At 43.1% G+C, this 144,179-nt stretch overlaps 6 protein-coding genes across 14 annotated transcripts; 3 read left to right on the forward strand and 3 right to left on the reverse strand.

Annotated features, from left to right (window-relative positions):
* Positions 1 to 3,587: 3,587 nt before the first annotated feature.
* LOC110531072 (PH domain-containing protein DDB_G0274775) lies at positions 3,588 to 8,450 on the reverse strand. The gene is made up of 2 exons (XM_090242639.1): positions 8,267 to 8,450; positions 3,588 to 3,913 (listed from the first exon to the last, which is right to left on the reverse strand). Exons 1-2 carry the CDS (start codon positions 8,432 to 8,434, stop codon positions 3,698 to 3,700), a joined length of 384 nt encoding a protein of 127 aa, XP_090098765.1. The 5' UTR covers positions 8,435 to 8,450; the 3' UTR covers positions 3,588 to 3,697.
* A 245-nt stretch (positions 8,451 to 8,695) lies between these two features.
* On the forward strand, positions 8,696 to 71,928 carry LOC110529458 (serine/threonine-protein kinase D3). 2 transcript variants are annotated; one of them, XM_021611634.3, is made up of 19 exons: positions 8,696 to 9,031; positions 9,495 to 10,353; positions 45,015 to 45,153; positions 49,951 to 50,082; positions 50,372 to 50,529; positions 52,727 to 52,919; positions 54,879 to 54,956; positions 56,168 to 56,348; positions 57,050 to 57,173; positions 57,310 to 57,387; positions 58,464 to 58,740; positions 59,824 to 59,876; positions 61,473 to 61,545; positions 61,998 to 62,104; positions 66,095 to 66,256; positions 66,725 to 66,823; positions 67,097 to 67,364; positions 67,996 to 68,081; positions 68,273 to 71,928. In XM_021611634.3, the coding sequence occupies exons 2-19, from the start codon at positions 10,000 to 10,002 to the stop codon at positions 68,444 to 68,446; spliced, it is 2,736 nt and encodes a 911-aa protein (XP_021467309.1). In that variant the 5' UTR covers positions 8,696 to 9,031; positions 9,495 to 9,999; the 3' UTR covers positions 68,447 to 71,928. The 2 variants fall into 2 exon arrangements, with proteins under 2 accessions (XP_021467309.1, XP_021467310.1); XM_021611635.3 differs by having other exon boundaries at positions 8,756 to 9,031; positions 52,730 to 52,919.
* Positions 71,929 to 72,697: 769 nt separating this feature from the next.
* ndufaf7 (NADH:ubiquinone oxidoreductase complex assembly factor 7) lies at positions 72,698 to 83,773 on the reverse strand. The gene is made up of 10 exons (XM_090242638.1): positions 83,324 to 83,773; positions 83,063 to 83,226; positions 81,266 to 81,346; positions 80,983 to 81,093; positions 80,431 to 80,644; positions 77,095 to 77,153; positions 76,862 to 76,975; positions 75,731 to 75,874; positions 73,893 to 74,066; positions 72,698 to 73,637 (listed from the first exon to the last, which is right to left on the reverse strand). Exons 1-10 carry the CDS (start codon positions 83,391 to 83,393, stop codon positions 73,398 to 73,400), a joined length of 1,371 nt encoding a protein of 456 aa, XP_090098764.1. The 5' UTR covers positions 83,394 to 83,773; the 3' UTR covers positions 72,698 to 73,397.
* Positions 83,774 to 83,808: 35 nt separating this feature from the next.
* On the forward strand, positions 83,809 to 88,789 carry LOC110529460 (CCAAT/enhancer-binding protein zeta). Of its 6 annotated transcripts, XM_090242641.1 has the most exons (10): positions 83,840 to 83,883; positions 83,992 to 84,209; positions 84,614 to 84,672; positions 84,833 to 84,908; positions 85,734 to 85,858; positions 86,018 to 86,042; positions 86,156 to 86,242; positions 86,338 to 86,392; positions 86,506 to 86,587; positions 88,141 to 88,789. In XM_090242641.1, exons 3-9 carry the CDS (start codon positions 84,652 to 84,654, stop codon positions 86,558 to 86,560), a joined length of 444 nt encoding a protein of 147 aa, XP_090098767.1. In that variant the 5' UTR covers positions 83,840 to 83,883; positions 83,992 to 84,209; positions 84,614 to 84,651; the 3' UTR covers positions 86,561 to 86,587; positions 88,141 to 88,789. The 6 variants fall into 6 exon arrangements, 5 of the variants coding, with proteins under 5 accessions (XP_021467313.3, XP_090098767.1, XP_090098766.1 ...); XM_021611638.3 differs by lacking the exon at positions 84,614 to 84,672 and having other exon boundaries at positions 83,809 to 83,883; XM_090242643.1 differs by lacking the exon at positions 83,840 to 83,883 and having other exon boundaries at positions 84,002 to 84,209; positions 85,988 to 86,042.
* LOC110529461 (protein CEBPZOS) lies at positions 86,680 to 89,205 on the reverse strand. 3 transcript variants are annotated; one of them, XM_021611639.3, is made up of 5 exons: positions 89,115 to 89,205; positions 88,791 to 88,908; positions 88,660 to 88,704; positions 88,315 to 88,396; positions 86,680 to 88,205 (listed from the first exon to the last, which is right to left on the reverse strand). In XM_021611639.3, exons 2-4 carry the CDS (start codon positions 88,906 to 88,908, stop codon positions 88,317 to 88,319), a joined length of 243 nt encoding a protein of 80 aa, XP_021467314.1. In that variant the 5' UTR covers positions 89,115 to 89,205; the 3' UTR covers positions 86,680 to 88,205; positions 88,315 to 88,316. The 3 variants fall into 3 exon arrangements, with proteins under 3 accessions (XP_021467314.1, XP_090098770.1, XP_021467315.1); XM_090242644.1 differs by having other exon boundaries at positions 89,111 to 89,148; XM_021611640.3 differs by lacking the exon at positions 89,115 to 89,205 and having other exon boundaries at positions 88,791 to 88,931.
* A 9,437-nt stretch (positions 89,206 to 98,642) lies between these two features.
* Positions 98,643 to 101,296, forward strand: LOC110529462 (forkhead box protein A2). Its single transcript, XM_021611642.3, has 2 exons — positions 98,643 to 99,063; positions 99,796 to 101,296. The coding sequence occupies exons 1-2, from the start codon at positions 98,995 to 98,997 to the stop codon at positions 100,978 to 100,980; spliced, it is 1,254 nt and encodes a 417-aa protein (XP_021467317.2). The 5' UTR covers positions 98,643 to 98,994; the 3' UTR covers positions 100,981 to 101,296.
* The last annotated feature ends 42,883 nt before the right edge of the window (positions 101,297 to 144,179 follow it).

Genomic DNA, 144,179 nt, shown 5'->3' on the forward strand with positions numbered 1-144,179 from the left:
AAGTAGTGCACTATATAGGGAATATGGTGCCATTTGGTAAGCAGCCTCTCACACTGAGTCTGGAGCCGAAGTTTCAACATACTTTGTTGAACTGGATGTCTGATACAGAGCTCTGTGTTTTGCTTTAGAAATGTGTGAATGACTCATACTAGAAAACGTTGGCATATCAAGACTTGCTGTTAAACATAACATTAATTAGTCTTGACAGTCAACTTATTTTTCTGCTGACGATGGAACTTAGGTCTAAAACACTATTTCTCCCTCTCCCTCTTTGTCAGCATGTTTGGATGAGTGTGCATAACCTGGGTAATCAATGTTACATCCCAAATGGCACCCTATTCTCTATATAGTGCACTACTTTTGACCACTATACAGGAAATAGGGTTCCATTTGGGGATAAAAAAAATGCCTCTCAGAGGGTGGTCTGGGTCTGGCACCAAGGTGTAGGACAACTGGACTATAAGAGGAACATCCATGTAGATATGACCTTCCTTCATTTTCCAAGTGAACCTGAGGTTTGGCGCCAATCTGTATTTTTCTTTCTACATGCTGTCAGATCCAGTTTCATTATGTTGTACCACCTACTTGTCAGTCGTCTCTTTCCTTCATTTAATCTTTAACCTCTAACCACTGTGTTTCCTGTTAAAAGGTCTTTCCATTTCTACTCCATAAAACTCATGCACGCGAACACGCACACTCACACTCACCTATTAGGCCAATCTTTTAGGATCAGGATTACTGTAAAAGGGAATTATACCATGGCAACTAACTGCCAATATTTACAATACATTGTGGCCAGGTCCAGTGGCTCTGCTGTATGTAGATGAAGATAGAGGAGGTGGAGGTCAGAACAATGATGTATTATACACGTAGCACAGGAAACGGTTCTACTGGAGTCGAACCACAAATATTTACATAGGCCAATGTTTTTTTTCTTGTAGCATGAAAAGCATAGGTCCTGCAAAAGTCGATTTCCTACCAATGTCTAGTAGAAGAGTATGGCTCTCTAAAGAATAGCATTAAACTGAAAGAAAATACAAAAAGTGAAATAGTGAAATAGTGAGAAAAAAAATATTCAGGTTATTTTAGCAGCACTGATTATATGCAAGACTAAGGGCATGTAAAGTAAAACATTTAAAAATCACATTAATGCCATTCCTCCTATTGCCACATTAACACATAAAAATCCCACATTGCCACAGTCCAATAGGCCTACATGAGTATAAAAGTATAAAACAATCTATACTGAACAAAAATACACTATATATACAAAAGTATGTGGACAAATTAGTATTTGGATTCGGCTATTTCAGCCACACCCGTTACTGACCGGTGTATAAAATCGAGCACACAGCCATGCAATCTCCATAGACAAACATTGGCAGTAGACTGGCCTTACTGAAGAGCTCAGTTACTTTCAACGTGGCACCATCATAGGATGCCAACTTTCCAAAAGTTAGTTTGTCAAATTTCTGCCCTGCTAGAGCTGCCATCTAGGAGCAACAACGGCTCAGCTGCGAAGCGATAGGCCACACAAGCTCACAGAACGGGACTGGCAAGTGCTGAAGCGTGTAGCGCTTAAAAATCATCTGTCTTCGGTTACAGTGCTCACTACCGAGTTCCAAACTGCCTCTGGAAGCAACGTCAGCACAAAAACTGTTGGTCGGGAGCTTCATGAAATGGGTTTCCATGGCCGAGCAATCACACTTCACTTCATTCCAACGAAAGAATCAGGGTTTGGTGGATGCAAGGAGAACGCTACCTGCCCCAATGCATAGTGCCAACTGTAAAGTGTGGTGGAGGAGGAATAATGGTCTGAGGCTGTTTTTCATGGTTCGGGCTAGGCCCCTTAATTCCAGTGAAGGGAAATCTTAATGCTACAGCATACAGTTTGAGGAAGGCCCTTTCCTGTTTCAGCATGACAATGCCCTTGTGCACCAAGCGAGGTCCATAAAGAAACGGTTTGTCAAGATCGGTGTGGATGAACTTGACTGGCCTGCACAGAGCCCTGACCTTAACCCCATCGAACACCTTTGGGATGAATTGGAATGCCGACTGCGAGTCAGGCCTAATTTCCCAACATCAGTGCCGACCTCACTAATGCTCTTGTGGCTGAATGGAAGCAAGTCCCTGCAGCAATGTTCTAACATCTAGTGGAAAGCCTTCCTAGAACAGATGTTCGAGCAGGTATACACATGATTTTGGTAATGTAGTGTATAAACACAACATGCAACAATTTCAAAGATTTTACTGAGTCACAGTTCTTATAAGGAAATCAGTCAATTTAAATAACTGAATTAAGCCCTCTCTCTATGGATTTCACATGAGTGGGAATATAGATATGCATTTGTTGGTGACAGATAGTTTAAGAAAAGGTAGAGGAGTGGATCGGAAAAACACCATTTGCCTCATGCAGTGCGACACATCTCCGTCGCATTGAGTTGATCAGGCTGTGGCCTGTGGAATGTTGTCCCACTCCTCTTCAATGGCTTTGCAAAGTTTCTGGTTATTAGCGGCAACTGGAACACACTGTCAAACATGTCGATGCAGAGCATCCCAAACATGCTCAATGTGTGACATGTCTGGTGGATATGCAGGCCATGGAAGAAGTGGGACATTTTCAGCATTCGGGAACTGTGTACAGATCCTTGTGACATGGGGCCGTGCATTATCATGCTGAAACATGAGGTGATGGCGGTGGATGAATGGCACGACAATGGGCCTCAGGCTTTCGTCATAGTATCTCTGTGCATTGAAATCGGCATCGATAATATACAATTGTGTTCATTGTCAGCAGCTTATGTCTACCCATATCATAACCCCACCGCCACCATGGGGCACTCTGTTCACAACGCTGACCTCAGCAAACCTTTCGCCCACACAACGCCATACATGTTGTCTGACATCTGCCCGGTACAGTTGAAACCGGTATTCATCCGTTAAGAACACACTTCTCCAGCAGGCCAGTAGCCATTGAAGGTGAGCATTTGCACACTGAAGTCGGTTATGATGCCAAACTGCAGTCAGGTCGAGACCCTAGTGAGTACGATGACCATGCAGATGAGCTTCCCTGAGACGGTTTCTGGCAGTTTGTGCAGAAATTCTTTGGTTGTCCAAACCCACAGTTTCATCAGCTGTCCGGGTGGCTGGTCTCAGAAAATCCTGCAGGTGAAGAAGCCGGATGTGGAGGTCCTGGGCTGACATGGTTACACGTGATCTTCAGTTGTCAGGCCTGTTGGACGTACTGCCAAATACTCTAAAACTATGTTGGTGGCAGCTTACGGTTGAGAAATCAACATAAAATTCTCTGACAACAACTCTGGTGGACATTCCTGCAGTCAGCATGCCAATTGCACGCTCCCTCAATACTTGAAACATCTGTGGCATTGTGTTGTGTGACAAAACTGCACATTTTAGAGTGGCCTTTTATTCCCCCTGCACAAGGTGCACCTGTGCAATGATCATGCTGTTTAATCAGCTTCTTGATATGCCACACCTGTCAGGTGGATGGATTATCTTGGCAAAGGAGAAATGCTTATTAACAGGGATGTAAACAAATGTATGCACAACATTTTAGAGAAATAAGCTTTTTGTGCGTATGGAACATTTCTGGGATCTTTTATTTCAGCTCATGAAACACTTTACATGTTGCTTTTATATTCTTGTTCAGGGTATGTAAAATCCAATAAGTGATCATCTATTGCACCACACATGCATTAGTAGCATGGTCCCTGGAGCTCAGCTGTGCTTCACATATAGCCTCCATCCATCCCTGCTGTTCTGCTATGGTGCCAGCCTTTAGGAAGAAGGTCCGCTTCCTGTCCTTAGGAGTAATAGTCCATTCGAATGATCCATCGCCTCCTTCAACAACCTCTACCACTGCCCCAACCAGGTTGATGGGCTTCAGAAGCTTCTGGATGAAGGAGAAGTGATGTTGTTTTAGATGGCAGATATGCTGTGCTTCCCAATTGGCACCCTATTCCCTATATATTGTGCGTTCCTATCTGCACCCTGTTCCCTATATTGGCTGCAGAAAGCCTTTGTTGAACTGAAATTGGTACTTCATGGAAGTAAAACTAAGTGTATGTTATTTTCCAAATCACGTAAAAATGTATCTGAAGATTTATGCATGCATACTTTGGATGGTGCCCTCATTGACCGTGTCCCCGCTTATAAATATCTGGGCATCTGGATTGTCGAAAAGCTGTCTTTCCAAAAGCATGTTGATGAGTTAGGTAACAAATTAAGAATGAAAATAGTCTTCTTCTATGGGAACAGGTCCTGTCTTTAGTTAAATAGCAGAAAACAACTAATTCAGTCAACATTCATTCTGGTTATTGACGATGGCAATATTGTTTATATGAATGCAGCCGCCACTGTATTGAAGCCATTGGATGCAGTTTATCATAGCGCATTGCGCTTTATTACGGGGGATAAGTTCTGTACACATCCTTGCATTTTGTATCAGAAAGTAGACTGGCCCTCCTATGAAGTCTCATAGATCGATGCATTGTACTCTTTTTGTCTACAAAGCCCTCGTGCATAAACTTCTGCCATACCTTACCTCATTGTTAACCTTCAGACATATAAATGACCAGACCTGGACTCAGGGATGACTAACCCTGGAGATCCCTTCAATCACCACTGAGTAGGTACATCTGCTTTTAGTTTTTTTGGCCTCTCATGTTGAATGATCTCCAAAAGTTCTTAAAGTTGATGGAGTTGGTGCCTCTCGGGTAATTCAGGCGGATGTTAGAGGGCCTTTTTACTGAAGAATGTGTATGATTGTGTTTGGATTTTCATGTTTTGTTTGATTTTCATGTATTGTGTAATTGATGTGTATATAAATATGTATAATGTAATTGATGTGTACATAGATATGTATCGTGTAATTGATGTGTATTTAGATATGTATTGTGTAATTGATGTGTATATACATATGTAGTGTAATTGATGTGAATATACATATGTAGTGTAATTGATGTGAATATACATATGTATAGTGTAATTGATGTGTACATACATATGTATAGTGTAATTGATGTGTATATACATATGTAGTGTAATTGATGTGTATATACATATGTATAGTGTAATTGATGTGTATATACATATGTAGTGTAATTGATGTGAATATACATATGTATAGTGTAATTGATGTGTACATACATATGTATAGTGTAATTGATGTGTATATACATATGTAGTGTAATTGATGTGTATATACATATGTAGTGTAATTGATGTGTATATACATATGTAGTGTAATTGATGTGTATATACATATGTATAGTGTAATTGATGTGTATATACATATGTATAGTGTAATTGATGTGTATATACATATGTAGTGTAATTGATGTGTATATACATATGTCGTGTAATTGATGTGTATATACATATGTAGTGTAATTGATGTTAATATACACTACCAGTCAAAAGTTTTTTTTTTTTACTATTTTCTACTTTGTAGAATAATGAATGATGAAATAACATATATGGAATCATGTAGTAACCAAAAAAGTGTTTAACAAATCAAAATATATTTGCTTCTTATTTGCTTCTATATTTGATTCTTCAAGTAGCCATCCTTTGCCTTGATGACAGCTTTGCACTCTCTTGGCATTCTCTCAACCAGATTCACCTGAAATGCTTTTCCAGGTGTCTTGAAGGAGTTCCCACTCTGCAGTCCGACTCATCCCAAACGGTGGATTGTGGTCGGGGGATTGTGGAGGCCAGGTCATCTGTTGCAGCCCTCCATCACTATCCTTCTTTGTAAAATAGCCCTTACACAGTCTGGAGGTGTGTTGGGTCATTGTCCTGTTGAAAAACAAATGATAGTCCCACTAAACCCAAACCAGATGGGATGGCGTATCGTTGCAGAATGCTGTGGTAGCCATGCTGGTTAAGTGTGTCTTGAATTCTAAATAAATCTCAGTGTCATAAATACATCACAGCAAAGCACCCCCACCCCATAACACCTTCTCCTCCATGCTTTACAGTGGGAAATACACATGCAGAGATCATCCGTTCACCCACAACGCGTCTCACAACAACACAGCGATTGTAACCAAATTTGGACTCTAGACCAAAGGACAAATTTCCACAAGTCTAATGTCCATTGCTCGTATTTCTTCGCCGAAGCAAGTCTTTTCTTATTATTGGTGTCCTTTAGTAGTGGTTTCTTCTTTGCAGCAATTATTTGCAGCAATTTGACCGTGAAGGCCTGAGGTGATTGTGGACTAGAGGAAAAAGAGGGCCGAGCACGCCCCCATTCTCATCGACGGGGCTGCAGTGGAGCAGGTTGAGAGCTTAAAGTTCCTTGGTGTCCACATCACCAACAAACTAACATTGTCCAAGCACACCATGACAGCCGTGAAGAGGGCACAACAAAATATAATCCCCCTCAGGAGACTGAAAAGATTTGGCATGGATCCCCAGATCCTCAAAAGATTCTACAGCTGCACCATCAAGAGCATCCTGACTGGTTGCATCACTGCCTGGTAGCATCACTGCCTGGTATAACAACTGCTCGGCCTCCGACCGCAAGGCACTACAGAGGGTAGTGCGAACAGCCCAGTGCATCACTGGGGCCAAGCTTCCTGCCATTCAGGACCTCTATACCAGGCGGTGTCAGAGGAAGGCCCTAAAAATTGTCAAAGACTCCAGCCACCCTAGTCATAGACTGTTCTCTCTGCTACCACACGGCAAGCGGTACCGGGGCGCCAGGCTTCTAAACAGCTTCTACCCCCAAGCCATAAGACTCCTGAACATCTAGCCAAATGGCTACCCAGACTATTTGCATTGCCCCCCCCCCCTTCCCTCTCCACACCACTGCAACTCTGTTGTCATCTATGCATAGTCACTTTAATTATTTCTACCAAAAAGTACATACTACCTCAACTAACCGGTACCACCGCACATTGACTCTCTACCGGCACCCCCCTGTATATATTGTTATTTTTTACTGCTGCTCTTTAATTATTTGTTACTTTTATCTCTTATTATTATCCAGATTTTTTGAAACTGCACTGTTGGTTAGGGGCTCGTAAGTAAGCATTTCACTGTAAGGTCTACCCCTGTTGTATTCAGAGTTCAAAGTTCTTGAAATTTTCCGTATTGACTGGCTTTCATGTCTTAAAGTAATAATGGACTGCCATTTCTCTTTGCTTATTTGAGCTGTTCTTCGCATAATATGGACTTGGTCTTTTACCAAATAGGGCTATCTCCTGTATACCCCCCTACCTTGTCACAACACAACTGATTGGCTCAAACGCATTAAGAAGGAAAGAAAAGCACACCTGTTAATTTAAATGCGTTCCAGGAGAATGAAACTGGTTGAGGAACTGGCCAAGAGTGTGCAAAGCTGTCATCAAGGCAAGGTGGCTATTTGAAGAATCTCAAATAATAAATATATTTTGATTTATTTAACACTTTTTTGGTTACCACATGATTCCATGTGTGTTATTTCATAGTTTTGATGTCTTCACTATTATTGTGTAGAAAATGTAGAAAATAGTAAAAAAATTAAGAAAAACCCTTGAATGAGTAGGTGTTTTGAATGGTAGTGTAGATATGTATAGTGTAATTGATGTGTATATATATATGTATTGTATAATTGATGTGTATATACATATGTATTGTATAATTGATGTGTATATAGATATGTATTGTATAATTTATGTGTATATAGATATGTATTGTGTAATTGATGTGTTCAAGCAGGGCTCAACTGCAAAAAAGACCACGATCTCAGCATGATTCCCTGGCTAAATAAAGTGTACATCCTATGGATCCTGGTCAAAAGTAGTACACTACAAAGGGAATAGGGTGCAATTTGGAACATATCTATGACCTAGGCATAGTTTGCTGCCTTGTAATAAAATCCCAAAGTAAATGCAATATAGCCTACTGTCTCGACATTTCAAGCAAACATGTAAACTAAATAACAATAGCATACTTTTAATTGACTTTGTATTCCTTTAACAGTGTTCAAAACACCTAGCTATGTGAGACCTTGCCACCTTGCAGCTGTAGACGTCAGTAAACGGTCCGCTGCTATGGTAACAGGACAACACTGTAGGAAGTAAGGGAACATGTTGCAGTGACACCGCTGAAAGTTACAATGTATGTAACGCTTGGTCGCATAGCTACATTATTTGCTGCTTTGTCATAAACATAGGGGCGAAAATGCTGTCTCCTAAATAACAATTTAGTCCTAGCTTGCGTGACAAGTTCCCTAGAAAATTAACTGTTGTCTTCTTACCTCTTCATTTTCACCATAAAACAGTAGAGTTTCTTTCAACTGAAACCATGCGCGTTTCCACCGGTGCGTAAAATGAGTGCGCTTGGATAACCATCCTTTTTTGTCCTCTTTTATCTCAACGGGGTTTTCATCTGCGCCGTTAGAGGTCGCAGATACTACAGCCATCATAGAGTTTTGAGAATAACGGGATAAATAGCTGAGAAATTAGCCTGTAATTCAAGAGCGTCACACACCCAAAGCTTAGTGGGTAATGTCGTTATTTTTATCCAGCCGCACCATCAACTGATGGCGCGCGGAACGAAGACTAGAACTTCCAGTCCCAGAAAGCCCTGTGTTGTGTTGTTACCCAATGAGTGGGGACGGGAGGGTTAATGCCGCGTTTACACACAAGTCGGAAGTAGTAAACACGGACATTTACGACTTGTCGATAGACACGTTCGCGTTCAACCAGTTAGGAAGTCGGACATTTCCGAGTGTCCTAGTTCCGACTAGTACATGAACGCGGCATATTACAGTGCGATAATAGGATACTGACGAATTGGTTGCTATCTGGCTACATGAAGAAAGTTAGGAAAGGAAAGTAGTATAGTTGGCAAAATATTCAGGCTTTGCACTCATGCCAAAATAGGGAGTTTGGAGCCAAATCTAAACACTCACACCCGACCATCGTGATGTCACAGTTCAAGCGTTCGAACGTCTTGGAAGATAAGAATTAACACACACATTTTTCATCTCCAGAGAGTGAAAACCGTCCTTTTCGAAAAGGTAAATGTGTTTCAAAGATTTTATACCTTATCAAAAAAGCACGTCTACTGGCTTTGTGTGGGCATTTATAAGTGAAATAGATCAAGCATAGGCTATGTACAGTTAATCCTATTACAAGCAATTACATGAACATGTTTTACCTCTCCCAATCAAATGAGAGCACATATCCAGATGTGTCTTGATTTCAGATGTGTTAGGCAAGTTTAAATTCATTATGCAAAGGCACAACAAGTGATGATGATAATAATAATAATACTGTTGTTATATTGTTGTTATCATTGATACCCTTTAAATGGTTATATTAAATGATTGTTTACAGTACAAGCTGTTTTGCAGCCTATTCATTTACAGTAACTTTTGGCTAATCAATCAATAATCTGACTCATAGATCCGACAGGATAGTTTTCCCCCACATAAATGTTCTCCATTACCTACTCTCATCTATAGTTTTTTTTGTTACCAGATAATTTACGGGGAATTAGAAACGTTCTACTACATGGAGTTGCAACTGAGGAGAACTGCTCTGTGGCTGTTTCTTCTCCTCACCATAAGAACTGTTTTTTGTTGCGCTGAGGCTGAACATTCTCCAATGGTTGGGAGCTTTTTGCAGAAGCACTTTGTCCTCGGAGTGGTGTAGAGCTGAGAATGGAGGAAGAATCAACATGCTTTCATCGAACATTTATTGTTATGTGCCTCGTGTGAGCTGTCGAAGAGGAATGGGCACAATTTACACTTCAGAGTAATTGTTTATTTTTTATATAGTTGATGTTCAGTAATACATCAAATATGTCTTATTTGTAAAAGTAAGCTAAACAGTGCTGCTAGAATTCGTCCCCCCCCCCCCCCCCCCCGAATGATCTATCACTTATTCAACCGACTGGATATTCTAAACGAATTACCAAGATGCTTCAACAACGCCAATGTTGTTGAATATAACTTGAGAGCTGCTATTCGAAATAATACGTTCGATGTCGGTCAACTTTGACTCTTTACCTCGTCAAGAAGATATAAGACAGCCAATGTCTGCCTGCAGCAGTTCTTCCCCTCCACCCTTACCCAGACTGTGCCCCCTCTCTGTGGCTCCGAATCCAGTCGCCCCACCGACTCCTTCGCCGTCTCCAAGCCCACCGGCGACACTCTACAGTCGACTGTCAAATGGGAGTCTCAGCGCCCCGAGCCCCACCAACTCCGGGTGCTCTTTCCACGGGGTGTCTTTTCTTATCCAGATCGGACTCACCAGGGAAACGGTGAACCTGGATGCCAACGATCTGTCCGGGATATCTGCGGTGAAGGAGCTCGTATGTTCAATAGTGGACCAAAAGGTAAGGTAACAATTTACACCACAGTGCCGTTATTACTGTGTAACTAATTACAATGTAATTGCAGTGCAACAAATATTATAATGATTCATTATGACAATGTACTTACAGCAGTAACTCTAACCTTAGCTAACCTAACCCTAAAGACAAACCATTTCTTGGCCATATAGTCCTCATGATGGGCATGCATGGAGACAGATCAGATCACATCAAAACCTGAACAAAAACTATACACTCTAAATTATTTTACAGTTGTCTGTGACTTGCTATATTCATCATATTGTATTGGGATTGTAGTTTAGTTGATTAATTCGACCATAAAAAAATATATATATATATATATATAATTTAATATGACACACAATCTCCTTTAGTGGTCTGTATAGCAAATTGTAATACACTTAATTTATTTGTAGGCTACACTCTTTAGACTGTTACACATGACATCGATTTTTAAAGACCTTGTTGCTTTCTAAGAGTTAGAAAACTCATATTTGGACTGTTTTTTGTAGTCATTACTTTTTTTATAGAGCGTACACATGTGTAGTGTTGAACCATGAGGTGAGGCGCTACATTGTAAAGTAAGCATCAGTGTAAGAAAAAAAACAAGAGGTTGCATTTGAGAGAAATACAATTGAAACAGGGCAGATGTACTGTATAGTTGTGGTTTTCACAGGTGTAATATTCGGTTTTGCTTTCTGCTTATGAGTGTTACACCTGTTTTTGCACACAATAGATGCCCCAGGGGTTGTTTAGATGAGAGGTGACGGATTCTCCCTCCTACTTTGCAAAATATTGAAATACTGTGGTAGGCTGGAAAACACAGATAACATATGTTTCCCAGAGTAGACTACATTACTCAACAACATCTTCACTTGCTCCTCCTGTAAGGTATACGGCCTTATCACACATACCACTCCCAGTTTCTCATTGTGCAACAAATACACAGAGCAATGTATAACAGGTTTTTTCTTGTATGGTTCTTGAGTAAAAGTAGAAAAATGACATTTTGTTCTGATGATGGGGGATTGACACAACAGCGATGGCACAATACTATAGAGGCACGTTTTCACTGTCTGTGTTAGATTTCATCAAAGAAAAGGGTTGTAAAATGTTTCATTCTGTGTGAGCCATAGTGCAACATCAGCTCTTTTCTATTCCTCAATATAAACATATGGGGCCTATTGCAACGACCACTGGCCAGCGTACTAACTCAAGGTCATCTCTGGTTAAAAAACATTGCCCTAAAATCACTCGCACAGTTGATCTCAATTGCAACCATCACTTGCCACCGATTTATGTCGAGGTTATCTTTTATTCCTGATTGCTGCCAAAAAAGTTCAAGAACACTCCTCCCTCTGGTGGGTATTATCAATGGAACAAATTGATCCTGATTTTTTAGTAGACTTACGACGAATGATCTATTTTGACAATCAGTCCGTACAACTGAAATAAAGTATTTCCTCGTTTACCACGGCAAATCTAATGTGGCAATTTACCTGACACCTTGTATGAATGGAAAACTAATATGGTCTAACCTATTGTTACTATATATTTTTCTCTCCAATTTATGTAATCCATTAATTACAACTTGTCTTTAAAAATAAAATGCACCGCTTGAGGCGACACTACAGACCTGGGATTGATCCCAGGCTGTGTCAGAGCCAGCCATGACAGGGAGACCCATGAGGCAGCGCACAATCGGCCCAGTGTCGTCCGGGATAGGGGAGGGTTTGGCCGCCCGGGATATCCTTGTTTCATCGCTCTCTGGCAACTCCTTGTGGTGGGCCGGGCGCCTGCAAGCTGCCTTTGGTTGTCAGTTGTTTCCTCCGACACATTGGTGCGGCCGGCTTCCGGGTCAAGCGAGCAGTGTGTCAATAAGCAGTGTGGCTTGGAAGGGTAGTGTTTTGGAGGATGCATGGCTCTCGACCTTCACCTCTCCCAAGTCCATACGGGAGTTGCAGCGATGGGACAAGACTGTAACTACCAATTGGGGAGAAAAAAAAATATGTTGGCTTGAAAAAGTATGGTAATTTCTTATCAAGATCAGGGGAAATATCCCTGGACTGCAAGGAAAGAAGGAAAGAAATTCCACAAATAAACTTTTAAGAAGGCACACCTGTTAATAGAAATGCATTCCAGTTGACTACCTCATGAAGCTGGTTGAGAGAATGCCAAGAGTGTGCAAAGCTGTCATCAAGGCAAAGGGTGGCTATTTGAAGAATCTCAAATATTAAATATATTTTGATTTGTTTAACACTTTTTTGTTTACTACATGATTCCATTTGTGTTATTTCATAGTTTTGATGTCTTCACTATTATTCTACAATGTAGAAAATAGTCAAAATAAAGAAAAACTCTTGAATGAGTAGGTGTTCTAAAACTTTTGACTGGTAGTGTATGTAGACTATGAAGTGACAACGATGTAGGCTGTGTGTAGCGGTTAGAGGTCATGATATGAAGGGTTGGCTTGTAAGGTTTTTTTGTCTGGTCACAGAAAGTTGATGTGTTGTCCACAAGCAACGGGACAAGGTGAGAGGAGGAGATAGTTGTGAGAAGGAATAATATACACAATGATCAAAGTGCTAATGCTGTTTTTATGTGGCTGCTATGAAAGTGAACTGTGTGTGTGATCAGGGGTGTATTCATTCTGCCGATTCTGTATAAAAACGCTTCTTAAACGGAAGCAAACGGAACGTAACGGGGATAAAAATACCTGATTTTGTCTAATAGAAACTCACATTTGCAACTTTTGGACTAATTATTACACCTTAGATCAGCTAGATGCAGGCAAGAGTGTGCAAGGCAGTATCGCATGTGTCACTGTCTGTCACCTTGATTACAAAAAAAAATCTCGACCTGTGCACCTACGTTTTAAACTTTCATTCATAGGCTAGGTTGTAGCAACGTCATGATGGGTAAAGGGAAAATTTGAGGATCATGTAGTAGCCTAAATCTATTGATGTTACATTGAGCTGGATGTTTGGAATATGAATGACAGGTATCTAATAGATATGCTGTAATAGAAATAAGGCCACGCTCATAAAAAATAAAATCATCCTACCTCACTTAAATGACACCAACCGCCACTGCTGTACGGTCCAAACTAGAAATGTGTATTAAATCAATTCAATCGCAATGAGTTAGGCCTATGTCATATTTTTTATTTAAAATATATTAAAAAGGTTTAAATGAAATATATGTTTTAACACACAGGTGCATATCATCTCCCGTTTGTAGAATTTTAAGAAATCCAGCATTGACCTGCGTTCGTTGCAATCGACCCATCTCGTTTAACCACATGGTTATGAGGCTGCTTGCTCGGCCTTCAAACTTGCACTATGCATTATCCTTAGCCTTCTCTGGAAGCCATGAGTGTATCCAGTATCCACTATTCATACTATATAGGTCAACAACAAAACTACATGTACATCACATTACTGATGGTGGTTCATACCATAAAGAGATGTTGATTTGTCTTCCCACCACCTCACTTTAAAAAACTGTCCCAAATGGCTCCCTATTCCTTATGGGCCCTGGTCAAAAGTAGTGCACTATATAGGGAATAGGATGCCATTTGAGACATAATCCCCCCCCCCCCCCCCCCCCCCGCCCCACCCCTGGTGTGGGAGTATTGAAACTCGGAGCCCATATTTACGGTATGTTGGACCATGTAATATTTGTTCTCCTGTAGGAGGGGAACAGGAACAGTCCCCGGGGTGTCCAGGAAGACAGTGGGGAAGTTCCCCTCCCTTGCAGGCCGCCATACTGTCCCGGGCTGCACCAGTCTGCCCGGCTCAGCTCCGTAGTCAGCCCCACCCTCCCTGTCCTGTCACATACCACGGTTGCAGGCTGCTGTAGGCAGCAGACAAAGAGGTGCTAGTGTGTGTAAAAAAAAAAAACGGAGATTGGGGTTCCGATAAGTGATGTGTGTATATTCTAGCTGGAAGAAACAGAGTTGAGGCTAAAACTGTTAAGTTAATTGATGCAATATAAATTGCAAGGTAAAAGAGCATGAAATAGAGCAACCTATTCAGACAGAGGGAAAACAATCTGCTTACAGCGTTTACCACTGATTATGTTTTTCATTAATGTATTGCACATGTAGTCTTTGGGTCATTCTAGGGCATTTCTCACTTTTTACGAAGCTCATTAAAGCAAAGGAGCTGAATTGCAGATTGCTGACCTATTCCTTAATGTCCAAACAATTGCACTTTGCCCTAATAAACAAATCTGTCTGTATTGCAAACTCTTAACCCAGTGTTGGAACTACAGAATTAAAAGGTTTTATTCTATCACATCATTCTATTTTCTATGGTTGGAACACTCCAGCTGGTGAAGTTTCACAGAGATCATCATCATCATCATCAGTTCTGAAAATCACGAGGCGATGGGCTACTGAGATACAGTAGGGCTCCTTGCCATTGTAATAATATTAGTCACTACCCAGCTAGCAGATAACGTTCTGAGAATCACGTTTCTTAGAGCTTGGTCAGAGCGTTGTTATCTTATGGTCATTTTGCAAACAACCTTCCCACAACCTTCTGGGAATGGTGCAGGATAGTTGCTTGGCTTCAGAACATTCTCAGCACATTTAAGGAATTTGAGAAAAAAATCGTTATATTTCATTACTTTAAGAGAACGTTTCCTAAATGTTCAAACATGGTTAGATCTACATTTAAATTTTGATAATGTTCTATGAATGTTCTCCAACTGGTTTGGCATTGGGAATGTTCTCAAATAGTTCAAAGAAAGTTAAGAAACAATGTTCTTCTGTGGGAATTTCAGTATTTCAGCATAACGTTTCCTACAGGTTTCCTCATGGTTCAATTGAAAGTAATGTTCTCCAATTGATCCAACAAAATTGGGAGAAATAACGTTCTGCCATGAGAATTTCAGGTTTTCTGCAGGTTTCCTCACGGTTCATTTTAAAGTCATGTTCTCAGAACCTTAAGAAAACCACAAGAAAACATTAGTAACGCTCAAAGAATGTTCTAAGAATGTTATTTAAAACGTATACATTCCGTTCTCAGTGTCAACAAAACTCTCTCTATTCTCTATCTTGTTAATTGTGTTGGCCGCACCCACTAATTGGCCACACCTGATCTTACTGAGTGATTGTTTCCTTTGAAATGGGGTCTGTTTGAATGGACTAAAATGAACAGCTTTGTATGAGTTAAAAAAAGATAGCATGCTGTCTCCATCCTGGTGGCGCAGTGGACTAATTCAATGGGTAGACAACAGAAGATCATGGGTTTGAATCTCACTGATGCCATACTAACTAAAATAAATGTATGTGTTTCTGTGATTAATGCCTAAGTAAATTCCTTTCAATGCATCCTATCTGTGCTTGCAGCTAAAAACAGTTAACCTAAGCTAGCAGTCTTATTGAAATGTTTTAAAAGTTATTCAAAAACCTTCAAATAACCAATCATTTCCGTTCTCAGAACGTTAATAAAATCTCCCAAGAAAACGTCCAGGAAACCATAGTAAAACGTTCTCAGAACCTCCTTGCAAATTAACCTCCCTTCAAATTAACAGGCAACATTTTCACTTCCGTTCTCAGAACGTTTTAAAAAAAGTTATGTTTAAAAAATGTAATCTGTCACCTTTCACACAGATGAGGAAGTGCAACATCGGTTGATGGGGTGGATTGAGACGCATGCAATGAAAAAAAAGATCTCTAGCTTAAATGTACACATTTTATGGGGATTTTTATATTATGCTAATTTTATTTCCGTGGGGGCGTCAAGTCTAGGGAGTAGGTTAAGCAACTTCATTATTCCGCCATTGTTTTTATGGCCATTATTAGACAACACACATTGTGTGACATGAATGACATAGAACTGTGCTGATGGTGAGTGACTGACTGACCACCCACCCCTCCCACAGTACTGCATGTGGAGCTGTGCCATGTTGGTGGAGTGTATTTCCTGCTCTAAAGTGCCATAGGCTAACAATTAGTTTCAGCCAGTGCACAGGACAAGACTGGAACAGCAGAGAGAACAAAGGTTAACTATGTAGCCTAGAATCAGGTTTATACATTTTCTAATCCAATTTATCATTAGGAATCTGATGGTGTGGTGTTATAGTATGAAGATAACTGAGGTCCTCCTCTCCCACTACCACCCTTTAAAAAAGCCCTGGTAAAAAGTGCTGCATTATATATGGAATAGGGTGCAATTTGGGATGAACCCCTGGTTTATGGAAGAGTAGAGATGAGAGAAAGTGAGAGAGAGAGAGAGAGAGAGAGAGAGTGAGGAAGTGAGAGAGAGAGAGAGCTAGAGAGTGGGGGAAGAGAGAGAGAGAGAGAGAGAGAGAAAGAGTGGGAGAGAGAGAGAGAGAGAGAGAGAGGGGGAGGGAGAGAGAGAGAGACATTCTATCTTGCAAAACACACAATACATTGCCTTCATACCCCTTGACTTATTCCACATTTTCTTGTGTTACAGCCCAAATTCAAAATGGATTAAATATCGTTTTTCTCACCCAATACCCCATAATGACAAAGTGAAAACATGTTTGTAGAAAATGTTGCATATTTATTGAAAATGAAATAGAGAAATAATAATAATACTCATTTACATAAGTATTCACACCTCTGAGTCAATACATGTTAGAATCACCTTTGGAGTCTTTCTGGGTATGTCTCTAAGAGTTTTGCACACCTGGATTATTCTTTTAAAATTCTTCAAGCTCTGTCAAGTTGGTTGTTGATCATGCTAGACAGCCATTTTCAAGTATTGCCATAGATTTTCAAGCAGATTTAAGTAAAAACTGTAACTAGTCCACCCAAGAACATTCAATGTCATCTTGGTAAGTAAATCCAGTGTATATTTGGACTTGTGTTCAAGGTTATTGTCCTGCTGAAAAGTACATTTGTCTCCCAGTGTCTGTTGAAAAGCAGTATGAACCCAGTTTTCCTCTAGGATTTTGCCTGTGCTTAGCTCTATTCCGTTTCTTTATATCCTAAAAAACTCCCTAGTCCTTGTCGATGACAAACAAACCCATAACATGATGCAGCCACCACCATGCTTGAAAATATGAAGAGTGGTACTCAGTGATGTGTTGGATTTGCCCCAAACATAACACTTTGTATTCAGGATATAAAGTACATTTCTTTGCCTCTCCAGCAACTGAGTTAGGAAGGACGCCTGTAATCTTTGTAGTGACTTGGTGTACTGATACACCATCTAAAGTGTAATTATTAACTTCCCCATGCTCAAAGGGATATTCAATGTCTGCTTTTAAATTGTTTACACAACAACCAATAGGTACCATTCTTTGTGAGGCATTGGAAAACTTCCCTGGTCTTTGTGGTTTAATCTGTGTTTGAAATTCACTGCTTGACTTAGGGACTTTACAGATAATTGTTTGTGTGGGGTATGGAGATGAGGTAGTCATTCAAAAAGTATTGCACACAAAGTGATTCCATGTAACTGATGTTATTTAGGCTTGTAATAACAAAGAAGTTGAATATATTTTGACTCAAGACATTTCAGCATTACATTTTTTTAAATCAATTTATTAACATTTCAAAAACATAATTCCAGTTTAACATTATGGGGTATAGTGTGCAGGCTAGTGATACAAAATCTAAATTGAATCAATTTTAAATTTAGGCTGTCAAGGGGTGTGAATACCTTCTGAAGGCACTGTAATAAAGGTATTCAGGGATAGCTTATAGGGAATAACAAGTGTTTTATAGGGCATGTTATCAACATTTGGTAAATGTACATGGTGTCTGATTGTGATTTCTCTGGGTACAACTGAGTCTGTATTATTTGAGACAGTACACTGGGGAACCCCTTTAATGCATTGGTGATGCTGCTGCTGCTTGTGCGTTGGAGAATAATAATTAAGTTTCGCTGTGAGATACATACAATGGAATTGCCGTTCTTTCAGCATGTTGTCATCTGTGTACGCTACCAATAAACCTTGATTTGATTTGTTTAGTACCACGGCAGGGTTCCTAAGGATTTATATAAACTTTTATGATTGCTCTTTTTGATTGATAAACCAGGCCTATTACTAGAGTAGAGGAAGGCACACTCATTTCATAATCTCCACAAATCATCTTATATAAAGCCCTGGTGGATTTGGGGAAATCACTTGAGCAGGTTTCGTTCAGTCTTTCTTTGCCTTGTTCCTGTTTCTTAAAACTCAGGATCACCAGAATGGAGGACTGTGCTTGGTGGGACTCTATGTCTATTCTAGCTCTGGTTCAGGTCGTTAGTGCGGCTTGCTAATGTTTAGGAAGGCTCTGCATTAGTAAGCCACCCTAACGGCCTAGAACAGAGCTACATCCGACACTGTTGGCATGTTACCTCTTTATTGGACAGGCGAGGGTCATTATCACATTCCTGTAGAATGTGTTCAGCTTTAAGGGCTTCGATCTCTGTAGGAGCCTTAGGCCTTGTATAACATCCCTGGCCTGTTGGCATCCCAAATGACACCCTATTCCCTATATAGTGCACTGCTTTTGACCAGAGCTCTGGTCAAAATTAGCGTACTATGTAGTGAATAGAGAGCTATTTGGAACGCACCCTCTGTGAAATGTTTAATGTAGAAAAGATTGTGCTGCCGAGGGGCTTGAACTCATCTGAAATCCCATGGTTATTCAGACTATGTAATGTGAACCGTGTGTGATATGTTGGACCATGTAAGGGTGGCAGTGGGATCTCTGGTTTTGGAGTCTAAGGCGGCGTCCCAAATGACAACCAATTCCATTTATTCCCCTATGGGTCCTGGTCAAAAGTAGTGCACTACAGTGCCTTGCGAAAGTAGTCACCCTCTTGGCATTTTTCCTATTATGTTGCCTTACAACCTGGAATTAAAATGGATTTTGGGGGGGTTGTATCATTTGATTTACACAACATGCCTCTTTGAAGATGCAAAATATTTTTTATTGTGAAACAAACAAGAGATAAGACAAAAAAACAGAATACTTGAGCGTGCATAACTATTCACCCCAACAAAGTCAATACTTTGTAGAGCCACCTTTTGCAGCATTTTCAGCTGCAAGTCTCTTGGGGTATGTCTCTATAAGCTTGGCACATCTAGCCACTGGGATTTTTGCCCATTCTTCAAGGCAAAATTGCTCCAGCCCCTTCAAGTTGGATGGGTTCCGCTGGTGTACAGCAATCTTTAAGTCATACCGCAGATTCTCAATTGAATTGAGGTCTTGGCTTTGGCCATTCTAAGAAAATTAAATGTTTCCCCTTAAACCACTCAAGTGTTGCTTTAGCAGTATGCTTAGGGTCATTGTCCTGGTGGAAGGTGAACCTCCCTCCCAGTCTCAAATCTCTGGAAGACAAACAGGTTTCCCTCAAGAATTTCCCTGTATTTAGCGCCATCCATCATTCCTTAAATTCTGACCAGTTTCCCAGTCCCTGCCAATGGAAAACACACCCACAGCATGATGCTGCCACCACCATGCTTCAGTGTGGGATGGTGTTCTCGGGGTGATGAGAGGTGTTGCTTAGTGGTGCCCCTTGCTTAGTGGTGTTGCGGACTCTGGGGCCTTTCAGAACAGGTGCATATATACTGAGATCATGTGACAGATCATGTGACACTTAGATTGCACACAGGTGGACTTTATTTAATTAATTATGTGACTTCTGAAGGTAATTGGTTGCACCAGATCTTATTTAGGGGCTTCATAGCAAAGGGGGGAATACATGCACACACCACTTTTCCATTTACATTTTTTTAGAATTTTTTGAAACAAGTTATGTTTTTAATTTCACTTCTCCACAACCTTGCAATTTGGACTATTTTGTGTATGTCCATTACATGAAATCCCCCCCAAAATCCATTTAAATTACAGGTTGTAATCCAACAAAATAGGAAAAACGCAAAGGGGGATGAATACTTTTGCAGGGCACTGTAGCGTTGTTGAGGGAGTGTCACACTGTATAATGATAGGAGACAAGTGCAGGAATATAATAGGGGGATTTATTTTCTCCACCCAAACAAAAGAGCGAGGTGTAAACCTTTAAACAATACACAGGACAAGTCCCGTAAAACAAGTGCACAATAACACGCAGCATGGAAGCCAGTACAACAGCACAGGTGCTCACAAGACCAACGGACATGGTAACAATAACCGACAAGGACAATGGGGAACAGAAGGCACATATATAACATACTAATCAGGGGGAATGGGAACCAGGTGTGCGTAATGAGACAAGGGCCGTACCCCTCCCAGTCGATGAGGTACTGTAGACGCCTCGCCCGGCGTCACTGGGTCCAGTGGGGCGACCAGGCACCACTTGAATGAGGAGAAAGACATGAAAAGTTGGGTTAATGCTTTAATCAGTAGGGAATTGCAAGCGGTATGTTACCTTATTAACCCTCCTCTGGCGTTCCAGGTCTCCTCAGCGCGCAGAAACCCCACATCCCGTAGTGCCTGAAGACGTGCGTATAAAGAGCATTTTGAGCGGTTTGCATTGGAGCTTTGGAAAACCGGTCCACAACAATGAGAATGGTGGTGTTCCCCTGCGAGAGGGGAAGGTCAGTGACAAGTCCACCGAGAGGTGAGACCAGGGTCATTGTGGAACCGGCAGGGGAAGGAGCTTTCCATACGGGAGGTGTCTGGGTGTCTTTGGCTGGGCACAGATGGAGCAGTAAGAGACGTAAACCCGGGTCGTCCCTAGCCAAGGTGGGCCACCAGTACTTCTCAGTCAGGCAGGTGATGGTATGGCTTATCCCAGGATGACCCGACACAGGCGCCGGGTAGGAGGCGGTCCCGCACACCCGTGGGCACGTAGGCACGGTTGTCCGGGCACTGTGCAGGTGCGGGTTCCGTGTGCAGGGCCTGCCGTATGTATGCGTCCATGTCCCACACCACTGGCGCGATGATACGGGACAGAGGGATGATGGGGTCTCCTCTCCCTCTCTCTCCTCTGTGTCATAGATGCGGGACAAGGCGTCTGCCTTCACGTTCTTCGAGCCTGGAATTGGAACCTGGCGAAGAATAGAGCCCACCTGGCCTGTCTCGGGTTTTTACCTCTTCGCTGCTGTGATGTACTCCAGTTTGCGGTGGTCCGTCCACACCAGGAAAGGGTGTTTGGACCTCTCCAAGCAGTGCCTCCACGCCTTCAGAGTCTTCTTGACCACCAAGAGTTCCCGGTCACCGACGTCGTGATTCCTCTGGACGGGGCTCAGCTGCTTGGAGTAGAAGGCACAGCCCGCAGCTTTGGAGGGGTTCCAGTGCGCTGGGACAGCACTGCCCCGACTCCTACTTTGGAGGCATCCACCTCGACATTGAAGGGAAGTGAGGGGTCGGATGTGCCAGCACGGAAGCAGTGGTGAAGCGTGCCTTCAGCGTCTCGAATATCCCCTCCTCTCAGCAGGGAGGTAAGAGGCGCCACCACTGTGCTGAAGCCCCGGATGAACTTCCGTAAATAGTTGGCGAACCCCAGGAATCGCTGGACTGCTTTCACATAGTTGGGGATGGACCATGACCTGACTGCGCTGACGCGTTGCTCCTCCATCTCCACTCCTTCCATGGATATGAGGTAGCCCAAAAAGGACAGAGATCATGCTTATTATACACATCCAACCTTTATATTTCTGTTCCTTTCCACTTTCACATCCTTCGGTCACTTATCAGGGTATAAACTGAATCTAAATAAAAGCGAATTGATGCTGCTTAATATGGCCGCACAAAAATCGCCTTTACATAACTTGCCATTTAAAATTGCTCAGAGTAGTTTTATTTATCTCGGGGTACATGTCATAATCAGATTTGAAAACCTTTTTCAAGCCAACTTTGCTCCTCTTTTAACCTGTACTAAGGACGATTTGGAACGCAGGTCTTTCAGTACTGGTTGCAGAGCAGAGAGATATTCCCACCCCCAATTTGACTGGAGATGGAGGCCACCTCATCTATACCGGCATCATTGTCTTCCCTCGCTCCTCCGTTACAGGCCCTTACTCCTCCTTCACCAAAAATATATATGTCAAAACAACATTGAAGATGTGGAATCAATTTAGGCCCCACTTTGGGTTTCAGACAACCTCTTATTTTGCTCTGGTAGCCTCAAACCCAGCTTTCCCCCATCTATGGTTGATGGTGATTTCTAAACATGGTCTAGTCTCGGTATTCACAACAAAGCCTCCTTCACTCATGCTGCCAAACATACCCTCGTAAAACTTACCATCCTACTGATCCTCGACTTTGGCGATGTCATCTACAAAATAGCCTCCAACATTCTACTCAACAAATTGGATGCAGTCTATCACAGTGCCATCCGTTTTGTCACCAAAGCCCCATACTGTATACTACCCACCACTGCGACCGGTACGCTGGCCCTCGCTTCATACTTGTCGCCAAACCCACTGGCTCCAGGTCATCCACAAGTCTTTGCTAGGTAAAGGCCAGCCTTATCTCAGCTCACTGGTCACCATAGCAGCACCCACCCATAGCACGCGCTCCAGCAGGTATATCTCACTGGTCACCCCCAAAGCCAATTCCTAATTTGGCCGCCTTTCCTTCCAGTTCTCTGCTGCCAATGACTGGAACGAACTGCACTGAAACTGGAGGCTCTCCTCTCCCTCACTAGCTTTAAGCACAAGCTGTCAGAGCAGCTCACAGATCACTACACCTGTACATAGTCCATCTGTAAATATCCCATCCAACTACCTCATCCTCATACTGTATTTATTTATTTATCTTGCTCCTTTGCACCCTAGTATCTCTACTTGCACATTCATCTTCTGCACATCTATCACTCCAGGGTTTAATTGGTATATTGTAATTACTTCGCCACCATGGCCTATTTATTGCCTCATTTGCACACACTGTGTATAGAGTTTTTCTACTGTATTATTGACTGTATGTTTGTTTATTCCCTGTGTAACTCTGTGTTGTTGTATATGTCGAACTGCTTTGCTTTATCTTGGCCAGGTCACAGTTGTAAATGAGAACTTGTTCTCAACTAGCCTACTTGGTTAAATAAAGGTGAAATAAAAAAATAATTTAAAGATTCAGAGATCTCTATATTAACAATACATTTAGTATGTTTGAACAATTATCAGCTAAATTTGGTCTTCCCAGACATCATTTCTTTAGGTTCTTACAAGTCCAGAGTTACGTCCACAGCATAGATCCCCAATTCCCCACCCTTCCTGGTGAAACACAGTTTGACACATTTCTTATCCCACTTCCTACTCTGAAAGGCACCTTGTCAATCATCTATAGTCAAATTTGCTCACTACAAACCACCTCATTAAACTATGTTAAATCCACACGGGAGGAGGATCTGGGTGAGGAAATATCTGATGAACCATGGGAAGGGGCACTCAAAAAGGTATATACATACATATATACATACCTCTTCTATTTGTAATCGACACGGTCTCATTCAATGTATACTCATTCATAGGGCCCACTGGACCAAAGCAAGATAATCCATGTACACATGTTTTCTTGTTGGATTCTGTTGGATTCTGGAAAGACATCTTTAACACACTCTCAGAATTAAGCGGCACACAGATCGAGCCAGACCCTTTTACTGCATTATTTGGGGTTTCCTTACCCACAATACAACTGACCAAAATGAATAAGGATATAATTGCCTTTGTCACTTTGTTAGCGAGAAAATTCATTTTACTTAGATGGAAATCCTGCAGTTCCAGAGTGATGTATATTTATATATTGGTGATGTAAGAGGCCTGGTATGTGGATACACGACATCTCGGATGTTAAGGACTGTACTATCTGTGCTAGTTGACCTGTAACAACTGTATCAAAATATATTTTTGGTCTTTTTATTTTATTTGACATTTTTTATGTTTGTCCCTCTCTTTGTTTTGCTGTATTGTTGTCTTTGATGTGTTGTTTTGTATTACTACCAAATAACTTTATAGTGCAATTATTTTGTAAATGCAGGTGTTGAAAATTCAATAAACAAAGTAAAAAAAAATAAATAAAAAAAAAAATATATATATATATAGATCATGCTCCAACAGTTTTCCCAGCACAGACCTGACTAACGAGACATGCTGGGTGCGGTCAGCAGAATAGACCAAAATGTTGTCTATATAAACCACTGCGCTCCGTCCCAGCATGTCCTGAAACACTTTGTTAATAAATGCCTGGAAGACGGAGCGTTAGACAATCATTACGATAATGGCCCGTGGTCGTAGAAAAGGCTGTTTTCCATTCGTCGCCTGCACGAATGTGCACCAGATTGTAGGCGCTCCTCAAGTTCAGTTTCGTGAAGTACTGCGCCCTGTGCATTTGTTCGATGATGGTTGGGATGAGGGGTAAAGGATAGCTTAACTTAATGGTGGCTTTATTCAGAGTTCGATAATCAATGCAGGGGCGCAGTCCCCCATCTTTATTTTTAACAAAAAATAAGCTTGAGGAGGCTGGTGACATAGAGGGGCGGATAAAACCCTGCTAGAGGCTCTCCTGTACGTAGGTCTCCATTGTAACGGTCTCCGCATAGGAGAGAGGATAGACGTGTCCTATCGGGAGGGCTGTGTCAGACAGCAGGTCAATGGCACAGTCCCAGTGGCGATGAGGAGGCAGGCGTGTAGCCTGGAACTTAGATGCAGATCCTGGTATTCCTCCGGTAACTCCACTTGAGGGGCGTGGTCCGGACATTCCACCATAGTGGTGTTGACAGACACCGCGAGACAAGTCCCCTGACACTCCTTCAACCAACCCAGCTGTCTCCCCTCAGACCAGGAAATAACAGGGTTATGCCAACTCAACCAGGGGAGACCTAACACAACGTGGTGTGTGGGAGTGTCTATAATCAAAAAGGTGCCCTGTTCTAAATGAATGTCATGGGTCAGCAGAGAAACAGGAACAGGGATGCGATGTACGAGCCCTGTCTCAATTGGACGATTATCCAGGGCTTGAACCGAAATGGGTGACTGTAGGGGAACCAAAGGAATGTGTAATGCAGTAGCCAGTCTAAAAGATTCCTGGCAGCTCCGGAATTAATCAGAGCTAACGGGAGTGAGGGGCTAGGTTATTCAGGGAATTTATTGGGAAAACACACTGAGTTGTTGAGTTGAGTTGACAGAAAAGGAGGGGAGATCTTACATCCTACCTGGGTTGGAGCAGGAGAATTCCCTGGCTTGTCACCTCCTCGCCTATTAGTGGATAGAGGACAGGTTGGGGAGAAATGACCCCTTACTCCACAATAGGAGCAGAGGCCTAGATTCCTCCTTCTCCTATGCTTTGCCTTGGGCAAACGTGCAGAGCCCACCTCCATCGGCTCTGGCCACGGAGCAGGTGTAGCCATGGGCTCCGGATTCCGCTCAGGTCGCAGGAGGTTATCCAAACGAATCACCATGCTGATGAGCTGGTGGAGTCACAGGTTGTCATCACAGCAGGGTAACTCCATCTGTACCTCCTCCCGCAGTCCGCAGCGCAACACGGCGACCTGAGCCGACTCGTCCATCTGGTGGAGGCTGCGATGGTCCGGAACTCCAGAGCGAACACCGAGGTGATCCTAGATCCCTGGCATAGTTGGAGTAGGCGCTCACCCTCCTCTCGGCCCTCCACAGGATGATCAAACACCGAGCGGAAGATGAGGGTGAAGCGCTCGTAGGACTTGACCTCGGGTCCGCCCGTTTACCAGACCGCAGCACCCCAGTCCAGCGCCCGTCCGGTCAGTGCTGAGATGACGGTGGCAACTCTGTCTCTCCCGGAGACAGCCTCGGCATAGCGAGCGAGGTACAGGTCGCATTGCAGAAGGAATCTCATGCATTTCGCTGGTGCGCCGTCAAAGCGCTCCGGGAGGGACAGGGGTATTCCGTGAACCAGCTCAGATGGGACGGAGAAAGCGAGTGGTGTGGGGGCTGGCGCCGGAACCGGTGCTGGAGACTGGAGGGACTGCACATTCCCCTCCAAACGCAGGATGGTGCTGGACTGTCTCTACGATGGTCGACAGCTCGGTCTTTCCTGCTGTCTCCATTTAGTGGGTTGGTTATTCTGTCATGCTGTATATTGATAGGAGACAAGCGCAGGAATATGTAATAGGGGGTTAATTTTCTCCACCCAAACAAAAGAGCGAGGTATAAACCTCTAAATAATACACGGAACAAGACCCGCAAAACAAGTGCACAATAACACGCAGCATGGAAGCCAGTACAACAGCACAGGTGCGCTCACAAAAGCAACAGACATGGTAACAACAACCGACAAGGACAATGGGGAACAGAGGGCACATATATAACATACTAATCAGGGGGAATGGGAACCAGATGTGCGTAATGAGACAAGACAGTCCGGGGTTGGTGGTAATGAATCCAGTTCAGTGACGCCTAGAAGGCCGGTGACTTAGACCTCCGGAGCTGGTGAACGGAATGAGCAGCAGTACCAGGGGGGTCCGTGACAGGGACTATGGAGTATTGTTGATGGAGTTAGCACACAAGCATTTCTCTGCACCTTTTATACCTGCTGTAAACTGTGTATGTGATGAATAACATTTAATTTGATCTGAATTTCAGGCGGTCCCTGTCAGACAGTGCTATTTGTTTCTACATTGAAAGCCCTTTGTCCTTCACTGCGAAAAGGAACAGGAATAGACTCAGTACAATACAGAGTAAAAATAGCCAAGGATCTTTGGAGCTGTACAGAAGTGTGTTTATGAGTATTAGACTCAAACACTTGGAAATGGAATGACGTTATCTAAGTTGTCTCAATAGTCAATGCCATGTAGTCAGTCTGACGTTCCCTAAGGTATAGCTCGCTGTCAACATCATGTGCTCCTTATCGTTAATCATACTGATACAGTGGGGTTAGGAATGACACAGTGGGGTTAGGTTTAGGACTGATACAGTGGGGTTAGAACTGATACAGTGGGGTTAGAACTGATGCAGGGGGGTTAGGACTGATACAGTGGGGTTAGGGTTGGGACTGATACAGTGGGGATAGGACTGATACAGTGGGGTTAGGGTTGGGACTGATACAGTGGGGTTAGGGTTGGGACTGATACAGTGGGGTTAGGACTGATACAGTGGGGTTAACGTTAGTACTGATACAGGGGGGTTAGGACTGATACAGTGTGGTTATGGTTAGGAGTGATACAGTGGGGTTAGGACTGATACAGTGAGGTTAGGGTTAGGACTGATACAGTGGGGTTAGGGTTGGGACTGATACAGTGGGGTTAGGGTTGGGACTGATACAGTGAGGTTAGGGTTAGGACTGATACAGTGGGGTTAGAACTGATGCAGGGGGGTTAGGACTGATACAGTGGGGTTAGGATTAGGACTGATACAGTGGGGTTAGGACTGAAACAGTAGGGTTAGGGTTAGGACTGATTCAGGGGATTTATGACTGATACAGTGGGGTTAGGGTTAGGACTGATTCAGGGGATTTATGACTGATACAGTGGGGTTAGGACTGATACAGTGGGGGTTAGGACTGATACAGTGGGGTTGGGACTGTATCAGTACTAACACCAACCCTACTGTATCAGTCCTAACCCCACTGTATCAGTCCTAACCCCAATGTATAAGTCCTAACCCCCCTGTATCAGTACTAACGCTAACCCCACTGTATCAGTCCTAACCCCACTGTATCAGTCCTAACCCCACTGTATAAGTCCTAACCCTCCTGGGGGGTTAGCGTTAGGACTGATACAGTGGGATTAGGGTTAGGACTGATACAGGGGATTTATGACTGATACAGTGGGGTTAGTACTGATACGGTAAGATTAGGACTGATACAGTGAGGTTAGAGTTAGAACTGATACTGGAGGGTTAGGACTGATACAGTGGGGTTAGGAATTATACAGTGGGGTTAGGACTGATACAGTGGGGTTAGGACTGATACAGTGGGGTTAGGGTTAGTACTGATACAGGAGGGTTAAGACTTATACAGTGGGGTTAGGACTGATACAGTGGGGTTAGCGTTAGTACTGATACAGGGGGTTAGGACTGATACAGTGGGGTTATGGTTAGGACTGATACAGTGGGGTTGCGGTTAGGACTGATACAGGGGATTTATGACTGATATAGTGGGGTTAGGACTGATACAGTGGGGTTAGGACTGATACAGTGAAGTTAGGACTGATACAGTGGGGTTAGTACTGATACAGTGGGGTTAGTACTGATACAGGGGGGTTGGGACTTATACAATGGGGGTAGGACTTATACAGTGTGGTTAGTACTGATACAGCAGTGTTAGGACTTATACAGTGGGGTTAGGACTGATACAGTGGGGTTAGCGTTAGGACTGATACAGTGGGGTTAGCGTTAGGACTGATACAGTGGGGTTAGGGTTAAGGACTGATACAGTGGGGTTAGGACTGATACAGTGGGGTTAGGACTGATACAGTGGGGTTAGCGTTAGTACTGATACAGGGGGTTAGGACTGATACAGTGGGGTTATGGTTAGGACTGATACAGTGGGGTTAGAGTTGGGACTGATACAGTGGGGTTAGGGTTAAGGACTGATACAGTGGGGTTAGGACTGATACAGTGGGGTTAAAATTAGTACTGATACAGAGGGGTTAGGACTGATACATTGGGTTTCTGGTTAGGAGTGATACAGTGGGTTCGGAGTTAGTACTGATGCAGTGGGGTTAGGGTTAGGACTGATACAGTGGGGTTAGGGTTGGGACTGATACAGTGGGGTTAGGACTGATTCAGGGGATTTATGACTGATACAGTTGGGTTAGGACTGATACAGTGGGGTTAGGGTTAGGACTGATACAGTGGGGTTAGGACTGATACAGTAGGGTTAGGGTTAGGACTGATTCAGGGGATTTATGACTGATACAGTGGGGTTAGGACTGATACAGTGGGGTTAGGGTTGTGACTGATACAGTGGGGTTAGGACTGATACAGTGACGTTAGGGTTAGGACTCATACAGTGGGGTTAGGGTTAGGTCTGATACAGTTAGGTTAAGGTTAGGACTGATTCAGTGACGTTATGGTTAGGACTGATACAGTGGGGTTAGGGTTTGGTCTGATACAGTGAGATTATGGTTAGGACTGATACAGTGGTGTCAGGACTGATACAGTGGGGTTAGGACTGATACAGTGGTGTCAGGACTGATGCAGTGGTTTAGGACTGATACAGTGGGTTACGACTGATACAGTGGGGTTAGGACAGATACAGGGGGTTAGGACTGATACAGGGGGTTAGGACTGATACAGTGGGGTTCGGACTGATACAGTGGGGTTCGGACTGATACAGTGGGTTAGGACTGATACAGTGGGGTTAGGACTGATACAGATCTACATGAGAACACTCTCAGTAGATCAGCTGCTGATTGTCCTTGTCCACCAATGATTTGATGCAACACATAGAATCATTTGAACATTATCAGTAAATGACTGCCGATGTTCTGTGGTCAGATGCGATAGGACAGCCGGATGCGCTGCTTTTAACCGTTAGTCAGTGCAGTCTGTTTAGTCCTTTAGGTTTAAATGTAATGACCCTGCTGGTCTCACCATCTCATGAGGAAATATCAACCTGGCTTGCTGATAACTTCCCATATGAGGAAATATCAGCCTGACTTACTGATAACTTCCCACACAAGGAATGAGAACATAGGATTTGACTGGCATCAATGTCAAGCCCATTATCTTGTTGTGAGGGCTGGAGGACAAGCATTGACCCAGCTGATGAGGAACAGAAAAGTGATGTGGTATGTTTCTATCATGCAGATTCTGTTCATTGATAACAGTGCATCGCTTCTTATATGACCTGTTTTGGTTAAGTTTGCGTATTTAATTCCAATAGGCTACGGCATGCCTGAATGCTTGGCGTGATTTGACCTACACTTATTGGAGTGTCAGTACACCGTAGCAGAACTGAATCAGTACTGTATCAGTACTGTATCGTACTGTATCGTACTGTATCAGTACTGTATCAGAACTGTATCAGTACTATATCAGAACTGTATCAGTACTGTATCAGTACTAGAGGTCGACCGAATATGATTTTTCAACGCCGATACCGATTATTGGAGGACCAAAAAAAGCCGATACCGATTAATCTGACAATTTAAAAACAAATTGTAATAATGACAATTACAACAATACTGAATGAACACTTATTTTAACTTAATATAATACATCAATAAAATCAATTTAGCCTCAATGTAAACATGTTCAATTTGCTTTAAATAATGCAAAAACAAAGTGTTGGAGAAGAAAGTAAAAGTGCAATATATGCTATGCAAGAAAGCTAACGTTTCAGTTCCTTGCTCAGAAAATGAGAACATATGAAAACTGGTGGTTCCTTTTAACATGAGTCTTCAATATTCCCAGGAAAAAAGTTTTAGGTTGTAGTTATTATATGAATTATAGGACTATTTCCCTCTATACCATTTGAATTTCATTAACCTTTGACTATTGGATGTTCTTATAGGCACTTTAGTATTGCCAGTGTAACAGTATAGCTTCCTTCCCTCTAGTTAGCGCGCGCTAACTAGCTAGCCATTTCACTTCGGTTACACCAGCCTCATCTCGGGAGTTGATAGGCTTGAAGTCATAAACAGCGCAATGCCTGACGCACAACGAAGAGCTGCTGAGAAAACGCGCAAAAGTGCTGTTTGAATGAATGTTTCCACACCTGCTTCTGCCTACCACCACTCAGTCAGATACTTGTATGCTTGTATGCTCAGTCAGATTATATGCAACGCAGGACACGCTAGATAATATCTAGTAATATCATCAACCATGTGTAGTTAACTAGTGATTATGATTGATTGTTTTTTATAAGATAAGTTTAATGCTAGCTAGCAACTTACCTTGGCTTACTGCATTCGCGTAACAGTGTCGTTGTGGAGTGCAACGAGAGAGAGGCAGGTCATTATTGCGATGGACTAGTTAACTGGTTGCAAGATTGGATCCCCCGAGCTGACAAAGTGAAAATCTATCGTTCTGCCAATGAACAAGGCAGTTAACCCACCGTTCCTAGGCCGTCATTGAGAATAAGAATGTGTTCTTAACTGACTTGCCTCGTTAAATAAAGGTATAAAAATATATATATATATTTTTTTAAATACAGATTTCCCAAAAATACCGATTTCCGGCCATTCCGATTAATCGGTCGACTTCTAATCAGTACTGTATCAGAACTGTATCATACTGTATCAGTACTGTATCAGAACTGTATCAGTACTGTGTCAGTACTGTATCAGAACTGTATCAGTACTGTATCGTACTGTATCAGAACTGTATCAGGACTGTATCAGAACTGTATTAGTACTGGATCGTACTGTATCGTACTGTACCAGTACGGTATCAGAACTGTATCAGTACTGCATCAGAACTGAATCAGTACTGTATCAGAACTGTATCAGTACTGTATCGTACTTTATCAGTAAAGTATCAGAACTGTATCGGATTGTATCAGTACTGCATCATAACTGTATTAGAACTGTATCAGTACTGTATCAGAACTGTATCCGTACTGTATCAGAACTGTATCCGTACTGTATCAGAACTGTATCAGTACTGCATCAGAACTGTATTAGAACTGTATCAGAACTGTATTAGAACTGTATCAGTACTGTATTAGAACTGTATCAGTACTGTATTAGAACTGTATCTTCCAAAGTAGAATAGCCTCACTATTTCAGACCCATAGTAGGATGGGCCTATTGTGGCATCAACCCCTCCCGGTCTGAAATAATATTATTTTAAATCAATTACTTTACACAAGATGAGCCAGACCTTGTGCTGTCCTTATCTCTCCCAGAAAAGAGAGAGAGATACAGTGAGAGAGAGAGAGAGAGAGAGAGAGAGAGAGAGAGAGAGAGAGAGAAAGTAAGAGAGAGAGAGAGCAAGAGTGAGAGGGAGTGAGAGAGAGAGAGCGTGAGAGTCAACCAAATAAATAAAGAAGGAGTGAGGTAGAGAGAGAATGCGAGAGAGAGAGAAAGAGAAAGCGAGAGAGAGAGCAGAACAGAGGGAGTGAGAGAGAGAGCAAGCAAGATAAATAGAGGGAGCGAGTGAGAGAGAGAGAACACACGCACGAGAGAAAGAGAGAGCTCTCTTCATTGCTTATCTGAGTCTAATAGGGGTGTATATGGCTCCAGTTTACCACCCTCAGAGACCAGCACTCTTATCTGGTCAATAGAATAGTCAATGTGTGATCAGTCTCTCGTGTATGGTCAGCCTGTTAAGGGAGAGTAATCCCTGTGCATGTGATCATGCTTAAAATAAGCTTCTGTCAATGAGAATCTCCCCTAAATGTTTAATAGCACCCTATTCCCTACATAGCCCTGAATGAGATCGCTTGTCAAGGTCACCATGACAACTTCCATTTAGCAGAGAAAACTATGTGAAAAAACAAAAAGAGTCTGCATCCTAAATGGCACCCTATTCTCTACAGATCCTGGTCAAAAGTAGTCCACTATATAGGGAATAGGGTGCCATTTGGGAGGCACACATGTACTGGTATGACATACTTGTCTCCTAAACCTTAATACAAAATATCATATTTTCAGTGAGATTTGATTATACTGTACGTTGTTTATCCTGCCATTTACAAAGAGCTTCTAATTTGCACAGGGAGGGATATATGGGGTTTTTGGCTTACGAATTGGAAAAACTGTCCCAAATTGCCCCTAAAGGCAGTTTAATGAATAGCTTTACCTCGCTTCAACTCCCTGGGATGTACATGTGTTACCTCTGTGGTTGAAAGGCCAGTGTTTGTTGATGTCTTATATCAGGCAACAGTTTGAGTGTGTGGCTTCCTCTCCTCTCCTGGTTGGTGCACTGCATAGTGAGTGATGGTTACACAACTGTAGCCCTAATTCAATCAATTTACCCTTGTGACTTTTTTACATTCTGTTGTTCCAATTCCTCTCAGCTTTTATGTTTGACTCCCCGTAATGGCTTTTAAGCATATTGGGAGCAAACAGGTAATTCATTGTTTCCAATTCCATCAGTATGTGGTGTGTCATAAGGTGTCTATCCATTTTATATTATGCTGAATAGCTTGTTTACCTCTATCAAAAACTATAAAACATCACCAGAGAGAGAGAACCTCAACCACCCCACCCCATTCAGTTCTCGATCAGTCTCCCACTCTTTAACCAAAAGATCCTTGTCGGTCGGGTATCACTTTTAAGTGCCATGTGGACAGGGGTGTGTGTACCAAATGGCATCCTTTCCCTTATATAGAGCACTGATTTTTGACCAGAACCCTATGGGATTCCTTACGGGCCCTGGTCAGAAGCAGTGCACTACATAGTGAATATGGTGCCATTTGGGGCACAGACATGGACTGACCTCTCTTCATACCTACCAGGAAACATACCTCAAAACCTACCTCAAAACACCTACCTCAAAACACTTTCTTCACATAGTATGCATACCAAATGGAACCCTATTCCCTATATAGTGCACTACTTTTGACCAGGATCTGTAGAGAATAGGGTGCCATTTAGGATGCATACTCTTTTTGTTTTTTCACATAGTTTTCTCTGCTAAATGGAAGTTGTCATGGTGACCTTGACAAGCGATCTCATTCAGGGCTGCTTTTCGTACTGTAAACAAGTTCTTGGAAAACCAAGTTATTGGAAAACCAGAAAAAGTACATTTTCTCATAATGGATGTCATGAACTATACTTTGTAATTAAATTGTGTTAAAGGTTTTTATAGTGAATTGAATTGATACTGTAATCATACAACTATATATTTGGCTCCAGTCTTCCATGTAGATTCAATTGAGAGTCGAGGAGATTTGCTATTTACAAGTATCTCTCACAATCTAATCTAACACTGCATGAAATAACTAGTGTGTGTGGGGGTGTATATATGTGTGTGTGTGTATATATATATATATATATGTGTGTGTGTGTGTGTGTGTGTGTGTGTGTGTGTGTGTGTGTGTGTGTGTGTGTGTGTGTGTGTGTGTGTGTGTACAGTACCAGTCAAAAGTTTGGACATTCCTACTCATTCAAGGGTTTTTCTTTATTTTTACTGAATTAAAATATGTTTTGGTTACTACATGATTCCATATGAGTTATTTCATAGTTGTGATATCTTCACTATTATTCTACAATGTAGAACATTTTAAAAAATAAAGAAAAACCCTTGAATGAGTCGGTGTCCAAACCTTTGACCGGTACTATATGTGTGTGTGTAGGTGTATGTGCACCAATGTGGTTTTATGTACTGTATGTGTGTGTGTTTGTTTGTGTGTGTGTGTATGGCAGTGGGGCAGGTTTATTTACACACACACACACACACACACACACACACACACACACACACACACACACACACACACACACACACACACACACACACACACACACACAGGTGTCTTTATTCCCTGGAGGTCCAGGGATGAGTTCCAAGTGGGCCAGGCAAGGCCATGTGCCGTAACCCTGCAGCCCCACAGACCTGTTTCAAAGCTGGCTTTGTGCTACGGAAACATGGCCTGCGACTCAAATAACACCCTATTCCCTATATAGTGCAATACTACTTTAAACCAGAGCCCTGTGGGCCTTGATTAAAAGTAGTGCACTATATAAGGAATAGGGTTCCATTTGGGATGCTGCCATGGGCTTCTGCACTGAGATGGGATTATCCCTGTGGCCAGGCAAGGGCACGATTATACAATCCCCATTAAGAGTAGCCGAGTTTCATCCACTAGGCTTTAAGTGATTATTATATTAAAAGTGCCCTTCAGTCCATAGGCAGGCAGCCTGGTAATATTGGAGAGTGTAATTGTCATTTTGTAAATGGGGGGGTTGATGATCTCTAGTCACCTCACACATTGTTCCTCACCTGTGTGTATCTGCTGTGCTCTTAAAACACACCCTAATGAATGTTGGCCATGCGCAGTGGACGCCTGCTGTCTGTCGACAAACGGTAGCGGTTCAACATGTAGAATCATCTGGAAATGAATAGAAAATGACGGCCGATGTTCTGTGGTCGGAGGCAACCGGACAGCTACCTGCTGCGCTGCCACTGTTGGTCTGTCTTGTCCTCTAGGTGAAGATGAGGAAGTGGATAGAGCTCTGTCTCTCAGTATGTTATCCTATAACAGGACAAGCAGGAAATAAGTCACGACCATATACCTTATTTCATTGTTTATTCCATGCTGCTGAATGTGCTAAAACTGACAGGGAGATCTGAAGCTTTCAAGGCTAATTTGCATCTCTACCTATAGGTTTAACCTGCTTAACTCCTGATGACATACTCTTTGGTGTAGGACTGGATGCATAAAGAACCTCTCTGTCACTAGATGAGACATCGACAGCTCCTTGTACTACACTGGTATTTACGGTGTTGAGGCTGTCCTAATATGGGCACCGTAGATAGAGAGGTGTTTGTTTCCCTGGAACAGTGAGTGTGTCTATAAACTCATTGCCCCCTCATCTACTCAACAATGCAGTACATCCACAGCAACCGTTAGTGGCAGTGATGTCACTGATATCACAGAAACAACAGTATAGTCCTCCTCCTTCAGTTGCTGTGAAATGTAGCGTGATTTGCAGTGAATGTATTGCAATAAACTGGTGGTGTGTTGAAATCTGAGATGACTTTTCCTCACATACTGACCTGCTGGAGTCATTTCCTGGGACTGCTTGTCTTTGTGTGTGTGTGTGTGTGCCTGTGTGCGTGTGTTTTCTTGTGCGTGTGTTCACTAATCTATCCTTACCACCAGCTAGCAAGGAAGCATAAGAGATTGTGTACACTAAGCATCAAATGAAATCAAAGTGCGTTTTTCAGTTTGATGTTTTAATAACAGACTTTTAGGCCATTTTAAAGAAACTTGATCACTGGCTGTGACTCATACTAAACAAATCAAATCAACTAGCACGCCAGTGTGTTTTCTTCTTCTAAGCATTGACATGACACCATCACTCTCCTGGGCTACAGCCCAAATGGCACCCTATTCCCTACATAGTGCACTACTTTTGACTATTGTCCTATGGGTCCTACTCAAAAGTAGTACACTATGTAGGGAATAGGGTGCCATTTGGGAGGCAACCCTGTAGTTATGTTATATAAAAAAACACTCCCTGGTGATGTCATGAAGGACTTGTTTCTCTTCCTCCTCTGGTCTGTGGAAAAGGAGGGATGAGAACTAACATCCGTTGAAGGAGGGTGAAGGGTTTCTATGGATGTGACGAAGCTGTGTGTACCCCTTCTCCCCTGGTCTGATGTGACGAAGCTGTGTGTACCCCTTCTCCTCTGGTCTGATGTGACGAGGCTGTGTGTACCCCTTCTCCCCTGGTCTGATGTGACGAAGCTGTGTGTACCCCTTCTCCTCTGGTCTGATGTGACGAGGCTGTGTGTACCCCTTCTCCTCTGGTCTGATGTGACGAGGCTGTGTGTACCCCTTCTCCCCTGGTCTGATGTGACGAGGCTGTGTGTACGTACCCCTTCTCCTCTGGTCTGATGTGACGAAGCTGTGTGTACCCCTTCTCCTCTGGTCTGATGTGACGAAGCTGTGTGTACCCCTTCTCCTCTGGTCTGATGTGACGAGGCTGTGTGTACCCCTTCTCCTCTGGTCTGATGTGACGAGGCTGTGTGTACCCCTTCTCCTCTGGTCTGATGTGACGAGGCTGTGTGTACCCCTTCTCCTCTGGTCTGATGTGACGAGGCTGTGTGTACCCCTTCTCCTCTGGTCTGATGTGACGAAGCTGTGTGTACCCCTTCTCCTCTGGTCTGATGTGACGAGGCTGTGTGTACCCCTTCTCCTCTGGTCTGATGTGACGAGGCTGTGTGTACCCCTTCTCCTCTGGTCTGATGTGACGAGGCTGTGTGTACCCCTTCTCCTCTGGTCTGATGTGACGAGGCTGTGTGTACCCCTTCTCCTCTGGTCTGATGTGACGAGGCTGTGTGTACCCCTTCTCCTCTGGTCTGATGTGACGAGGCTGTGTGTACCCCTTCTCCCCTGGTCTGATGTGACGAGGCTGTGTGTACCCCTTCTCCTCTGGTCTGATGTGATGAGGCTGTGTGTACCCCTTCTCCTCTGGTCTGATGTGACGAGGCTGTGTGTACCCCTTCTCCTCTGGTCTGATGTGACGAGGCTGTGTGTACCCCTTCTCCTCTGGTCTGATGTGACGAGGCTGTGTGTACCCCTTCTCCTCTGGTCTGATGTGACGAGGCTGTGTGTACCCCTTCTCCTCTGGTCTGATGTGACGAGGCTGTGTGTACCCCTTCTCCCCTGGTCTGATGTGACGAGGCTGTGTGTACCCCTTCTCCTCTGGTCTGATGTGACGAGGCTGTGTGTACCCCTTCTCCCCTGGTCTGATGTGACGAAGCTGTGTGTACCCCTTCTCCTCTGGTCTGATGTGACGAGGCTGTGTGTACCCCTTCTCCTCTGGTCTGATGTGACGAGGCTGTGTGTACCCCTTCTCCCCTGGTCTGATGTGACGAGGCTGTGTGTACCCCTTCTCCCCTGGTCTGATGTGACGAGGCTGTGTGTACCCCTTCTCCTCTGGTTTGATGTGACGAGGCTGTGTGTACCCCTTTTCCTCTGGTCTGATGTGACGAGGCTGTGTGTACCCCTTTTCCTCTGGTCTGATGTGACGAGGCTGTGTGTACCCCTTCTCCCCTGGTCTGATGTGACGAGGCTGTGTGTACCCCTTCTCCTCTGGTCTGATGTGACGAGGCTGTGTGTACCCCTTTTCCTCTGGCCTGAAGTGATGAGGCTGTGTGTACTCCTTCCTCTCCCCTAGTCTGAAGTGTGTATGGCTTGGTGTATGATGGGTGTATTGCTTGGTGTATGGTGTGTGTATGGCTCGGTGTATGGTGTGTGTATGGCTCGGTTTATGGTGTGTGTATGGCTCGGTGTATGGTGTGTGTATGGCTTGGTTTATGGTGTGTGTATGGCTCGGTGTATGGTGATATGGCTCGGTGTATTATGTGTGTATTGCTTGGTGTATGGTGTGTGTATGGCTCGGTTTATGGTGTGTGTATGGCTCGTGTATGGTGATATGGTTCGGTGTATGGTGATATGGCTCGGTGTATGGTGATATGGCTCGGTGTATGGTGATAAGGCTTGGTGTAGTATGTGTGTATGGCTTGGTGTATGGTGTGTGTATAGCTTGGTTTATGGTGTGTGTATGGCTTGGTGTGGGTCAGCTGCCTGCCTTGCCTTGCTCTGACATAGCAGTGACTTCTTGAGTCACAAACAAACATGACGACTGATGGCTCAGAAGGAAGAGTGATAGAAGGGAACTGCTATTTGGAGTAGTTGCTAAGAACGGCATGTCTCAGAATCTGAGAAGAAGAAGAAGATGGAAGATGGCTGACTGTTGGTGTCTTTTGAGCCTCAAATCACTCTTTCCTCTTTTGAACATGAATTTATCCCAGTGTAAATAAATGACATAGGGATAGCAAAAGTTCTGCAGTCACACACATTAGAGCACACACTTACACACACACATACTCACACAAATGCGTGTGTAAACACACACACACACACACATACACACACACACACACACACACACACACACACACACACACACACACACACACACACACACACACACACACACACAAACACAATCCCATCCCTTAAGGGGGCAAGAGGGGCACAGGAAGAGCTCTGTAATTTGAAAAGAATGCCGGTGAGGGTCATAAACAGGTCATGGATTAGAACTAAAACACAAAGTCAAATCACTGGTCTCATAGGGACCCTCTTTATACACATTTAGTCCACCATGCAGTCTGAATTTATCAACAGCATGTTATTAAAACATGATATGTGTCTGGTATTTTTGTCAAGCACTGCATTTTCTCAATGCTACCTCTCAGACTCCTACATACACACAGGACGCATCCCAAATGACACATCCCAAATGACACCCTATTCCATACATAGTGCACTATATTTGACCTGAGCCTTATGGGCCCTGATCAAAAGTAGCGCACTAAACAGGGAATAGGATGCCATTTGGGACGGAGATACAGTCAGACTCTGCAGCAGTCAGAGTGTGTTTACATATTCTCCACATGTCAAACTCTGTCTGTCTGTCTGTCTGTCTGTCTGTCTGTCTGTCTGTCTGTCTGTCTGTCTGTCTGTCTGTCTGTCTGTCTGTCTGTCTGTCTGTCTGTCTGTCTGTCTGTCTGTCTGTCTGTCTGTCTGTCTGTCTGTCTGTCTGTCTGTCTGTCTGTAGAACAATGTGTCTTGAGGGCTGGGTGGTGGTGTTCTCAGATAGCTGTTCTTTGTATGATTGTGATGTTGTGTGTGTGTTGATTGTTTCAAACTTTTCACATCATCATTAGACTATTTTCTTCAATTTGTACCCTTAAATTAGCCTTGTTCATGGCCCCATTTCAGAGCAGAAGAATGGAATGCACAAACACTCAACCTCTGTTTCACAAAGAGCCACAAAATACAATTTTATCTCTCAGTTGTTGGGCTGTGAAGACTCAGAGCTATGTACCTTCTACAGACTACAGCACTTCCTCTAAACAGGAACAAGCGGTTTGTAACTTGGCACCCATATACTCAGGCTATGGTATGCATGGCAAAAACACAATTTTCTCTACCTAGACAATTGGGAGTTTTTTTAAATATATATATTATTAGCTTGTTCCTTCATATAGGGCTGAATCCATGAGATCTTGAGGTCTGCATGCGTGACTCGATTTCTCTCACAAATATACTATTGACATGATTTATGCTTAAGTCAGAGTTGCGTGATCGAGAGACACACCTGTCTATATAAGGTCCCACAGTTGACAGTGCATGTCAGAGAAAAAACCAAGCAATGAGTTTGAAGGAATTGTCTGTAGCGCGCCAAGACAGGATTTGCTATGAGACTTGAAATTGAGCCCAGGTGCATTCTGTTTCCATTATTCATCCTTGAGATGTTTCTACAACTTGATTGGCGTCCACCTGTGGTAAATTCAATTGATTGGATATGATTTGGAAAGGCACACACCTGTCTATATAAGGTCCTACAGCTGACAGTCCATGTCAGAGCAAAAACCAAGCCATGAGGTCGAAGTTATTTTTCGTAGAGCTCCGAGACAGGATTGTGTCGAGGCACAGATCTGGGGAAGGGCGCAAAAATGTCTGCAGCATTGAAGGTCCTCAAGAACACAGTGGCCTCCATCATTCTTAAATGGAAGATGTTTGGAAACACCAAGAGACTTCCTAGAGCTGGTCATGTGGCCAAACTGAGCAATTGGGAGAGAAGGGCCTTGGTCAGGGAGGTGACCAAGAATCTGATGGTCACTCTGACAGAGCTCTAGAGTTCCTCTGTGGAGATGGGAGAACCTTCCAGAAGGACAACCGTCTCTGCAGCACTCCACCAATCAGGCCTTTATGGTAGAGTGGACAGACGGAAGCCACTCCTCAGTAAAAGGCACATGACAGCCCGTTTGGAGTTTTCAAAAGGCACCTATAGACTCTCAGACCATGAGAAACAAGATTCTCTGGTCTGATGAAACCGAGATTGAACTTTTTGGCCTGAATGCCAAGTGTCACATCTGGAAGAAACCTGGCATCATTCCTAGGGTGAAGCATGGTGGTGGCAGCATCATGCTGTGGGGATGTTTTTCAGCAGCAGGGACTGGGAGACTAGTCAGGATCGAGGCAAAGATGAACAGAGCAAATTACAGAGATCGTTGATGAAAACCTGTTCCAGGCGCTCAGGACCTCAGACTGGGGCGAAGGTTCACCTTCAAACAGGACAATGACCCTAAGCACACAGCCAAGACAACACACTTAACCCTAATTGCTCATGTAAGCTGCTCTGAATAAGAGCATCTGCAAAATAACTAAATAGTAAATGTAATGTTCATTTTGCTGCCTCCAACTTTGTTTTGGAGAATTTGGCAGTAGGTCCAACCGGCCTCACAATCACAGACCATGTGTAACTACGCCAGCTCAGGACCTCCACATCCGTCATTTTAACCTGCGGGATCGTCTGGGGGGTGCTGAGGAGTATTTCTGTCTGTAATAAAGCCCTTTTGTGGGGAAAAACTCATTCTGATTGACTGGGCCTTTGTGGGTGAGCCTGGCTGCCAAGCGGGTGGCCCTATGCCATCCAAGGCCCACCCATGGATGCACCAATGCCCAGTCATGTGAAATCCATAGATTAGGGTATTCATTTCAATTTCAACTGTAACTCAGTAAAATCTTTGAAACTGTTGCATTTTGCGTTTATATTTTTGTTCAGTATACTTTGCTGTAATGGCAATTGAAGATGTTCAAAACAGTGGCCAGACAAAAACAATGGATTTTTCCCCCTTTAGAATAACAAAAAAAACTATTTCATAGTTGATACTAATTCAGAGGGGAATGCCTTTACCATCCAAATTAATGAGGCCCTCTGGTTGACGGGGCTGTGGACGTCATGGCAACCTTGTCCCACTTATCTTAACTTCCTGTAGTTCTATGGCATCTATGCTATGTGTTCTAGTGAGGTAACAGATCAGTGAGGTACAGGGAAAAAAGCAAATACCTGTTTACCTTTTGTTTCCTATTGGGCTGCCCTGTCCAGAGCCTCTCCTCTCATCCAACACACTGATAGATGTACCCTTAATGGCTTGTCAAGAGCTATATACGGGGGTAATCTTAGCAACCAGAACCAAATCAGCTATTTACATTTTAGACTAATACGGGAGTAAAATGGCTGTGTCTGATTCAGGGTTTTAGATGTCTCGTTGAGTGCAACCCCAATTTAACTCAAGGTCTTGTTGTGCGTCAGTTGACAGCTTGATTTCGTGTTGAGGCTCGGGTTTTGTTTAACGCCGTCAAATGTGTCCATACAGTGCAACAGCACACCTATTTCCTGGTCTGTTGCAACTTCAGCTGGTTCTGCATTTGCAGTATCTTCTGTGCGATATGCACACATAGCAGAAAATAGATCCCCCTGGCCCCTCACACACTCATCTTAAAGTTAAGACGCTACATGAGCCAGTGCCTGTGAGAGGAGGACTCTGCTCCGGATGAACTGATATGGCCTGATCTCATTGAAATCAAATTTGATTTGTCACAGGTGCCAAATACAACAAGTGTACAGTGAAATGCTTACTTACAAGCCTTCCCAATGATGCAGAGTTCAAATAAGGAAAGAAAAATGAAGCTACACGAATGAAGCTAGAGTATATACAGGGAGTAGCAGTACCAGGTCAAAGTGCAGGGTTACGAGGTAGTTGAGGTATTTTTTTTAACCTTTTTTTAACTAGGCAAGTCAGTTAAGAACAAATTCTTATTTTCGATGACGGCCTAGGAACAGTGGGTTAACTTGTCAGCTCAGGGATTCGATCTTGCAACCTTTCGGTTACTTGTCCAACGCTCTTACCACTAGGCTACCTTCCACCCCTAGAGGTATGTACATGTGGGCAGGCATCCATCCTAGTCTGACGTGAACCACACATCGGTGTGTGGTTCACGTCAGAGTCAGATTATTTACCCTCGGTAGAGACTTACTGAGTCAATGGTCTCAGATAATAGCATATGAGTACTGTAGAGATTAGAGGGTGTACGACAAGACGGGGAGGTGGGGCTCAGCTGTTTAGATGGACTTATGTACCAAAGGCATCCTGTAACGGAACCAGGCCACCGCTGATGCTCAGTCTGCTCTGCTGTGGTTCCTGGGTAGTGAGCCGAGCAGGGATGGGGTGGAGGAGGAGGGTTCAGACATGACCCAGACCTCTCTCTCTCCCAGTCTCCTCAGTGATCTGATCATGTTTAACGTCTTACTAGCGTGGCGGACTGAGTCGTCAGAATCAGAAAATCCTCTTTAGGGTCTGATGAGAGGGTGATGATAGAGTGGAGATTGTGCGTCTGCCAGTGTTAAGCTTGGTTAATAGTGGTTTAACACAGAGGGGATCAGCTCTTTTTACATGTATTCACATCGCTGCTTAGTTTTTCCCATTAAAGTCACACTCTGTAAGATGTGCTCACCCAATCAAAGACTAGGCCACTGGCAAAACTGTAAACGTTACGGAGTAGCAAAAGTATCCCATGGCATTTTCACATGCAAATAGCACTTGATTTGTATGATATATCTGTGGTGCTCATTCCTTATGTGAGTCGAAGAATCAAACAGTTGCTTGTCGTTGTGGCAAGTATGTGGATTACAGATAGTACTGCAGTACTAGGAAGTTGGCGTTTTTTATGCCTCTAACATAAAACAAGATAATGTCATGGTGCATCATGTGATCAGGCAGCCCACTGGGCACACACTAGTTGAATCAACATTGTTTCCACGTCATTTCAATGAAATGGAATAGACATTCAATTAAAATCAAATCAAAATCAAATCAAATTGTATTGGTCACATACACATGGTTAGCAGATGTTATTGCGAGTGTAGCGAAATGCTTGTGCTTCTAGTTCCGACAGCGCAGCAGTATCTAACAGGTAATCTAACAATTGACGTCTGTGCCCAGTGGGAGACCTCCACTCATGGGGCTGATAGATATATCCTGAGATTTCTATTTCCCTATCGCCCCAAGATCATAATCTTTCATTTTTATGATATTGAATCATGATGAGATTTATACTTTATCCTAAAGTATAACATGAGATGACCCTATGTCTGACATAAAATACATGGGGACATATCACGTTGAGGGATCAACCATAAACAGTCATCCACCCTGTGGCACATCACATTTACATTATTCCATGCAGGCTCCATCCAATAGGAGACCTAAATACTTAATTCTGATAGGATAGACAGAGGACATCTCACTTCCTTGTTTGCCTTGCTCAGTTCAGTCTGATTTGCATGTACATTATCTCTGTTACAGATTTCGGAGTCAGATTAACGTTCTGATTCTAACTCCTACAGATACTGTGTCCTGTCCCCTGGGTGGATGGCTGTCCGTTGCTGATGTGTCGATAAAGTTTGGACTGTAATATAAATGACACTGCCTTTTTACTATTAGCAGAGTTCAACAAGCAGTTGACCTCTATAGACACAAAGTATTGTCTCTTGACATACACAGGACTGTGTGGTTTTGTCTTCATGGGCTACTGCTTAACTGATGACTGCATCTGAATATTTTATGTGTTATTTGTGATCACCGTGCCTTTTAGTAGTTCAGTGTGTCAAGTGGTGGGTTATTGCTTCTGGGGGGCGTCTGTATGCTGTTGGGTTGAACTGGGCTGGTTGGCTTGTGGTGTGGTGTATTTTAGTATGTCAGTCAATCAGTCAATATGGCACATTGTTTGGGATGCCCTGTGTGTTATGGTCAGTTGGGTGTCATATTGTTTGGGTTGGGGATGTGTTATGGTCTTGTCAGTTGGGTGTCATATTGTTTGGGCTGTACTGTATCTGCAGCTGTAGGAGGACAGATGGCTAAAGGCAGCAAGGTGTCAATGACAGGACCTCATCATAATTCATGACTAGAGGAGATTCATCTCTGCAGCTCCTAATGAGAGCTGTGCAGCTACCAGTCCGGAGCCTGTGGGTTCAATTTCCTGCTGTCACTCGCTCTGTGCTGTGCTGGCTGCTGCACACACACTCCATGCAAACTGCAAACACACTCCATTAAAACTGCAAACACACTCCATGCAAACTGCGCTTCACTCGTTTCCTGCTAGTAGTGTAGGTCTACAAGGGCCCCATCCACAATCCCTTCTCAGAAAAAAAACGTTGCTCTATATGCCTTAACTAAAAATAACTTTTAATTGAGAATCCCAGGCCTGAGTTATACATACTATCAGTTATTGGAAGCACTGCACTGTGACATATTGTGTAAACCAAACATACCTGTAATACTTCTCCTCCTCCTCCCAGTTCCCAGAGTGTGGATTCTTTGGCATGTACGACAAGATCCTTCTGTTCCGCCATGATCTAACTTCAGAGAACATCCTGCAGCGACTGACGTCAGCGGAGGACATCCATGAGGGAGACCTGATCGAGGTGGTCCTCTCCGGTGAGACCTGGAAAAGGGTTGGAGATACTCCATGTCACAAGAAATGAGGTTGATATCGAGAGATGAGGTTGATATTGAGAGATGAGGTTGATATTGAGAGATGAGGTTGATATTGAGAGATGAGGTTGATATTGAGAGATGAGGTTGATATCGAGAGATGAAGCAGATTAATGCAGGGTAGTAACATTATGAGTTGCGATTATGGTTTGTTGTTTAGCTAGCTAGCTACACGTCTAAATAAAAGACTCCACTATGCAAGTAACCATTTCAATAGAATGTTCATGATGTCACTGAGACTACTGTCAATAGACGGAGATGGTCAATTATATCTACTCTTTCAGAGCACTCTCTTCTGATTGTGCCATAATAACAGAATCAATTTACGAACGCTCAACACCCGTTGAATATCAGAGTCAGTAAACGTTGGCAAAAAAAGCATAATTAAATTGTTGCCAGCAGCACAGTTACAGTCACCTACTTTCTGGATAACATGAAAACAGCCTAACCAGCTCTGCTACGGTGAGTAAAATGGTCAGAGTTCTCTCATTTGTGTCTGGAAGTAGCTAGCAAGCTAGCCAACGTTAGCCAGTTAGCTTGGGTGCTGTTGTTAGGTCAGAACGCTTGGATCAACCCTACTCCTCGGCCAGAGTGTCCAGTGTGCACTCTGAATGGTCCGAGAGCGAAACGCTCTGAATTTACGAACCGGTCGATATGACAACGCTCTGAGCACACTCTGGCACTCCAGATTTAATTTATGAACGCAAGCGTAGTATAAACCAGCCTTTAGTCTTGACATTTTTGGTTGGCCTCACATGTGAATCCTCAAAGAGATGGGTGGGGCTAAGGATAAAGAGGGTGTGAACGATGCTGTATGGGTTTAGACAAAGAAGTGCTCTCCCGTAGGTGTACCAAAACATTCAAGGGCCATTTTCTCAAAAGGGATGTTACAAGTCTTTTAACTTTCAAAGCAGATTTACTTTCCCATTGTTCCTCAACTGTAGTGTATTATATACAGTTTTATAGCTCTGAGTCTCTACTTAATTTTTTTTTAAACACTATTTAAAATGTTGCTACATAAGAGTGAATCGAGCCAGACCGTCACATTTAGGATGTGCCACATTATAGGTACAGGGATCTCTTTGTTTACCCTGTAACACCCCAGTGTTTCAGATCTCTCCAGATCTCTCCTGTGTAGCTACTATTTTGTCCATATGCCCACCCCCCCATGTCTCTCCTATGTATCCCCTTCAGTATTCATCCCCTATGTCAACCTATGATAACCCCACAACATTTTCGGTGGGCATATTCCCTTTCAATGCAGTGCCTTGTGGTCTGTTGTTGATCATCCTAGGTGTGAAACTCAACCAACACCTGAACAGCTACACACCCCAGAGTAGTATTCATTTAGAAATCCAACACACAAGATGAAATGTATGAACTCACAGCCCAACCACACAAGACTCAACCCCAGACCACTTCCTGATCCTCTCTGCTTGTTTTTGGTGCAGCACGGCCCCACAGTCAGTGCAGATGTAGTGTTGATTACGTTTTAGTCTGACTGTTCTATACGTTTCTCCATCACCTGCTACTGTGTGTGCTCGGGATAAAATACTAAAATGTCATGTTTTTCCCTCTCTGGTTTTGCCCAGACAGGGCTGCTGAGTTCAGCTCGGTTCAGATCCCTGTCACCTTCTTTGTTCTGCTCTATTCTGCTCTATTCTGCCCTGTTCTGTTTTGCCTTATTCTGCCCTGTTCTGCTCTGCTCTGTTCAGTTCTGATCTGTTCTGCCCTGTTCTGCTCTGTTCAGTTCTGCCCTGTTCTGTTTTGCCTTATTCTGCCCTGTTCTGCTCTGCTCTGTTCAGTTCTGATCTGTTCTGCCCTGTTCTGCTCTGTTCAGTTCTGATCTGTTCTGCCTTGTTCTGCTCTGTTCAGTTCTGACCTGTTCTGCGCTGTTCTGCTCTGTTCTACTCTGCTCTGCTCTGTTCTGCCCTGTTAGCCTCTGTTCTGGTCTGCCCTGTTCTACTCTATTCTGTTCTGTTGTAATGTGTTCTGTTCTACTCTGCTCTGCTCTGCTATGTTGTGTTCTGCTCTGTTCTGCCCTGTTCTGCTCTGTTCTACTCTGTTCTAATGTGTTCTACTCTATTTTTCCCTGTTCTACTCTGTTATGTTCTGCTCTGTTCTGCAAGGTCTAAGCTGGTGTCTCTCAGAGACCGTGGCAGATTACTCTTGACTCCCAATTTCAAAGCCATGCAATTTATATTTCTGTAGTTGCTGATTCTCCGTGATTGATGAGGACGTTGATCCTGACCTGATTAATGTTGCTCATGCACTTTCACATCTATCCCCACCTAGTAATTGTTAGATTAAGGATAGGATAAGACTATTATTATCATGTATAGTCTTATGAATACATTTTAGGTACCTAACCTGTGTGTCATTTAGAAAACCAATAGCAGAGCAGTGTGTTTTTTTTCTGAGTGCAGAATACTCTCATCTCTCCTCTAAAGTGAATAATTGCCCTTTCAGAACACTGTCTGGTTTGTTGTGTACTCACTGAGAATGCGGTTGCTATGGCGCTGTTTTTCATTTCAACCACTTGGCCTTCATGTTCGCCTATTGATAAAAAGACAGAGAGGGGTTTATGAACAGTAAATCTATTTTCTTTGAAAACCGACATGAAATTAAGGGTTGGACTGAGCAAAGAGCAAAGGTGGCTAGACTTCAGAGAGAAAGAAGCCAATTTGTGCCCTCAGAGAAATGTCCAACAGGGAGAGAACAGGCATGTCACTCAACAGTTCTCAATGTAACTACATTAAAGTGACTCATGAATACCCCAATTAACTATGTCTACGTCCCAAATGGCACCCTATTCTCTATATAGTGCACTACTTTTGATCAGGACCCATACTACAGTTAAAGTCGGAAGTTTACATTCACCTTAGCCAAATACGGGCAGTTTTTCACAATTCCTGGCATTTAATCCTAGTAAAATTCCCTGTCAGTTAGGATCACCACTTTATTTTAAGAATGTGAAATGTCAGAATAATAGTAGAGAGAATTATTTATTTCAGCTTTTATTTATTTCATCACATTCCCAGTGGGTCAGAAGTTTACATTCACTCAATTAGTATTTGGTAGCATTGCCTTTAAATTGTTTAACTTGGGTCAAACGTTTCGGATAGCCTTCCACAAGCTTCCCACAATAAGTTGGGTGAATTTTGGCCTATTCCTTCTGACAGACCTGGTGAAACTGAGTCAGGTTTGTAGGCCTCCTTTCTTGCACACGCCTTTTCAGTTCTGCCTATAACATTTCTATAGGATTGAGGTCAGGGCTTTGTGGTGGCCACTCCAATACCTTGGCTTTGTTGTCCTTAAGCCATTTTGCCACAACTTTGGAAGTATGCTTGGGGTCATTGTCCATTTGGAAGACCCATTTGCGACCAAGCTTTAACTTCCTGACTGATGTCTTGAGATGTTGCTTCAATATATCCACATAATTTTCCTCCTCATGATGCCATCTATTTTGTGAAGTGCACCAGTCCCTCCTGCAGCAAAGCACCCCCACAACATGATGCTGCCACCCCTGTGCTTCATGGTTGGGATGGTGTTCCCCCTTTTCCCTCCAAACATAACGATGGTCATTATGGCCAAACAGTTCTATTTTTTTTTCATCAGACCAGAGGACATTTCTCCACAAAGTACGATCTTTGTCGCCATGTGCAGTTGCAAACCGTAGTCTGGCTTTTCTATGGTGGATTTGGAGCCGTGCCTTCTTCCTTGCTGAGCGGTCTTTCAGGTTATGTCGATATAGGACTTGTTTTACTGTGGATCTAGATGATTTTGTACCTGTTTCCTCCAGCATCTTCACAAGGTCATTTGCTGTTGTTCTGGGATTGATTTGCACTTTTCGCACCAAAGTACGTTCATCTCTAGGAGACAGAACTCACCTCCTTCCTGAGCGGTATGACGGCTGTGTGGTCCCATGGTGTTCATACTTGCGTACTATTGTTTGTACAGATGAACGTGGTACCCTCAGGCGTTTGGAAATTGCTCCCAATGATGACCCAGACTTGTGGAGGTCTACAATTTTTCTTCTGAGGTCTTGGCTGATTTCTTTTGATTTTCCCATGATGTCAAGCAAAGAGGCACTGAGTTTGAAGGTAGGCCTTGAAATACACCCACAGGTACACCTCCAATTGACTCAAAGAATGTCAATTTGCCTATTTGAAGCTTCTAAAGCCGTGACATCATTTTCTGGAATTTTCCAAGCAGTTTAAAGGCACAGTCAACTTAGTGTAAGTAAACTTTTGACCCACTCATATGTCTGAATAGTAGCACAAGCACAAAGGCACAATGTTCAAGTCAACCATAACGACCGTCAGGCAGTAGGTTACATCCTGGATGTCGATAAATGGTGATTCAATACGTAGCTAGAGTCGTCAGAAAAGTAACAGAAAATGATGGGGGAGACGTTTTGTGGTCAGAGGCGATAGGACAGCCACCCATTCATCAGCTGGGTCTGTTTTGTACTTGACATGCATCTGAAAGGAATTAACAACACTCTGAATCAGAATGACAGTTGAAAAATAATAACATCATGACAGTCTTGTAGGATTGGGGCGATTTCTACTGGCTTTCTGCTAAAGGATTGGTCCACTTCATTTCAAACATTCTAATGGTTTGATCATGACTCATCACAATCCATTTCCTCTGGTATTCATGTCCATGCTTGTCTCGCCTCTTTGTTAATGTTGTTTTTCTTGCAGTACACTAACCCAGTGTGTGTTTGTGTCTCAGCTCTAGCCACTGTCGAGGACTTCCAGATCCGGCCCCATGCCTTGTATGTGCACTCCTACAAGGCCCCGGCCTTCTGTGATGACTGTGGGGAGATGCTGTGGGGCCTGGTCCGACAGGGCCTCAAATGTGAAGGTATGTCTGGACCCTGCCCCAGTGCCCCCTTAGCCCAGAGCTACTGATCCCAGTCACGTCACTCCTGACCTAGGTTTCACCTCAAATCAAACTCCTGTCTCACATAGGCCCGAATCAAAGCCTGTTGAAGTTTTCATCATATGTAACCTGATAGAAGAGTAAAACAGCACTGAACATTCACCTGGATACAGGTCATTCACATGACCTACACTATACACTATAAGTCTGAGAGAGAGAGAGAGAGAGAGAAGTGCATGTATGGTTTCTAAGTACTGTGCCTCCTCTATAGGATGTGGGCTGAACTACCACAAGCGCTGCGCCTTTAAGATCCCTAACAACTGCAGCGGGGTGAGAAAGAGACGGCTGTCCAACGTGTCCCTGCCTGGAGCCGTGCTGTCCGTCCCCCGCCCAGCCCCCATCGAACATGTCCCTGTTTCCCAGGAAGAGGTAAGGAGACACTCTCTGTCCTTGTCCCAAATAGGACTCTGTTCCCTATTTAGTGCCCATAGGCCTCTGGTCAAAAGCAGTGCACTATGTAGTGAGTACACACGTGGACGAACACACACATACAGACACGCAAACACACATTCCGTATGCAGGCAGGCACTCAGTCAGGCTGGCCAATTAGTGGTTGGGAGCCTAAAGAGAGTGTTTATGACAAAACGCGTGTATACATACCAAAACCCAGGGACCATTTTACTGAAGAAACAAGGCTCTTCATGTTAATCACTTTCATAAAGTAATTTCAGTCCCTCCTCATGCAGTATTGTACCGTCTAAACAAAGGATTATTTGTGATATTATTAACTTAATCCACTTCTCACTCATTCAATATATAACGTTATATATTGAATAACATGATGCTAAAAACAAATTCTCTTGATTATTTTCCTTCCCACGCAATTTGTGTCTCAAAATATTTATGTAGTGTGCAATTTTGTTCTGGTCAGTTAAATTGATGTTGTGATGTTTAAAATGACCACCAAGATGTGAAATAGCTTTTTAACAAATGTGCCTACAGTGTTGTGGAAGCTACTCTGAAAATATAGTTTACCAAGCTACCATTTACTGGAAGAAGTTAAGCTACACAAAGCTACCCTTAAGAAAAATATAGTTTACTTCACTAAAGTTACTATGAAAAAGTAGTTCATTACACCCCAAACCACTTTGTGAAAAATTATCATATCTAAATCTAAAATGTCATAGACTACAAATTGCAAGAACAGATCTCTCTGGAGTCAGGTGTTAACAGGATGTGTTCTTTAGCTTATTAACCATAGTGAGATTTAGGCAGGTCTGATGCTGAAAAAGAAAGGAAATTCTTGCCTACTTCACCCATATTTTATTTTAGCAAAAGAAAGTTGTGTGTAGTTCCAGTAGTTAGCTACACCACCACATGTCAAAAAGTAATGAAGTTCTGAAAACACTACCAAGATTTGAATTTAGTTCAACTACCACCAAACTACTGCACAATCTAATTAAGTTACTAGTCAAATTACATTTAGTTCACTACTCCAACACTGTGTACCTAGCTATGTATGAACTTGTGATTAGACAATTATTACAAATAAGATACAGCATGGTTGACTCTGCTCTGCTACCTCCCAGTCAAGACAGACTGGCAGCATGGTTGACTCTGCTCTGCTGCCTCCCAGTCAAGACAGACCGGCAGCATGGTTGACTCTGCTCTGCTGCCTCCCAGTCAAGACAGACCGGCTGCGTGGTTGACTCTGCTCTGCTGCCTCCCAGTCAAGACAGACCGGCAGCATGGTTGACTCTGCTCTGCTGCCTCCCAGTCAAGACAGACCGGCAGCAGGGTTGACTCTGCTCTGCTGCCTCCCAGTCAAGACAGACCGGCAGCATGGTTGACTCTGCTCTGCTACCTCCCAGTCAAGACAGACCGGCAGCGTGGTTGACTCTGCTCTGCTGCCTCCCAGTCAAGACAGACCGGCAGCGTGGTTGACTCTGCTCTGCGCCCACCCAGTCAAGGCAGACCAGCAGCATGGTTGACTCTGCTCGGCTGCCTCCCAGTCAAGACAGACCGACATCATGGTTGACTCTGCTGCCTCCCAGTCAAGGCAGACCGGCAGCATGGTTGACTCTGCTCTGCTGCCTCCCAGTCAAGACAGACCGGCAGCATGGTTGACTCTGCTCTGCTGCCTCCCAGTCAAGGCAGACCGGCAGCATGGTTGACTCTGCTCTGCTGCCTCCCAGTCAAGGCAGACCAGCAGCATGGTTGACTCTGCTCTGCTGCCTCCCAGTCAAGGCAGATGAAACAAAGCCTTTTCATAAGGTCTGTTCATCGTCACCCAATGAAATCTCTTCTTTTTTGTTTTACACCGGCTACTTCTCTCCTGCCTGTGTGTCCAGTACCTTTCTAAAGAAGTGGTGACTGAAAATACTGTACAATAAAATCTGTGTGAGATGTTATTCAGAACATTACAGTCTGTAGAGATGATACAACATAAAATACACAGTATGGTAATGTCTGGAATGTTTTTCCTATTTTTTTTACAAATTTACTCTTTCTTTCTCTTGTGCTATCTGTTATCTTTTCCTTCCCTTTCCCCATTGTGCTACCTTCCCCTATCCTCTCTTGGTCTGTCTCTTCTCTCTCTGTCTCTATCTGTCTCTCATCCCCTCAGCAGCGCCCTCTACAGGGGGCAGGGAAGGGTAACAGCCTGTTGAGCGGCAGGCCTATCTGGATGGAGAAGATGGTGCTGGGAAGGGTCAAGGTGCCTCACACCTTCTCAGTGCACACCTACACCAGACCAACCATCTGCCAGTTCTGTAAACGCCTGCTGAAAGGCCTGTTCCGCCAGGGCATGCAGTGCAAAGGTGAGGCACTCCAAACACTGGAATTATGTTGTGTAGATAGAGGGATCCTGAGTGGTACAGCGATCTAAGGTAATGCATTGCAGTGCTAGAGGTGTCACTACAGACCCGGGTTTGATTCCGGGCTGTATCACAACCGGCCGTGATTGGGAGTCCTATAGGGCGGCGCACAATTGGCCCAGCATCGTCTGGGTTACGGGAGGGTTTGGCCGGGGTAGGCCGTCATTTTAAATAAGAATTTGCTCTTAACTGCCCAGTTAAATAAAGGTTCAATAAAATATATAATCTAATTCAAATGATTAACAGTAGATGTAAGATCTTAATGTGACTATGATGTTCATAGATAGTGGGGCAAAAAAAGTATTTAGTCAGCCACCAATTGTGCAAGTTCTCCCACTTAAAAAGATGAGAGAGGCCTGTCATTTTCATCATAGGTACACTTCAACTATGACAGACAAAATGAGAAGAAAACAAATCCAGAAAATAACATTGTAGGATTTGTAATGAATTTATTTGCAAATTATGGTGGAAAATAAGTATTTGGTCACCTACAAACAAGCAAGATTTCTGGCTCTCACAGACCTGTAACTTCTTCTTTAAGAGGCTCCTCTGTCCTCCACTCGTTATCAGTATAAAATACACCTGTCCACAACCTCAAACAGTCACACTCCAAACTCCACTATGACCAAGACCAAAGAGCTGTCAAAGGACACCAGAAACAAAATTGTAGACCTGCACCAGGCTGGGAAGACTGAATCTGCAATAGGTAAGCAGCTTGGTTTGAAGAAATCAACTGTGGGCGCAATTATTAGGAAATGGAAGACATACAAGACCACTGATAATCTCCCTCGATCTGGGGCTCCACGCAATCTCTCACCCCGTGGCGTCAAAATGATCACAAGAACAGTGAGCAAAAATCCCAGAACCACACGGGGGGACCTAGTGAATGACCTGCAGAGAGCTGGGACCAAAGTTACAAAGCATACCATCAGTAACACACTACGCCGCCAGAGACTCAAATCCTGCAGTGCCAGACATGTCCCCCTGCTTAAGCCAGTACATGTCCAGGCCCGTCTGAAGTTTGCTAGAGAGCATTTGGATGATCCAGAAGAAGATTGGGAGAATGTCATATGGTCAAATGAAACCAAAATATAACTTTTTGGTAAAAACTCAACTCGTTGTGTTTGGAGGACAAAGAATGCTGAGTTGCATACAAAGAACACCATACCTACTGTGAAGCATGGGGGTGGAAACATCATGCTTTGGGGCTGTTTTTCTGCAAAGGGACCAGGACGACTGATCCGTGTAAAGGAAAGAATGAATGGGGCCATGTATCGTGAGATTTTGAGTAAAAACCTCCTTCCATCAGCAAGGGCATTGAAGATGAAACGTGGCTGGGTCTTTCAGCATGACAATGATCACAAACACACCGCCCGGGCAACAAAGGAGTGGCTTCATAAGAAGCATTTCAAGGTCCTGGCGTGGCCTCGCCAGTCTCCAGATCTCAACCCCATAGAAAATCTTTGGAGGGAGTTGAAAGTCCGTGTTGCCCAGCAACAGCCCCAAAACATCACTGCTCTAGAGGAGATCTGCATGGAGGAATGGGCCAAAATAGCTTGTGAAGACTTACAGAAAACGTTTGACCTCTGTCATTGCCAACAAAGGGTATATAACAAATTATTGAGAAACTTTTGTTATTGACCAAATACTTATTTTCCACCATAATTTGCAAATAAATTCATTCAAAATCCTACAATGTGATTTTCTGGATTTTTTTCTCATTTTGTCTGTCATAGTTGAAGTGTACCTATGATGAAAATTACAGGCCTCTCTCATCTTTTTAAGTGGGAGAACTTGCACAATTGGTGGCTGACTAAATACTTTTTTGCCCCACTGTATGTCCATATGGCATCTTCGTACAGTCGGTTGAGTGAACGTGATGTTGAATCTTCGTGTTTTCAGATTGTAAATTTAACTGCCATAAGAGATGTGCAGCCAAGATACCAAGAGACTGCCTTGGTGAGGTTTCCTTTAATGGAGGTAAGTTTGTCTCAAGTGTATAGCTACCTTAAATTGCCTCCATAACTTGTCCCCACTATTTAGTCAAAAGCATTTCTGCCCCCAGTGTACTGGATGTATTGATGGATATGTGGAAGAATGCCTCCCCCATGTAGTAAGTAGTTAGCCAGGTCCCATACGCTATGTACTGTAGCCAACTCTTCACATGTACTGTTCATACAGTAGGGACCCAGGCTAGTAAGCAGTACATACCTTTACCACATGTATAGTTCATACAGTAGGATACCAGGCTAGTAAGCAGTACATACCTTTACCACATGTATAGTTCATACAGTAGGGACCCAGGCTAGTAAGCAGTACATACCTTTACCACATGTACAGTTCATACAGTAGGATACCAGGCTAGTAAGCAGTACATACCTTTACCACATGTATAGTTCATACAGTAGGATACCAGGCTAGTAAGCAGTACATACCTTTACCACATGTATAGTTCATACAGTAGGGCCCCAGGCTAGTAAGCAGTACATACCTTTACCACATGTATAGTTCATACAGTAGGATACCAGGCTAGTAAGCAGTACATACCTTTACCACATGTATAGTTCATACAGTAGGATACCAGGCTAGTAAGCAGTACATACCTTTACCACATGTATAGTTCATACAGTAGGATACCAGGCTAGTAAGCAGTACATACCTTTACCACATGTATAGTTCATACAGTAGGATACCAGGCTAGTAAGCAGTACATACCTTTACCACATGTACAGTTCATACAGTAGGATACCAGGCTAGTAAGCAGTACATACCTTTACCACATGTACAGTTCATACAGTAGGATACCAGGCTAGTAAGCAGTACATACCTTTACCACATGTACAGTTCATACAGTAGGATACCAGGCTAGTAAGCAGTACATACCTTTACCACATGTATAGTTCATACAGTAGGATACCAGGCTAGTAAGCAGTACATACCTTTACCACATGTATAGTTCATACAGTAGGGACCCAGGCTAGTAAGCAGTACATACCTTTACCACATGTACAGTTCATACAGTAGGATACCAGGCTAGTAAGCAGTACATACCTTTACCACATGAGGACCACAGTGGAAATAAGTGTATTTAATGTGTCATCCTCTGGGATTTGTTGTACTTAATTGTTTCAAATCAATCAATCCATTCATGAATCAATATCACGCCCCTCCTACTGTGTCTCCTGCCCCAGAACCAGCCAGTCCTGGCCCCGACTCTGAGACTACCATGGAGGTGGACAACAGTGATGTGAACAGTGAGGGCAGCCAGAGCATGGAAGACCCAGAGGAGCCCTCCACCCCAGACGACAAGTTCTACATTGAAGGACCCTGTCTGGATGGGGACAAGGACGAGGACACAGTGAAGGCTATCAGGTACTTACTTAGGGCCATATTCAATCTGTATCACCGAAGTGTTACAGATTGGGCAATAGAAACTTAAAGGTAATTTCCGATTGAGCCGATATATGCAGCATTTACCATGAATGCATTCTGTGCTAACGCAGGAACATTGCCTTTAAATGAGCTGAACTTCTGCGATACAGATTGAATAGAGCCTTTAGTCCTCTTCTTTGGCTACATTTGTGTCATGTCCCGTGAGAGTCTCATCTCTCCCAACTCAGCCACCACAGGCTAGCACTGGACTGGAAGGAGTATGATGTTTCATGAAATGAATACGTATAATGTGTGCAGATGCGTTCAATTGTGGAGTTCCTTGTGTTCTGTTGCATTTCGTATATGAAAATAGTTGTGAGTTTGTTGTTACATCACATAAGCTTTATGAATGTATGTCAATGATTTGGCAATTGACATTACCCAAAAATGGGTTGAACCAACGTTGTTTCCACGTCATTTCAACCACCCTAAAAAAAGTGAATCTGTGGACAACTCATTGGAGCTGCAAAAAGTCATCAACTGAAGGGCATTTCCTATTTTTTTCACCCAACTTTTAACCTAAATCCAATGACATAGTGACATGTCTCAACCAAATGTAAATCAAAACTTGTCGTTAAACTGATGTCTGTGCCCAGTGGGTAGGCATACATTTGTTCATACGTGCTCGTCATTTTGTGTAGCCCCATGACAAGCAGTTTCATCCCCCTAATGCGGGTGGTTCAGTCCATAAAACAAACCAAGCGGAAGAGCTCAACCATGGTTCGGGAGGGATGGATGGTCCACTACACCAGCCGTGACAACCTGGTAAGAAACCTCTTGGATCATCTAAAAAAAAGAGAGAGAGAGAGAGAGAGAGAGATTGCAATTCAATAGTATTTTTCAGAGATGCTATTTGAGGTTTTGATGATAACTCACTGCTTTGATCGTTTTTTGTTTTCAGAGGAAGAGGCATTACTGGAGGCTGGACAGCAAGTGTCTGACCCTGCTGCAGAATGAAACGGGAACCAAGTATTACAAGGTACAAGACCGGTCATCACATCTCTTATTAAACGTCTCTGTCCAATTATAGAAGTTACACAGACAATAAAAAGACATTGACAGGTCAAAAGTGACAGGTCTAATGTGTAGTGTGAAGCTTGGAGACAAGCTAGAAAAGGTCCTGTCATTCCAGTTATTGCTTTCTATTTATGTAGTGAACATTTTAGTAAAGCTTGTGGTGTTATTTGAAGAAAGTAAGGTGTTGCCCTCATCCTCCCACAGACAGACAGGCAAGGCTGTCTTTTCCCTCTCTATTCTCTCCTCCTTTCATGTTCTTTTTGCATCAGAGAGAGAGAGAGAGAGAGAGAGGGAAAGAGACACAGATAGAGAGAGAGAGAGAGAGAAAGAAAGAGACAGAGAGAGAGAGAGCCCTGTGGCTGAATCTGTGGCTGAATCTCTGAGCGTGCTCCTCCTGTGGCAGACCGACCGTCAGGGCCAGGACTGGACTGGGGGGCTTCCCTGTGGTGTCTCTGGCCGTTCCTCCCTCCCTGCCTGCCTGGCAGGCTGCCAGCATGCCTCGTGCCCAGAACGGGGAGGCACGTCCTGCCTTTTAATCAGGGGAGCGCTTTGCTTCCCCCCTGACCCGGCGGAGCGCCCTGTCATGTGGCACTCTCGGCAAACCACAAGCAGTTAATCTTATACTGGCGACAGAGGCCCGGATGGGCGCAGCAGACTGGGCTGACTGAGAGACGATTGGCTGGCCAGCAATTCTCTCTCTCTCTCTCTCTCTTTCTCTCTTCTCCTTGTGGGTGTGTTGGTTCGCTCGGCTACAGCAGCGGAATGTTAAAATGGACTTGAAAAGCCCCACACTTCATTCCTCAAAGGCTGTCAGAGAGTGAGGAGAAGAGAGTAGAGACCATAGCTGAGAATAGGAGAGAGGGGACCTGGTAGAGCTGAGAGTGTAGTTATTCCTGGGACAGTTAGACGTTAGGATGCTATAGGTGTACTTTTTAGCAGCTGATTGGAGTACCTCAACCTCACGGATCGTTTGATTGGCTGACAATCCATTGTGACCTTTGGTGACCTTTGACCCTGCTCCTCTGACTCCATCCTCAGGAGATCCCCCTGTCAGAGATCCTGCAGGTGGAGCAGGCTCAGGACTTCCACAGCCTGGCCCAGGGCAGCAACCCCCACTGCTTCGAGATCATCACTGCCACTATGGTCTACTATGTGGGGGAGAATAACAGTGGTCACTTCCATAACCCTTCCCTGGCTGCCACGGGTGTGGGGCTGGAGGTGGCCCAGGGCTGGGAGAAGGCCATCCGGCAGGCCCTGATGCCCGTCACTCCGCAACCCAGTGTCGGTACTGGCCCCAGACAGGGCAAGGATCACAGTGAGTAGAATAGTACCCTGGCCTGCTGCTAATGTGATTGAGATCTGCTGAGGAGATCAGGCAAATGTAATGTCACGCAATTTGTATGTTTTTATGAGCGTGTGTGTGTGTGCGCGCAGCTGTGACCCCCTGCTGCCTGCTCAAAGTGTATTACTGGAAAATTAAATGGTGACATTTTAAGACGATTTAAGAGATTTTAGGGGATTTTCAAGCTCTTTTTGATTTCTCTCTGGCTGTGATTAGTGATAGGAAAATTCCTCCCATCATTTAATTAATGGAGAGTGATATAACATCATTCAACTCAAACAATCTGTAGTCACACAAAGGAGTATAAGCGATGTTTGGTCATTTGATGGTTAACTACTCTCACACAAAGAACGCGTCTCACATGCTCAAAGTAGTGGCCTATTTACTGCAAGACCAATTAAAAAGAAGGCCGTATTGGTCGAGGTCTTTGGGTTCAATTTTGCATCGAGATTGTCTGCATCCCAAATGGCACCTATTCCTTATGCAATGACTCTTGTCAAAAGTAGTGAACTACATAGGGCGCCATTTGGGATACAGCCTTTGTTCCACTGGCCTGTGCATACAATACAGACAGTATTATATATTTCTCTATGGATTGTGTTACATAAACCCAGCCTTTGGTTGACCCAGCTGATTGGTATTTGGTGGCCCACTACTGGGACAGAGTGCTGGTATAGAACACTGGATACGACCTTAACCACCATGGCTGGGCCTGGGTTCAGAATCAATGGAAACCCCAATGGAAACGTACTGAACACACAGGCTGTGCTTTCGCCTTGCGGGTTTCTACTACTGAATAGTGGCTCTAGCCTGGTCCCAGATCCGTGTTCTCTTGCCAACTCCATTGCTGTCAAGCCATAGCATGAAAACGAGTTGGCATTAAAGCACAAACAGACTGCCACTCAGGCCAATTAGGATTTAGTTGTTATTAAAATATATATCAAAATATACTTAACTAAGAAAATGACCATGTGTCCTTGGTGCGTCCTGCTTCAAATAATGCTTGATCATTTACTATTTTTGAAGCCCCACATAATCTGTTTCTTGTCTCTTCAGAGGACATTTCTATCAGCATATCAGTGTCTAACTCACAGATCACAGAGAATGTGGTAAGTGTCTATCCAATACAGCATATTAGCTGTGTAATGCTACAGCTCCACAAGCATTCCTGATAACTAAGGAATTTAGGAATATAAAAAATATATTTCCTCATCAATCTACATAATGACAAAGTGAAAACAGGTTTTTAGAAATGTTAGCAATTTTATAAAAACTTTAAAACAGAAATACCTTATTTACATAAGCATTCAGGCCCTTGAAATTGAGCCCAGGTGCATTCTGTTTCCATTATTCATCCTTGAGATGTTTCTACAACTTGATTGGCGTCCACCTGTGGTAAATTCAATTGATTGGATATGATTTGGAAAGGCACACACCTGTCTATATAAGGTCCTACAGCTGACAGTCCATGTCAGAGCAAAAACCAAGCCATGAGGTCGAAGTTATTTTTCGTAGAGCTCCGAGACAGGATTGTGTCGAGGCACAGATCTGGGGAAGGGTATCAAAAAATGTCTGCAGCATTGAAGGTCCTCAAGAACACAGTGGCCTCCATCATTCTTAAATGGAAGAAGTTTGGAACCACCAAGACTCTTCCTAGAGCTGGCCGCAAGGCCAAACTGAGCAATCGGGGGAGAAGGGCCTTGGTCAGGGAGGTGACGAAGGACACAATGGTCACTCTGACAGAGTTCCTCTGTGGAGATGGGAGAACCTTCCAGAAGGACAACCATCTCTGCATCACTCCACCAATCAGGCCTTTAAGGTAGAGTGGCCAGACGGAAGCCACTCCTCAGTAAAAGGCACATGACAGCCTGCTTGGAACTGGCACCTAAAGGATTCTCAGACCATGAGAAACTAGATTCTCTAGTCTGATGAAACCAAGATTGAACTCTTTGGCCTGAATGCCAAGTGTCACGTCAGGAGGAAACCTGGCATCATCCCTACGGTGAAGCATGGTGGTGGCAGCATCATGCTGTGGGGATGTTTTTCCACAGCAGGTACTGGGAGACTAGTCAGGATTGAGGGAAAGATGAACAGAGCAAAGTACAGAGAGATCTTTGATGAAAACCTGCTCCAGAGCGCTCAGGACCTCAGACTGGGGCGAAGGTTCACCTTCCAACAGGACAACGACCCTAAGCACATAGCCAGGACAACACAAGAGTGGCTTCGGGACAAGTCTCTAAATGTCCTTGAGTGGTCCAGCCAGAGCCCAGACTTGAACCTGATCGAACATCTCTGGAGAGACCTGAAAATAGCTATGCAGTGATGCTCCTCTTCCAACCTGACAGAGCTTGAGAGGATCTGCAGAGAAGAGAGGGAGAAACTCCCCAAATACATGTGTGCCAAGCTTGTAGCACCATACCGAAGAAGACTCGAGGCTCTAATCTCTGACAAAAGTGCTTCCGCAAAGTAACGAGTAAAGGGTCTGAATACTTATGTAAATGTGATTACATTTTTTTATTTTATAAATTGTCAAGCATTTCTAAAAACTTGTTTTTGCTTTGTCATTATGGGGTATTGTGTGCAGATTGATGAGGAGGGGGGACGGGACAATTGAATCCATTTTAGAATAAGACTAACTAAATGTGGAAAAAGTCAAGGGGTCTGAAAACTTTCAGAGGACACTGTATGTCTTTTCTCTTCTTCAGGATATCAGTTCAGTCTACCAGATCTTTGCTGATGAGGTCCTTGGATCGGGCCAGTTTGGGATTGTGTATGGAGGTAAGTCAGACTGACTCCACAGTATTTCTGTTGGCTTCATGTACATGGTGAAGTGGAGATGAAATTCAGTCCTGATGAAGGCTAAAGGGCCGAAATGGTTTGGTTATACTTTTACCAATACCAAAGCACTTTTATCAACTTCCACTGCCCTCCAAGAGTTCAGTTTGCTCCTCAATTCATGCACCTTAGTTGGAGAGCGAGGTAGAGGAAGTGTTCCCTTCCGTTTGGCTTCATGTACGTTTCCATCCACGTTTCCTCTCTTTAAAGTTTCAATCACTGGGAGGGGAAGACTACTTATTTTTCTTTCTATGTTATGCAAATCAACTTTCATTAGTAGAATTCCTTTCTCTGTCTGTTCTATAGTTCGAGACAGAGGAAGAAATACAGACAGTTAATTTGCTACAGTCTGCAGCGAGAAGTCTGTGATTTATCTGGTTCATTCTCATGTGTAGGTAAACACAGAAAGACTGGGAGAGACGTGGCCATCAAAATCATCGACAAGATGAGGTTCCCTACCAAGCAGGAGAGCCAGCTAAGGAACGAGGTGGCCATTCTCCAGGTAGATAAAAGACAGAGAAGCCTGGCTCTTTTACAGACAATCTAAACCCTGATAGCCTGGGAATCTAAAGTAGCTATGTTTCGCTATTGTTTCACTTCACACCAGTAGTGAAACATAAAGATTTGATTCATGCTAGATTTGTGAAAGACTGATGTGAAGAAATGTTAGACTTTTTTTTCAGATTTCAGAGTACGCCTGTGGACCCTGGTACATACACATCATATCCACTATGTGGAGTGGGGTGTTAGTTGATGAAAACAAACCCTGTAGTAAATCATGTTTTATATATATATATATATATATAGATAGATAGATAGATAGATAGATAGATAGATAGGACACTCATATATATATATATACACACACTACCGTTCAAAAGTTTGGGGTCACTTAGAAATGTCCTTGTTTTTGAAAGAAAAGCTATTTTTTTGTCAATTAAAATAACATCAAATTGGTCAGAAATACAGTGTAGACATTGTTAATGTTGTGAATGACTACTGTAGCTGGAAACAGATTCTTTATGGAATATCTACATAGGCATACAGAGGCCCATTATCAGCAACCATCACTCCTGTGTTCCAATGGCATGTTGTGCTAGCTAATCCAAGTTTATCATTTTAAAAGGCTAATTGATCATTAGAAAACCCTTTTGCAATTATGTTAGCACAGCTGAAAACTGCTGTTCTGATTGAAGAAGCAATAAAACTGTCCTTCTTTAGACTAGTTGAGTATCTGGAGCATCAGCATTTGTGGGTTCGATTACAGGCTCAAAATGTCCAGAAACAAAGACCTTTCTTCTGAAACTCGTTAGACTATTTTTGTTCTGAGAAATGAAGGCAATTCCAAGCAAGAAATTGCCAAGAAACTGAAGATCTCGTACAACACTGTGTACTACTCCCTTTACAGAACAGCTCAAACTGGCTCTAAAGAGAATAAAAAGAGTGTGAGGCCCCGGTGCACAACTGAGCAAGAGGACAAGTACATTAGAGTGTCTAGTTTGAGAAACAGACGCCTCACAAGTCCTCAACTGGAAGCTTCATTAAATAGTACCCGCAAAACACCAGTCTCAACTTCAACAGTGAAGAGGCAACTCCGGGATTCTGGCCTTCTAGGCAGAGTTCCTCTGTCCAGTGTCTGTGTTCCTTTGCCCGTCTTAATCTTGTATTTTTATTGGCCAGTCTGAGATATGGCTTTTTCTTTGCAACTCTGCCTAGAAGGCCAGCATCCCGTAGTTGCCTCTTCACTGTTGACGTTGAGACTGGTGTAACCCTAACCCTAGTCTCCCATCCCCACAGCATGATGCTGCCACCACCGTGCTTCACCGTAGGGATGGTGCCAGGTTTCCTCCAGACGTGACGCTTGGCATTCAGGCCAAAGAGTTCAATCTGGGTTTCATCAGACCAGAGAATCTTTTTTCTCATGGTCTGAGAGTCTATAGGTGCCTTTTGGCAAACTCCAAGCGGGCTGTCATGTGCCTTTTACTGAGGAGTGGTTTCCGTCTGGCCACTCTACCATAAAGGCCTGATTGGTGGAGTTCTGGAGAGATGGTTGTCCTTCTGGAAGCTTCTCTCATCTCCACAGAGGAACCCTAGAGCTCTATCAAAAATTAAGGACACCTTAATATTGAGTTGCACTCCCCTTTTTGCCCTCAGAACAGCCTCAATTTGTCGGGGATTAGATTGTACACAGTGTCGAAAGCGTTGCACAGGGATGCTGGTCCATGCTGACTCTAATACTTTCCACAGTTGTGTCAAGTTGGCTGGATGCCCTTTGGTTGGTGGACCATTCTTGATACACATGAAAAACCTAGAAGTGTTGCAGTTCTTGACACAAACCGGTGCTCCTTAACACCTACTACCATACCCCGTTCAAAGGCACTGAAATCTTTTGTCTTCCCCATTCACCCTCTGAATGACACACATACACAATCCATGTCTCAATTGTGTTAAGGCTTAAAGATCATTCTTTAACCTGTCTCCTCCCCTTCATCTACCTACACTGATTGAAGTGGTGACATCAATAAGGGATCATAGTTTTCACCTGGATTCACTTGGTCAGTCTATGTCATGGAAAGAGCAGGTGTTCCTAATGTTTTCTACACTCAGTATATATATATATATATATATATATATATATACAGTGCCTTGCGAAAGTATTCGGCCCCCTTGAACTTTGCAACCTTTTGCCACATTTCAGGCTTCAAACATAAAGATATAAAACTGTATTTTTTTGTGAAGAATCAACAACAAGTGGGACACAATCATGAAGTGGAACGACATTTATTGGATATTTCAAACTTTTTTAACAAATCAAAAACTGAAAAATTGGGCGTGCAAAATTATTCAGCCCCTTTACTTTCAGTGCAGCAAACTCTCTCCAGAAGTTCAGTGAGGATCTCTGAATGATCCAATGTTGACCTAAATGACTAATGATGATAAATACAATCCACCTGTGTGTAATCAAGTCTCCGTATAAATGCACCTGCACTGTGATAGTCTCAGAGGTCCGTTAAAAGCGCAGAGAGCATCATGAAGAACAAGGAACACACCAGGCAGGTCCGAGATACTGTTGTGAAGAAGTTTAAAGCCGGATTTGGATACAAAAAGATTTCCCAAGCTTTAAACATCCCAAGGAGCACTGTGCAAGCGATAATATTGAAATGGAAGGAGTATCAGACCACTGCAAATCTACCAAGACCTGGCCGTCCCTCTAAACTTTCAGCTCATACAAGGAGAAGACTGATCAGAGATGCAGCCAAGAGGCCCATGATCACTCTGGATGAACTGCAGAGATCTACAGCTGAGGTGGGAGACTCTGTCCATAGGACAACAATCAGTCGTATATTGCACAAATCTGGCCTTTATGGAAGAGTGGCAAGAAGAAAGCCATTTCTTAAAGATATCCATAAAAAGTGTTGTTTAAAGTTTGCCACAAGCCACCTGGGAGACACACCAAACATGTGGAAGAAGGTGCTCTGGTCAGATGAAACCAAAATTGAACTTTTTGGCAACAATGCAAAACGTTATGTTTGGCGTAAAAGCAACACAGCTCATCACCCTGAACACACCATACCCACTGTCAAACATGGTGGTGGCAGCATCATGGTTTGGGCCTGCTTTTCTTCAGCAGGGACAGGGAAGATGGTTCAAATTGATGGGAAGATGGATGGAGCCAAATACAGGACCATTCTGGAAGAAAACCTGATGGAGTCTGCAAAAGACCTGAGACTGGGACGGAGATTTGTCTTCCAACAAGACAATGATCCAAAACATAAAGCAAAATCTACAATGGAATGGTTCAAAAATAAACATATCCAGGTGTTAGAATGGCCAAGTCAAAGTCCAGACCTGAATCCAATCGAGAATCTGTGGAAAGAACTGAAAACTGCTGTTCACAAATGCTCTCCATCCAACCTCACTGAGCTCGAGCTGTTTTGCAAGGAGGAATGGGAAAAAATGTCAGTCTCTCGATGTGCAAAACTGATAGAGACATACCCCAAGCGACTTACAGCTGTAATCGCAGCAAAAGGTGGCGCTACAAAGTATTAACTTAAGGGGGCTGAATAATTTTGCACGCCAAATTTTTCAGTTTTTGATTTGTTAAAAAAGTTTGAAATATCCAATAAATGTCGTTCCACTTCATGATTGTGTCCCACTTGTTGTTGATTCTTCACAAAAAAATACAGTTTTATATCTTTATGTTTGAAGCCTGAAATGTGGCAAAAGGTCGCAAAGTTCAAGGGGGCCGAATACTTTCGCAAGGCACTGTATATATATATATATATATATATATATATATATATATATATATATATATATATATATATATACTGTGTGCGTGCATCACTTTGCTCATCATAGTTGAGGTGATCTGTCACCCAGCCCATAGTGTATTTGTCTCTAAGGTCTTCTCCCTCTAATTGCACATCAGGGATAAATGATCTTTTAAACTAATTGAATTGAATTGAATCCCTGTCTCCCTGCCTGTCAGAACCTTCACCATCCTGGCATCGTCAACCTGGAGTGCATGTTCGAGACCCCCGAGAGGGTCTTTGTTGTCATGGAGAAGCTCCATGGAGACATGCTGGAGATGATCCTATCCAGTGAGAAGAGCAAGCTCCCTGAGCGTCTCACCAAGTTCCTGGTCACACAGGTCACTACTCAGTACTCAGTAATATCTGTGATCTACCTCGTATTGACCAACACGGTAACACTTTGCATACAGTGTTTTTATTACTTTATAATTGTTCCTGTCAGTACAATGTAATAACTATTGTAATGAATCATTATTACACTGTACCTATAACAGTTACCCAAAACCTTACCTTAGGCCAGTGGTTCTCAACCAGGGGTACTAGGACGCCTGGTGGTACTTGGCCAATCAACAGGGGACACTTGAGAAGACTCATGAGACCATAGACCTACTGTTAAAATGTACATGAGGGGCTACTTCAGGGTTACTCTAGGCAGAGCAAAATTCAGTTGGTGGAACCACTGCCCTAGGCCTAGTGCCTTTTAGAGGTAATTACACAATACAGTCCAGCCAGTGGACAGCCACTGTAATGATACGTACTATAGCTCAGACAGAAGTAAGTCACCCCATGTGCTTCCTGACCCGCAGATCCTAGTGGCTCTGAGGCATCTCCATTTTAAGAACATTGTCCACTGTGACCTGAAGCCTGAGAATGTGCTGCTGGCCTCCGCGGAGCCCTTCCCTCAGGTGAGTGCATCAGCTGTCCACCATAACATGATGCAATGCAATACTGATTATGTTACTATGTTCTATTTACGTAAGTCTGTGGTCCACCACAACAAGCTAACTGAAGTACTGACTCATTATGCTATTGCTTTATTTAACCAGGTTGTTATTGTAAAAGATAATTTGTTATCAATCACTTAGAATTACTTTGCTAACTAAATAATAGAAAATTGAACTTACCCATAAGGAATGACAGCTCAGTGATGGCCTTGGTTCCAATGTGCGTTCCTATAGGTGAAGCTATGTGACTTTGGCTTCGCTCGCATCATTGGCGAGAAGTCGTTCAGGCGCTCTGTGGTCGGCACACCCGCCTACCTGGCACCCGAGGTCCTACGCAGTAAAGGTTACAACCGTTCCCTGGACATGTGGTCGGTAGGTGTGATCGTTTACGTCAGCCTCAGTGGGACCTTCCCCTTCAATGAGGACGAGGACATCAACGACCAGATCCAGAATGCTGCCTTCATGTACCCTTCCAACCCCTGGAAGGACATCTCTGGAGAGGGTAAGAGAAGTGTATGCACCCCAAATGGCACCCTATATTTTGATCAGGGCCCATATGTATAGTAGGGAATAGGGTGCCATTTGGGATGTAGCCTGTGTGGGTCGACCTGTAGACCACCTATCTACCTATCTCCCGAGTGGTGCAGCGGTCTAAGGCACCGCATCTCAGTGCAAGAGGTGTCACTACAGTCCCTGGTTTGATTCCAGGCTATATCACATCCGGCCGTGATTGGGAGTCCCATAGGGCGGCGCACAATTGGCCCAGCGTTGTCCAGGTTTGGCCGGGGTAGGCCGTCATTGTAAATAAGAATTTGTTCTTAACTGACTTGCTTAGTTAAATAAAGATAACATTTGCTGTGATTTTACCAGTGGTCTTCACCTCTCAGGGTGTGTTCTCTTTCAATCATCCACCTCAGAAAAAGGCCTACTGCTCATCTCTTTGAAATGTCTTTGGAACTTTGAGGCTGAGAACAGCAGAATAGTTTTGTAGTCCTAATTGACTCAACCTAGAGGTAGCCATGTATTTCATTCTAGTCTGGAGTGGCCAGAGTAAAGGGATGGATGGATGGAAATGTAGATATCACTTGTTTCTGATGTCAATGTTGTCCATGTTGGTCCATCCATACCCTCAGCCACAGACCTGATCAACAACCTCCTCCAGGTGAAGATGAGGAAGCGTTACAGTGTGGACAAGTCTCTCAGTCACCCCTGGCTCCAGGTAACACAGTGACTACTTTGTCACACTACATTCATCACATCATTAAATGCAACATGTCTATGATGTTCAGTTCACTCTGCTGTGGAAATAGAACTTACTCCATCTAAGGATCTATGAAAGTCCTCCTGTACTTCTCCTTGCAGTTTAGTAATGACAATACACTCCCCCTACACTTCCCTTCCGTCCTCCAGGACTATCAGACGTGGCTGGACCTGCGGGAGTTTGAGACACGCAGAGGGGAGCGCTACATCACCCACGAGAGCGACGACGCCCGCTGGGAGGAGCACGCCGACGAGCGGAACCTGCATTATCCCAAGCACTTCATCATGGCGCCCAACCTGGACGACATGGAAGAGGACCCCTAGTGGCTGGGAGGACTACCTGCAGGCTGCACGTTTCAGAAGGAGTTCACAGGGCATCCTGGGACTCGGAGACCCATAGCTGGTGCTTGGGTCCCTGGAACCTGCTACTGCTGGCTGAGACTGTAAGCTTAAACAGGGGGAGATGCATGTACCCTATATGTTTGTGCATACAGGTGTCATTGTGCATTACCACATGGAACAGACAGAAGGTGCTGCATTGGACAGGCAGCTGTATGGTGGTACAGTAGCATGGGAACACATTCGTGGTGTTGTGAGGAAAGGCGCGACGATCGAGATCGAGTATCTTCAGGTTGTTTGGTTTTCATCACATTCCAGAGACCTTACGTATGTGGATTCTCTCTCCACTGACTGTGTTCTCTACAAGCCATAATATACAGCCCTCATATTCAACTCTGGACCTAGATGCCATTTCCACTGCATTTTTTTCATTCTTCCCCTCTAATCAAGGACGGATTTAGACCTGGGACACCAGGTGGGTGCAATTAATTATCAGGTAGAACAGAAAACCATCAGGCTCCAGACCTCGTAGGGTTAGAGTTGAATACCTCTGATATACAGTCTGTCTCTTGAGCCTGAAAGACGAACCCTAAGTGGTTGATAAGTTGGGGAATCCCTCAGCAACAGTAATAAACATTTGCACTGCCATTCAACCCAGAAAAATGGCTACAGTAAAAGATGGTTTGGACCAAATCCAAGAGACATTTCAGCTTTTCAGCTTCTTTAGCATATTTTTCAAATGTTGTTAGTTTATCATGTCTATTTGAAATCTCACAACTACATTGATTTGTTAATTTACCATGAATGCTATTTTTTGAAAACATTTATTTCCAATGGTTTCATGTAAGGCTGTTGAACTCGAAAACATACAAAATAAGCTGATGTTTTGAATATATATTGAATATATTTTGCTTATTCGATGGGATGTTTTTGCACTATTTGTTAACACCTGTAATCTCTGGCTCCCTTATTGGATGCTTTGAATGAAGTTGTGAACCAATCAGCAGCTGCTACACACGGTCTTAACCCCCCCCCTTAGAAAAATGCCTGAGAAAAACCCCCAGCAAAAATGATACCGGTCTAACCAAAGCCTGAGAAACCTTCCCATAGAAATATTGACATTTTTTACGATTCTACCTTTATTTTTGTATCAAATTCTGGATGTCAATTGAATGGAGTAGAGTGTTAAGTGTCACAAAAACATTGATAGGACCAAGCCTAGGGAATTTTAGATGTTAATTCTCTGCTCTCAGCCATAGCTTACAAATGTTTTTTTTTTTCTCTCCAATGAAGTAAAGATAGTTGAGAAATGTTTTTTTATTCAAGAACTGATGTGACCTTCTCGGGGCTCTGCCTTATTTATTTTCCTTCTCATTTCATTACATGTGTTGTGTTTGTACGGAGGATTGAATGGATTCCCACTCAACGCCAGAACTGCTGCTGTACCCCAGTAAGGGAGCTGCAAGGCCAAGCAGTCCGGCAGATTCACAAAGGATTTATCCCAAATGGCACCCTATTCCCTATATAGAGCACTACTTCTGACCAAAGCTGTGGTCAAAACCCGTGCACTATATAGGGGATAGGGTGCCATTTGGGCTGCTGACAAAGTCTGATCAGTGACAAAGTGACAAAGCATGGTAGGATAAAAAGACCGCAGCAGATACATGGACTGAGTACTCTGTAATATGTCAAACAAGCCAACATGTAATATGTCAAACAAGCCAACAGCAGATAAATGGACTGAGTACTCTGTAATATGTCAAACAAGCCAACATGTAATATGTCAAACAAGCCAACATGTAATATGTCAAACAAGCCAACATGTAATATGTCAAACAAGCCAACATGTAATATGTCAAACAAGCCAACATGTAATATGTCAAACAAGCCAACATGTAATATGTCAAACTAGCCAACATGTAATATGTCAAACTAGCCAACATGTAATATGTCAAACAAGCCAACATGTAATATGTCAAACAAGCCAACATGTAATATGTCAAACTAGCCAACATGTAATATGTCAAACTAGCCAACATGTAATATGTCAAACAAGCCAACATGTAATATGTCAAACTAGCCAACATGTAATATGTCAAACTAGCCAACATGTAATATGTCAAACAAGCCAACATGTAATATGTCAAACAAGCCAACATGTAATATGTCAAACAAGCCAACATGTACTATGTCAAACAAGCCAACATGTAATATGTCAAACAAGCCAACATGTAATATGTCAAACAAGCCAACATGTACTATGTCAAACAAGCCAACATGTAATATGTCAAACAAGCCAACATGTAATATGTCAAACAAGCCAACATGTAATATGTCAAACAAGCCAACATGTAATATGTCAAACAAGCCAACATGTACTATGTCAAACAAGCCAACATGTAATATGTCAAACAAGCCAACATGTACTATGTCAAACAAGCCAACATGTAATATGTCAAACAAGCCAACATGTACTATGTCAAACAAGCCAACAGCAGATACATGGACTGAGTACTCTGTACTATGTCAAACAAGCCAACAGCAGATACATGGACTGAGTACTCTGTAATATGTCAAACAAGCCAACAGCAGATAAATGGACTGAGTACTCTGTAATATGTCAAACAAGCCAACATGTAATATGTCAAACAAGCCAACAGCAGATACATGGACTGAGTACTCTGTACTATGTCAAACAAGCCAACAGCAGATAAATGGACTGAGTACTCTGTAATATGTCAAACAAGCCAACATGTACTATGTCAAACAAGCCAACATGTAATATGTCAAACAAGCCAACATGTACTATGTCAAACAAGCCAACATGTACTATGTCAAACAAGCCAACATGTTGGTTGAAGACAGAAATCCATCATTTGTGTGTGTGCCACATTTTGGCTTTGTTTGGTGTTTCTCCCATCCCAAAACATGGGCACGTCCGTTTGAATGATGACCTCACAGCTTGTCCATGCTAATAGCGGTTGACATACAAACACATTTTAAATCAAATAGAACGTTTGACACCACTGGCTGACACCAATGGAACCAAGTGCAGTCATATGCAGGATACTAACCCAGTTACATATTAATGACAATACAGAATACAATGAATGCATTCATTTAATTTATAGTATCAAATGACTGAAATGTTGTGTGCAGGGACAGGGATGATGATTGTTGTTTTATGAAAACACCAAATGACTCAATTGAAATTCCAATATGTTGTCTTCACACTCCCTATTTTGGTATTAGTCTATTTTCAGTCTCAATCCACCCCTTTGGATTGTGAAACAATGTTGTGGTATGATGTTTTCCATACTGTATGTTCAGTACAAAGCACACATAGCAGGGTGATGACTTCAACCTGAGATTAATTTAGTCTGTGCTGCCACTGGATTGGCAGATGTCAATGTTTTCTATGTTTCAATATTCACATATCTAATAATAAATAAATGCCTCGGACAGTACCGTAGAGAATGTACTACTTATTTCATTTGCAGCTCGTGTCCCCTTGGTCTTGTTTATCAGATCATATTGCGGTGTTCCAGACAAAGGAAGATATTCTACCTTTATGTAAGATAACTCATGGAAACGACAGTGAACCATTATCTGCGTAAGATAGGCCATACAACATAACACACAAATGCATCCTATTTTAGTGACGTTTTTAAAACGAGCAAGTATTCTTGATCATTTAATTAGTTGAGGGACTAAGGGAACTATGGGACGCCTGCATCCCTAATGGGACCCTATTCCCTATGTAGTGCACGACTTTTAATCAGGGCCCTATATGGGGAATAGGGTACCATTTGGGAGACAACCAACAGAGTCAGAAGTACTGGGGTAAAGAGCTCTCTTTGTGTCTCTAATCTGTGTAGTTAAATCCAACTGTCACCGTGCCAGTGTAGCCTGCCACATTTCATTGTGCCATATGTTAGATGAACAGAGACGTTTGTGGCTGGGGAAGAAAATAAATGGCTAACTACTGCTGTGTAACGATAGCACCATATGTTGAGGCCTATAGATGGCCCCAGAAAATGCTTCCTATCGCTCTACAAGTTTGAGCAGGAAAACATTTCTGTTGCCTTTCTAAGAAATCTTCTAAGATTTCTTTCAAAATGTAAATATGCTCATACACTGGATTAATGCCAGAATATTTTCAGTCTTAATCGTATGAAAATACTTAGCACAGTATGTGGTTCCAAGACAAAGAGAACGATAATATACACCGGAAAATGTTTTGTAATGACTTTTAATCATTCAGTCTTATGATAGCTTTATGTTAGGATCGCTCAGTTTTTTGGGCTGGTTATTATGGCTACGGTAATCGGCCTGTGTAATAGTATCCTTTAATTGCTACTGGTGCAGTGAGGGAGAGCCTGTCAGAGCAAAACACAGCATGCTGTGAGTGGCTGACTGTGTCCCAAATGACACCCTATTGCCTATGTAGTGCACAACATTTGACCCGGGCCCATAAGGCTCTGTTCAAAAGTAGTGCACTATATAGGTAATAGGATGTCATCTGGGATGCATACGCTATCTACTAACTCCACGTTCACCAGATTGCTTCAAGATGTGGAGACAGCCAGGCACCACGTGGCCAAGGGCCATGAATGGTTTCCTACAGCTTCAGACACTGTGACCTTGAGTGACGTTCTTCTAACTGATCAAAGTTACATTGTCTACTACTTGGAATTATATGTTGGTCTAATGAACATGTAGATGATAGAGAAAGATGGCAACCACCATCTTCCCTCAGTGAGGCAAGGTACATCATTCTTAGGATTTTATCAGCACTTCAGTTCAACTTTTCAAACCAAACTCACACCACAGTCAGACCAAACCCTATTGCTTCCGCGGGTCTTGTGTATATAATCCTGTGTGGCTCAGATGGTAGAGCATGGCGCTTGCAATGCCAGGTTTGTGGGTCTGTTCTTTACGAAAGGCCAAGCTCACTGAAGCCAGCCACAGGCAGGGGCGCTGGGCCCTTCTTGGGCACTGGGGCCATCTTCTTCCCCCCCTTGGACTGCTCAGGCTCGGGCCTGGTGAGCCGACTGTGGTTGAGCATGGTGAAGAACTGGAACCTCTCGCCCATCTTCAGGGGGTTGGTCAGCATGTCATAGCCCTGGATCAACTGGGCCCTTGTGGATGGGTCTGCACAGTTCCTCAGCAGCACCTGAAGACACAACATTGCACAACATTGCAATTAGACAAAGATAATTGAGTGGAGGGCAAAGTAAAAGTAAAATACCAAGTTATCTTGAAAGCCCCGATTGGCAGTTGAAAACCATGAGCTTCCACTTAACTTAATGCTTTGACAGAAACTGATACAGATGCAAGCGGATTGTTATGATTGTTTATATAGTGGTCACCTTAGCCCCATGTATAAAGAAGTGGAACAGGGAAGTGTGCACACAGGGTTCCTACTCACCTGTAAGCGTGTATCGATTCCCATATTTTTCAGGAAGTCTTTCTGAGAGACAGGGCCCATGCAGGCCACCGTAGCTCCAGCCATCCTCCTCAGGTAACTGTAGTCCACATCAGCAGTCAGGTCAGCAGAGCCGGGAGAGGCTAGGACATCATGGAGCTTATGACCTTTAAAACCCTGGGGGTGGGGGACAGGTGGTGTTTTGATGTTATGACAGAAATGGTAGACATGACTACTACGAACTACTACAGTTCATTATTTGTGTATCGTTACATTTTCATTTGATTTAATTCATTAGTTGTTAAAAAATGACATTGATCTGAAATAATTTCATTTTTTATACCAAATCAGGTCTCTCCTCTCATGAGCAACGATTGATAACATTTTCATCTAGTTACATAAATGTGAGTCTGCCTGAAACATGGCTGCCTTGTTAATTTAACCTCTTGAAGCTAGGGGGCACTATTTTTATTTTTGGAAAAATAACGTTCCCAAAGTAAACGGCCTATTTCTCAGGACCAGATGCTAGAATATGCATATAATTGACAGATTAGGATAGAAAACACTCTAAAGTTTCAAAAACTCTAAAAATATTGTCTGTGAGTATAACAGAACTGATATTGCAGGCGAAAGCCTGAGAAAAATCCAATCAGGAAATGACTCTTATTTTGAAAGCTCTGTGTTCTTATGCATCCCTATTGACCATTGAAAGGGATATCAACCAGATTCATTTTTTTCTATGGCTTCCCTAAGGTGTCTACATTCTTTAGACATAGTTTCAGGCCTTTATTTTGAAGAATGAGCGTGAATGACCACATTACGTAAGTGGTCAGGTGGGGGCTCTCAGAGTGATTTTTGCGCAAAAGAGAGAGTCGGCCATTGTTCCCCCCCGGTCCTAGTGAAAAGCCAACTGTCCCGGTTGATATATTATCAAATAGATATTTGAAAAACACCTTGAGGATTGATTATAAAAAACGTTTGCCATGTTTCTGTCGACATTATGGATATAATTTGGAATTTTTGTCTGCGTTGTCGTGACCGCTATTTCCGGTGGATTCCTGGGCATAACGCACCAAACTAACGGAGGTATTTGGATATAAAAAATATCTTTATGGAACAAAAGGAACATTTGCTGTCTAACTGGGAGTCTCGTGAGTGAAAACATCCGAAGATCAAAGGTAAACGGTTAATTTGATTGCTTTTCTGATTTTCGTGACCAAGCTTCCTGATGCTAAGTGTACATAATGCTATGCTAGGCTATAGATAAACTTACACAAACGCTTGTATTGCTTTCGCTGTAATGCATAATTTCAAAATCTGAGACGACAGGGTGATTAACAAAAGGCTAAGCTGTGTTTCGCTATATTTCACTTGTGATTTCATGAATATGAATATTTTCTAGTAATATTTTTTGACTGTTGCGTAATGCTATTCAGCGTTGCTGATGACAAATATACCGGATCCGGGATGGGTAGTTCTTTAACAGATGGAATTCTGTGATTCCCTGTCTTTTGAAGGAGGGGGTCGCTTGCTTGACCCCCCCCTTTTCATCACACACATCAGTGAGTCCCAGAGCCTGGGAGCCAGGCAGGGAGAGCCAACCCCTCTTAATAGGGGCCAGATGGGGCTGGGTTAGGGTGTAGCCCCAGGAACAGAACTGGAGGGTAGTTGACCCTGATTTCCGTGTGCCACCAGCAAAGGGCAAGAGAGGCATGTCGACTTCCTGCATCTGTTTCCTTGTAGCTGAGGCTCACTCGGCTAATCACTTTACCACACACACACACAGACTGTATTAAAACCAGCTGATAAACGGGCCACGTTGGAGACATGATGACACTCACTCTGAACGTGTCCATCTTGGTCCCGTCGTGCCCGTAGTCAGCAATCAGTGCAGCACCCCCATCCTCGGTGATCCGATTGGCTAGGCGCTGGACGATGACCCCTCCCTCCGGGCAGACCTCCACGTGCCGTCTCTTTTCATCTGCCTAGGAGGTAAGGGGTTTCAGAACAAAAACAAGAGTGGCTCTGCTTACCTGTCTGGGTGAAGCAGGGGCCTGAGCACACACATCAGCAATCATACATGACTTTGCTTCCAATTCATCTCCACTTAGCAGCACTGGCTGTAAGCCCCAAGGCATCACAAAACCAGGAGGGGTTAGCTTTGGTGGGTTAGGATAGATCCCAAATGGCACCCTATTCCCTCTATAGTGCATTACTTTTGATCAGAACCCCATTGGGCCTGGTCAAAAGTAGTGCACTATAAAGGGAATGGGGTGCAATTTGGGAAATACCCTTAGACTATCAGGTAACACATGTTGGGACATCTATGGGGAAAAAATAGACTAAAGTGGAGTATTAAAACCTATAGGCCTGTCTACTTGTAATTGAAAACCCCATTAGACCACAGAGATGACAGAGCAACAGATAAGATTATGTAGGGCTTTTAACTGGCGAGCGCAGAGAGAACAAACTCTACTACAGTATGTGGAACCCGGGATACACAGACAGTCAGGCAGGGGCAGCAGCCATTAGCCAGGATTTAAAACCAGTAAGGGGGTTTCACCCAAGTTCACTCATGATGTAAGGCTTTGGCAGGCTGTTCAAAGCCCCTGCACTCTTCCAGTGAGGCCAGATCAAATAGGTTGGTACTGTATATACTGCAGAAACACTGGTAATAAAAACCAGATGCTGCACAGATGTTCAAACTTTTAAGGAAAAAGGAGTTTGTCGAGCAATTTGACTGTGTTTGTGTCAATGTAGGCTTCAGCAAAGATATAACTGTTTTCAATCTAGGAGACATCCATTCACATTGAACATCAGCGATAGATACATTTTGATGAGTCCGATAAAATGCTTACAATAATTTTTATTTGAATCTTTCAACTGATACATACATACAAACTAAACGTGATGAGATTTTTTTATTTGTTTTTAAAGATGGTCTGAGTTAAGCATCAACACGCAGCACTCACCTGTATGAGTTGAGTAGAGGCCAGAGTGGGAGCTGGCACTATGACAAGCCTCAGCTTACCTGGCTCATCTGGGTCAATATCCACCATCACCTCCCTCCAGCCCTTCTCTGTTCCCTGGGCCCACATCACAATCAATGGATCAAATGGTAATTACAATAACATTTTCTTAATTCTTTGTGATCTGCTATCAAGATCTATATGTATAATCAAAACAGCTGTTGAAGTAAATGTACCTGGAATTTATGGATGGGTAAGGCATCAAAGAACTCATGAGCGAGGTAGATGCTGAAGCCTGTTTGAAATAAAAAATGACAATAAATAGGACTAATAGTAGATAGAATAAAAACTGTACCAGAGGCACAGAACAAGTTAGAGGAAAGGCAAAAAGAAATGGAGAAACTTATTCAAGAAAGATCAAGTGTAATATATTATAAAAAATAAAGCAAACTGGATGGAACATGGGAAAAAATGCACCAAATATATTTTTTTTAATCTTCAACATAAAAATGCTACCAATTTTTTTTTACTAAAACTTCTGACAAATGATGGAGTCACCCATGATTCAAAAGATACACTGCTCAAAAAAATAAAGGGAACACTTAAACAACACAATGTAACTCCAAGTCAATCACACTTCTGTGAAATCAAACTGTCCACTTAGGAAGAAACACTGATTGACAATAAATTTCACCTGCTGTTGTGCAAATGGAATAGACAACAGGTGGAAATTATAGGCAATTAGCAAGACACCCCCAATAAAGGAGTGGTTCTGCAGGTGGTAACCACAGACCACTTCTCAGTTCCTATGCTTCCTGGCTGATGTTTTGGTCACTTTTGAATGCTGGCGGTGCTTTCACTCTAGTGAAAGCATGAGATAGAGTCTACAACCCACACAAGTGGCTCAGGTTGTGCAGCTCATCCAGGATGGCACATCAATGTGAGCTGTGGCAAGAAGGTTTGCTGTGTCTGTCAGCGTAGTGTCCAGACCATGGAGGCACTACCAGGAGACAGGCCAGTACATCAGGAGATGTGGAGGAGGCCGTAGGAGGGCAACAACCCAGCAGCAGGACCGCTACTTCCGCCTTTGTGCAAGGAGGAGCAGGAGGAGCACTGCCAGAGCCCTGCAAAATGACTTCCAGCAGGCCACAAATGTGCATGTGTCTGCTAAAACGGTCAGAAACAGACTCCATGAGGGTGGTATGAAGGCCCGACGTCCACAGGTGGGGGTTGTGCTTACAGCCCAACACTGTGCAGGACGTTTGGCATTTGCCAGAGAACACCAAGATTGGCAAATTCGCCACTGGAGCCCTGTGCTCTTCACAGTTGAAAGCAGGTTCACACTGAGCATGTGACAGACGTGACAGAGTCTGGAGACGCCGTGGAGAACGTTCTGCTGCCTTCAACATCCTTCAGCATGACCGGTTTGGCGTTGGGTCAGTCATGGTGTGGGGTGGCATTTCTTTGTGGGGCCGCACAGCCCTCCATGTGCTCGCCAGAGGTAGCCTGACTGCCATTGGGTACCGAGATGAGATCCTCAGACCCCTTGTGAGACCATATGCTGGTGCGGTTGGCCCTGGGTTCCTCCTAATGCAAGACAATGCTAGACCTCATGTGACTGGAGTGTGTCTGCAGTTCCTGTAAGAGGAAGGCATTGATGCTATGGACTGGCCCGCCCGTTCCCCAGACCTGAATCCAATTGAGCACATCTGGGACATCATGTCTCGCTCCATCCACCAACACCACGTTGCACCACAGACTGTCCAGGAGTTGGCGGATGCTTTAGTCCAGGTCTGGGAGGAGATCCCTCAGGAGACCATCCGCCACCTCATCAGGAGCATGCCCAGGCGTTGTAGGGAGGTCATACAGGCACGTGGAGGCCACACACACTACTGAGCCTCATTTTGACTTGTTTTAAGGACATTAACATCAAAGTTGGATCAGCCTGTAGTGTGGTTTTCCACATTAATTTTGACTCCAAATCCAGACCTCCATGGGTTGATACATTTTATTTCCATTGATAATTTGTGTGATTGTGTTGTCAGCACATTCAACTATGTAAAGAAAAAAGTATTTAATAAGAATATTTCATTCATTCAGATCTAGGATGTGTTATTTTAGTGTTCCCTTTATTTTTTTGAGCAGTGTATTTTGAAAGAGAAAGCAATTTTAAGCACGTTTTCACTTATCTTCACTAACCGATGTTAACTGTAAGGATTTTTTTCTATTAATTATGTCAAATTAACAGCTGTACAGAAAGACTCATGTGAAGGCCAAATCACAGAGGAGGGACTTCTTGACACAATTAAAGCCTTTAAGTCTGGGAAAACTCCAGGGTTGGATGGCATACGAGTGGAGGTATACCAAATCTTTTTTTGATATACTCAGAGGACAGTTATTAGCATGTTTTAACCACTCCTACAAAAATGGTAAATGATCAAATACTCAACAAGAAGGTGTGTTTTCATTATTTCTGAAACAGGATCCAAGTGGTAAATAAAAAGATCCAGTCCACTTAAATAATTGGAGGCCCCTTACACTTTAGTGTAAGAATTAGCGCATAGAATTAAAATGGTATTGTCGGATATAATTCCCCCTAATCAGACAGGTTTTTTACAGGGACGATACATTGGAGATAATATAAGACAAGTACTGGAAACAATAGAACACTATGAAAAATCTTGGAAACCAGGCCTGGTATTCATAGCTGACTTTGAAAAGGCTTTTGATAAAGTAGGACTGGAATTTATATATAAATGCCTGGAATATTTATCTTATAAAATAGGTTAAAGTTATGTATAGTAACCCTAGGGGTAAAATAGTAAATAATGGCTACTTCTCTGAAATTATTTAGACTGTCAAGACGAGTAAAACAAGGTTGTCCACTATCGGCATATCTATTTATTATTGCCATCGAAAGGTTACCTATTAAAATCAGATCCAACAATCTTAAGGGGTTAGAAATCAAGGGCTTAAAAACAAAGTTGTCATTGTACGCTGATTCATGTTTTCTTTTAAATCCACTATTTGGATCCCTCCACAGCCTCATAAAGGATCTAGATACTTTTTCAAATTATGGTAAGTGTATATTATGTATTGGATCACAAAAACATTGTACTTTAACATTGCCGTGTAGTTTACCAATAAAAAGGTCTGTAGGTGATGTGGACATACTCGGTATACATATCCCGAAAGAAAGAAATTATCTTACTACAATATATTTGAATAGAAAGTTAGCAAAAATATATAACACTTTGCTACCATGGAAAGTAAAATACCTGTCTATTTGTGGAAAAATCCCCCTGATTAACTCTTAAATCATATCCCAGTTTACTAATTTACTTATGGTTTTGCCTACACCTAGCGACCAGTTTTATAAATTATATGAGCAAAATTTATATTTTATTTGTAACAGCAAGCCAGACAAATATGGGTGATTGGAAATGATAGAGAATTACATTGATGGAATCTACAATCTATCTGCACTGTTAAAGCTGATCTACCCCCTTAAACATTTTTCAATAATAATAACCCCCCCCATCCAATTTGTATTTTATATTCTAGATTATTACCTCTGGGGACATCATCCAGGTTGCGGTACCAGGAGATGGGGAGGCCTGTGGTGGTGGTTCCCTGGCGGTACACAGGCTCATCCTCGCTGGCTGACACCTGGCTCTGGTCTCCTGTTAGACACTGGGCCTGGACCTGGCTCAGCTTAGGACTCACCTCCACCAGGTGCACTGAGACTGCAGCCCCACCCAGGGCCCCACGCAGCTGACTGAAAACCTGAACAACACAGACACAGGGAGACAGACAGACAAACAGAGAGAGACAAACAGACAGAGTGTAGTTTAGTTAATTTGATCCTGGATTATGACTCACTGGTCTGAGTTTAAATGTCCTGATAAAATCCATCCATGATGAGATTCAGGACAGGTTGTGACTGTCTAAAATCACGAGAAATATTTTGATGAAAAAAACAAGAACATTTCAATATATAACAGGCAAAATGGGGAAATGGCTCCCTCCACTGATCATAGATTGAACTGACATGTATACTGTGTACACATGCAACATTTTTGCCATTTAGTAAGATTTAGCAGCCCTGGACTGGACATACATACTCTGAGAATGTCATTGGCTAAGGAGCCTCTTCCGGGCCCAAACTCCACTAACTGGAAGCGACTGGGCTTCCCTGCTCCCATCCACTCACTCAAACACCAGATCCCCAGCAACTACAGGCAGAGAATGGAGGAGCTCAAACCATTATCATCACTCAGGGCATTGGGACTGGAACAACATCAAGAGACTAGAACATTAAGAGACCGTTGATTGTGTATATGCATACTTATCTACTACACAACAATACATACATGTAGTAAAATGTTGTTCTGGATAAATGCTTACCTCCCCAAATATCTGACTAATTTCTGGTGATGTGATGAAATCTCCATCTGGCCCAAGCATATCATTCTGCACATAATAGCCCTGGAACATGAAAAAGAGCACTTCATCTCTGAAGCAAACATTTCTATAGAGTAATAGCATAGTCTGACGGGTTTCTTTACTACAGTTGAAGTCGGAAGTTTACATACACCTCAGCCAAATATATTTAAACTCAGTTTTTCACAATTCCTGACATTTAATCAGAGTAAAAGTTCCCTGTCGTAGATCAGTTAGGATCACCACTATATTTTAAGAATGTGAAATGTCAGAGTAATAGTAGAGAGAATTATTTATTTCAGCTTTGATTTCTTTCATCACATTCCCAGTGGGTCAGAAGTCTGCACAGACTCAATTAGTATTTGGTAGCATTGCCTTTACATTGTTTAACTTGAGTCAAACTTTTCATTTAGCCTTCCACCAGGTTTCCACAATAAGCTGGGTGAATTTTGGCCCATTCCTCCTGACAGAGGTGGTGAAACTGAGTCAGGTTTGTAGGCCTCCTTGCTCGCACACACTTTTTCAATTCTCCCCACAAATGTTCTATAGGATTGAGGTCAGGGCCTTGTGATGGCCACACCAATACCTTGACTTTGTTGTCCTAAAGCCATTTTGCCACAACTTTGGAAGTATGCTTGGGGTAATTGTCCATTTGGAAGATCCATTTACGACCAAGCTTTAACTTCCCGACTGATGTCTTGAAATGTTGCTTCAATATATCCACATAATTTTTCTACCTCATGATGACATCTATTTTGTGAAGTGCATCACTCCCTCCTGCTGCAAAGCACCCCCACAACATGATGCTGCCACAAACGTGCTTCACGGTTGGGATGGTGTTCTTCAGCTTGCAAGCCTCCCCCTTTTTCCTCCAAACATAACAATGGTCTTTATGGCCAAACAGTTCTATTTTTGTTTCATCAGACTAGAGGATATTTCTCCAAAAAGTACGATCTTTGTCCCCATGTGCAGTTGCAAATCATAGTCTGGCTTATTATGGCGGTTTCGGAACAGTGGCTACTTCCTTGCTGAGCGGTCTTTCAGGTTATGTCGATTTTTGGACTTGTTTTACTGTGGATATAGATACTTTTGTACCTGTTTCCTCCAGCATCTTCACAAGGTCCTTTGCTGTTGTTCTGGGATTGATTAGCACTTTGTCACCAAAGTACATTCATCTCTAGGAGACAGAACGCATCTCCTTCCTGAGCGGTATGACGGCTGCATGGTCCCATGGTGTTTATACTTGTCTACTATTGTTTGTACAGATGAACGTGGTACCTTCAGGCATTTGGAAATTGCTCCCAAGGATGAACCAGACTTGTGGAGGTCTGCATTTCTTTCCCTGAGGTCTTGGCTGACTTCTTTTGATTTTCTCATGATGTCAAGCAAAGAGGCACTGAGTTTGAAGGTAGGCCTTGAAATACATTCACAGTTACACCTCCAATTGACTCAAATTATAAGCTTCTAAAGCCATGACATAATTTTCTGGAATTTTCCAAGCTGTTTAAAGGCACAGTCAACTTAGTGTATGTAATCTTCTGACTCCTTGGAATTGTGATAAGTTATTTCACTTATAATTCACTCTGTCTGTAAACAATTGTTGGAAAAATTACTTGTGCCATGCACCGACTTGCCAAAACTATAGTTTGTTAACAAGAAATGTGTGGAGTGGTTGACAAACGAGTTTTAATGACACCAACCTAAGTGTATGTAGACTTCCGACTTCAACTGTGTGTGTGTGTGTGTGTAACTAGTAGTTACCATGACTGGGTTGGTAAGAACCTCTCTCATGTACTCTGCCACTGAGATAGGACCTGTGGCTTTGATCTTGGAGGTTAGGTGTCTGAGCATCGAGTTTCCTGGCATTGGTTTCTCTGCTGAGCTGCTTGAGAAACTTTGGCTCTGTGCCACGCTCCATGATCTAACTATAGAGTAGAAGACGTAAACAATAGAGCATATTAAATATAATTCGCTTAACTATCTGACGACCAGACATAGACTAAATAAAGAAATCGCCCTTACCAAATAATGGTGGTGGACAAGGGCGGACAAGGACTCCTCTTAATCTCTGCAGTGCTCGAACAGTCCTCATTGAGACAGCAAGCTAGCTAGAACAGTCAATAGTAAAACAATTCCCTACTGTAACTGTACTTCCCAGAAATTGTCATCAAGTCTGAATTTCACAGCAGGTGCTCGTGTTATCAAGTTAGCTATCTATCTAACGAAGCTCGATAGCTGCACATGTAGCACAATCTCGAGGATCAGCTAAAGTTAACTCGTTTCATAAATACAATAACATGTCAAACTCTAGTTCATCTTTATACTGACTTTGGCAGATAATGTATTATTTACTCAAAGAACTCATTGGACATATTCAACAATCTAACTACCTATATTTGTGTGCAAGTACATCCGCCTTCTTACGGCAACAACAATTATGATTGGACAATTAACTAGTCGTGTAGTTGTAACAAAGCTTTTGATTGGATCATATTGACTTGTGAACTTTGAACTTCAGGTCAAACTGTCCTGTTCGATACATACAAATCCAAATAGAACCCGGACATTTCTTACAAATATAGGTATGCCGTTTTAGATTAAAATAGCTAATATTGTTCTGAAGTTTTACTGAGTATAGACATCACAAGGATTTTCTTTCAACAGGCAGTTACCGTACATTGTTCTTCCAGGTCCTGTCGTGTTTCTACATGCCGCTGTCAGCATGGCACCGAAAGCAGAAGAACTTAAGGCGGCAATAGCCAAAACAAATTATGTTCATGTGAAGAACGAGTTTCAAAATGACAACGATGAAGGAGAGGATGACGAAAAAGAAAACATGTATGGTGATAGTCCTCAACCGGACGACGAATTTAATTTGGACGAGGTTTTGCGTTTGGGTGGAACCCGAGTAAGTATCTGAGGCTAGCAAGCCAACTAACGTTACAAAATTAACCTCCTGCTAACCTTCGCAGTAAACCATAACTGCGACTTCTAAATCAAATCTAATTTGATTGGTCACATACACATGGTTAGCAGATGTTATTGCGAGTGTAGCGAAATGCTTATGCTTCTAAATCCGACAGTGCAGTAGTATCTAACAGGTCATATCTAACAATTCCACAACAAAACCTAATATCTAACAAATTCCACAACAAAACGTAATACACACAATCTAGTAAAGGTATGGGATGAGAATATATAAGTATAAGGGTTAAATTTGGTTTAAATAATGCAAAAACAAAGTTTTGGAGAACAAAGTAAAAGTGCAATATGTGCCATGTAAGAAAGCTAACGTTTAAGTTCCTTGCTCAGAACATGAGAACATATGAAAGCTGGTGGTTCCTTTTAACATGAGTCTTCAATATTCCCAGGTAAGAAGTTTGAGGTTGTAGTTATTATAGGACTATTTCTCTCTACCATTTATATTTCATATACCTTTGACTATTGGATGTTCTTATAGGCACTTTAGTGTTGCCAGTGTAACAGTATAGCTTCCGTCCCTCTCCTCGCCACTACCTGGGCTCGAACCAGGAACACATCGACAACAGCCACCCTCGAAGCAGCGTTACCATGCAGAGCAAGGGGACCAACTACTCCAAGTCTCAGAGTGAGTGACGTTTGAAACGCTATTAGCGCGCACCCCGCTAACTAGCTAGCCATTTCACATCACATCGTTACACCAGCCTAATCTTGGGAGTTGATGGGCTTGAAGTCATAAACAGCGCAATGCTTGAAGCACAGCAAAGAGCTGCTGGCAAAACACACGAAAGTGCTGTTTGAATGAATGCTTACGAGCCTGCTGGTGCCTACCATCGCTCAGTCAGACTGCTCTATCAAATCATAGACTTAATTATAACATAATAACACACACAAATACGAGCCTTAGGTCATTAATATGGTCGAATCCGGAAACTATCATCTCGAATACAAGACATTTATCCTTTCAGTGAAATACGGAACTGTTGCTTTTTTTATCTAACGGGTGGCATCCATAAGTCTAAATATTCGTGTTACATTGCACAACCTTCAATGTTATGTCATAATTACGTAAAATTCTGGCAAATTAGGCGGCCCAAACTGTTGCATATACCCTGACTCTGCGTGCAATGAACACAAGAGAAGTGACACAATTTCACCTGGTTAATATTGCTGCTAACCTGGATTTATTTTAGCTAAATATGCAGGTTTAAAAATATATACTTCTGTGTATTGATTTTAAGAAAGGCATTGATGTTTATGGTTAGGTACACATTGGAGCAAGGACAGTCCTTTTTCACGACTACGCACCGCATCGATTATATGCAACACAGGACACACTAGATAAAATAGTAATATCATCAACCATGTGTAGTTAACTAGTGATTATGATTGATTGTTTTTTATAAAATACGTTTAATGCTAGCTAGCAACTTACCTTGGCTTACTGATTCAGACCTGGATGACGACTTGGCTGGTGATCTGGATGAGGAGGTGTCCCTAGGCAGTTTGGATGAGGACTTTGGAGATGAACTTGGGGAGGAGCCTTCATGGACAGCATTGGAGAGGATGATGAGGAAGGTATTATGTCACAATTTCTCTCCTTCCTCCCAAAGTGTGCACTTGCTCACTTCCCTTCACTATTTTGAAATGAAATGACTGGTTTAACAATATGGTAGAAAATCCCACTAACCTATACCTCCACTACAGGTTCACACTTGACTCTAATTTGTCTTTCAGTTCCAGAACTTGATGATGATAACTGGTAAGCAGATTGAATTAACTTAAAAATCAATTTCAAAAGGGCATCCTTAATTGTGAATGTTATTAATGTATAAAAAGGTTGATTCTTATCAAATACATTGGCTTCCCTTCAAGATTCAGATGAGATGGAGGTTCCACACACAAGGCCAGGTTCTAAAAAGAGGAATGCATCAGAGGATCTTGACTTCAGTGATTCTTTAGGTTAGTAACTGGGCCTCTGTTTGTACTGTTCAACTGCTCCGAATCTCATTCAGGAGTGTAGAATCTTATCTGACATGTTCATTCTGTCATTGTAGGTTCCAAACCAGGGAAGGAAAGGAGGAAACAGCCATGTTGGCATCTGCTGAAGAGGTGAGATGATCACGCATGTCATATTTCTCACAATGTTAAGTTGGTGTGCTGATGTCTATCCGTTTGTTGACGAGTTAGTTTATTGTATGAAACTAAATGTTTTTCTTTTACAGTTTGTGTATATGTTGGATGAAAATGCTGGTTCTAAGTTTGACAACATTGGCATGAATGCTATGGCCAACAAAGACAAAGCAGGTAAACCTTGGCTTCAATACAGTCAGTCAACCTATTGAAAATATCCGTCCTATTGTGTGCCACCTAACAGAAAAAAAACAGACCCGGGCCAATTCATATAAATTACTTTAATTAGTTGGCTAGATACTAGCGGAAAACCACAGTATATCCCCCATGGAGAGAGTCAGTATCTTCACAGCAGTTTAGAGCATACTAGGGAAGCACATTTCGGGCAATTTTGATGCCGATTAACCAACCCTCATTAACTGGTCAACAAACTGTTACATTTTTTCTAGACAGTAAAATTACGTGACCAATAGAAAATACTATGCATGCATACAAGAAACGGACATGTTTCATTAAGTGCTTAATGAAAACATGCAACAATAGCAAGTCTGTCGTCTTACAGTCAAAAGGCTATAGCCTATTATTGACCATGCACCTGTTGTAATGAAACAGATAATTAAAATGAGATTTTCAGACATTTGTCAAAATGCAATTTGCCGGAAAATACCGCTCTAAACAGCACCCCTCTATTGCAAGGGGCTCCATATGAAACTCTCCTTTAAGAAACTTAAAGGGGGAATCTAATAGCAACAACTAGGATGGGCTGCTAATATGACTCGGATTGTGCCTTTGGCTTCTGGACAACGACAGAAAGTTGATATGAAACCAATAGAACAGAAATTCTGGGTAATTCTATAAAATAATTGCCTTCACATTTCTATGGTTAGAATTTGGCTAGGCTACTTTGAAGGTAAGACCTTCCTCATTATTTGAAGTAAAGGAAAAGTTGTGGGTTTCAAACAATTACTGCCTCAAGCTCACATGTAAAGTAATGCACTTTAATAAGAAATAAACCTGGCAGCTCTTTTTAATCGTGGCCATCAAAACCATTAACACACGATTGCATTTAGAATGATTTGCTGCACAATGGCTGGGCATACAAAAGCATGTTTCACTCCAGTACTAGCTTTTTGAGGACCTGCTCTTGCGCTGTCTGACAGGTGATGGGTCATTCTGATCCTCAAACTACGGTGTGTGTGATAAATAAGATGCATGACGACTAATAAAAATACACACGCGCCAATTTAATTCCACCAAATAATACAGGTTAACCTATAGATTGATGAGCATGACCGGTCAAATGTATTTTCAGTGGCTAACCGATTAACCGTCAACCCCCTATAGCACACCCTGTCATACTCTAGTAGTCCTTTTTAAAGTTGCACAGAATAGGCTATTCTCTCAAGCATGATGGCTCTAAAGCACTGGTTCTCCATCCTGGTCCTGGGGACCCAAAATGGGTGCACATTTTAGTTTTTGCCTTAGCGCTACACACCTGATTCAAATCATCAGGCTTTGATTCCGGTGTGTAGTGCTAGGGCAAAACCAAATGTTTTTGGGTCCCCAGGACCAGGATGGAGAACCACTGATCTAAAGGTAACCCTAAGACGATAACCACCGGGCACATTTCATATGGAGCATGTTGTTGAATACAGATGATGACCTAACTTTAGTAGAGGATGCAGTCTGGTTTTTGCTCATTGCTCTTCCGTCTTCTCTTCCTCCAGGTGTCAGGCAGCTCAAGTGGGAAGCCCAGAAAGACGACTGGGTCCGTGGCAGAGACATCAAGACCCTAATGAAGAAGAAGGCCATGTTTAACAAGAAGAAACAGTTTGGCAAAAAGACTTTCAAGAAGAAGTAATACTTTCTGGACCTAAGATTACTTATGTTTGTTCACACACCTCTATTCCTTCTTGGACCAATCTTCAAGGTCTTTCTCTCGAATCCCATAAACCCCAGCATATTCGTTGGACTTGTAATAAACTGGAAAGAGAGTGATAGTCTCTCAGCATTCAACACATTTAATCACATGATGGTTCAGTGGGCAGCATGTCCAATAACTCTGTATTGTATTTTGTATAGGTTTATACAAAATGAAAACAGTATACTAGGAGATGTCTGGTTTGCAGTGATTGTAACTGGGGGGAAAAGTGTAATAATATCGGCTGATTTCATTGCTGTGCAGCTTGGAATTGAGGACCAATTCCTCCAGTTTGTGTGTGTGTTGAACTGTCTACATCCCTTACCTTCCAGGACAGAGGGAAGCATGTTGTTCATTCTGTTCCTGAAATCTAAAAACAGAAAATGTTGTTACAAAGGTGTACATAGCCCAAGGTAGAGTCCATGACGTCCTTTCTATATAAAATGTAAATAATACCTTGACTTGTGTTCATCTTGTAAAAAAGACCATAAGCACCTAGCACACCTGCAACTTCAAGTAGTACTACTCCTTTGAACAGTCTCCTTGCTAACGGTGCTAATGGTTTGGGGGCCATCTAGGAAAGACGGAGGCTTGGGTAAGGTTCACTTTCAATGGAGTCCGCAATGCATTCCATCTAAATTCGCAGACAGCTATTCATTTCAGCAGAGAAGGCGAGTACGCACTGACAATTCAGACCTTTTAGTACAAATATCATAAAACATTAAATGCACGATGTATTACAAATGAACTATGTTATATTGGTATATGATACCAACCTACCTCACATGCCCTTGTATAATTTTACTTCCCGAGTGCAGTACGGAAACGCAGGTGAGACATTCAGGGCGGTATGAAAAGCATTTCTCCTAGCACTGCTCCCTGGTACTGCGAGAACTCACCACAAGGGGTCACTGTACTCAAGATAACAGGCAGGGATAATAGATCTGTTTAATTTGGTTCTTAAAATTAACATGAATGGTTGGGGGGGTTCAATTCCATATACACAGAAAATACTTGTGTAATATTTAGTCTATTCTTCTTTCACAAGAAAGGTGAGAGACGACCTACAGGCAGCTGCACTCACAGATAGATTAATCTATATGCTCCTAAATATGAATGCCATATGCTTTTATTATGTCTGTTTAGTATTATGCACTATTAAATTAAATGTTGATCCCACTTCAAACAAAGTACAACTTATAAAGAAAGGCTTTATATAGCATACATGAAGCCTTTATTAGCACTACATACATGCTTCACAAATCATCTGGAAGCTTATGTCAAACTCTATAAATGGTGTATAAAGAGTGACATTAAATCAAATTTATTTATATAGCCCTTCGTACATCAGCTGATATCTCAAAGTGCTGTACAGAAACCCAGCCTAAAACCCCAAACAGCAAGCAATGCAGGTGTAGAAGCACGGTGGCTAGGAAAAACTCCCTAGAAAGGCCAAAACATAGGAAGAAACCTAGAGAGGAACCAGGCTATGTGGGGTGGCCAGTCCTCTTCTGGCTGTGCCGGGTGGAGATTATAACAGAACATGGCCAAGATGTTGAAATGTTCATAAATGACCAGCATGGTCCAATAATAATAAGGCAGAACAGTTGAAACTGGAGCAGCAGCATGGCCAGGTGGACTGGGGACAGCAAGGAGTCATCATGTCAGGTAGTCCTGAGGCATGGGCAGAACAGCTTCATTACATTTCCACTGTAGGATGAATTGCCAAATGTGACATAATGCACTGTGTACATGTAACTGCCAAAATAAAGGGAACACTTCAGTAAATGTTGTACAAAGTGTATTGAAAGCAGGTACTTCCACACGGGTGTGGTTTCTAATTAAGCAATTAACATCCCATCATGCTTAGAGTCATGTATAAAAATGCCCAGTTACCCATTATTTTGGCTACCATGCATGGCTAGAAAAATAGATTTCAGTAAGTTATTGAAAGAGCGGTCTCATAGGAGCATATGGGGTTTAAAGGGTGTGTGTGTCTCAGTCACTAGATCTCAGACCAATTGAACACTTATTGGCGATTCTGAAGCGGCGTGTGAGACAGCGTTTTCCACCACCATCAACAAAACACCAAATTAAAGAATTTCTCATCGAAGAATGGTTTCACATCCCTCCGATAGAGTTCCAGACGCTTGTAGAATCTATGGCAAGGTGCATTGAAGCTGTTCTGTCCCGTGGTGGCCCAATGCCCAATTAAGACACTTTATGTTGGTGTTTCCTTTATTTTGGCAGTTATCTGTACATAGTGCATTATGTCACATTTGACAATGACATACGCTTATAGATTATTTGTGAAGCAGTTCTGTAGTGCTTATGAAGCCTTTATGTATGTTATATAAAGCCTTTATAATTGTACTTTGTTTAAAGTGGGACCAAAATGTTTAGAAGGCAATCTATAATCCTACGGTCAAAGAATGCTTTGGTCTTGCTCATGTAGACAATATCAACATATAGCAGTTGTTAGGTATCTTTGACTTGACTTTGTCTGCAGGTGAATCCTCCTCAGGACAAAATTGCAACCTGTTTTATAGACCAGTGGTCATGGGAATTGTATTTAAAATATACACCCAAAATGTGATTAAATAGTTTGCTAAATGCACGCTATTTAGTGTATTTTTGTGTTGCAGTGATCATGACTTTTTTTTTTACATAATGTTTCCGCCATTGTTTCCTATGACTGAAAAGAGCTTCTGGACATCAGAACAGCTGTCACTAACTTAAATTTGGACGAGGACTTCTACTTCAATGAGTCAGAGGAGAACAACATATTAATTACCGCGGACCAGTCCCAAATCCTGACAATCGAAGAAGGAGGAGACGGCGCTATAGAGGCCGAAGCACGGGATACCTGACAAAACTATGTCAGAGTGGATAAAATCCCCTCTACACTCTGTTCAATCACTGGAGAATAAACTGAATGAGCTCCGTTCGAGACTATCCTATCAAAGTGATCTGAATAACTGTAATGTCCTATGAGTCGTGGCTGAGCAACAACATACAGTAGTAAATATAAATCTAGATGTTTTTTCTATACATCGGCAGGACGGCTGTGTCCCGGGAAGCTCAGAGGAGGGGGTGTGTGTCTCTTTGTTAACAAAAACTGGTGAGTGATCTCTAATACAAAGGAAGTCTCAACGTTCTGCTCACCTGAGTTAGAATACAGTACCACACTATTTACCAAGCGTTTTCATCTATATTTTTAGTATCTGTCTATTTACCACCACAAATCGATGCTAGCAATAAGACCACACTCAACGAGCTGTATAGGGCCATAAACAAACAAGAAAATGCTCGCTGGTGATTTTAATGCAGCAAAACTTAAATCAGTTTTACTTATTAACTCCTACCAGCATGTCATCTGTGCAACTAGAGGCGCAAAAAATGTACCCTTTATTTAACTAGGCAAGTCAGTTATGAACAAATTGTTATTTACAATGACGGCCTAGGAACAGTGGGTTAACTGCCTTGTTCAGGAGCAGAACGACAGATTTTTTCCTTGTCAGCTCGGGGATTCAATCTAGCAACCTTTCAGTTACTGGCCCAACGCTCTAACCATCACCTGCCGCCCCAAGATCACCTTTACTCCACACAGAGACGCATACAAACGCTCCCTCGCCCTCCCTCACCCTCCCTCGCCTCCCTCACCCTCCATTTGGCAAATCTGAACATATCCTCCTGATTCCTGCTTAAAAGCAAAAACTCAAACAGAAAGTATCAATACGAAAGTGGTCCGATGAGGAGATGCTAAGCTACAGGACTGTTTCGCTAGCACAGACTGGAATATGTTCCAGGATTCATCTGATGGCATTGAGGAGTACCACATCAGTCACTGGCTTCATTATTAAGTGCATCAACGACGTCGTGCCCACAGTGACCGTACGTACGTACATATCTCAACCAGGAACCATGGATTACAGGCAACATCCACACTGAACTAAAGGCTAGAGCAGAGGCTTTCAAGGAGCGGGACACTAATCCAGACGCTTATATGAAATCACGCTACACCGAACCATCAAACAGGTGAAGCGTCAATACAGGACCAAGATCAAATCCTACTACACCGGCTCTGACGCTCATCCGATGTGGCAGGGCATGCAAACTATCACTGATTACAAAGGAAAACCCAGCCGTGAGCTGTCCAGTGACGTGAGCCTACCAGACGAGCTAAATACCTTCTAAGTGCTCTTCAAGGCTAGCAACACTGAACCTATGCATGAGAGTACCAGCTATTCCGGACGACTGTGTGATCACTTTCTTCGTAGCTGATGTGAGAACATTCACAAGGATTACCAGGGCGTGTACTCAGAGCATGTGCTGACCAGCTGGCAAGTGTCTTCACTGATATTTTCAACCTTTCCCTGACCCCATCTGTAATAGCTTCATCAGGGATCATCAACTAGAAACACCCGCAGGCCAAATGAATGCCCACGGACCACCAGTTTGGGGAACCCTGACCTACATGTTTCAAGCAGACCACCATAGTCCCTGTGCCCAAGAACACCAAGGTAACCTGTCAAAATGACTATCGCCCCGCAGCACTCACATCTCTAGCTTTGAAAGTTCATGATTTACATCAACATCCTCATCCCAGACACACTGGACCCACTCCAAGTCGCATACTGCCCCAACAGCTCCACAAATTATGCAATCTCTATTGCACTCCACGCTGCCCTTTCCCACCTGGACAAAAGGAACACCTATGTGAGAATGCTGTTTATTGACTACAGTTCAGCGTTCAACACCATTGTGCCAGCCAAGCTCATCACTAAGCTGAGGACCATGGGATTAAACACCTCCCTCTGCAATTGGATCCTGAACTTCCTTACAGGCCGCCCCCAGGTGGTGAGGGTAGGTAGCAACACATCTGTCACGTTGACCCTCAACACGGGGGCCCCTCAGGTGTGCTTAGTCCCCTCCTGTACTCCCTGTTCACCCACAACTGCGTGGCCATGCACTACTCCAACACCATCATTACGTTTGCAGACAGGATCTCTATACCAGGCGATGTCAGAGGAAGGCCCTAAAATGTGTCAAAGACTCCAGCCACCCAAGTCATAGACTGTTCTCTCTGCTACCACCGGCAAGAGGAACCGATGCACAAAGTCTGGAACCAAAAGGACCCTGAACAGCTTCTACCCCAAAGCTATAAAGTTACTGCAAAAAGGTTAGTTAAATAGTTAAGTGGTTAACCAATAGCTACCCAGAATATCTGCGTTGACCCTTTTTGCAGTAACTCTTGACTCATCACATACGCTGCTGTTGCTGTTTATTATCTATCCCGTTGCCTAGTCACTTTCTCCCTACATAGATGTACATATCTACTTAAATGACCTCGTAACCCTGCATATCGACTCAATACCGGTACCCTTTGTATATATTGTTACGCATTGTGTTTTTATTCCTTGTGTTATTATTTTTCTACTATTTAAAAAAAAAATGTCTCTCTGCATTGTTTGGAATGGCCGGTGAGCATTTCACTGTTAGTCTACACCTGTTGTTAACAAAGCATGTGACAAATCAAATTTGATTTGAGAATGATCCTGGCTGTGGTGATCGGGAATTGTGAGGATGAAGAATGAAATTAGCTTGGAAAGAGATTGTTGGTGCATCCGAAAAGAAATGATGTTCCATACAGTTAGTGCACTACTATTATTTAGAGCCCTATGGGTCTTAGTTAGTGCACTAACTAGTGCACTATTTAGAGAATAGGGTGCCATTTGGGACATATGCTGTCGTTAACTATCGCACCCAGTTAACTATCATACTCAGTTAACTATCGTACCCAGTTAACTATCGTACATGGTTAGTGATGGAGGATTGAGGTGGGCATCCCTTAGTTTAATTAGCAACCCCCCCCCCCTGCTGTGCATCTTATAAGTTCTCATTCCAGGGAACTTCACAGTGCTACTTGCACTTCCTGCAGCCCCTAGGAATACACAGCAGCCTCTGTAGGAGGGGAACACAGAAGTCTTAACTAAGTGACAATATTTGCTCACCTGAGATACACACATCTGGCTGGCTGTTAGGGTGGCCTGCCTAGCCAGGAAGGCAGCTGGCTGCTACTGCTAAGGGGAAGGTCCAGATGGGTCGGCCCAGGAAGTTCTGGGAAGGAGTGGTGGCTTCCCCACCGGGCGGCTGTTTCTCACCCTGCCTACCTCAATGTGCTTCGTATGTAGAAGGGCCATGTTTGTCCAGAACTGCAGGAGGTGCTAATCTGAGGGTGTGTCCCAAATGGCACCCTATTCCCTAGATTGTGCACTACTTTTGACCAGAATCGTATGGTGCCTAGTCCAAATTAGTGGACTATATAAGGAATAGGGAGCCATTTGGGATGCAGCCTGAGGAGTGGCCATGTCATTGGCCTCCACTGTGGTTAGCCTGTTTGCTGTCAGAGCCTGAAAAGGAGAAGGTTTATTAGGATGTGGAAGGGGCATTCTCTGGTTGACAAACACAGATTGGACACTTATGTTGTTTGCCGGCAGGGAGCTTTGTCATGGAGCTGAGAATGACATCAGTGAAGCTCTCGCTGGTTCTACTGAAGAAGGCCCCACACTGTTTCTCAGTTAACACCACCAATTGTATCATGAAAATCAGAGGACAATGGGAGGTAGCTTGATGTCGCTGCGATGGATGGAAGTGTCTATGTGCTGTCATGTTTTGTATTTCCCTTATTCACATGAGGGGATACAACAAATCGCTGTAATGTCCAAGCCAAGAGCCATCAGGCTGATGGGAAACTGGGCACAAAGCCGTCAGCTATAATAGGTTTCAGAAGAAAGATTTACAGTAATGAAAAATGATAAACTACCATCATAGTATACAGTAGAATACAGTACAATACACATACATGCATATCTCAATTGTTGAAATAAAACCGTGTTCAAAAAGTTATTTCTATAGGTTAATCATTTATTCCTTAAAGGAGGCTTGTTGCATGACAGGGACCTGGAATGCTGAATTACATGCTAATGGATCCTGTGAAATCTAAACTGTCTTCCATTTCAACCCACAATATGCTTTCAATATGAAAAGGAGTGTATTGGTTGAGATACTGCACTCTTCCGGGTCTCGGGCCCCTGTGTGTGTGTGCAGAGTGCATGATGGTCCAGCCAGCTTGTGCAAAACTGCTCTCCTCAGATCTGAAACAGCCGTCTCTTGTTCCCTTTCACCTTTGTTGTGTGTCCTCCCTGTCCCGCTGCCTTTCAGATTCATCTCCAGGTAAACACACTGTGGCAAGCCGCAAACCTGCAGCCAACAGCCGTTGTCACAGCTGCACAGGATAAAGGCCCCGACTCAAGACTCACTCACTCTGGTATATTTGCTGTCACTATAGGCAATTGGCAGCGAGCATTTTGTGGTTTCATCTCACACTGAATAGACTCTTTATGAATTTTGCTTTGATAAATCACAAGCTTAACCTCGTCTTTGTATTTCTTGAAAAGTTGTTTGGGCGGACGAGGGTAACTGGTAGAACAACTAATTAAGGGGATTTTAACTCCCTATGCCACAGTGGAAAACATAATGAAACTGGCACATTCCTCTCTGAATATGTAAATGCATGTTAGAGTTTTGTGTTGCTGTTTTTGCTTCTTCTTTCTGTCCTTTTCTTTGAGATCGCCACAGATCCACAGTCATGCCTGTCCTTTTCTTTGAGATCGCCACACATCCACAGTCATGCCTGTCCTTTACTTTGAGATCGCCACACATCCACAGTCATGCCTGTCCTTTACTTTGAGATCGCCACACATCCACAGTCATGCCTGTCCTTTACTTTGAGATCGCCACACATCCACAGTCATGCCTGTCCTTTACTTTGAGATCGCCACACATCCACAGTCATGCCTGTCCTTTACTTTGAGATCGCCACACATCCACAGTCATGCCTGTCCTTTACTTTGAGATCGCCACACATCCACAGTCATGCCTGTCCTTTACTTTGAGATCGCCACACATCCACAGTCATGCCTGTCCTTTACTTTGAGATCGCCACACATCCACATTCATGCCTGTCCTTTACTTTGAGATCGCCACACACCCACAGTCATGCCTGTCCTTTACTTTGAGATCGCCACACGTCCACAGTCATGCCTGTCCTTTACTTTGAGATCGCCACACACCCACAGTCATGCCTGTCCTTTACTTTGAGATCGCCACACATCCACAGTCATGCCTGTCCTTTACTTTGAGATCGCCACACATCCACAGTCATGCCTGTCCTTTACTTTGAGATCGCCACACATCCACAGTCATGCCTGTCCTTTACTTTGAGATCGCCACACATCCACAGTCATGCCTGTCCTTTACTTTGAGATCGCCACACATCCACAGTCATGCCTGTCCTTTACTTTGAGATCGCCACACATCCACAGTCATGCCTGTCCTTTACTTTGAGATCGCCACACATCCACAGTCATGCCTGTCCTTTACTTTGAGATCGCCACACATCCACAGTCATGCCTGTCCTTTACTTTGAGATCGCCACACATCCACAGTCATGCCTGTCTGTTCCCTATTCTACGAGTGCATTCTCTTCAAACACATCCTTCACAGAATCAAAGAGACGATAGGTAACTTGTTCTGAGGGTAATGCTATGTTCTACTCTACTTCTAATGTCATTCTTCATTTTAAGGCCATTGTGGTGCCTTTGTTGACACCCTTTGTGATTGATCAGCCTCAGCATATTTGGCAAGAGCAATAGGCCACTATAGTACTGTATTTCACTGCTTGTGAGAGGACCCTGATTGACCCAAAGGTGCAGCTATCAACAGTGGCCCATAAGAATGTGAGGCCACACAAGGTGATCTGACATGAACGTTCATCTGTAAACTATCCATGTGGCAGCAGCAACCCATTGTCACAAGTTGCCATTGATTATAGTCTACACAGTAGCCTTAATAAAATGGCACATAATTACTTCATGACATAACAAGCTATATATATTTATAACAGCATTAATAATTTGTTGACATAAGCGTTTCGTAAATGCGTGTATGGTTCTCGTGTTATGTATATAGCGTATGGCTTAAGTTTTCGTTGCATTATTCTCATAGTCATTAGGAATAGTTTGTTATGAAAGTTATCACAATTAAATATCAGACATTCTTCAAACACCATGATCTAAAGATTCCATCGTGATGTAGGCTGGCCTGTGCGCGTGCACTCGTGTGTATTCGGTAAATACAATACCAGTTAAACTGCTCCGTTAATATCCCCTCAATAGTATCCTTTTTTTCCGAAGCTGGTTTTATCAGCAATTGCTGTGGACATCCATTCCATCTCTAGTGATCAAACACTTTAGATAAACTTATCTTATAACCGTCATATCAAACAGTGCAGCAAGGCCCTCACAAAAGTCAATAGAATTATGGTCAAAGACAGAGAGTATAGACAGTGCTATGCTATGTTTGAATAATCTCTATTCTCCAAACAGCCACTAAAGAAATCAGGGGAAATTAAAATAGGCCTAGGAAAAACAGTTTTTCCATTTTGCCTCTAATGTAATATAGTTTAGAGCTCAATCATTTGTAACCGACTAATGTATTTTCTATTACACAATGGACATATAATAAAATAAATACAATACAATTATATTAGTTGCAGTAACAATTATAATTCAAGAGACAACTATGCACAATATTCGGCAAGTAAATGAATGACGACTATCCAAAATGTAATAAAGTCCCTCGAGTTGACCCCAAAATGTTTGCAATGTTTCGAAATTCAAATAGGTGGAACACAGCGTTCTAAGAATTTCTGCTTGGATGTCAACACCACTGTGTACCTTATTCCTCCCTCACAGCAGAATTGAATCGATGCATGGACCCCTGTACTTACCATGTTGTAGTTCAAATCGGTATTCAATGTGGCCTAAATAAGTATTTCAAGTGGTGGTTTATACCCATAATGTCCCATTATCAATTGACCTATTTCTTACATCGGTATATTATTGTGGTTTTGTGAAAATAACTGTTTAGGAAATGCCTTGTTCATTTTGACATTTTTTTTTAATTACATGTTTGATTAAAACTGTAAAATGTGAAACGCATATAAATTAAGTGAGTTGAAGTCCACACTCCTTGATAGAAACAATAATACTCGGTTGGTCAGAAGATGCTAAATCACATTAATAAGGCTAACACAGAGAAAGGGAATAACATTATAATGAAGCCCTTAATATAAAGCCCTCTTATAATTCTAAATTCCTTGTCGTTTTTTTCTGGAGGGAAAACAATCACATTTGATGTATTGGATCCTTTTAAATGGGTCTGGCCTTTTCAGCCAGCGCAGGTGTAAACTACAATATACGGTCAACGGAGGAGTCTCGTGTCTAGGTGTGAGCAGATTATTCAAATAGGGCACTGAAGGAGTGAGGATTGGAGGGTTGAGCGCTCAGCGAAACACCGTGCTGCTATACCACAGCAAGGCGAGGAGCCAACGTCATTAACTCCTGTCATCGTCAGTCGCTTTACAGTGTCTGAAGGCACTCAGGGTAGAAAGATACCCATGAACCAGTCACGAGGCAGCAAGCAGACTAAACGACCTGGGTAGCCTGTGGTCCCAAATCGGTTTTAGAGACGTTTTTCACTTCATTTTCTGCGGAGACTGAGGCTTTTGAGGGAAATTTGTTTTGGACTGTCCACAATGCTAAGCGCTGTTAAAATGGAAGGACACGAGCATTCAGACTGGAGTGCTTACTACGGAGAGCCCGAGGTGGGTAGAGTTTATATATGTATTTTGCTGAATATACAACTCAATACTAGCCTTGAGATAATATTAACTTTGTGATCAAATATTGACTTGAGGCACCTACAAATCCTCCCAGATCTCACCCCCATTGGCCACAGACGTCAATTCAACGTGTATTCCAAGTTGATTCAACGTAGGCTAATATCATTTAAATGTAAAAAAAAAAAAAAAAAAACGTTGATTCAACCAGTGTGTGCCCAGTGGGTCTTTTTCGATATCCTGACGAATTTCTAGGGAGAATGGAAATGACATTTACGAAATATATGACCTGAATAGGCTATTTCATATTTTGAAAATCTAATTGAATCTGAAATGTATTTCTAATTATTCAAGCCTATAGGCACATTTCTATTTTGACTATCGAATTATTACGGAGAACACAGTGATCAGTTCGCCTCATTGGGCTATTCGTTGATCCATTCGTTCCCTTTTCAATCGTTTTCGTTTTGCTGTGTAATTAGTCCTGGAATAAAATATATTTACAATATTCCTTATGATGTATATGCACTTCACTGTTTGAACGTAATTGTGACGTTACAATTTATAGCCTAAAATTGGATATTTAACCGACTGAAAAATACATGTTTATCTAAGTGACAATTAATTTATGTAGGCCTAATTATTTCGTTGTCATTTTACTAGAAGTCTTTATTTCACATTGTTAAAGCTATTATTGACGTCGTGCCCTCTTTTCAGTGCTACACCTCAGTTGGAAACATGACACAACACACCGGTCTGGGAATTAACTCGATGAACACCTATATGAGCATGCCTGGAATGACTTCAACCAGCAACATGACAGGCAACCCCATGAACATGTCATACGTCAACACGGGTGTGAACCACTCCATGGCCGGGATGTCACCGGGCTCCGGGGCCATGCACGGTATGGGAGCAGGGATGGCGGGCATGAGCGCGACGCTGAATCCGAATATGAGCCCCATAAGCACCCAGTCTCCATCAATGAATGCCCTGACCTCCTATAGCAATATGAGCGTTATGAGCCCCATGTATGGACAGTCCAACATAAGGTCAAGGGACCCCAAAACATACAGGAGAAGCTATACGCACGCCAAGCCCCCCTATTCCTACATTTCTCTCATCACCATGGCCTTACAGCAGTCTACCACAAAGATGCTGACATTGAATGAGCTGTACCAGTGGATCCAGGACCTCTTCCCCTTCTACAGACAGAACCAGCAGCGCTGGCAAAACTCTATCCGCCACTCTCTGTCCTTCAACGACTGCTTCCTCAAAGTGCCCAGGTCCCCGGATAAACCAGGCAAAGGATCTTTCTGGACTCTTCACCCGGACTCAGGGAATATGTTTGAGAACGGCTGCTATCTCCGAAGGCAAAAGCGGTTCAGATGCGAGAAAGACCTCGGCAGGGAAACCGGGAGGAAAAATTCAGAGGGAGGCCCTAACAGCAGCCCAGAGAGCTGTAACGGTAACGAATCACCCCACCATACCCTGTCCGTTAAAGACGTCAAACGGCCCGTATCTGACTCAAAACCTCGGCAGCAGGTAATGAGCCCCACCGAGCACGCGCCCACTCCTGTCCCACAGACACACCATCTTCCGTCTCAACATCACTCGGTGCTCGTGTACGAAGCGCACCTGAAACCCGAGCACCACTATTCATTCAACCACCCTTTCTCCATCAACAATCTAATGTCGTCGGAGCAGCAGCAGCATCACCACAAAATGGACCTAAAATCGTATGAACAGATGATGCAGTATCACGGTTATGGTTCACCGATGAACGGGGCACTGTCCATGGGCCCAATGTCAACTAAAACCGGCTTAGATGTTGCTTCGACACCCACAGACACTTCTTACTACCAAGGTGTGTATTCGAGGCCAATCATGAACTCTTCTTGATTTTTATCTGCATTCAATTAACTTTTTCTAGCAATTACAATTTGTACATTTGTAAATTGGTAGTTTTTTGTTTTTATGCGTCACATTTTATGGACATTGGACATGGAAGGGACTGTCTCAGTGTCAAATTCGTTCAAATTAAGTTGATATGGGAAGAAATGATTTCATACAGACATTTTTACATGAATTTGAAGGCGTAACTGTGCTACAAATTGTGAGACATTTTTTTGTGTATCCCTTATAACTTATACGTTGTTCATGTGTATTCATGTAGCTGCTTTAAATCTATATTAAAGTATTATTTGATGTTTTTTTATATGACCTTTATGTGTGCATTACTATAAGGAAACATAAGAATACAGGCTAATTATTCAATAGGCTAACTGCATGATTCAAAATGTTAAAAACATCGAGCATTTTTATTTAAGAAAGGCTAGCAATTATGGCAAATATAAAACAGTGAAAGATAAGCACCATCAATGATTAAAGTAAGGGTTCTGTATTTATAGGCCTACGTACACACACACACACACACACACACACACACACACACACACACACACACACACACACACACACACACACACACACACACACACACACACACACACACACACACACACACACACACACACACACACAACACTACATATAACCCTATATATACCGGGGATGGGAAACTCCAGTCCTCGGGGGTCTGATTGGTGTCACAGTTTTCTCCCAGCACCAGCTAACCCACCTGACTCCAACAATCAACGTATCTTCACTTTAGAAGGCAATTAGTTTGATCAGCCGTGTTTGCTATGGTTGGGGCAAAGGTGTGACACCATTCCGGCCCCCGAGGACTGGAATTGCCCATCCCTGATATATAGTATTAAATACTATTCAATAAGACAATATAGCCTATCCAATTGCCCACGTTTAGGAAAAAGGTTTCAATTTTCGCCAAGAAACGAAACGAAAAGCACCACACAAAAAATAATGTATAATACAGCATTATTCATATTATTAAACGTAAGTTAACCACATGATTTATTATTTATCAAGTAGGTTGAGCCTATTATTAACATGACATGTTATACAATGGACGGACAACCATGACGATTCCCGAATGATTTCCTGTTATATGTCCCACACCAGTCCTTCCCTGAACCCCACCGAGCACCAACATCATTTGCATATGATGCATGACATTTGTGTCGATTTTAACACAATAGCTCCTGTAAAATAGACAAGTGCACGGGAGGGAGAAAGAACAGTACACAGTGAAAGTGCTGGTGATGTTAGTCCCACATGGAGCCCCTGACACTGTGTTGCTACCAATTAACGTGTGACTCACCACTGATCCTAACTGATAAACTGAACCCATGTCAGAGCCACTTCTGATTACATCAACAACTCCGGGGTGGAATGGCAGCCCGTGTTGCTTTCACCGAGAAAACGTGAACATGTTCACAAAGAACGAACTAACGAACTAACGCGTATTAACCTTATTTAAAAACATTTACTCCCCCCCCCCCCCCCCAATATAAAGTGAAGCCCTACGTGTGAAAAGGACTACAATCTCATCCACATTTTGCCACACTTTGGGCCAACAGTATCCCCTAATGCAGGGCTGCCCAATTTCCGCCCATGTCGGGCCGAAAAACTTAAGGTATTCATCCTCTTCTTCTAATAAGGGACTGATTCCGACCTGGGACACCAGTTGAGTGCAATTCACTACCAAGGTAGAAACAAAAAAGAGAAGTATTTCGAGTTTAGGCCGTCTAGAACCGGAATTGGGTCGCCCTGCCCTAATGTGACCGACTCATGATAATCATTTATCGGTGCAAAATGCGTCGGATAATAACCTGCAAACAACATACACTTACAGTAAACGCCTCAAAGTCACATTTGCAATTTTTACATTAGGCCATATGCCTATTAGTCTCGATAGCTACATGTACACAAACATTTCAAATGTCTCTCTTATACAAAGTTTATTTTAAAAAATCGATATCATCAGTTTAAAACAATATTGTTTTATTCTTAACCGACAAGGCAGTGACATATTTTCGTTGTGGGTAAATAAACGGACAGAGATAGCTTCCAAATAAATGCTGCGATGACTTCAGTCCAAGATCTCATCGCTTTCAATGTCCAACGGCAACAAACCTATCCAGAAGTAGGCATTCAAAAATGCCAATGGACAATTTCTCTTGAGCCTTGTTCATGCCTGTGGTCTTTCTGTGGATAGATGTTTATGTTTTTATTTTCATTAAATGTTGATTCGTTCGGGGGATAGTTTTGCATGGAGAAGAAAATGTATCTCTTGAAAAGGAATGGAGAGCATCTCTGATTGATGCATTTTGGCAAGAGAGTGCATTGTGCTTTATCGGCAATTACTTGCCAGATTGACATTTCTTTCTAGTATTGAATTAATATTCGTTTTTCTTCGAATATAAATTTATACCGTGAATGAAATATGAACATTATGTGTAGGTCTGTCTATAAGCAATATTTATATAGACACAATATTGATAATGATATAAAATATATACAATAATAATATGAATAATGATAATATTATTAATAATATTAATACTTCATTATTATTACTTTGTGTTATAAATTGCATTATCGTTATAGGCAAATGTTTGTTTAAAGCAGTCTAGAAATAACCAATGCAGGGACACGTTTTAGGTGTATTGATGGAGGTGACCCCTCTGCTATCCGGCATGGTTTCATCTGGTAGAGTTCATCTTCAGCATGAGATGTGATCAGTACCTGACACGGGCAGACAGCTTCTGTCTTTAAATAATTCATTCACTCCAATTCCACTGGTAATGCAGATCCTGGATTTGTCAATTAGCCTACTAAACATTAAATTAGTGTATGCTCACAAACCTAATCTCAGAGCCTCGGTTCAAATAACGGACCAGCTGCAATATAGCCCTTCGACGGTTTGAAAAGGGTCAGAACAAGACACAACTGGTCTTCGAGATGAAATAAACTAAGTCCATAAAGTTCACAATAGCCTGCCTATTTTGCATCTTGCTCAACGAATAAAAATCATGATTTTAGTATCTTATTTTTTATTAAGGATAATACTTTTATTTTGAATTTAATCTAATCCCATTTAGATGCTCGAAAATGTTAGCTTCACATTGTACCCATTAGCACAGTATAGTGCCCATTGATTCCATGGAAGGCACTAGTACCCAACTATGATGCCCTCATGAGCCATTTTGGCTGGACCTAGTCCTGGAACACCCAAGTAGAGTGGTCTCCAAGGTGATTTGTGATACCAGTTTTACAAGCTGTAGCCTAATACTGCTTTAAGCTATTGGAGGGTGTGGCTGTTAACTCCACTCTGGTTTTAGGCCTAAATCTAATTTTTGTTATTGGCCCAACGCTCTAACCACTATAGGCTACCTGCCGCCAAAACCTGCCCCCATTACCCGGGGAGAAATAGGCAAATTGGAAACAAGTAGTTGTATTTTTGTGTGTACTGTATAAGCAAGAGGAGTTTTAGATGGAGGGCTCAGGTTTGGGACATCCTCTCTCCATTAGGTGTGTGATACCTAACCTGATTCCTATCAGACTGCAAGGGGTGAACCGTGTTCCATCCACAATGACAACAATCTCAGGAGCAACTGTGCCTTTTATCACATAGCATATCCCCCTTTTGGACATCACTGAAAAGTGGCAAACCATGACAGGAGAAGCTGGATAAGGGAAGGCACTTGGTCCATAGGGTGAGAATGTGTGTGACAGAGGAGGACTCTGCTTGCCAGAGTTGATTGCTTGATCTTTTATGGCAGCCTGGTGCGAAATTCCTGCCGTGGGGGAGCCTTTCATAGGCGGTCGGCACAGTGGCGTTGATGCTCGGGGATGGAGGGACGGAGCCCTCTCTCACACACAGCTCTGTGTCAACACTGTCCCATTGACTGGGCTGAGAGTCCTGCCAGCAGTCTGAACCGGCCCTGACCTCCTCACTGGCTCCCCTTTACGTCCTCCTCAAGGCTCTCACACTGAGGAAAAAGTCAATCCATCAATAAATCCATCCATCTATCCATCATGGGAGGAGGGGGATCTCTAGTCTGCATGGTCTGCACTGCAAGCTGATGACAGAGTGCTCCTGTCAACTCAAGAGGCCTGTGTGCAATAACAACCTGGGAACCTTATGGTTTAGCAAAGGAGTGTGGGAAAACAAATGTCAGCTGGTGGTGTTACACTTTGGTTATAAATGAAGCCGCAGGTCATTCAGGTATATTGAGATGGCAATGTAATAAAAAATACATTTCTGATATTGAAAGTGTTATAATTAACTGTAAGGTTGTGAAAAAAAATCTAACCTTTCAAAAAACTACAAGAAAACTAGCAATTTCCCTGCATTTCATGGCCTTCTCATTTCACACATTATCATGTATCATTATCGCACATACCCCTGACTACAGGAAAGTATAGTATAGGTTGGTGCTTTAAGAAAGACATAATTTTCAAAGCCGTGGGTTGTGTATTGAGCTCTATAACAGAAAGAAAGGCCACAGGCTCTCTGCAGACAACTCCCCTGTTGCCCACACAGTGTTCCAGAGGTTGACAATTAAAGGGATCCATTTTAATTATCTGCCAGATTAAATGAATTGTCCATTGTAATGCCAATGCCCCCATAGCACCCAAAACCTGATTTATCTAATGTGATTGGAGCTTGTTTTACCATTAGCAACAGAAAGACCTGTCATCAGTGGGAGATTTAACATGGAGATTTTGCTATAGTGTTCCCCACTGCAGACAGGCTCAGTTCCCCACTGTATGGAGGTTCCCACTGGGAAGCCTGCTGAGTGGCGTGAAAGAAACCGTGCCAATACACAAAATAATGACCTTGGCTGGATCTACACTGTAGACAGAGATGCTGAGGACAACAGAGAGGAGATGTTATGTTGGGGCCTGCTAAATCTAACCCTTCAGAGGTAGTGCTATGTAACAAAAAATAAATGAGCGATTTGAGTAGTGAGACTCTAGCCACAGCAAGAATGTAAACGCAGTGTGTCTAAAATGTGAATGTATCACCGCTGGAACGCTTATGAAAAAAGGAAGTTAGGCATAGGCTACATTCTCACACATATCTGGATCGACGAGTATCTGTCTATCGGAGAGCCCCATGGGCCCTGGTCAAAAGTAGTGCACTATATAGGGAATAGGGTGCCATTTGGGACGTAGTCATTGTAGATGCAGTTAGAAGACTGCAGAGAGAGCAGAGGACAGGTTTGGACCTGCCTGGCTGGGAGAATGGTCAGTTAAGGGTGGGTCGTGGTACAGACACGGTGAGTTACTCAATAACCCACGGTCTTCTGTGGACCTCAGACAGGATCGATGGGTTTTCCCATGCATGTACGCAGGCCATGGTTGCGTCCTAAATGCTCTTTCCTAATTAGTGCACTACTTTTGACCAGGGCCCATATGGCAATATAGGAAATAGGGCACCATTTGGGATGCTACCCTACGAGGCAAGGCAAGGTTATTAGATGCCTGATGCTTTAGTAATTACTCTGTCTTCAGACTCAAGAAATACCATATTCAGCACAGGACAGAATTCCAAACACTTTGAGATCTATCAAAATTAAATCAATGTGCTAGTTTAGAGTTCCATGAAGATCACAAAAAAATCTCACACCACAAAATAAGAAAAACAACGAAGGATCAAATAAATGATTTGCCATTGAAACCCATGACAACCAGCCACACTGAAATTACTGTTCTCGCAATGGAGGCAACTGTGAAATGAACCTATATGGGGCAATGGAGGCAACTGTGAAATTAACCTATATGGGGCAATGGAGGCAACTGTGAAATTAACCTATATGGGGCAATGGAGGCAACTGTGAAATGAACCTATATGGGGCAATGGAGGCAACTGTGAAATGAACCTATATGGGGCAATGGAGGCAACTGTGAAATTAACCTATATGCGGCAATGGTGGCAACTGTGAAATTAATGCATCATTTTTTTATCCAAACATTTGTAAATGTTTCAATATTCCGTGCAGCGGTTAGACGATAGAGTGGAGGAGCGGAGGCATATAATAATCTGTAGGAAACATTTAACGGAGCGTTTGCTGATAAAAGTGGCGGTGGCCAGCCCCCCCGGCTTAAAGCAATTCATTCAGAATCCTGACATAAACTCTTGGCTCCTTTGACAGCTTGGAGCTGAAATAAAAATGCTAGTTCTCCAGGGAACAGAGGAAGATGGCAGGCTCCTTTCTCCACTGTTTGCTCAGTGGCTCTGAGAGCAATCTTCCCCAGTCAAAATGAAATGCAAGGACACAAACAATGTGCCGGGAGAGAGAATGGGAGACGGCCAATGAACAGTTTGGACTATTTGCACAGCAGAAGGGCAGCCACAAAGGCAGGCCGATGGCTTTCCCATGAATCAAGCGTGGTGTCCTAGGCTCCTTTTGTTGGGGCCGGTTTGCATCCCCATCGGTTAGATAAGACTATAGATGTCTTATACTTTTAAAAGCCTTTTCTCTGCAAAACTCTAGCGTCATGTGACCACATCTGTCCTATCTGCCCTGATTATGCTCCATTTGACTCCATGACAAACTGTGCTCATTGTTTTATTGGCTTAGATCAGCCTTGCACGTGCCATGGTTTAGCATGGGCTATAGTATGCTTCGGCGGTGCCAAGTGTGGTGAATGATATTGGATTCCCTATGATCCAGCCCCTTCATGTAGCAGACACGTTACAAGCCTACATGGGTGCATCAATGGAATTCTCATAATAGTAGCTGCGTCATCAGTTACAGGGGTAGGTTACTATAATTGTGGACCTAAACTGACTTTTATACAGTGGGTTTAGTACCCCTCTAACCACCCTGTCATCCCCACCAAAGCCCCCCGGCCCAGATCACTCTGGGTGGCCAGACCTGTGGTCTGAAAGGCAAACAGATAGGCGCTTAAGCTCTTTTTGCCTTAAAAAAGTGACATTGTACGTCCCAATGAATGGCAAACAGCTGTTTATCTAGAGTGAACTAGATAGGTTTAGAATAGTTTTGGGATATGTCTGGCACAAAAATGTTTTGGTGTCACCATTAATGTTTCTGCATCTTTTCTGTCCAAAACACCTTTGCCCTTTACAAGACACTCCATAGTTTCTGCCTACACATAGGTTTCTGGACAGTAGCCAATGGTTTCTGGACAGTAGCCTATACAAAGGTTGATGTGCGATGTCTTCAAGGTCCGAGCAATATTTAAGTGGGAAACCAGCTAAATGCTTTCCTGATGTCTGTGTAGCTGATTCCGCATCTTCTGTGATGTTGTAACATTGAATGTTATACAGCACTGTTTACGTTCCAAATGGCACCCTTTTTCCTATATACAGTAGTGTGCTACTTTTGTCCTGAGCCCATAGGGCAAAAGTAGCACACTATATAGGGAATAGGGTGCCATTTAGGATGCACTCTTTGGTTAGTCCCATTGCATTTTTGGAGCACAATGTCTTGGGCGTGATGAGCAGATGACATTCCTCTCCGGGTTATTCTCTGGATGTTTTCACCTTAGGACTGACTAACGAATGACCATCGAAGGTTATCTGCAAGGACCATAATACGCGTCACGTTTAGGACAAAATAACAAGTGCATTGTTACAATGTCACAATTATTGTAATAAAAATGAAGTCAGGGAGGCAAGAATTCTGGTGGTCTGTATATTTTATTACATGTTAACAAAGGTGGATATAGCACATTTTGGCCAAGAGGCCTTTCTTCACAATTAATGTGATCCCAGGAAGAAATGGTCTCACAGCTTGGTATTTAATGCAGATACTGAGGAAATCTACTCTAGAGACGCATGTCAAACAATAGGACACAATGCTTTTAAACAGACCAAACACCACGTCTCTGTTTACACTTATCTGTGCCTCAAGTCTGTGTGAATGTTATTGCGACGTGTACTCTCTGAGGATAGTGAGAGACAGGACGGGTTTATGAAAGATTTAACACCAGCCCTTAAGAAGCTCAAGCTCTCTCTTTCTCCCCAAAGCAGGTTTCATCTCAGAACACCCAGGAGGGGTGGTGCAGTCTGACAGAATGCCGGAGGAAGATAAGATGGGGAGAAAAATAGAGAATGATAAAAAGAGAGAGAGAGAGAGAGAGAGAGAGAGAGAGAGAGAGAGAGAGTATAAAAGAAGCCTATTGTATCGACCAGTGGTTCTCCATCCTGGTCCTGGGGACCCAAAGTGTTTGCACGTTTTAGTTTTTGCCTTAGCACTACACACCGGATTCAAATTAAGGGGACTGCTAATCTGTAATATTGTACACTACATCTCATATTTATTTTATTTACTTACGTAGGCCTATGTATGTATTCACCATTTAGCTGCAAATCTGTACAACTTGAAATAAACCTTAAATATATACTGAACAAAAATCTAAACGCAACATGTAAAGTGTTGGTCCCATGTTTCATGAGCTGAAATAAAAGATCCCAGAAATTTTCCATACGCACAAAAAGCTTATTTCGCTCCAATTTTGTGCATTTCTCCTTTACCAAGATAATCCATCCACCTGACAGGTGTGGCATATCAATAAACGGATTAAACAGCATGATCATTACACAGGTATACCTTGTGCTGGGGACAATAAAAGGCCACTAAAATGTGCCGTTTTGTCACACAACACAATGCCACAGATGTGCATCAAAGCTGGGACTGAGACTGAAAAATAGCTTCTATCTCAAGGCCATCAGACTGTTAAACAGCCATCACCAAAACAGAGAGGCTGCTGCCTACATACAGACTTTAAATCATTGGCCACTTTAATAAATGGAACACTAGTCACTTTAATAACGCCACTTTAATAATGTTTACATATCTTGCATTTCTCATCCCATATGTATATACTGTATTTTATACCATTCATTGCATCTTGCCTATGCCACTCGGTCACTGCTCATCCATATATTTATATGTATATATTCTTATTCCATCCCTTCACGTATACTTGTGTGTATTAGGTAGAATTGTTAGATTACTTGCTAGATATTTCTGCACTGTCAGAACTAGAAGCACAAGCATTTCGCTACACTCACAATAACATCTGCTAACTATGTGTATGTGATCAATCACTGTGCTAACTAACCTCCAGACGAGCTTCAATGCCATACAACTCTCCTTCCGTGGCCTCCAACTGCTCTTAAATGCAAGTTAAACTAAATGCATGCTCTTCAACCGATGGCTGCTCGCACCTGCTCGCCCGTCCGTCCAGCATCACTACTCTGGACAGTTCTGACTTAGAATATGTGGACAGCTACAAATACTTAGGTGTCTGGTTAGACTGTAAACTCTCCTTCCAGACTCACATTAAACATCTCCAATCCAAAATCAAATCTAGAATCGGCTTCCTATTTTGCAACAAAGCATCCTTCACTCATGCTGCCAAACATACCCTCGTAAAACTGACCATCCTACCGATCCTCGACTTTGGCGATGTAATTTACAAAATAGCCTCCAACACTCTACTCAACAAATTGGATGCAGTCTATCACAGTGCCATCCGTTTTGTCACCAAAGCCCCATATACTACCCACCACTGCGACCTGTACGCTCTCGTTGGCTGGCCCTCGCTTTATACTCGTCGCCAAACCCACTGGCTCCAGGTCATCTACAAGTCTCTGCTAGATAAAGCCCCGCCTTATCTCAGCTTACTGGTCACCATAGCAGCACCCACACGTAGCACGCACTCCAGCAGGTATACCTCACTGGTCACCCCGAAAGCCAATTATTTTTTTGGCCGCCTTTCCTTCCAGTTCTCTGCTACCAATGACTGGAACGAACTGCAAAAATCACTAAAGCTGGAGACTCTTACCTCCCTCTCTAGCTTTAAGCACCAGCTGTCAGAGCAGCTCACAGATCACTGCACCTGTACATAGCCCCCCTGTAAATAGCCCATCCAATCTACCTCATCCCCATACTGTATTTATTTATTTATTTATCTTGCTCCTTTGCACCCCAGTATCTCTTTTTGCACATTCATCTTCTGCCCATTTCAGTGTTTAATTGCTATATTGTAATTACTTCGCCACCATGGCCTATTTAAATAAAGGTGAAATCTTTTTTACATAAAAAAAAAAGACTATTTGATTTGACGTCTCAGGTTTTGCGGGAGCATGCAGTTCGCATGTTGATTGCAGGAATGTCCACCAGAGCTCTAGCCAGATGATTTAATGTTCATTTCTCTACCATAAGCCGTCTCCAACGTTGTTTTAGAGTATTTGGCAGTACGTCCAACCGGCCTCACAACCGCAGACCACTTGTAACCACGCCAGCCAAGGACCTCCACATCTGGCTTCTTCACATGCGGGATCATCTGAGACAGGCCAGCCGGACAGCTGATGAAACTGAGGAGTAATTCTGTCTGTAATAAAGCCCTTTTGTGGGGAAAACCTCATTCTGATTGGCTGGGCCTGGCTCCCTAATGGGTGGGCATGGCTCCCAAGTGGGTGGGCCTATGCCCACCCATGGCTGTGCCCCTGTCAATCGTGTGAAATTCATAGATTAGGGTCGAAGGAGTTGATTTAAATTGACTGATTTCCTGATATGAACTGTAACTCAGTAAACTCGTTGAAATTGTTGCATTTATATTTTTCTAGTATATACACAACCGTTCAAAAGTTTGGGGTCACTTAGAAATGTCCTTGTTTTTGAAACAAAAGCAATGTTTTTTGTCCATTAAAATAACATCAAATTGATCAGAAATACAGTGTGGACATTGTTAATGTTGTAAATGACTATTGGAGCTGGAAACGGCTGATTCTTTATGGAATATCTACATAGGTGTACAGAGGCCCATTATCAGCAACCATCACTCCTGTGTTCCAATGGCACATTGTGTTAGCTAATCCAAGTTTATAATTTAAAAGGCTAATTGATCATTAGAAAACCCTCTTGCAATTATGTTAGCACAGCTGAAAACTGTTGTGCTGATTAAGGAAGCAATAAAACTGGCCTTCTTTAGACTATTTGAGTATCTGGAGCATCAGCATTTGTGGGTTCGATTACAGGCTCAAAATGGCTAGAAACAAAGACCTTTCTTCTGAAACTCATCAGTCTATTCTTGTTCTGAGAAATGAAGGCTATTCCATGAGAGAAATTGCCAAGAGACTGAAGATCTCGTACAACGCTGTGTACTACTCCCTTTACAGAACAGCACAAACTGGCTCCAGAATAGAAAGAGGAGTGGGAGGCCCCGGTGCATAACTGAGCAAGAGGACAAGTACATTAGAGTGTCTAGTTTGAGAAACAGACACTTCACAAGTCTCTACATCAACAGTGAAGAGGCGACTCTGGGATGCTGACCTTCTAGGCAGAGTTGCAAAGAAAAAGCCATATCTCAGACTGGCCAATAAAAATAAAATATTAAGATGGGCAAAAGAACACAGACACTGGACAGAGGAACTCTGCCTAGAAGGCCAGCATCCCGGAGTTGCCTCTTCACTGTTTGCTGAAGCTCCTTTGGCAACAATTACAGCTTTGAGTCTTCTTGGGTATGATGCTACAAGCTTGGCACACCTGTATTTGGGGAGTTTCTCCCTTCTTCTCTGTAGATCCTCTCAAGCTCTGCCAGGTTGGATGGGGAGCTGCACAGCTATTTTCAGGTCTCTCCAGAGATGTTCGATCAGGTTCAAGTGTGGGCTCTGGCTGGGCCACTCAAGGAAATTCACAGACTCTGTCCCGAAGCCACTCCTGCATTGTCTTGGCTGTCTGCTTAGGGTCGTTCTCCTGTTGGAAGATGAACCTTCGCCCCAGTCTGAGGTCCTGAGCGCTCTGGAGCAGGTTTTCATCAAGGATCTCACTGTACTTTGCTATGTTCATCTTTCCCTCAAGCCTCACTAGTCACCCAGTCCCTGCTGCTGAAAAACATCCCCATAGTTTGATGCTGCCACCCCCATGCTTTACCATGGGGATGGTGCCAGGTTTCCTCCAGGCCAAAGAGTTCAATCTTCATTTCATCAGACCAGAGAATGTTGTTTCTCATGATCTGACAGTCCTTTAGATGCCTTTTGGCAAACTCCAAGCAGGCTGTCATGTGCCTTTTACTGAGGAGTGGCTTCCGTCTGGCCTTATATAGACAGGTGTGTGCCTTTCCAAATCATGTCCAATCAATTGAATTTACCACAGGTGGACTTCAATCAAGCTGTAGAAACATCTCAAGGATGATCAATGGAAACAGGAGCTCAATCTCCAGTCTGATAGCAAAGGGGCTGAATACTTATGTAAATAAGGTATTTACATTTAAAAAAAAATGTTTAATACATGTGCGAAAATGTTTAAAAAAACTTTTTCGCTTTGTCGTTATGGGGTATTGTGTGTAGACTGAAGAGGACAATAGTTATTTAATCCATTTTAGAATAAGGCTGTAATGTAACAAAATGTGAAAAAAGTCAAGGGGTCTGAATACTTTCAGTAGTTGCGGTTACATTTCCATATTAAGTAGTTGTATAGTTCACCCCAGAGGAAAACAGGAGAGGCTTGCTTCCCATAAAGAGATTCAACTTGACTAAACACCAATGACTTCTCAGTTCCATCATTCATTTCTCCAGCCGCTCCATACTCCTCAGTATTAACCTACTGTGCTCATGCTGCCATGGTACTCTGTCCTAAACCCCTTGAGAGCAGGCCACTCAGATCACTGTGGTAAATGATTGACCTGACACTCCCACACACTAGAGTCATCCAGTGTTTGGCCCTCTCTATTGACTCAGTGGAGTTTCACCATGTTTTTAACTTCTCCCTCTCATCTCTTCCAGTTCAACAACATACCACTAAAACAGTCTATGCTAGGAAAACATAAATAAACAAACGTTACAATCGAGCCGGGACAATCGAGATGCACAGAAACTGAGAATGAGGGTCTTGGTGTGGACTCTCGTCTGAAGATTAATGTGGTCTTTTTCTGAGAGCTTAATTTCCTCCATCCAATAAAAGCACTTGACAACGAGGAAATGAGCATCAGAGTTCTCACTCACAGCATGAATTCAGACAGAAACACAAGGGCCCCATTTAATTAACACACACCGTAGAATGAATGAACTATCACTCATTTCAATCATGGCACACATGAAGTGAGGGGCTGGACCAACTATGACTATGTCTCAAATAGCACCCTTTCCCCAATATAATGCACTAATTTTGACCAGGGCCCATGGTAAAAAAAACACTATATAGGGAATAGGGTACAACTTGGGATGCTGGCTAAGATTGTCATTGTAAATTGCCTGAATTTTATGAAACTAGTAAATGTTGATGTGGTTTAATATTTGTATTCAAGTGTATTCCTCCTTACACCTTGCGGCCAAGGTGTTTTGATAGGTGGGCCGGCAGAACCACCTCTACCTGTCTATTGTCTCACAGGTTTGTGTGCTGACCTGGCTGCACAGTGGAGAAGGTTGTAAGTGGACGACTGTTCACACTAGCAGAAAGTCAACGCCAGCCCTGGATTCACCCTGCATCACTGATACATTTGAACAGTGTTATCAACCCCAACACTGAAACAGACATTTCTATTGTACCATGAATGTTCTTGCCTATATGTGGAACATGTAAGGGAAACCATGTGAAGGCTGCAATATTAACTGTGCTGCTTGGATATGACGACATCTTAGTCCTAAAGCTAATATGAAATATCAGCCCTCTCGTCAGAGAGGCTGAATGGGACAAAGCAAAAGGAAAGGTGTCCATTAATCATTAACTGTACTAAAAGCCTGGCTCTTTGTATTCCCTTGGTGCCTGGGTTATCTGGCTACCATGTGACATGCCGGGGCTTTTTCCTAGTAGATTGGGGAAAGCCAGTGAGCAAACACAGGTGTTTTGGAGTCAGTGGCGCTTGCTGTCAGGGACAACCGCAAACACAAGCAGTAATGCCTGATCCAATGAGACACAGTGTTTGCCTGCAGCTTCCTGGTGATCCAACATTTCAAGTCCAACTGCTTCTGCCGACTGCCCCCCCCCCCCCCCCCCCCCCCCCCCCCCATTCGTAACTATTCAAACACTGCACATTGGAAAGTGTGATGGAGAAAAAAGAGAAAATTGGGAAAGACCAGGGGAGCAGGCACAGGCATGCTAAGTGTTTTGAAACGTGAGCGCTGGATGGCTAAATGATGGGGTTGAGCAAACAAATGTATTGTGCAAAATCCCTCACTTTGGAAAACAAAACACATTTATTCTTCTCAAGTGGTCTATATCCGTGACCCCTTGTGGTAAATGAATGAAGCAGTCCAGCATTCCAGTCACCAGAGCCACCCACATGGTTTGGAAGGCTGGATAGGGAAACACAAACATTGTTCACTGGTCAAAACACATACATAAACACTATTCAATACACATCATGCAATACATTTAGCATGCCACACATTCACATCAAATTTGTATTATTAGATTTATTGACACTTCAAAGTGTAACTATATGCAGTACCAGTCAAACGTTTGGACATACCTACTCAGGGTTTTTTCTTTATTTTGACTATTTTCTACATTGTAGAATAATAGTGAAGACATCAAAACTATGAAATAACACATATGGAATCATGTAGTCGCCAAAAAAATGCTAAATCTAAATATACTTTATATTTGAGATTCCTCAAATAGCCACTCCTTTGCCTTGATGACAGCTTTGCACACTCTTGGCATTCTCTCAACCAGCTTCACCTGGAATGCTTTTCCAAAAGTCTTAAAGTAGTTCTCACATATGCTGAGCAATTGTTGGCTGCTTTTCCTTCATTCTGCGCTCCAACTCATCCCAAACCATCTCAATTGGGTTGAGGGTAGGTGATTGTGGAGGCCAGGTCATCTGATGCAACACTCCATCACTCTCTCTCCGTGGTCAAATATTCCTTACACAGCCTGGAGGTGTGTTGGGTCATTGTCCTGTTGAAAAACAAATGATAGTCCCAATAAGTGCAAACCAGAGATGGGATGGCGTATCGCTGCAGAATGCTGTGGTAGCCATGCTGGTTAAGTGTGCCTTGAGTTCTAAATAAATCACTGACAGTGTCATCAGCAAAGCACCCCCACACCATCACACCTCCTCTTCCATGCTTCACTGTGGGAAACACACACGCAGAGCTCATCCGTTAACCTGTCACAAAGACATGGCGTTTGGAACCAAAAAATCTCAAATTTGGACTCATCAGACCAAAGGACAGATTTCCACCGGTCTAATGTCCATTGCTTGTGTTTCTTGGCCCAAGCAAGTCTCTTCTTCTTATTGGTGTCCTTTAGCAGTGGTTTCTTTGCAGCAATTCGACCATGAAGGCCTGATTCACGCAGTCTACTCTGAACAGTTGATGTTGAGATGTGTCTGTTACTCTGTGAAGCATTTATTTGGGCTGCAATTTCTGAGGCTGGTAACTAATGAACCCTTGCCGCAGAGTTAACTCTGGGTCTTCCTTCCTGTGGCGCTCCTCATTAGAGTGAGCTTCATCATAGCGCTTGATGGTTTTTGCGACTGCACTTGAAGAAACTTTCAAAGTTCTTGAAATTTTACGTATTGACTGACCTTCATGTCTTCAAGTAATGATGGACTGTTGTTTCTTTTTTTTAAACTTATTTGAGCTGTTCTTGTCATAATATGGACTTGGTATTTTACCAAATAGGGCTATCTTCTGTTTACCAACCCTACCTTGTCACAACACAACTGATTGGCAACAAACGCATTAAGAAGGAAAGAAATTCCACAAATTAACTTTTAACAAGGCACACCTGTTAATTGAAATGCATTCCAGGTGACTACCTCACGAAGCTGGTTGAGAGAATGCCAAGAGTGTGCAAAGCTGTCATCAAGGCAAAGGGTGGCTACTTTGAAGAATCTAAAATCTAAAATATATTTAGATTTCTTTAACACTTTTTTGGTTACTACATGATTCCATATGTGTTATTTCATAATTCTGCCTTTTTTTCTTATTGGTCACAATTGCTGTTTGATTTATCTTCTTTAAAAATGACAGTTGTCATGAATGCACACGTTTCTAACATTTGTACAAATACTATACAATATGTGATATCATTTTTGCCTCCTAGGAGTTGGATGATATACGTGTAATAGTGAATGTGTCCTCATTCTAGCCGAGCCGTGAGATTCCCTGTAGCCATGCTCATTTCCTCTCATCCCTTACTTTACAACTTTACACCTTCTCTTCTGTTGGTTTTATCTGTTTGCTTCAAACACCTTTATCTTTTGACTGATAATTCACAGATTTACAGCAACTGGGATCGCGGTGAATTTGAAATTGGATGGATGAAGCACAAACATATAAATATTTGAACAAAAACAGATAGCTGACGTGTGTCGGGCGGCTAAAGTTTTGAAGTGATTTGAAGTGTGAAACACCAGTGATGGAGCCACTCTGTAAATACATACACTACCAGTCAAACCTTTTGACACACCTACTCATTCAAGGGGTTTTCATTGTCTTTAGTCATTTCTTCATTGTAGAATAATAGTGAAGACATCTGTAATTATATATTTTTTTGGAAAGCATGAGTCGTTTTCACATTTGAAAAAAATAAACTCTAATTACTTATTTTAGGTAAGGTGAGGACTCTGCCATGAACTGACCTAAAAGCCAGTTTTTGAGACTTTTTTGCTTCACTGTGATGAGAGCTTGGAGTGACCAGTGGATTGACAGCCATTTGCAGGGTGGGGACCGACCGAGGCGTATAGATAACAGGTTTCCTATTAACTCATTGCGTCACCAGCAAAAATAGAACTGACTTTAAGAGGGAGGGAGTGACTCGAGAGAGCAATCAAAATGGGCTTCCGGTAAGGATAAGAGTTAACAGCAGTTGATTGAAAAATGTATTTTTGATGTATTAAAAGTATTAAAAATGCAGGTTGATACAGGTTGTATAAAGCTTATAAATAATTATATAGTATACTGTATAATTGAAATAAATAAATACATATTTATGTTAAAAAATAAGTTAACTTACAAATGGATAATTCTTTTTTGTGGGCAATTTTCTTGTACTTTATCATTATTATCCTAATCAAAGACTTCCAAGACTCCAAGACTTACAACTAGTAATTAAAGATTTCCAAGACTTCAAGACTTCCAACGAGTTCACTACTTTAACTCCTCACAAAAATAGAAGCAAGGTGTCTTGATTTGAAACATTGAATATGGACAGATAAGATGGATACTTTGCCATTGCATTGGTGAGCCTCTTCACATTCCTCTCACCTGTGTGGTCTTCCCCTCTTAGTCTGCATTAACCTCTAACAAGACCTCTCCATGTTCTCTGTGCATTAGTGCAGGGTCAGCCAGTGTGTCTGTCCCCAAGGGTCACTGCAACCAGGACACAGGGATAAAGTGTTCCCCACTAGAGGGATTACCACTGTGTCTGCCTCCCAAATGATACCCTATTCCCTATATAGGGCACTACTTTTCCCTATATAGTGCATTACTCAAAAGCAGTGCACAATATAGGAAATAGGGGGCCATTTGGGACACATGCTGTATCTTAGCAGTCCACTGCCAGCCACAGAGTTGGTTTGTAATGCATTTGCACAGAAACAAAGAGAGAACGTTAGGAGCCTGGGCTTCGGTCGACGTGACAGATGTGACGGTCATGCTCGAAATCTAAACAACAACCGACTGGTGCTCAGCGCAGAGATGCCCCCCAGGCAGAACATAACAGGGACTTTAGAGGGACTTAGAGCTCAACTTATCAGCAATAAGAATACATGGAGGCAGCATAAAGTATGTGCTCTCCTATTATACAGATGCACAGTGCTATATAGGTTAATACCATTTAAACACATAGCTGGAGCAGAGCTGTGAAGCGACAGGGAAACAGCTGGTCCAGGGATGGAAGGGGTGTGCTGTGTGTAGGCAGACTGCGTCTGCATTCCAAATGGCACCCTATTCCCTACATAGTGCTCTATGGGCCCTGGTTAAAAGCAATGGACCTTATAGAGAATAGGGTGCAATTTTGGAGGCACACTGAAGCAGCTGCTGAGGATCACCTGTCTGCCAGGTAAACATGGCCTGTCCTTCCCCTTCTTCTCCAGGGGCAGCTGCAGTACTGGGGAGCTCTGGGATGCATCCCAAATAGCACCCCATTGCCTTAATAGTGCACTACTTTTGATCAGAGCCCTATGGGACCTGATCAAAAGTAGAGCGCTATATAGGTAATAGGGTGTCATTTGGGACGCTGTCCTTGGCCTGGAGCGGAGCGAAACAGGAACAAAGGGGGAAACACTAATTCCCAGGTGACCTGTCTGGGATCCAGCCGTCTGTGTGTGTGACACAATAGGGCCTGATGATGTAAGACAAACACACCAGCCATCGCGTGTCGTGTCCTCAGGAATCAGAAAACGTGCAGTATCACAGCGGCCAGGTGACAGTCAACTCCAGACGATTTATTGGGTTTAAAAATTATACGGTGAGATGAAAGCAAAATACATAGATTTAGCAGGGAAGGATTGAACCAAAGTGTGCTTCAGTGTGGGGTTAAGGAGACATATTAGATGTATCTGGTTCCCTCTAGGGAGAGGGGAGAGAAACCCAACATCACTGATTAACCAGGAGGAGCATGGGGTCAGGACCCAGACTGTGAGATAACGATGGAGATAAGATAAGACTGGCCTGTGACATATGCAAACAGCATGGCTACTGGGTCCAAACTGGCCCAGATAATATGTCTCTATGAAAGGCCCCAATAGTAAAAAAATAAGTAATGGGTTAACAGTTTTTCCGGGGTCATTGTGAAGGTGATTGACTGCCACCGGAGCAACAACATGGACAACATGAGTGGCTGTAAAAATAACTGATAAGACAGCAGTGAGAGATGAGAGAATTGACTCATGAGTGAGAAGAAGTTGCGCCTTGCTGGTCCATTCACAACAGGAGGGCTATTTGGAAGGGCTTGTAATCAGCCATTAACTAGCACAACAGTGGCTCTATCAGACAGTGTGATGATGATCAAGCATGTCCCAGATTCACCACAGTCGAATTTACAGTTCCTTAAACACTTTTGGTCATAGTATTTGTTTTATGCAAATGTTATGGGTCCATTGACTGTCAGTGAGATACATTGACAAATACAAACCACTGCAACAATGTATATTACACAATGCCCCTTACATTTGAAATACAAACAATCTTCAAAGGTGAAAGAGAAACTCTGATCTTATCTGGCAGTAATGAGTCGATCAAGACGGTCATTGGATTCATCTTAACCTCTATGGGGGCACGGATTAATTCATTCCTCTCACTTTAAAGAGAGGCCTTAGTAAAACAGTCCATGTAAATACCTCGTACTGGTGACAAGCTGTGTCTGTTGGCTTACACCCTGTCCGCAATGTTGTCATTTCCTAAAGTTTGTCCTGGAAACCAATCAGCGCTTGATAAAAGCCCACTGCAAATATGAGCAAGATTGCCATCCACATGTCAAGGTTTACTCAGTGTGAGTGAGTGTATATGCTCTGAAGGCAGAAGAGGTGGGGGATGAGCTTGGCGAGAGATCTAGAGATGGAGTGATAATCAAAACAAAAACAATCACAGAGACTCTTAGGTATAAAACTATGTTCATTGATGATATGGACACAGTGATGGAGCGTAAGTCTTTTGGCCACTGGCCAGCCGGGCTAGTTGACTGCAATTTCCAAAATCTCAAATCAAACTTTATTTGCCACATGCGCCGAATTCAACAAGTGTAGACTTTACAGTCAAATGCTTACTTATACAAGCCCTTAACCAACAGTATAGTTCAAGAAGAAAATATTTACCAAGTAGGCTAAAGTAAAAAGTAACACAATAAAAATAACGAGGCTATATACAGGGGGCACCGGTACCGAGTCAGTGTGCAGGGGTACAGGCTAGTTGAGGTAATCTGTACATGTAGGTGGGGGCGAAGTGACTATGCATAGGTAACAAACAAACAGCGAGTAGCAGCAGTGTACAAGGGGGGGGGGGGGGGGGGGGGGGGGTCAATGTCAATTGTCCGGTGGCGATTTTTATGAATTGTTCAGCAGTCTAATGGCTTGGGGGTAGAAGTTGTTGAGGAGCCTTTTAGTCCTAGACTTGGCACTCCGGTACCGTTTGCTGTGCGGTAGCAGAGAAAACAGTCTATGACTTGGGTGACTGGAGTCTTTGACAATTTTATGGGCTTTCCTCTGACACTGCCTAGTATATAGGTCCTGGGTGGCAGGAAGCTTGGCCCCAGTGATGTACTGAGCCGTTCGCATTACCATCTGTAGCGCCTTACGGTTTGATGCCGAGCAGTTGCCATACCAGGCGGTGATGCAACCGATCAGGATGCTCTCGGTAGTGCAGCTGTGGAACCTTTTGAGGATCTGGGGGCCCATGCCACATTTTTTCAGTCTCCTGAGGAGGAAAAGGTGTTGTCGTTCCCTCTTCACAACTGTCTTGGTATGTTTGGACCATGATAGTTCGTTGGTGATGTGGACACCAAGGAAGTTGAAACTCTCGACCCGCTCCACTACAGCCCCGTCTATGAGAATGGGGGCCTGTTCGGCCCTTCTTTTCCTGTAGTCCACAATCAGCTCCTTTGTCTTGCTCACATTGAGGGAGAGGCTGTTGTCCTGGCACCACATTGACAGTTCTCTGACCTCCTCCCTATAGGCTGTCTCATTGTTGTCGGTGATCAGGCCTACCACTGTTGTGTTGTCAGCAAACTTAATGATGGTGTTGGAGTCGTGTTTGGCCACGCAGTCGTGGGTGAACAAGGAATACAGGAGGGGACTAAGTACACACCCCTGAGGGGCCCCAGTGTTAAGGATAATGCGTGGCAGACGTGTTGATGCCTACTCTTACCACCTGGAGGTGGCCCATCAGGAAGTCCAGGATCCAGTTACAGAGGGAGGTGTTTAGTCCCAGGATCCTTAGCTTAGTGATGAGCTTTGTGGGCACTATGGTGTTGAACGCTGAGCTGTAGTCGGTGACCATCTCGGGCTAGTTTGACACATTTTCTCCTAACCCGGTCTTAAAAGTACCTCTGGATAGCGGACTAGCTTAATTTACATCCCTGTATGGCACAGGAGGTTGGTGGCACCTTAATTGGGAAGAACGGGCTCGTGGTAATGACTGGAGTGGCATTCGTGGAATGGTATCAAATACATCAAACAGTTGGTTTCCATGTGTTTGATGCCATTCCATTCACTCTGTTCCAGGGATTATTATGAGCCATCCTCCCCTCAGCAGCCTTCACTGCTGTATGGGACACCCCCTGATTAGAAGGGCTGACTGTATGTGTACCTGAATGTAGGATTACACAGTGGGGTCAATACATGTAAAAGACAGCCCAAACGACCTCTTACTGTTGTTTCTAAACTAAATAAGAAACAATATTACTCAGCATGCAATGACCCAGCGTCTTTACGTGTAGCGCCCAGCCAGACTGAGATGACTGTTAGCATAACCAGGCATACATCCAGATGATAATTCCCCATTCCCCCCTGCACACAGATATCTGCAGTGTGTGTTTGTGAGTGCATGTGTGTGTGTGTGAGAGTGCATGTGTGCAGCCCTTGATCAATGAAGGTAAACACTGTTTAAGAAGCATGCAGCAGTTCCATTAGTCTTGGTCAGAGAGGACCATTATTATTCATAAATAAGTGATTGTTCCTTAAACCAACTGTGTCTTCCAACACACACAGACGCACACACACACACACACAATTTCTCTCCCTCACAGGAGGGGCCGGGTGAGGGGCGGTGGGGGGACTTCAGGTCCAGGGCTAAGTAGAATCCTTGGAGATAAAGCCCCTCTCTGCATATAAAGAGCCCCTGACCGGAGAACACACAGCCCCCCAAAAGACACACCATCACAACTCTGCCAAGCTGCACTAAACTAGCCAGCACCAGATAACACACCATTCTATGTCAAATTCAGATGAAGGAGTGATGTATCTCATCGATACCTTATCATCTGATGAATGGCACAATTGTAATGGATGGAGGACACAATGATGGGTACTTCAGCTGTCATGAGAAAAACAATGCATGGGATATAAATAGATGTCCTGCATCCTTTTCATGGCTAATGGGAGATATACAGTTTTACGTTGAGATTTGAGTCATTTAGAGGAAGCTCTTAGCCAGAGTGGCTTACAGTTAGGGCATTTATCTTAACCTATCATGTGTTGCCCTGCAGGGGAGGCAAAGACATGTGTGTGTGTGCGTGTCTGTGTGTGTGTGCATGGGTGTGTGTGCGTGTCTGTGTGCGTGTGCATGTGTGTGTGTGCGTGTCTGTGTGTGTGTTCATGTGTGTGTGTGCGTGTCTGTGTCTGTGTGTGTGTGCATGGGTGTGTGTGCATGGGTTTAGAGCAGGGGTATCCAACCCTGGTCCTGGAGGGCCGTAGGCACTTCCTGTTTTGGATTTAATCGACCTGGAAGACCAGGTGTGTTGGCCAAATCCTGAACTGATCAATAAGCTCAGGTGGTCAGGTTGGTGCCCAACTTCAAAGACTGCTTTGAACCGTTCTGAAAAAATCTGAGGCAGAATCAAATGTAAAAGAGTCTGTGCTAACGCAAAAAACAAAGCGTAATTACAGTCCTACGGAGTGATAGGAAACTCCATAGACAGCTGTTTGGCAAACGCTAAGACTTCACGAATCCATTGACCAAATATGACCAAGTTATGTCAGTGTCTGTTGTCTCCAGTGTTGCCATGTGGCTGCCATGCAAGCCATTCATTTAAATATGCCTGTTAATTTAGCCATTTGGCATGAATGGTTATCATTCTATCCAGGTAGCTTCAAAAAGCCACATCTCTAGCAGACCATGAGGTCTCATTTGCAGCCTCGCGCATGTGGCAGACAGTCACCACAATCCAAAGGAGCCTGGGTGGCCGCCGCTATCTAAGCCCCCTCCTACTAACACTATAAAGCCTTCATTTAGTGAGCTAAGTCTACTATGACAGGGATCCTAGCTACAGTTAATCCCATGGAAATGGACCATCTTACACACAGGACACAATGAAAGCAGTGGGAGTACAATGACAGTGATTTATTGTAAGCAGAACTCGGGTGGCAGGGTTCTACAACGTGATGACACAATGCCTACTACCGTGGAGTCAGAAAGCCTCCCCACCTGTGTCTAAAAATAACAAGTACATCTTTGCATTCATCAATGATTTAGTTGCCTCCTAGATACCAACATATGGGCAAACCAAAATGCTGCACTCGATCAGCATGTAGCAGCCTGCTATTCCTTTTGCAGTGACTGTTTCACTGTAAACAGCAACTACATAGACAACTATTTGTGTTATTTGGCATACAATCGCTCTTCAATCCCTTCCTTTATCCCGTCTATGCACAATTAACAGTCGAGGAAGACCTATAGTTAAATATGGTGTAATAAAGTAGTAAGAAAATAAACACAATTGTTCTTCAAACATGACATGTTGAGTACACATTTTGAATATGGAGGAAATTGATTCAAGTTATCAGTGTCTCGGGAGTCAGTGAAAGAAGACACAAGGAGACTGCCTGGACACTTCAGGACCAGTAGGAGTGTGTGGGTAAAATTAATGTGGAAGCCAAGCCAAGCCAGAAAAAAAGACATATTACAACCTATGTTGTGATAATTGCGTTGTTTGCTCTATGACCCATTTGTTCATAACATACAATAAAGCAGAGACAACAAAAAGACAACAGTCACACAGTGGTGGAAGAAATTCAACTACACATACGTTTGTTTCATCACACACCTGGAGAGCCACATCTGTCCAGTGAAGTCCACAAAGCAAATATTGTATGTAGCAAACAGTTAGGCCTAGATGACCTACAGCATGGTCTCAACTGTTTACTAAACAACTACTGATTTACAACCAGAGTTACTGCAAGTCAGCACAGAGACAACAGGAGCACTGCCTCCACTATTCCAGCACCATTTAAACTTAAACATTTAAACATCATCAAATCAACAAGGCTATATATGCTTAGTTTAATACAGTGAAAACAAGCTTAAAGATACCAAAAACAATTTAGTCCAATGTTGCTAAATACAACGTGTCTGTCCATAGTAGTGCTTTCTGTCTGTCTGTCTGTCTGTCTGTCTGTCTGTCTGTCTGTCTGTCTGTCTGTCTGTCTGTCTGTCTGTCTGTCTGTCTGTCTGTCCATAGTAGTGCTTTCTGTCTGTCTGTCTGTCTGTCTGTCTGTCTGTCTGTCTGTCTGTCTGTCTGTCTGTCTATAGTAGTGCTTTCTGTCTGTCTGTCTGTCTGTCTGTCTGTCTGTCTGTCTGTCTGTGCGTGTGTGTGTGTGTGCGCATAAGTCAAAAGTTGAATCAAAACGGTCTATGGTTCTGTCAAAAAGTATGCTTTCAGTTTTTGTTCTCATAGGCTACCTAGCTAAATCACTTACTAGCCTAAGTTCCTCACATGGGAGACAATGAACCAGCTAAGTTAGCTAGCTAGTTAACGTAAGTCTACTAGACTACATACTGAACTTCAATCGTCTCAGGCCACTGGCACAACATATTAATTTATGGTAAGATCAGCATCGCCGTCATAATCTTGTACTGTACAGAGAATTAAGTCAAAACCACAAGTCCAAATCCCCATCTCTATCTATGGCTTAAGAAAGGGCTGACTTAACAAGCTAGCTACTGCAGGACATCAACACAGACAGACCAGAAACAGACACCTTTTTCTGACAATGACGTTTTGCTTTGGATGTGATTTGATTGGTGTGAAGCCAAATCCAAACTGGCATCCATTCGGGGGCGTTTTGCTGCACTAGGACAACCCACAGTTGTGCTCAGCTCAACGTTGATTGGATAATTGATTTAGATTTTTTTTGTAATCAAGGGAGGCCAAGCGATTGCTGGCATCAATCAAATGCTACGGCTGCAACATGTTCAGGTCTTCCAAGCTGTCCTTAGTACCTGCCTGAAGTCCACGCCAATACGTTTTAGTTTCCATGGCAACAGCAAAGCAGTCAGTCCACCAAGTGATTGCCTCCAATGAGTTTGAGATAAGGCCAGGAATGGAAGTGGGCCTGATGTGATTTTAATTCAGAGGAAGGTCCACTCTCTCTCATATTTGAATAAAGCAAACAGGGCCAGACGAGAAGGGCTGACAGCTGTAAATGACAATGTCAGTGCAAAAATGATCAGCCAGTTTACAATCTGTTTGCTCATGGAGAACAAACATTATATGCGGCATGGCGCAGGGAGACAGCTCTCTGAATGGCAGGAGGAACCTTTGCCGGGAAGACGGAAAAAAGAAAGAAAGAAAGAAAGGGAGAAAGAAAGGGAGAAAGAAAGGGAGAAAGAAAGGGAGAAAGAAAAGTGGATTCCCTCTCCCTCCATGCATCCCTGCAACCATTCAATTCAGGAGCCACTTCGCAGAAAATACAGAAATATTTGAAAACAAAAAATATATATAACATGAGCTTTGGCATTAAAAACCAAGGCCTGTGAATTAGAGAGAGAGACCAAGGAGAGGATGGAGAGGTGAGAAACATTGCATTCCAGTAACCATCGGTCACCCTCTGAGGACCAACATCTCCCTCTGGTATAGCCAGTCTAGTCAATGTCTCCTGTCCTTCACTCCTTTCTCCACACTCTCTCTGCTCTCATGTCCTCTGGGTTTTCACAGCTACAGCTACAGCTCCTGTCTGCCTCCAATGAGTTTCACAGTCACTTGTGAGATGTCAATATTAGCAGATTATGTATCAGACGCCAGGGTTAGTTTTTATAATGCTCATCACTCATAAACTAAACACTATGGGCATGAACAGAGTGTTAATAAGTTAACCTATTAGGCCTGTATACTTAAGGCCCGCATTGTATTAGCTGAGCTCTTATGAAGCACTCAGACACTCTTGATGATAAGCTCACATTGTTGATGCATTTCAAAGAGACAGGAAATACATTTTGCCAGTTGGTGAAGTGCTGTACGACTTGTATGGTTGGTCTCAACAATGAAAGAGCATTGTGCTGAGTGCTGAGCATTACTGACAGGTAGAACAATGCCCTTCTATGGTAACAGGCATGAAAGAGGACATAAAGATATCATGAAATTCATCTCCATTTAATTAATATTACAACATAGTTTTTATTTCAACAAACCTTATCAAATCAAATGAGAAGAAAGCCATCAGTGTGATAAACAAGAAAAAAAAGAATGTGTTGATTGATAGATTTAATCTGTCAAATTTCAGACAGGAATAGAAATGTACTTTCAAGCTAGCCATTAGACCCAGGCGCAGCACACACCGGATATTCCATATAGGGCTACAAAGATGCTGGCCTCTAGTTATTAAACTTGTTTGGGACAGCAAGACCTGCAACAGCAGCCATATGCACTGCAGTCAGGGCAAGGGCTGGCGGATAAAAAGACGATGATAAATCTTGGAAAAGCTGTGCAATCGCACGTCAGCCAATGATGCGTCACAACACTGGCCATTCAGACAGATACAAATGTAATACTTGATGCAATTATTGTTAACAGTGCTGCGACAATAGGTTTCGTTATTCCTTCCGTTTGATCCCCATCTAATTTGCTCCTCCCCTTTCCACCGCCATAGCGGTCGATCATAAAGAGGTGACCATCATTCAAATTGTTTGGATTGGAGCCCCATGGTGTTTGGTTAACAGGGCGAATGTAAACGTAAAACTAGATTTACATATCAGCTTCAGCTCACACTGGCAGAGTAAACATTCTGTTTATCTCGAGTGTCACTTTATAATTTCAGTAGAATATAAAACTGGCCTTAATACTGTTTTCTACATACAATTTGCACCAAGTACAACTTGCAAACAAATCCTATGTAAATTGGCAAACAGTTAATCTGCACCTTTTGCAGGGATGAAAATATATGTACCACTGAAGCACAATACAGTGGACTTTTAGGTTGTTTTAACCGTAGTTAAATGTTTTTATTTGAGAAATTATCACATAATGATATCATTGGACCATTATCATCATTGTATGATAATTATAATTACATAAATTCTATTTCAAATAAATACAAAATGATGAGGATGTTGTTTCTATTTTGCTTCAGCCTCTTCTTATAACCTGAAAGAAATCTCCGCTTGCATCAGTAGACTACACGATCGCCTCCAAAGTCAATTCAAAAGGTATAAACATGGAGTAAACAAATGCCTTGTGGTGGAGTCACATTTTGAATTTGACTGTATTCTATTTGAGTGAGAAATGTGCTGTAGACTATTGCAGAATGTCTCTTGAATATCTGAATCTGAATTATCTGTAATAAATGAAAATAAATTAGATAAGAAATGTCATCAATAATAAAGAGATGGATGTGTTCGTTTTTTTAACATGTTTAGATACTAGAACATTGGGATCAAAGTTGGTGAATAATAACACTAGTGCAGTAGGGTTGAGTTGAGAGTAAACGGGTGCTGCCATCTATAGGCCAGTATAAAGCATCACAGAAATGTTGTTGGGAATATACATTGTCAATTTGTCAGTATGTAAACACAATAAAAAGGCAGTTGGTCAACAGCCAAAGTACAGTCTTTGTTCTCTGTTCATTTTATAGTAAGAGAACACTGCGTAGCAGAAAATAAATGTTATTATGCGGGTGAAACAATCGGTTCAGATTGATCTCCTTTCATCTTAATCCGATTAATGACTTGTGAGGTTCACGGAGTGACAACTTTTTTTCTGAACTACAGGCCATTGTGTCGAGACAAACCCATTCAGGACATTTAATCAATCAAATGAATACCCAAAGATCTATAATTATGATAAGAGTTCCAAGATTGCATTTTTAGGACCTGTCTCGTTGACACGGTACAGACAATGTCTACAACACTTAACTATGGCTTTTAACACGTTTTAATTTCAGGGCTGAAATGCGTTGATGAGGCTTCAGTTCAGCATCAGAACACTAAACGAAGACCCCTTGGTCTTTCACCCCTATGACTCACGTAGGCTACTCCTGAATGGGAGGACTACTCTGATAACCATCCATCATTCCTAATCCAGACCTCTCTCAACACATTGGTCTTTGTCTAAAATGGCACCCTTTTCCCTACATAGTGCACTTTTTAACCAGGGACCCCAGGGCTCTAGTCAAAACTAGTACACTGTAAAGAGAATAGGGTGCCATTTCAGACGCAGACCTCGTTTGTGCCCTTGTTTGTGCTGTATGCCTCTTTATCTTATACAAACATGTTCATATGCCTCTTTATCTTATAGAAAACATGTTCGTATGCCTCTTTATCTTATAGAAAACATGTTTGTATGCCTCTTTATCTTATAGAAAACATGTTTGTATGCCTCTTTATCTTATAGAAAACATGTTTGTATGCCTCTTTATCTTATAGAAAACATGTTCGTATGCCTCTGTATCTTATAGAAAACATGTTCGTATGCCTCTTTATCTTATAGAAAACATGTTCGTATGCCTCTTTATCTTATAGAAAACATGTTCGTATGCCTCTTTATCTTATAGAAAACATGTTCGTATGCCTCTTTATTTTATACAAACATGTTCATATGCCTCTTTATCTTATAGAAAACATGTTCGTATGCCTCTTTATCTTATAGAAAACATGTTCGTATGCCTCTTTATCTTATAGAAAACATGTTCGTATGCCTCTTTATCTTATAGAAAACATGTTCGTATGCCTCTTTATCTTATAGAAAACATGTTCGTATGCCTCTTTATCTTATAGAAAACATGTTCGTATGCCTCTTTATCTTATAGAAAACATGTTCGTATGCCTCTTTATCTTATAGAAAACATGTTCGTATCCCTCTTTATCTTATAGAAAACATGTTCATATGCCTCTTTATCTTATAGAAAACATGTTCGTATGCCTCTTTATCTTATAGAAAACATGTTCGTATGCCTCTTTATCTTATAGAAAACATGTTCGTATCCCTCTTTATCTTATAGAAAACATGTTCATATGCCTCTTTATCTTATAGAAAACATGTTCATATGCCTCTTTATCTTATAGAAAACATGTTCATATGCCTCTTTATCTTATAGAAAACATGTTCATATGCCTCTTTATCTTATAGAAAACATGTTTGTATGCCTCTTTATCTTATAGAAAACATGTTCGTATGCCTCTTTATTTTATAGAAAACATGTTCATATGCCTCTTTATCTTATAGAAAACATGTTCATATGCCTCTTTATCTTATAGAAAACATGTTCATATGCCTCTTTATCTTATAGAAAACATGTTCATATGCCTCTTTATCTTATAGAAAACATGTTCATATGCCTCTTTATCTTATAGAAAACATGTTTGTATGCCTCTTTATCTTATAGAAAACATGTTCGTATGCCTCTTTATTTTATACAAAACAGGTTTGTATGTTCTCTTTACTTTATAGAAAACATGTTTGTATGCCTCTTTATCGTATAGAAAATGGAAAAGAAAAACATACACAACTGGTCAAACGTTTTAGAACACCTACTCATTCAAGGGTTTTTATTTATTTATTACTATTTTCTATATTCTAGAATAATAGTGAAGACATCAAAACGATGAAATAACAATATATGGAATCATGTAGAAACCAAAAAAGTGTTAAACAAATTAAAATATATTTAATATTGTAGATTCTTCAAATAGCCACACTTTGCCTTGATGACAGCTTTGCACAATGTTGGCATTCTCTAAACCAGCTTCATGAGGTAGTCACCTGGAATGCATTTCAATTAACAGGTGTGCCTTGTTACAAGTTAATTTGTGGAATTTCTATCCATCTTAATGCGTTTGAGCCAATCAATTGTGTTGTGACAATGTAGGGGTGGTATACAGAAGATAGCCCTATTTGGTAAAAGACGAAGTCCATATTATAGCAAGAACAAATCAAATAAGTAAAGATCAGTCAATATGGAACATTTCAAGAACTTTTCTTCAAGTGCAGTCGCAAAAACCATCAAGGACTGCCACAGGAAAGGAAGACCCAGAGTTACCTCTACTGCAGAGGATAAGTTCATTAGAGTTACGAGCCTCAGAAATTGCAGCCCAAATAAATGCTTCACAGAGTAACAGACACATCTCAACATCAACTGTTTAGAGGAGACTATATGAATCAGGCCTTCATGGTCGACTTGCTGCAAATAAACCACTGCTAAAGGACACCAATAAGAAGAGACTTGCTTGGGCCAAGAAACACAAGCAATGGACATTAGACCTGTGGAAATGTGTCCTTTGGTCTGATGAGTCCAAATTTGAGATGTTTGTCTTTGTGAGACGCAGTGTGGGTGAACGGATGATCTCCGCATGTGTGGTTCCCACAGTGAAGCATGGAGGAGGAAGTTATGGTGTGGGTGTGATTTGCTGGTGACACTGTGATTTTTTTAGATTAAGGCACAATTAACCAGTATGGCTACCACAGCATTCTGCCACGATACATCTGGTTTGGGCTTAGTGGGATTATCATTTGTTTTTCTGCAGGACAATAACCTTACACAGGCTGTGTAAGGGCTATTTTACCAAAAAGGAGAGTGATGGAGTACTGCATCAGATGACCTGGCCTCCACAGTCCCCTGACCTCAACCAAATTCAGATGGTTTGAGATGAGTCAGAACGCAGAGTGAAGGAAAAGCAGCCAACAAGTGCTCAGCATATGTGGGAACTCCTTCAAGACGGTTGGAAAAGCATTCCAGGTGAAGCTGGTTGAGAGAATGCCAAGAGTGTGCAAAGCTGTCAAGGCAAAGGGTGGCTATTTGAAGAATCTCAAATATAAGATATTTTGATTTGTTTAACACTTTTTTGGTTATTACATGATTCCATATGTGTTATTTCATAGTTGTCTTCACTATTATTCTACAATGTAGAAAATAGTACAAATAAAAAAAAAACTCTTGAATGAGGTGTTGTGAAAATGTTGACCAGTAGTGTGCATGCTAAGTGATCTTTGGCAGCTCTGCTTTCATGGTCCTGAAAGTGACAAGAAATGGAATAGTAATAGTAAACTCATTTGGTACATTTCCCCCAGATTATTTCAGTCTACGATGTTAAAAGGCTGCGTGTATAAGGGCACAAGGCGAGACCCATATGCAGACACAGGAGGCAGATGGTTGGGCTCCGATATTTATTATACCAAAAAGGCAGGTCGGGGACAGGCGAGCGTTCATAAACCAGGTCCAAACAGTACCAGGCGATAGGCAGGCTCGAGGTCAGGACAGGCAGGGGTTCAGTGAACAGGTCAGAGTCCAAACAGTACAAGGGGATAGGCAGGCTCGAGGTCAGAACAGGCTCGAGGTCAGAACAGGCAGAGTGGTCAGGCAGGTGGATATAGCATCAGGACAGGCAATGGTCAAAACCAGGAGGGCTAGGAAAAAACAGAGACTGTTAAAAATAGGAGCTAGGAGAAACGCTAGTTGACTTGGCAAAACAAGACGAACTGGCACAGAGACAGGAAACACAGGGATAAATACGCCGGGGACTAATGAGGAAAACAGGAGACACCTGGAGGTGGGTGGAGACAATCACAAAGACAGGTGAAACAGATCAGTGCGTGACAATGTGAACAATGTGTTGAACTGTTGTTTTGAACTGTTGTCTCTTGTTTATGTATTCATCATAAAATGGCGGTGCTTGCTGCACCAGACAAGTGTTATGGTATTCTGTATCGCAGAGATGGAAATAACTCATGACTACTGATTCTTTCAGTCCTTCTCCAACAGTGTATGCAAATTAATCTGTTCCAGTATTTCACAATAAATTAATACAAGCCTATAAATCATACAGGAAAACTGCAGTTGTTACACAAGGCGATACATTTCATTGACCCATAAGTACCATTCACAACACCACGTTTGGCATTCACACAGCATATTAGCTCTCAACTTTCCTTGGTGTCCGCCAAATGGGAATCTGTCTGAGAAATCCTTAAAGTCAGTACACCTGCACTGCAGTGATCAGGGGTTAGACAGCTCTTTATTACCACCAGCTGCTGTGTCACCCCATCCAAATCATGCCTTAATGTTCAAAGCCACAAAGGCATATTCTGCCAGAAAGAGTAAAGCTTCATAAAGCCATGCAAAGTCTGTTATTCTCTTTTCTGTTCACTGTGGACTACAGGGACTAAGTCTTATAGGGACTGGGCTTTCCAAAATGGGACAGAAAGTGACTGACATCTTCTGAATGCAATGCATTTGATGTATCTATAGGCTAACTGTAGTTTACCTAAAACACGCTTGGTGCAGGAGCATATACTGTAGCATGAGAGATATACCTGTGAGTTAAGTGGGATGTGATTGTTTAAGCCTCTCATGTCAATCTGTTAACAAGGGATCATGTACAGCTGACTGATGGAGCTGTCAGGAGATGATCATCATGTACCTGGTCTGACGTACTTCTAACCTGAGAAAGACAGCAAGGGGAAAAGATACTCTTGACACCTGACTTTAGAACGGCCCATCATTCTTGCTCTAGCATTACTGATTTTTACAGCCAATAGGCAAACTGCCAATATGTAATCAGGAAGGTGTTGCGATATCATTGGGTAATATAACAGTACGTTTACGTCTACTTCACATACTTACTGACTTTATTGTCTCCATGGGGAAATGTTGTTGCAGTGTTATGTACACATTTAAAGTGGCGTTTAAATACAAAACAAAATTGACAATACAACTTTCATAACAGTTACATACCAATAATTATAATAAATAAAGAAATAAAACATTTTAAAAAAAGACTATCCTGCTGGCCTTACGGAGTCGCTAGGAACATTAGCCCGAGCTATTTAGGAGGGATATCACACCAGGCACAAATGATTGTCTAGTTGTGTTTTTCCTACTGAGGGGTGCCCTATACCTGCACCCAGAGGGGAGTAGTTCAAGGTTCAGGTACAGGGGGTAGCTTGGGTCTAAAATGATTGTGTGAGCCTTGCGGAGGGCCCTGACCTTAAAAAGATTTCATCCAGTCCTGTCTGTTTGACTCCAAGTACCTTGCTTGATGTGGTAATAATCCTTCTCAACATATTTATCTGGTTGACAGTGGCATTACCAAACCAACAAACAATACAAAAAGTTAAAATACTCTCAATAAAAGATTTGTAAAACAGAGTCAGTATAGTACAGTCTACATGAAAAGATTCCAGCTTTTTGACAAAGTACAGTCTCTGTTGGCTCTTTTTGTAGATCAGGTCTGTACATTTACTCCACTGAAGCTTCTTGTCCAAAAGGACACCCAGATATTTATATTCCTCTACAATTTCTATATTCTGACCTCTGATAGATGTTGCAGAGGTAGGTGTTGTACGCTTCCTGAAGTCTATGCACATCTCTTTGGTCTTGTCGGTATTGAGGACCAAGTGTGAAGTTTAGTCTTTGAGGACTGACCCAGATGATTGCTGTGTGTATGTTTTACATGATTTCTCAGTATTAGTTACACCGTTTGGTCTCTTACCTGCAGGCTCTAACTAGTCCTGGGGGAAAGCCTGTCTGACTCATAGACAAAAAACACTCGGCGTATGTCCCAAATGGCACCCTATTCCCTTTATAGTGCACTATTTTTTGACCAGGGCCCTGGTCAAAAGTAGTGCACTATATATGGAATAGGGTTCCACTTTGGACGTAGTCTGTAAGCCACTTAAACAAGGCATGACAAAGAGTGCCAACATTTCAAGGGAGATTGATTATGTAAAAAACATAGCAGTGGAGCTTTTGTTCTTTGTGTGAGAGAGTGACTCGCTCGCAGACAGCATAAACATGGAAATTAGCTTTCTGCTTTTTGTTTAAAATGCTCCTCTGTGCATGTCAACGTCTATACTTGTGGCAGAGGTCTTGTAACCATGGTAATCAATGGAGACTAAGGACACTACTGACCTGCAAAACGTCCAACCAAAATCTAAAACTGACCCTAACCTTAACACTAAGCTTATTTTGCATCATCATGATGATGTGGCCAGTGACACTTTTCTTCTTGAAAGTCCAATATCTTGAAAACTTGACTGCTGACAAGCAAAACATTTTGGGACTGTATCAACAGTGGACTAATGAAAAAAATACCCAAAGATTGTTGAATGGAGTTTTGCTTTAACCCTAACCCTAATTTTAACCAATTCTGAAATTACAAATCTGTTCACTGGTCAGGAGTGTTAGGTGTCCATTACATTCTTAGAACTATAGCACCCCCTGGTGTGGTGATTGTGTAACTCCTTGGTGGATAAATACCATTTCGATTTTTTTGTTCATATATACCTAAGTCCTTTTAAAAGGAACATGTTTTCATTTGATTAAATGGCACATTGTTGATAATGTGTTGTGTTAGTTGGCCTTAATTACTTTAGTTATGTCTAAGGGTGTGTTCACACTTGGTCCCTTTCAGCCAATATCTTTGAACTTCGAACTTTTTTAGGGCACTGTGAACACAAAACTCTCCAGGTTTGATTGTCATTATTCCTGCACCACACAGTAGACTACTGCAACACCGTTTCCCCTGCCATAGCCCCTTACATTGGTGCCACAAAAAAATAGAAAATGATGATGTGCAGGTTTGTGGAAAAAAATGTGTGCTGTTTTTGGATATTGATTAGCAATTGTCAATGATGCACAGAAATGCCAAAATATGTGTGGAGCTTTTGGTTCAGATTATTTGTCTGCAATATGTGATCTATAGATTAAGAGAGCTTCATAAACTGTTTATTCGATAGTGGGGTTTGAATAGTGAGAGAAGACAACATATTTGATGAGAATCACAACATAGGGTCGAAAATATATTATAGCCCTTAAAGAGGCTGTAGCCTACATTAGGTGTACAATTTTCAGTTACAGCATTATTTAATCTGCAGTTATTCTTCTGCTATTTATTTGTTACCAATGTTATTAATATTTCAATAGTATCTTCTGATTACAATGGTTATTGTAATCAGAAGATACTATTCTGATTACAATTGTTATGTCTCATATTTTAACTAAATGCAATCTATTAGCTTACAAATTTTAAGTAGGTACTGTATATGGTATATCTAGCTGATCGTGGACTATAGGAAAAGGAGTGCCGAACAGGCCTCCATTAACATCGACGGGGCTGAAGTGGTCGAGAGTTTCAAGTTCCTTGGTGTCCACATCACCAACAAACTATCATTGTCCAAACACACCAAGACAGTTGTGAAGAGGGCACGACAACACATTTTCCCTTCAGGAGACTGAAAAGATTTGGCATGGGTCAAATAAAATACCATTTTATTTGTCACATGCGCCGAACACAACAGGTTACAGGTTCACCTTACAGTGAAATGCATACTTACAAGCCCTTTTTAACCAACAATGCTTCATTTTTAAAAATTATAAATAATTAAACAGCTGCAGTAAAATAACAAGAAAGGCTATATACAGGGTGTACCAGTACCAAGTAAATGTGGGGGAGCACCAGTTAGTCGAGGTAATTGAGGTAATATGTACATGTGTCACGTTCTGACCTGTATTTCCTTTGTTTTGTATTTATTTAGTATGGTCAGGGCGTGAGTTGGGTGGGCAGTCTATGTTTGTTTTTCTATGTTTCGGCCTAGTATGGTTCTCAATCAGAGGCAGGTGTCATTCGTTGTCTCTGATTGAGAATCATACTTAGGTAGCCTGGGTTTCACTGTGTGTTTGTGGGTGATTGTTCCTGTCTCTGTGTTTGCACCAGACAGGACTGTTTTAGGTTTTCGCACGTTTGTTGTTTTGTTAGTTTTTCATGTACAGTTTCATTATTAAAGTACAATGAATAACAACCATGCTGCTTTTTGGTCCGCCTCTACTTCACAACAAGAGAACCGTTACAGAATCACCCACCACAACAGGACCAAGCGGCGTGGAAACGGGCAACAGCAACAGCAACGAAAAGAGGAATGGACATGGGAGGAAGAATTGGAAGGTAAAGGACCCTGGGCACAGCCTGGAGAATATCGCCGCCCCAAAGAAGAGCTGGAGGCGGCGACGGCGGAGAGGCGCTGGTATGAGGAGGCAGCACGGCGGCGTGGATGGAAGCCCGAGAGTCAGCCCCAAAAATGTATTGGGGGGGGGGGGCACACAGGAAGTGCGGCAAAGCCAGGTAAGAGACCTGCTCCAACTTCCTGTGCTTACCGGGGGGCTGGAGAGACCGGGCAGGCACCGTGTTATGCTGTGAAGCGCACGGTGTCCCCAGTGCGGGTGCATAGCCCGGTGCGGTACATTCCAGCTCCGCATATCGGCCGGGCTAGAGTGGGCATCGAGCCAAGTGCCATGAAGCTGGCTCTACGCAGCTGGTCTCCAGTGCGTCTCCTTGGGCCGGCTTACATGGCACCAGCCTTGCGCACGGTGTCCCCGGTTCGCCTGCATAGCCCAGTGCGGGCTATTCCACCTCGCCGCACTGGCAGGGCGACCGGGACCATTCAACCGGGTAAGGTTGTGCAGGCTCGGTGCTCAAGAGCTCCAGTGCGCCTGCACGGTCCTGTCTATCCGTCACCACCTCCACGCACCAGCCCTCCGGTGGCAGCCCCCCGCACCTCCTCTCCAGCGCTGCCGGAGTCTCCCGCCTCTCCAGCGCTGCCAGAGCCTTCCTCCTCTCCAGCGCAGCCGGAGCCTCCCGCCTGTTCGGCGCCGCCAGAGCCTCCCGTCTGCCCGGCGCCGCCTGAGCCGCCCGTCTGCCCGGCGCCGCCTGAGCCGCCAGTCTGCCCGGCGCCGCCTGAGCCGCCAGTCTGCCCGGCGCCGCCTGAGCCGCCCGCCTGCCCGGCGCCGCCCGCCTGCCCGTCTGCCCAGGCGCCGCCTGAGCCGCCCGTCTGCCCAGGCGCCGCCTGAGCCGCCCGTCTGCCCAGGCGCCGCCTGAGCCGCCCGTCTGCCCAGGCGCCGCCTGAGCCGCCCGTCTGCCCGGCGCCGCCTGAGCCGCCCGTCTGCCCGGCGCCGCCTGAGCCGCCTGAGCCGCCCGCACCTCCTCTCCAGCGCTGCCGGAGTCTCCCGCCTCTCCAGCGCTGCCAGAGCCTTCCTCCTCTCCAGCGCAGCCGGAGCCTCCCGCCTGTTCGGCGCCGCCTGAGCCGCCCGTCTGCCCGGCGCCGCCTGAGCCTCCCGTCTGCCCGGCGCCGCCTGAGCCGCCCGTCTGCCCGGCGCCGCCTGAGCCGCCAGTCTGCCCGGCGCCGCCTGAGCCGCCCGCCTGCCCGGCGCCGCCCGTCTGCCCAGGCGCCGCCTGAGCCGCCCGTCTGCCCAGGCGCCGCCTGAGCCGCCCGTCTGCCCAGGCGCCGCCTGAGCCGCCCGTCTGCCCAGGCGCCGCCTGAGCCGCTCGTCTGCCCAGGCGCCGCCTGAGCCGCCCGTCTGCCCGGCGCCGCCTGAGCCGCCCGTCTGCCCGGCGCCGCCTGAGCCGCCTGGCGCCGCCTGAGCCGCCCGTCTGCCCGGCGCCGCCTGAGCCGCCAGTCTGCCAGGGGCCACCTGAGCCGCCAGTCTGCCAGGGGCCGCCAGTGCCGCCAGTCTGCCAGGGGCCGCCAGTCTGCCAGGGGCCGCCAGTGCCGCCAGTCTGCCAGGGGCCGCCAGTGCCGCCAGTCTGCCAGGGGCCGCCAGTGCCGCCAGTCTGCCAGGGGCCGCCAGTCTGCCAGGGGCCGCCAGTGCCGCCAGTCAGCCAGGGGCCGCCAGTGCCGCCAGTCAGCCAGGGGCCGCCAGTCAGCCAGGGGCCGCCAGTGCCCGCCAGTGCCGCCAGTCTGCCAGGGGCCGCCAGTGCCGCCAGGGGCCGCCAGTGCCGCCAGTCTGCCAGGGGCCGCCAGTCTGCCAGGGGCCGCCAGTCAGCCAGGGGCCGCCAGTGCCGCCAGTCAGCCAGGGGCCGCCAGTCAGCCAGGGGCCGCCAGAGCCCCTCTGCCCAGAGGCGCCAGAGCCCCTCAGCCCAGAGGCTGTCACGTGTCTGACCTGTGTTTCCTTTGTTTTGTATTTATTTAGTATGGTCAGGGCGTGAGTTGGGTGGGCAGTCTGTTTGTTTTTCTATGTTTTGGGTTATTTCTATGTTTCGGCCTAGTATGGTTCTCAATCAGAGGCAGGTGTCATTAGTTGTCTCTGATTGAGAATCATACTTAGGTAGCCTGGGTTTCACTGTGTGTTTGTGGGTGATTGTTCCTGTCTCTGTGTTTGCACCAGAAAGGACTGTTTTAGGTTTTCGCACGTTTGTTGTTTTGTTAGTTTTTCATGTACAGTTTCGTTATTAAAGTACAATGAATAACAACCACGCTGCTTTTTGGTCCGCCTCTACTTCACAACAAGAGAACCGTTACAACATGTAGGTAGAGTTAAAGTGACCATGCACAGATAATAAACAGAGTGTAGCAGCAGCATAAAAGAGGGGTCTGGGTAGCCCTTTGATTAGCTGTTCAGAAGTCTTATGGCTTGGGGGTAGAAGCTGTTAAATAGCCTTTTGGACCTAGATTTGGCGCTCCAGTACCGCTTGCCGTGCGGTTGCAGACTGAACAGTCTATAAATAGGGTGGTTGGATTCTTTGACAATTTTTAGGGCCTTCCTCTGACACTGCCTGGTATAGAGGTCCTGGATAGCGGGAAGCTTGGCCCCAGTGATGCACTGGGCCATACGCACTACCCTCTGTAGTGCCTTGCGGTCGGAGGCCGAGCAGTTGCCATACAAGGCATTGATACAAGTCAAGATATTCTCGATGGTGCAGCTGTAGAACCTTTTGAGAATCTGAGGACCCATGCCAAATCTGGAATAGGCTTTGTCATGTCCTCTTCACAACTGTCTTAGTGTGTTTGGACCATGATCATTTGTTGGGGATGTGGACGCCAAGGAACTTGAAGCTCTCAACCTGCTCCACTACAGCCCAGTCGATGAGAATGGGGGTGTGCTCGGTCCTCCTTTTCCTGTAGTCCACAATCTTCTCCTTTGTCAAGATCACGTTGAGGGAGAGGTTGTTGTCCTGGCACCACACAGCCAGGTCTCTGACCTCCTCCCTATAGGCTGTCTCAACGTTGTTGGTGATCAGCCCTACCACTGTTGCGTCATCGGCAAGCTTGATGATGGTGTTGGAGTCATGCCTGGCCATGCAGTCATGAGTGAACAGGGAGTACAGGAGGGGACTGAGCACGCACCCATGATGGGCCCCCGTGTTGAGGATCAGCGTGGCGGATGTGTTGTTACCTACTCTTACCACCTTGGGGGCGGCCCGTCAGGAAGTCCAGGATTCTGTTGGGTCGGAATGCAAATTGGAGTGGGTCTAGGGTTTCTGGGATAAAGGTGTTGATGTGAGCCATGACCAGCCTTTCAAAGCACTTCATGGCTACAGACATGAGTGCTACGGGTCAGTAGTCAGTAGTCATTTAGGCAGGTTAGCTTAGTGTTCTTGGGCACAGGGACTATGGTGGTCTGTTTGAAATATGTTGGTATTTTCTGATCTCCAGATACTCAAGAAGTTCTACAGCTGCACCATCGAGAGCATCCTGACCGGTTGCATCATCACGTGGTATGGAAACTGTTCGGCATCTGACCATAAGGCGCTACAGAGGGTAGCGCATTAGCCCCAGTACATCACTGGGGCCAAGCTTCCTTACATCCAGGACATGTCAGAGGAAGGCCAAAAAAAGACCCCAGTCACCCAAGTCATAGACTGTTCTCTCTGCTACCACACGGCAAGCAGTACTGGAGTGCCAGGTCTAGGACCAAAAGGCTCCTTAAAAGCTTCTACCCCCAAACCATTAGACTGCTGAACAATTAATCAAATAGCCACCTGGAAAATGTACATTGACCCCCCCCCCTTGCTGTTTATCATCTATCCATTGTCACTTTACAAATTATCTCGACTAACCTGTACCCCCACACATTGACTCAGTACCCCCTGTATATACAGTAGCCTCGTTATTGTTTTGTAATTTTCTTGTTTAACTTTATTACATTTTTTAAAACTTTTGTTTATTTAGTAAATATTTTAACTCTTTTTCTTGAACTGAATTGTTGGTTAAGGGCTTGTAAGTAATCATTTCACTGTTGTATTTGGCACATTTGACAAATAACATTAGATTTTTTGATTTGATAACATATTCTGATGGAATGGCTTGTCCTGCACTTTGTAAATCCCACAGTGCACTGAGTGAATGTTGGACAAATATCTTGGTTCCTTTCTAAACATAGTAATGTGAATGCAAAGAGGACTCGGACCACAAAATAGGTGAAGTGAACTGGCGAAAGAGGCTAAAGAGGACTGAGATCAGTTTTAAAGAGGACTATATGTGAAAACACCCTGAATAAAATAACTATGTAATGCAGCATGACCTAAGGAGAGTTGTATTTGAGTGCATAGCGCCACCTGGTGTTTTTAGTTCAAAACTGAAAAATACATTTCACAGTGTATTCACAATACAATCCTATCCTGCAGCACAATGGCAAAACCATTCTAAATGGAGCAAATAAGCACACAACACCAACGAAGAGAGACAACTCTTGCTAGAGGACAGGTTGCCCTGGCCTGGCTCTGCATCTGCCAATAAGTCACTGCTAAGTTTTCACAATATTTCATGACTCTGAAGATAATCCACACACAAAAGGCAATAGGGGTCCCAGAGACTAAATATTTACTCCTCAATGATTTTGTGTATTAACAGGGGGCATGAGTCTGCATGGGTCTATGGGTAATCTAAAATGTTTTTATCACTTCAACAAGCTGACACTAACCTGAATTAGAGCTCTATTTAGTTCTGAAGGCCGAAACATCACCATTTTAATGTCAATCAGAATAATAAAGTATCATTTTTTTTATTGTGAGCAAGAGTTGAGCATTTTCCCTCAAAAGGCTCTGATGAATTTTGATTGCATCTCGTCTCACATTGGTTGAGCACCTCCTACTACTCTCCATGTCTCCTCTTTAACCATAGTATATGGAAAAAAATATATGAACGCAACATGTAAAGTGTTGGTCCCATGTTTCATGAGCTGAAATAAAAGATCCCAGAAATGTTTCATATGCACAAAAAGCTTATTTCTCTCAACTTTTGTGCACACATTTCTTTATATCCTTGTTAGTGAGCATTTCTCCTTTGCCAAGATAATCCATCCACCTGACAGATGTGGCATATCAATAAGCTAATTAAACAGCATGATCAGTACACTGGTGCACCTTGTTCTAGGGACAATAATAGGCCACCATAAAATGTCCATTTTTTAAGGCGTGTGCAATTGGCACGCTGACTGCAGGAATGTCCACGAGCTGTTGCCTGATCATTTAATGTTCATTTCTCTACCATAAGCCACCTCCAATGTTGTTTTAGAGAATTTGGCAGTACGTTCAATAGGCCTCACAACCGCAGACCACATGTAACCACACCAGCCCAGGACCTCCACATCCAGCTTCTTCACCTGCGGGATCGTCTGAGACCAGCCACCCAGACAACTGATGAAATTGAGGAGTATGTAATAAAGCCCTGGCTCCCAAGTGGGTGGGCCTATACCCTCCCAGGCCCATCCATGGCTGTGCCCCTGCTCAGTCATGTGAAATCCATAGATTAAGGGCCTAATCTATTCATTTAAATTGACTGATTTCCTTATACGAACTATAACTCAGTAAAATGGTTGAAATTGTTGCATGTTGCGTAAAATTGTTTGTTGAGAATAAATTAATTGTTTATTTACAATAGTCCGGTCACCATTTATTCTATTAGAGACAGTTCCCTTGTTGAATAAAGGCAGTCATACAAACTCCCTTCTCATAGACTGTTTTAAGTGTGTCATTTCCAGGGAAGGCAATCATTTTACTTGAAATGTGCTTGAGTATTTGTACTTCACTTAAAGCTTGGGAAAGAACAATGCTACGTTGTGTAATATCTATGTGAATAATACAACATCATCATTTCCTTCAGGATGTGTGTGCTTTACTGTAGGTTTGTTTGGACTAACGCTACATCAATGGTGTCTCAAGAGTGATGATAATGCCTGTCTTATGCCTGTCGGTATTGGGCCAGTAACCGAAAGGTTGCTGGATTGATTCCCCGAGCTGACAAGTTAAAAATCTGTCATTCTGCTTTTGAGCAAGGCAGTTAATCCACTGTTCCCCGGGCACTGATGACGTGGATGTCGATTAAGGCAGCCCCTCGCACCTCTCTGATTCAGAGGGGTTTGGTTAAATGCAGAAGACACATTTCAGTTTAATGCTTTATCCCCCTTTCCTTGTTTTTGGAATGTCATTATTAGAAAGCCAAATGTGTATAGTGTTTGACAAGCATACCGTAAGCTACTAACCTTGAGGGATAGCTAAACCTTGTTAATGGGGAAGACTAAGATAAAGAGACACAAACTCCTCCTCTCAACAGTCCATTCATCGGTCTTCTCAGACATCACTCATCCACGATAAGAGTTTCTCTGAAATATGACAGAGAAAACATCACTAAAATAAAAGCAATGACAGCCGATGAGGTGGTGACAAATTAAGAATTGCCCAAAGTCAGACCTCTTCGCAGTCAAATCATTTCCCCTCCGTCCACACAATAACCCCCTTTTTCTACAAACCTGTCTGTACTGTTCCTCACTCCATTTGAAATACATCAATGGTTAACAATAACAGAAATTTCCGCTAGCATCCCACCCACCCTGGAAAGAGGGAGAGGAGGAAATCTCCTCTGAGCTCCGCGAGTAGTTCTCTTCCACACAGTGCATCTGTCTCTGAGTGGTAATAGATTATACCTGCTCTCAGCTGGGATCCCCATTTCCTTCACCTTTGACCCCATCAATAGATGTCACATCCTCTCAGGGATCAAGACGAGGCAGAGTGGCCATATGATCGGGAAGAGAGAGGAAAGGGATTTTCCCTGGACTGTCTGCATCCCAAATGGCACCATATTCTTTACAAGTGCACCACTTTGACCAGGGACCATAGGGCTCTGGTCAAAAGTAGTGCATGCACTATAAAAGGAAATTGGGTGGCATTTGGGACGCATCCCTGGACTCTGTAGTAGGCTAGGCTTGTCTATGCTGTCTGCAGACCACTGATGAGGAAAGCGCATCTGCGGAGGCCGGGCCAGGGAACCCTAGCTAGACATGGGTGGCCACCAACAAAGGGCCTACCACTAAATGGCTTTCCATGCTGTGTGAGGGCCCACTCACTGCATTCTACAAAGGGAAAATCCCCACCAATGGCACTTTTGTGTTGAGAGTTAATGGATAAGTTTAATTGTTTTTACCAAATCTGTATTTTGGATGTAAATGGCATGTTATAGAAGTGTCCAGACACTTGTTTTGTGATTTATCTTGGTTTTGAGAAACTTACCACACAGGCGATAGACTTTCTCATGCTCATTCTGCAATTGCAGGGGCAA

The sequence above is a fragment of the Oncorhynchus mykiss genome, chromosome 8 (genome assembly GCF_057628025.1).
Source record: "Oncorhynchus mykiss isolate SJ-2025 chromosome 8, ASM5762802v1, whole genome shotgun sequence".
NCBI lineage: Eukaryota > Metazoa > Chordata > Actinopteri > Salmoniformes > Salmonidae > Oncorhynchus > Oncorhynchus mykiss.

Coding starts and splice junctions, on each gene's coding strand:
- LOC110531072 (XM_090242639.1), bottom strand. CDS start 8,434: ATGATGGCTGTAGTATCTGCGACCTCTAACGGCGCAGATGAAAACCCC. Junction 3,914..8,266: donor TTTATGGTGAAAATGAAGAG/GTAAGAAGACAA, acceptor TCCTTCATCCAG/AAGCTTCTGAAGCCCATCAA.
- LOC110529461 (XM_021611639.3), bottom strand. CDS start 88,908: ATGGCCCCCAAACCATTAGCACCGTTAGCAAGGAGACTGTTCAAAGGA. Junction 88,705..88,790: donor CAAGATGAACACAAGTCAAG/GTATTATTTACA, acceptor TTCTGTTTTTAG/ATTTCAGGAACAGAATGAAC. Junction 88,397..88,659: donor GCTTCCCTCTGTCCTGGAAG/GTAAGGGATGTA, acceptor CTCTCTTTCCAG/TTTATTACAAGTCCAACGAA.
- LOC110529460 (XM_021611638.3), top strand. CDS start 84,024: ATGGCACCGAAAGCAGAAGAACTTAAGGCGGCAATAGCCAAAACAAAT. Junction 84,909..85,733: donor CAACTACTCCAAGTCTCAGA/GTGAGTGACGTT, acceptor TTACTGATTCAG/ACCTGGATGACGACTTGGCT. Junction 86,043..86,155: donor GAACTTGATGATGATAACTG/GTAAGCAGATTG, acceptor CTTCCCTTCAAG/ATTCAGATGAGATGGAGGTT.
- LOC110529458 (XM_021611634.3), top strand. CDS start 10,000: ATGTCGGTCAACTTTGACTCTTTACCTCGTCAAGAAGATATAAGACAG. Junction 10,354..45,014: donor GTTCAATAGTGGACCAAAAG/GTAAGGTAACAA, acceptor TCCTCCTCCCAG/TTCCCAGAGTGTGGATTCTT. Junction 58,741..59,823: donor CAGACAGGGCAAGGATCACA/GTGAGTAGAATA, acceptor TTGTCTCTTCAG/AGGACATTTCTATCAGCATA.
- ndufaf7 (XM_090242638.1), bottom strand. CDS start 83,393: ATGAGGACTGTTCGAGCACTGCAGAGATTAAGAGGAGTCCTTGTCCGC. Junction 77,154..80,430: donor CCTGGATGATGTCCCCAGAG/GTAATAATCTAG, acceptor TATTTCAAACAG/GCTTCAGCATCTACCTCGCT. Junction 76,976..77,094: donor TACCCATCCATAAATTCCAG/GTACATTTACTT, acceptor ATGTGGGCCCAG/GGAACAGAGAAGGGCTGGAG.
- LOC110529462 (XM_021611642.3), top strand. CDS start 98,995: ATGCTAAGCGCTGTTAAAATGGAAGGACACGAGCATTCAGACTGGAGT. Junction 99,064..99,795: donor CTTACTACGGAGAGCCCGAG/GTGGGTAGAGTT, acceptor CCCTCTTTTCAG/TGCTACACCTCAGTTGGAAA.